At 39.3% G+C, this 144,179-nt stretch overlaps 2 protein-coding genes across 2 annotated transcripts in view; one reads left to right on the forward strand and one right to left on the reverse strand.

The window, feature by feature from the left end:
• Positions 1–8,395: 8,395 nt before the first annotated feature.
• On the reverse strand, positions 8,396–71,883 carry Ift56 (intraflagellar transport 56). Its single transcript, XM_076860218.1, has 18 exons — positions 71,797–71,883; positions 71,193–71,330; positions 68,689–68,781; positions 66,052–66,166; positions 63,359–63,408; positions 56,760–56,905; positions 55,376–55,547; positions 45,210–45,284; positions 39,187–39,289; positions 37,567–37,622; positions 29,663–29,716; positions 27,978–28,041; positions 25,935–26,023; positions 25,626–25,709; positions 24,642–24,711; positions 23,000–23,106; positions 18,489–18,622; positions 8,396–10,115 (listed from the first exon to the last, which is right to left on the reverse strand). Exons 1-18 carry the CDS (start codon positions 71,797–71,799, stop codon positions 10,004–10,006), a joined length of 1,665 nt encoding a protein of 554 aa, XP_076716333.1. The 5' UTR covers positions 71,800–71,883; the 3' UTR covers positions 8,396–10,003.
• Positions 71,884–93,818: 21,935 nt separating this feature from the next.
• Positions 93,819–144,179, forward strand: part of Zc3hav1 (zinc finger CCCH-type containing, antiviral 1) — a 54,958-nt gene continuing 4,597 nt past the window's right edge. Inside the window, exons 1-12 of the mRNA XM_076832771.1 lie at positions 93,819–94,568; positions 112,739–112,874; positions 116,226–116,478; positions 118,981–119,736; positions 120,459–120,560; positions 123,534–123,657; positions 125,536–125,710; positions 132,486–132,606; positions 136,600–136,702; positions 142,641–142,737; positions 143,480–143,610; positions 143,969–144,099. Of these exons, the coding sequence (XP_076688886.1) occupies positions 94,261–94,568; positions 112,739–112,874; positions 116,226–116,478; positions 118,981–119,736; positions 120,459–120,560; positions 123,534–123,657; positions 125,536–125,710; positions 132,486–132,606; positions 136,600–136,702; positions 142,641–142,737; positions 143,480–143,610; positions 143,969–144,099 (2,437 nt within the window). The 5' untranslated portion in view covers positions 93,819–94,260. The remainder of the gene's footprint in view (positions 94,569–112,738; positions 112,875–116,225; positions 116,479–118,980; positions 119,737–120,458; positions 120,561–123,533; positions 123,658–125,535; positions 125,711–132,485; positions 132,607–136,599; positions 136,703–142,640; positions 142,738–143,479; positions 143,611–143,968; positions 144,100–144,179) is intronic.

Consider the following 144,179-nt stretch of genomic DNA (forward strand, 5'->3'; position numbering starts at 1 on the left):
GCACAGCTGCTTTGAAGCTTGCTCTCCACCATCATCCTAGCATTCCTATCACACCTTACTTAAGTTGGAGCCTTTGTCTCTTGTATGATGTGTCTCCCCACACTTTGTTCCTTTGTTTCCAAGTTTTTGATGGAGCACATTTTCAGGAGTTTGTCTTTATTTTGTTTTATGCCAGGGATTGAACCCAAGGTCTTGTGCATGCTAGGCAAGGACTCTAACCTGAGCTGCTTCTCCAGCCGCTTTTTTTTTTTTTTTAAATTTTACATGTTTTCTTTTTAAAAAATATTTATTCTTAAGTTTTATGTGGACACAATATCTTTATTTTACATTTATGTGGTGCTGAGGAGTGAACCCAGTGCCTCATGCATGCTAGGCGAGCACTCTACCCCTGAGCCATAACCCCAGCCCCTTCCTTCTCCAGTCGCTTTTATTTTTTATTTTAAGGTAGGGTCTCAACAAGTTGACTAGGCTGGCCCTGAGCTTGAGATCCTTCCTCCTTAGCCTCCAGAGTTGCTGGGATTACAAATGTACCACACCACTCCCAGCTCAGGGGATATTTTTATGTTATGTATTTGTCTGGAAAGTATTTGTCCTACTACATATTTCAATGACAACTTCTAGTTGGAAATACTTCTTAGAATTCTTAAGGCATTGCATCATTGCTTTGTAATGTCCAGAGTTGCACTTGAGAAGTCCAGTGTCATCTGTTGATCTAACTTAATTGTTTACAATTTGTGTTCACCTCTCCCCACCTAAAGCTTGAGTTCTTCTTGTCTCTTGTGTTCCTATAACTTTTGTTATTGTTGTTGTTGCTCTATTGATGCCCTGCAATGATGCCCAGTTCTAACTACAATCTTTGAATAGTAGTTGTGATCATAGAGAGTGAACATAAATTCATGAACTTAAACCTGAGATCCTTTTAAAAATGTTTTATTATACAAAATAGCCCATGGTTGAATGTATAGCTCTGTGAGTTTTTGCCGCAGTCTGGCTGGGCACAATTTAGGAGCCACTTGTCAAAAGAAAGAAACTTTAATTTTAGAACCACACATGCCAAACTGTTAGAGTCTGTAAACAAGTCTGGATGGCGCCTGGCAAAATGCCAGAGGGAGTGGTTTGTGAAGTAACAAAAGCGAGCCATTAAGTGTGGAGATTCTGATTGGTTGACTGCTGTATCTAGTTTATGCTAATTTAGATAAGCTGTGTAAAATGTATAAATATCACTCAGATCCTACAATAAACGGCTCTCACTCCTGCTGCATCAATCTACACAAGTCATTCGCCGCCCCCCCGGCAGATGGTGGCCCATTACGGGGAGCCCTGGGACACTGGGGGGTAAGTGACGAAAAAAGCTGCCCGTCCATAGATAGGACGGGAGCAATCTGCTCGTCCCTAGGCAGATAGGGCGAGAGGAAAAATGGCCATTTCAAGAAAATGGAGAAGATTGATACAGTATGTTTGTGTCTTGTTTTGTCTTGAAATGTTGTATTGTCTTTGTGATGAAAATATGGAAGGGGTGAGAAGTAAATTGATAAGAGAAAAACGCACCCCAGTGGAACCAAGAATAGTTAGGGCATGTGTTGATAAAAGCCCAGAAACTCTAGTCAGAAAGAAAAAGAAAGTTCAGAAGAAGAAGGATTATCAGAAAAAAAGTTGCAGCAAAAGGCTATTACTGAATACTTTTCGATACCGGAGGGTGGGTGAATCGACAAGGCGGCTGCCACCTGCCCAAGCCGATCATGTCGCAGCAAGAATTTTCCAAGCGGCAGTTGCGGGCTCTTCCCCGCCCCCCTGCCTGGGGGAGCGGTCACTGTGAGCCCAAATCTAGACCTGACCTGGAGGCACAGTCTCGCAGGCTTTTGCTCCCTGTGCCCGGAAGCAGTTTGAGTCTGGGACTCTCCCCAGGGCCATCTGGGGCTGCCCGGGATGCTACAGCTGGCAGAAGACGCTAATGGCGTCCCTGAAGTTTGATCATTTCCAATGTCAGTAACTACAATGGGTCTCCCACACCTGGAGGCTGATGAGTAATGAGTACTATTAATGCTTATTTCAAACGTAAAAAACCTTGAGATAATGTACTAAATTGTTCAGAAGGTTGTTTTCTTAGTGAAATGCTACAGGATTTTCTTCAGCCATCCGGAGTTCCTGCCTTCGTTCCAGTGCCGGTGAAAACAAAGGTAAAAGAATTTACAGTGTTGCTGAAAACCGGAGGAAACTTCGGCTGAGAACTGAAAGAAACTTCGGCTGAGACCCCGACAAGTCTTCAGAGCTATTGCTGTTTCTGCTGCTACAACTTAAGCTAGCTGCCTGCAGAACTTACCTGGACTGTGATTTACCTCGACTGTGAGTTAATCTATTGAGACACTGCTTTATCTGGACTGTGATAACAAACTGTAATTTACAACAAAATGTAACTCGATATCTTTGCTAATGGTGTCATTGCTGGTATAATTTTTCCAAGGGCTTCTTGCATGGAGCCATCAATTAGCTTGGAATTGTAACATTTTGTATCCTCCCTTTCTGTTTCTAGCAGGTTATTTATGGTGTTTCTGTAAAAGACACTATGGTCGTTATTTAAATTAAACAAAAGGGGGATATGTTAGAGTCTGTAAACAAGTCTGGATGGCGCCTGGCAAAATGCCAGAGGGAGTGTTTTGTGAAGTAACAAAAGCGAGCCATTAAGTGTGGAGATTCCTGATTGGTTGACTGCTGTATCTAGTTTATGCTAATTAAGATAAGCTGTGCAAAATGTATAAATACCTCTGTTATCCTAAAATAAACGGCTCCTATTCCTGCTGCATCAACGTACACAAGTTATTCGTCACCCCCCGGTTATTTTGCTGCAGCCGGACTGCGGCACCAAACAAAACAGCTCCTCAGGAAAAACCCTCAGAGCCCAACTGCCACCACCGGCTTCCTACAAGCCTCTCCACCTCCCACAATCTTCCTGCTTTTGAGGCTGATTGGCTGGGTCGCATGGGTGGAGCCAAAAAAAGTCCCCCAATGAGCAGCTCCATGGTCTGAAAGGGCGGGGAAACAGCCCAGTGAGCATCACCACAGAGGAGCCAATCAGTTGGCAGCTAGAAGTTGCTGGGGCCGCTGTGAGCCAATCATCAGCTGGCAGCTGGAAGTTTGCTGGCAGCTGGAAGTTTGCTGGGGCCCCTTTGGCTGTGGCTCTCAACAAGTTTTGGTAGATGTAATGACTACCATATGCATTTATTTTAATGATTTCTCCAGTCATTTCCCTAAAAGACTTATGCCCATTTATTCAGGTGGCAGTACATTAAGGAACACTCAGCCATTTTCAGGACTATCATGCACATGCTCTTAGTTGACAGTGATACACAAGGACCCAGAATATTATTACGGGCCCCAGTTGGAGTTGGGGGATCAGGTAGTAAATGCAGTTTGAGCCAGATTCCATCTTACTGTGGGTCCCTTCTATTTACAAACCTATCTGACGGCCATTTCCCCTTCCATTGAACTTACATTCATAACCACCTACTTCCTGTCTTGGTTATTTGAGATCAACAACAAACTTTATTTTTTATGTTACTCTTAGATGTATAAAGATTACTAATGAAAATTTTTGACTTTTCTTGAACATCCTTCCTGACATCTATGAACACACAACTCAGCACAAAAATAGAATCCCACTTGAGTCCATTTTGTGCTGCTATGACAGAACACTCTTGAAATGGGGTAATTTCTTTTTTTTTTAATATTTATTTTTTAGTTATGTGGACACAATATCTTTTTTTTATTTGTATGTGGTGCTGGGGATCGAACCCAGTGCCTCACACATGGTAGGCAAGCACTCTATCTCTGAGCCACAGCCCCAACCCGAGATGGGGTAATTTCTAAATAACAGAAATTTATTCAGTAACAGTTCTGGAGGGCTTCTTGCTGCGTCCTCATGTGATGGAGGATGGAAGCCCTTTATTTATTTTTAAGAGAGAGAGAGAGAGAGAGAATTTTTTTTTTAATATTTATTTTTTAGTTTTCGGTAGACACAACATCTTTATTTGTATGTGGCACTGAGGATTGAACCCAGCACCGCGCGCATGCCAGGTGAGCATGCTACCGCTTGAGCCACATCCCCAGCCCGGATGGAAGCCCTTTAAATTTAACAGTGGATCTTGGTATGGTTGCCATGGCTGCTAAAACCATTGAATCAAAGCAATCATTTATGAACTTCTATTTTAATTATTAAAGCAATATTTTAGTCATTCTCCCCAAAGGTCCCACTTTCTAATGTAGTTGAACTGGGCATTAAGTTTCCAACACTTAAGTTGTGTTGCTATTCAAACATAGCAACACCAAAGTGTTACTTTGTAACCTACTTTTTAATCTCAACAATGTGTCTTATAAACGTTTCTATATTGTATTAGTTTCCTATTGTTGCTAACAAATTACCACAAACTCAGTGGCTTGAAGCAACACAGATTTATTTTATAGTCTAACTGAAAATGGGTCTACAAGGCTAAAACCAAGTTAATAGAAGGGCTGCGTTCCTTCCAGATGCTCCAGGCCAGAACTCAGGTCCCTCCCCTTTTCAGCTTCTAAGGGTGGCTTGCATTGCTTGTTCCTGGCTTCCTCCCTCCATCTTCAAAACCAGCAGCCATGGCTGAGTCATTCCCATGCTACCATCTGACCTCCCTTCTTCCTTTAAAGGATCTCTGTGATAACACTGGGACCATGTGGGAAATCCAGGCTAAGCTCCCTATTTTAAGGCCAGCTGACGAGCGACTTTAGTTCTGCTGGCAACTTTAGCTCTCCTTTGCCATATTCATAGGTTCTGCAGATTCAGGGGTGGACATTTTTGAGGGACCATTATTCTGCCTTCCACAGTAATTAAATAGCAAATCAACCATACCATTTTTCAAGGACTTCAAAGTTATTATACTGTGTAGATGTGCCTGCAATTATTTAACTGATATCTTGTTAAAGGATATTCCTTGATTAGTTCACTTAATAAATATTCATTAGGTAACTACTATGCTCCATGTTAGATAGGAACATATTTATGAGCAATCATTTATGTACTTCTATTTTAATTATTGTAAGCAATATTTTAGTCATCAATCTTGTGCACATATCTTTTAAGTCTCCAATTATTTCCTTAGAATAAATTCCAAGATTTGGAAATTATTTTTTGTACATTTTGTGCATTTTCTTGCTAAGTTGTCTTAGCCTCCCAAACTGCTTGGATTAGGTATGTGCCACTGTAACAAGCTTGTGTGGCCTTTTCTACTTAACCTACTCCACTGTGTTTTTCCCCTTTGAATTTCAAACATATAAGTAAATGCATAAACTATATTATTCCATAATTTCACTGATCTTATAGCATTTTTTATTTTTCTTTAGGCTGTTGTTACTTGCATTTTCATCCTAGCATTGCTTATAGTTTTTAAAATTTGAATGCTGTTTTAGCTCCACCATATTAATTAGTCCTCAGATTAAAAACCAGCAAAGGAGAGTAGAACTAATTATATATTTACAGAGAAATTTAAAAATAGAAAGACAAGTATAATTACTTACCATCCAACTATCTTTCAGTAGGAAAGAGCCTGTGTATGTTTGAGAGAAACAATAAAATATCCTTGGAATTTTTTCAAGCATGTAGTTATGTCCAAGTTTAGTATAGAAAACTTAATTCATAAATCCATGAACAAACAGAAATCTCCGAAAATCAAGTTCTTTCTTTCCCTTAGGTGGTTCATCCATACAGATGAACTGTGAATTTTGTATCTGATTGTGTTTGACCCTTTGCTTTGGTTGATATGAAGCTTGAAATGAATTTCTGGTCCATCTTTAGTAATTATTATTATTATTTTTTAGTACTAGGGATTGAATCTAGGGGCACTTTGTCACTGAGCTACATCCCCAGTCCTTTTTATGTTTTGAGACAGGGTCATGCTAAGTTGTACAGGCCAGTCTCAAATTTGCAATCCACCTGCATTGGCATCACTAGTCTCTGGGATCGTGGGCCTGTACCACTGTGCCCAACATATTTCCTTTACTCTTATGTGCTTTCCATCTATTTATGTTTTGTTATATATATTTTTATATGTAAATTATGTATATATAAATTTATGTATATTTATATATACATAATTTTGAATTTACTATAAATCATTTCTGAAGCACAGTGGATATGAATAACTGATCAAATAAATATATGAATATACATAAAATATGATAAACAAATTAGATAAAATGTACACAGTTTGTGCTCCTTGTCTTCTCACCCAAGTTTAGCTTAGCAGGGCACTTATTTCTTATATCTGAGGTTTGTAAATTGTTTGACCCTATAAGGACAGTCAAAAGATGAACCTACTGTGTCTCCATTTCTCCTATGATCCAGCCTCTGGAGTGGACTCTAGGTGTACACTGGATATTTAAAGAAACCCTTTTGATGCTAACAAATGTGCAAACCTGTCTTTATACTACATAATCAATACAAACACATCAGCTGATAGTATTCATTAAGTATTTTACTGTGTGTTCTCTTGCATTCTCCTATTCCTATCGTCTAAAGTTAAGGTAGGTTTCAGGTACATCACTAGGCCTTTACCTCTGTTGCTCTGACACCATATCTAAACAGGCAGGACTAGGGTTTGAGCATTATTATAAAGTACATACAAACCTTACACAGAAGTATTTTATAGGGTAAAGAAGACTGTACATCTAAGTCACACTGAGAGTGATGACTATAGGAACTAGTAAGTCCTAATTCATGTTTTCATTAGAAAGTAGTGCTTGCTTGGAACTTTGCAAGTATATTAAGCCACAGAGAAGAAGTCCTTTGACTTCTGTGCACTTGGAAGTCTGCTGTGTGTGCGCACACAGGGAGGAGCCTGGGCATGTTGCTAGATGTTGAGCTTTTGGATCCATTCTGATCGCTTCTCCCAGATGACGCAGGAGTATTCCCATTTACAAGGAATTAAACATTCCCATTATCTTATTTTGTCTCTCAATACTTTTTGTTTTAGTATGAGGAATTGACTCCAGGGATGTTTTAGCACAGAAGCTATATCCCCAGTACTTTTTATTTTGAGACAGGGTCTTGCTAAGTTGCTTAGGGCCTCAGTAAATTGCTGAGGCTGGCTTTGAACTTGTGATCCTTCTGCCTCAGCCTCCTGAGTTGCTGGGATCACACCAGCTATCCAATACTTTATTGCTGCTAATGATATAAATTGCATCTTACTATGTTAAGCTTGTATTCTTAGATTGACTTTTTTAAGGGCCAGTTTTATGCATTACTTATCTTAGCATCCCTAGCACCCGACAAGTGCTTAGTGCACAATAAAATAATAATTAGGTGGGAACCAAAATATATGAGGTGAGATTTTACAAGTCCCTTGCTCTATCAGTTATTATATATTTAGTTATACTTTATTGACAAGCATTTAAGAGCTTTCTATGTATGAAGCATTGTACTTTGCCTGGTCATATAAATTCTGAATGAGCTATAATTCAGCAAAGAACCAAACCCTAATGTGATCAGGCTTGAACCACAAGCCTCTTAGTGGAAAGGGCTTCTTAAGGACTATCTACTTCCTCTCTGGTAAACAGTAACTTGTGGGGCCCAAAATTTTATTTTTCTATCTTCATTTTAGGACCAGGAAAGAAAGAGGAGATGCCATGTGACATACCCAAGTCCCACACTCACTGCATGCAACAGAATACCATAATAAGAACCAAATAATAAACTTTAATTTGGATATAATACAATGGTGTATAATTCTTATGAGGTACAAAAATAATTGTAAAATATTTTTCTCCATTTGCAAGTAATTCTGCTATGGACTATAAACAGTACAATGATGCTATAAACTGTACACATTATACTACATTCCTAAACCTGGGCCTTCCTCTCTCTTATAGCACAACATGTAAGAAAAACAGCCATGCAGCTTAAATCCTGTCAAGTCATTTTAGAAGTAGTAGTTATCCTTAATAACAGAGTTGGATCCTACTTCTATTTAAACTAGTCTTTATGTTTCTGGCTCAATCCTATAGATCAAAAGATGTCTAAAAATTAGACTAAAAATTCTGCAGGTTTTTTTGGAATAGGTATTTCCCCTCCCCCTCCAAGAGAGAAAAATGTCAGGAGGAATCTTAAGTGTTAAATTCAACAAAAGCTCATTTAAAGGTAAATCACCATTAATGGAAAAGCTTTTCAAGTATAAGAAATTTGAAATAATAGCAATTCATTGGAAGACAAATTTAATTGCCAAAAGCTACTGAGGAGTTCTGTCTTTCCACTATTGTGTTTTTCTTTCTTTCTTTCTTTCTTTCTTTCTTTCTTTCTTTCTTTCTTTTTTTTTTTTTTTTGTACTGGGAATTTAAGACAGGGATGCTTTGCCATTGAGCCACATCCCCAGCCCTTCCTAATATTTTAAGCAAAGAAAGATTACAAGAATGATTCAAAAAATTATGGCAAGTTCTGCCCAGATCTGATCCACTAGTGCCTTTGATGCTGAGAACCAGTCATTATTGAAAGAGTAGAAACAAAATAATGAGGAAATAGAAGCTTTGGCTTATGAAAACTGATATATCTTTGTTTCCTAGAATTCCATTCAGTTTGTTGTGATTTGTGCTCTGATTAGATCTGAGTCCAACATAAAATATAGGAAAACTGGCCATCTTCCTAAGCAGAGCTGAAAGAATCCATATAACTGTCCTGAGGTAAATGGCTATCTTTGGTCTCTGGTCTTCACTACTAGGTGGCTTTAACCAGCCATGTTCCCATCTCCTGTCTGTACAACTCTTTCATCCATAATGGTATGTTGGGGTAGGAGGAAGAACTAACTTAGTGCTTATAGGAATTCTTTTTTGCTTTCAGTCTCTTCCCATTTGTGTTGGATGGGGAACACTCTGCATTTTCTAGACCTATAACACTGGGTACCTTACATTTATAGAAAAAAATACATAATGTAGAAACAAAGGTAATCCAATATATAAAATAATGTGGGTCTACTTCCAGAAAACAGTCTATGAGTCCAAAAGTGCTCAGTTGTGCTTCAGGTTTATGTTGTGAGAGCTCAGAAACATGGGGCTGCAATATGACTGAGGACAGAGTCTGGCCACTAGGAGGCCCCTTGAGAGCTCTACACAGTCTATGGTTTATCGCCATTACATTAATCAATGCCCACAATGCACATATATAAAACCTCTGTAGCTCTGCTTTCAAAATATGATGCTTATTCAGCTAATACACTAAGAAAAACTCTAACCTGCTTTATTACCTAAAATATGATGGAGAAGTGAGTAATGAGATTTGTTTCCTGAATACTTTCAGAGGCAGCGCACACACATTTTTTTTATAGTACTCACCTTTTAAAAAACTGCAGTACTCATCTTACTCCACAGTAAAATATTATCATCAACAATTCAATTATTGAAAGAGAAGTCCCATAAGTCTATTATCTATTAATAACTGGATGGCTGATAGAGGATTTTACTGCCACTCTGAGAATCACCCTCCTAGTTAAAAACCTCTGTTCTTTAAGATTCAGAGATGCATCACAAAATCCTTTACAGAATCTGTGCTAAAATGGGATAATGTACAGAGATGGCTAAAATAACAAGACAGAATGATGGTGATTCTTGAGTATCAAAGACACATGTTATTGCAGCTGGGAGAAAATGCCATGAAATGCTAACATGAAAAGAAAAGGAAAAAAAAAAAACAGAAAGAAAAAAAAAAAAGGCTATGCTGCTTTCCTTAAAGTCAGTAAACTACCTAAGAGTACTCTGAGTATTTTTGGAAGAAAGGCACCAGATAAGTCCAAAGTCTTATTGCTAGTAGGATCATACAGGGGCCATGGCACAGATAACAGTACTTTGTTCAGTCAGCAAAGTCTAAGTCAGTCACTGATCTTGAGGCTTGAAAAGCAAGGAAGGAGCCCCGTGTCTTATATTCAACTTGAGGAAAATTATTTCCAATTTTAAGTCCAGGTGGAAGCTGATTCTTAGGATTAGGACTCAAGCTATTTTAGATAGGCACTCTGTTTTCTTTAGCCCATTTCTTCATGATTCGAATGATGTATTCTACTTGGGTGTTACCTGTGCTTCTCAGTAAATGCAGCACTTCTCGAAGGGTCTCTCTAAAGAAAAGATTTGAAAGAACAAAGTATTTCAATAAATATGAAAATTAACAAAATAAACTAGTAATTTCAAACTGTACTTCTAGCAGGGCATCTGTGAATAGAATCTACCATGGTATGCTCATAAGCCAATTAAAAACTTCCTGGATTTATGGGGGCTGGGATTGTAGCTCAGTGGTAGAGAGCTTGCCTAGCATGGTTCGATCCCCAGCACTACATAAAACTAAATAAACAAAATAAAGGTATTGTGTCCATCTACAACTAAAAATATTTTTTAAAAAAACTTCCTGGATTTATATTCTTACAGTGGCATAGTAAAATGAGAAATCATGTGAAATACTCCTTGTCAACGCAGGTTCTCCTTACTTATCTGTATTATCTAACTACATACTACTAATTGTTTTGTCCTTGAGACTAAATATTTCTACACTTAATTTGTATGATAAGGTAGAAAGCATATATATATATATATATATATATATATATATCCAGGTGTCAGATTCTGGGAGCTGGATTCAAATTCTAGCTCCACAGTTAATGAGTCACTTCATTTGTCTGACCCTTACGTTTCTCCTTTGTTTAAGGTGGTAATCACTTTAAATTGGGTATCATTACCATAGTTGGAAAAAAAATTTTTTTTTTGCTTTTTTTTTTTGGTACTGGTGATTAAACTTAGGGGAACTTGACCACTGAGCTATATCCCCAGCCCTATTTTGTATATTTATTTAGAGATGGTCTCAATGAGTTGCTTAGCATCTTGCTTTTGCTGAGGCTGGCTTTGAACTCGTAATCCTCTTGTCTCAGCCTTCCTAACCCCTGGGATTATAGGCGTGTGCCAGCCATTTTTTCCACATTTTTATTGGTGCTTTATAGTTGTACATACTAATGGGATTTGTTGTTACACATGCATACATAGACAAAACACAACAACAATACAATTTAGCCAATATCACTCCCCAGAACTCTTCCTGCCCCCCTCCCATACTTTGATCCCTTTCCTCTAATGACTCCCTTTGATTTTTAGGAGATCCACCCTTCCCTTTGTTTTCCTTTTTCCTCTCCAGCTTCTGCATATTACAGAAAATATAAGAGCCAAAACCCTCTGAGTTCGACTTATTTCATGTAACTTTGATGATCTCTAGTTCCATCCATTTTCCTGCTAATGATATCATTTCTTTCTCTGTCTCTCTCTCTCTCTCCCCAATCCTCAGCAGTCCTGGGGATAGGACCTGGGCCTTGTACATGCTAGGAAAGAGCTCTATCATTTTTCTTTATAGCTGAGTAAAACTCCATTGTGTACATATATCACATTTTCTTTATCCATTCATCCACTGATGGACACCTAGGCCGGTTCCATGGTTTGGCTATTGTGAATGCTTAAATTGGGTATGTATGTATCACTGTAGTAAGATGACTTTAATTTTTCAGGATAAATACCAAGAAGTGGTATATCTGGGTCATATGGTGATCCCATGTCCAGTCTTTTAAGGAACCTCCATACTGATTTCCATAGTGCTTGTAATAATTTACAGTCCCACCAACAGTGTAAAAGTATTCCTTTTTCTGCACATCCTTTTTAGCATTTATTATTATTTGTATTCTTGATAATCATTATTCTGACTGGTGTGAGATGAAATATCAGTGTAGTTTTGATTTGCATTTTCCTAACTGCTAATGATATTGAGCATTTTTCACGTATTTGTTGTCCATTTGTATTTCTTATTTTGAGAATTACCTATGTGGTTCATTGCCCATTTATTAACTGGGTTGTTTGATCTTTTGGTGTAAAGTTTTTCAAGTTCTTTATATATTCTAGATATTAATCCTGTCAGAAAATAGCTAGTGAGGATTTTTCTCCCATTCTGTGGGTTCTCTCTTCACATGCCTAATTATTTCCTTTGCTATGTAGAAGCTTTTTAATTTGAAGTCATCCCATTTATTAACACTTAGCATTATTACTTGAACTTTAGGGGTCCTATTGAAAACTCATTGTGCCTAAAAGCTGGAGTGTTGACCCTATGTTTTCTTCTAGGAGTGGCATAATTTCTGGTCTAATTCTGAGGTCTTTGTTCCATTTTGAGTTGATTTTTGTGCAGGATGAGAAATAAGGGTCCACTTTCAATCTTTTACATATGGATAACCAGTTGTCCCAGCACCATCCTCAATATATATTTCTGGCACCTTTGTCAAGGATCAGATGATTGTATCTGTGTGTGTTTATCTCTGTTTTCTATTTTATACCATTGGTCTATGTGTCTGCTTTTATGCCTGTATTATGCAGGTGTTTTTTTGTTTTATTTTGTTTTTAGTTTCAAGCATTTAATAAACATTAAAAAGAGCATTATTCATAATACATGACAGAAGATGACAGTCACATTGGTAACTTTTACTCAGCAAATTATGTTTTTTTAAAGCATCTTACCTTTTCATATCTTAAAAAAAAAACAAGATTGAGAACATGCTGCTTTAAATCATTACGGTATATCATTATTATCTTTCCTTAAAATATTTTGTTCCAAGTGGGGATTTTAACTTACCCAGGGAGGTTTCTCATTTGGCTCCTGATAACCTGTCTCTTTCTCTTGCTTTTGTTCCTAGCCTGTCCTGTAGATAACAGTTTTGTATAGATGATTGTGTTGCACCTGTACCCTAAGTGTAGACAGAACAGGGGAAGTCTTTGCCCACTTCACCCCTCAGTCTTGCAGAGGATTGTGGTCACAGGCTCTGAGAACTGCAGAGGTCCAGGCCCAGGTCTGAGGCTTCCTGGCATCGTGGTACATGTTGGGCAAGAGGTCAACCTGCTATTTCTCTCTCTCTTTCTTTCTCTCTCTCTCTCTAGGGCTGAACCCAGGGGTGCTCTATTACTGAGCTCCATCCGGGTCCTGTTTTGTTTTGAAATAGGTCTCGCCAAGTCGACGAGGCTGGTGTCTAACTTTCGATGGATCCTCCTGCCTCAGTCCCAAATCCCCGGGATTAAAAGTGCCTGTCTCCTTGCTGTTTTTCAGTCCTGGGTTTTCTGCATTGGATTTTGTGGGGAATAAATCATCTGATACAAGGCAAGTAAGTTACTTTTTCTTCTCTTCCTTTCTTTAATATTCTCTTAGAACTCGGGGAAGCATGGAACTGTAGGATAGAAATGCAAGTCATCCCTCCCTTCCAAAGATGCACGTAAGAGCTGCTGTGGCAGGGAGAGGTGCAGTGTTCTCAGGAAACTGCCATGGTGAAAAAATGAAGCCAATGAAGTTAAAATGAACCAAATTCTACAGTGACGGGCTTAGACTTGTTTTGCTGAAGGGGTGAGGCTGACTATCAGAGAGTTAGTTCAGGGATAACTCTTCCCTCAAGGTCCAATGTTGTATTTGTTTCAATGCAGGTCCGGAGTCTACAGAGTAACAAATATCAGACTTTTTAATTTTTTTTGCCAGTACTCGGGAGATTGAGCCCAGAGCCTCATGTAATGAGCCTTTTTATTTGTTATTTTGAGAGAGCATATTGCTGAGTTATCCAAACTCCCCTAAACTTGTGATCCTCTTACCTCAACCTCCTGAGTAGCTGGGGTTACAGGTGTGTATGACCATGCCTAGCTTCAGAAATATTTTAAAACTACACAGATTTCTTATCGCATCCCTTTCACCTGAAATTCTCAACCTTTGATATTCTCTGTAATAAATTTAACTCATGTTCATGTACATCTCCTTTTGACAAGTTCTCAATGAAACCTGACTAATTTTCACTAACTAATCTTTTATGAGATTATAAAGGAAACTAAAATTAACTGTGAATTCAGCTATCTGTTTAAGGAAATGATTTGAATGATAAAGAGTTTTATTGTTTACAATGTCATAATTTTTATTCTGTGAAATGAAGTGAAAGCATAATGAAAAGAAAATTATGTTTGTTGTGGTGTATCTTCTTGGTTTGTAGTGTACCTGTGTGTGTGCACATGCACAAGATATAACTTCTTAATTGCACAGACGTTTTACTTATTTTTGTACTTGGGACTGAATCTGGGACTTTGTGCATTAGCACTCTACCATTGACCTACATCCCCTGTACTTTTTATTTTAAAATTTTTTTAGTTATAGTCAGGCACAATACCTTTATTTTATTTGTTTATTTTTATGTGGTGCTGAGGATCGAACCCGGCTCCTCACACGTGCTAGGCGAGCGCTCTACCGCTGAGCCACAATCCCAGCCCCCCTGTACTTTTTATTCTATTTGAGACAGGGTCTTATTAAGTTGCCCAGGCTGGAAGTAGCTAGGATTATAGGTGTAAACCACAGTGACCTACTAGGTTGTTTCTTCTTCTTCCTCCTCCTCCCTCTTCCTCCTCCCCTTCCCTCCTTCTCCTTCTCCTTTTTCTTTTTTGTGATACTGGAGATTGAACCCAGGGCGTCTCACATGCTAGGCAAGCCCTCTACCACCAAGCTCCATCCCTAGCTTCCTGAATCTACTTTAAGAATGTTATCTGTGCTGGGTGTGGTGGCACATGTCTGTATTCCTGGCAACTCCAGAGGCTAAGACAGGAGGATTGTAAGTTCAAAGCTGCCTGAGCAATTTAGCAAGATCATTAGCAATTTGGTGAGATCTCATCTCAAAAAATAGAAAGAAGCCAGTGGTGCATGCCTGAAATCCCAGCAGCTCAGGAGTCTGAGGCATAAGGATCACAAGTTCAAAGCCAGCTTCAGCAATTTAGTGAGGCCCTAAGTAACTTAGTGGGACCCTGCCTCAAAATAAAATATAAAAGGGCTGGAGATATAGCTCAGTGATTGAGCACCCCTGAGCTCAATGCCTGGTACCAAAAAAATAAAATGGGATGGGAATGTAGCTCGATGGTAAAGGGTCCCTGGGTTAGATCCCCAGTATCAAAAAAAGAATGTAATCTGCAACCAGTGTGGTGGTAAATGTCTGTAATTCCAACTATTGGTATGGGGATGGGGCAGCTGAGAGAGGAGGATTCCAAATTCGAGGTTAGCCCCAGTAACTCAGTGAGACACAGTCTCAAAATTAGTTCAGAGGGGTTCAGTTTCCAGTACCACCAAAAAAAAAAAAAAAAAAAAGGTGGTGAGATTAACAACAGGAGTTACTTGTAATGTTTTTCTTGTATACATTTGAAAATGTTGTCATCATTTTACCTTTTTTAAACAAATTTTAAAAATATATTTATTTTTCAGTTTTAGTGGACACAATATATTTTTATGTGGTGCTGAGGATCAAACCCAGTGCCTCATACATGCTAGGCGAGTGCTCTACCACTGAGCCACAACCCCAGCCACATTTTACCTTTTGTTAATCTTATTTTTTAAAATTAATTAATTAATTTTACAGTAGAATGCATTTTAACATATTGTACAAAAATGGAGTACAACTTCTCATTCCTCTGGCTGTACATGGTTCAGAGTCACTCCCCTAGTGTAATCATACATATATATAGGGTAATAATGTCTGTCTCTTTCTACCTTCCTTCCACTACCCCACTACCCCAACCTCCCCTCACTCCCCTCTACACAAACCAAAGTTCCTTCATTCTTCCCCATCCTCCTACCCTGCTATGGATCAGCATCCACTTATTAAAGAAAACATTCAGGTCTTGGTTTTTTGGAACTGGCTTATTTCACTTAGTATGATATTCTCTAGTTCCATCTATACTTTTCTGCAAATGCCATAATTTCATTCTTCTTTAAGGCTGAGTAATATTCCATTGTGTATATGTACCATGTTTTCTTTATCCATTCCTCTATCAAAGGTTACCTAGGTTGGTTCCATAGTTTAACTGTTGTTAATTGAGCTGCTATAAACATTGATGTGGCTGCATTACTATAATATGCTGATTTTAAGTCCTTTAGGTATAAACCCAGGAGAGGGACAGCTGGGTCAAATGGCAAATTCATTCTAAGTTTGCTGAAGTATCTCCATACTGCTTTCCATAATGGTTGCACCAATTGGCAGTCCCACCAACAATGTGTGAGTGTGCCTTTTCCCCCACATCCTCTCCAACACTTATTATTGCATGTATTCTTGATAATTGCCATTCTGACTGGAGATGAAATCTTGGAGTAGTTTTGATTTGCATTTCTTTAATTGCTAGAGATGATGAACATTTTTTCATGTTTGTTGATCAACCAACTGTATTTCTTCTTCTGTAAAGTGTCTGTTCAGTTCCTTAGCCCATTTATTGATCCGGTTATTTATTCTTTTTTTTTGGTGTTAAGTTTTTTGAGTTCTTTATATACCCTGGATATTAGTGATCTATCTGAGGTGCATGTGGTGAAGATTTTTTCCCATTCTGTAGGCTCTCTCATCATATTATTGATTGTTTACTTTGCTGAGAAGAAGCTTTTTAGTTTGAATCCATCCCATTTATTTAGTTTGAATTATCCCATTATTGATTCTTGATTTTACTTCTTGTGCTTTAGGAGTCTTATTCAAGAAGTCAGGGCCTAAGCCAAAATGATGAAGATTTGGACCTACTTTTTATTCTATTAAGCGCAGGGTCTCTGTTCCAGTCTTTGATTCCATTTTGATTTGATTTTTTAGGGTAATAAATAAGGGTCCACTTTCATTCTTCTCCATATGGATAATTCAGTTTTTCCAGCACTATTTCCAATGTATATTTTTGGCACTTTTGTCAAGGGTCAGATGATTGTATCTGTGGGTTTATCTCTGTGTCTTCTGTTTCATACCACTGGTCTCTGCCTGTACTGTGCAGTCTTTGTTACTATAGCTCTGTAGTAAATTTGAAGCTGGGTATTGTGATGCCTCCAGTATTGCTTTTTTGGCTTAAAATTGCTTTGGCTTTTCTGGGTCTTCTATTCCAAATAAATTTTAGGATTGTTTTCTCTATTCTGTGAAGAATATCATTGTATTTTGATGGGCATTGCACTAAATCTGTATATTGCTTTTGGTAGTATGGCCATTCTAACAATGTTAATTCTGCCTGTTCATTAACATGGGTGGTCTTTCTATCTTCTGAGGTCTTCTTCAATCTTGTTCTTCAATGTTCTATAGTTTTCATTGTGATGGTCTTTTCACCCCGTCTTTCAACTCCTTGGTTACATGTATTCTTAGGGTTTTAATTTTATTTTTCAGGCTATTGTGAATGGAACTGTTTTCTGGATTTCTTTCTCAGCAGATTTGTTGTCAGTATATAGAAAAGCTATTGATTTTTGAATGCTGATTTTGTAACCTGTTACTTTGCCAAATTTGTTTATTAGCTCTGGAAGTCTTTTAGTGGAGGTGTTTTGTTTTGTTTGTTTTTGTATCTTCTAGGTATAGGATCACATCATTTATGTCATTTGAAAACTGTGGTAATTTGACTTCTTCCTTTCCTATTTTTATCCCTTTATTTCCTTCTTTTGCCTAATTGCTCTAGCTAGAATTTTTAGCACAATATTAAATAGAAGTAATGAGAGTGGATATCCTTATCTTGTTAATATTCGTAAAATTTTACAAAGCTAGAGGAAGAGGTGATTTCTTCAAGAAATTTGGTCAGGAAAGCCTCAACTATATTAATAAACATAGAAGAGAGAAGCATAAAAGAATAAGATTTGGTGAATGACCAGCATTTATGCTTTAACTAATTTAATTTAATTAATTTTAAAACATTTTACACAATGCATGCTAAAACCTGCTTATTGACTTTCCAGACCTATATGTAACTGTCTCTGGATCCACTTCCCTAACAATCTTTTCATATTTTCTACTTCTTTTCCCCACACCTTCTTTCACCTGACCAAAAGCTTTTAAATTTTTGTTTAGGATTAGAAATAGGTCTAAGGCAGGAAGTAATTTTTGATAGATTATTTGCTTACAAAATTATCATATTTTCTATTCACACATGAGCAACAAATATATTCCATTGAGTTATTTTAGGACATTTAATTTAGCTTTTAAGTGTTTTAATTTTAATTCAAATGAAGTATAACACTTTGTGGAACATAAAAAGGCAAAGAAAAAAAACAGAGTTATCAACCATATGCACTTAATTCCTAATTCTTTGAGGCCTAAACTAAGACAAGAAAAAGCCAATAAGCATAGCAAAGAGTAAGATTTTGTTTATAAAATTGGCTATTATACATCACTGTAAACAACAAGAAAAAAGAAAATGGCTGTTCATTTGGAACAAAATATATACATTTTGCCCTTCTACATAAGAGCTGTAGCATACTCAGTGTTCCAGTATATAAAATTTAAAATGATTTGATTCTGTAAAATCAAGGATGGTCAGAAATATTTAATATCTTAACATTTTTTTCATTATTCTAAAACATTGTAATAACTTTGGGTTTTCAGAAGATACTATCCAAGAAAACAAATGTTTTCCCTCACACACCAAAAATGAATAGTGGTAGTATCTCCTGTCTGTTTACTTACTTGGGTTCTCTCCCAGCTAAGATCATCTGGAAAATGCCCACACACGCACCCCTTTTGCCTTCCCAGTATTCGGGGTTGGGATCTAGCCTCTCTAGGACATCAAAAGCTTTGGCTGAGTAGTAAAACTGGCCCATCTGAATAAAAGAAAGTGTTATGGTAATACTTGTAGTCAAAAAATTGGACACTAATCGTACAGATAACATGAAATAGAACGTATAAAACAAGTGATATGCGTAAATGACAATGTTTTCAGTTAGCAAGTTAAATAAATTCCAACTCCTAACTAAAATGAGAAGGAAAATCACAGTTTGAGTACAAATTCAGTTTAAATTACTTTACCTTCATTCCATTTTCAGTAGTGTAATTTTTTTTTTTACATATAGCCAAGTTATACTGCCATCAACCCTTGTTATTTCTTCTAAGTACATTTGAATCTTGAGGATAAGCCCTAATGACTGATTTGAACTGGATATTTTTCAAGTGTCCTTAATACATTCTTTTTACATTACTACAATTCATCTTATCTTAATCTAATTATGTTTAATTCAAGAGTAGTCTTTTTCTGTTCTTGTTCTTAAATTCTCAAAATGCCTAGATGTATACTGACCTTTAGTCTAAAACTCAGTTTCTTAAATATGTAATCCATTTTGACAGACACCTTTCCCAATATAGTACATTCCTTGACCTCTTGGAACAGGCTGAAGACCATTAAGTTTTGCTTTGATGTGTTGTTTTTTTTGTTGTTGTTGTTTTTTTTTTTTTTTGGACTGGCAATTGTAAATGCACATTACCAACAACTTCACTTAGGCATGGTTTGGCTACTTCTCTATACCTTCTATTAACTGTTTTTCTAAACTTTTGGCAATTTCCCAAAGGCCTCTACTGCATTCTTAATTTAGCTCAATTTTATACTTGACAGGGAAAACAAGATTCTTCCTTTCCCTTCAAATAATACTTACAACTTCATTCATCGTCCCATTCTCTCGTATTCTTTTCAAGGTTAATCCTTCTACCTATGTACTAAAATATTTTATTATAAAATACACAAAGATAGAATAGTACAGGAAACATACATGTACATCTTACAAACTATAATGTGAATATAAATGTGTCCATCACTCAGGTCAAGACACTGAAACAAAATAAAGGCTCTCTGTGTGTCACTGCCAGACCACAATCCTCTCCCTTCCCCACCAAGAGGTAACTACTATTCTTTTATAGTCATTAATTCTTTGACTTTCTTTATAGTTTTGCCTTCTATCTATATATCTTTAAAAAATATTTGTCTTGCCTCTCCGAACTCTAGATATATGAAACAATACTGCAATATTCTTTTTTTTTGGGGGGGGGGGCCGGGGAGGGAGTACCGGGGATTGAACTAAAGGGCACTCAACCACTGAGCCACATCCTCAGTCTGATTTTTATTTTATTTAGAGACAGGGTCTCACTGAGTAGCTTAGTACCTTGCTTTTGCTAATGCTGGCTTTGAAGTCATAATTCTCCTGCCTCAGCCTCCCTAGTGCTGGGATTATAGGTGTGAGAGCCTCTGTGCCTGGTTTGCAATACTCTTTTGTGTCTTGCATTTAACTCAACATTATATTTGTAAAATGCATTCACATTGCTCTAATTGGTTCATTTCTTATAAAAAAAAAACTTATTTTGAAATAATTATAGAGCTATAGTTAGTTACAAAGATAGACACAGATTATGTGTATCTTTTATCCAGTCTCCCTAATTGTTATGGCTTATGTAAATACAATATAATATCACAATATCAAAACCAGGAAATTGACATCGGTACTTTGTGTTAATAATAGTCCTATCATTTTGCCACATGAGTGGATTCATACATGTACCACCACTATTAAGATACAGAACTATTCCATCATCACAAAGATTTGGTTACCATTCATAGTCACATGCATGCCCTTCCCTGCTCACCACTCCTAAACCTGTAGCAACGATATATTTTGTTCCCTATCTGTATAATTTTCATTTCAATAATGTCCTTCCTTCCTTCCTTCCTTCCACCCTGGGGATTGAATCCAGGGGTGCTTAATCACTGACCCACATCCCCAGATCTTTTTTATCTATTTTATTTAGAGACAGGGTTTTGCTGAGTTACTTGGGGCCTTGCTAAGTTGCTGAAATTGGCTTTGAACTTGTGATCCTCCTGTTTCAGCCTCCTGAGCCACTGGGCATGCTTCACCATGCCTGGAAAGAATGCTATATATTTCACATACATATAAAAACAAACAGTATGGAACCCTTTGAGGTTGGGTTTTTTAACAGAATATAATGTCCTTATTCCTTGTTAATCTAAGTTACAGGTTTGACAATAGTTGGCCGTTGTTATGGTCATCCTGCAAAAGAAGGAGGGATCCCCACCCAAAGTTTGATTATGGTATTGAGAATGGAAATGTCACATATACCCCAAGGGGTATGAGAAGATTTCTTACATACACAGTTGAAGTCTCTTTCACCTCTCAAGCAGGTCTGATATGGCCTGAGAAAGCAGAAAAAGGATTCTGGCCTGGGGTTAGGGGTGAAGACCAGCTGGGGCATCCTGAGCTGGGTCAGTGCTTGAATGGTTTGTATCACCCAATGGCACCAAGGGAGGCAGCATTCAGGCTTTCTTGTCATTTTGTCCAGATGTGGGGCCCAAAGGGATGAAGGAGGGGTGAGGTTTAAAAGCCATCAACACTCAAACATCAGGAAATGGAGTCAGTCTCCTTATCCGTTTCTTTTTATATGTTTAACCATTCACCTATATAAAGATTTTTTTCTAGTTTGATACTATTACAAATAAAGCTATTATTAACATTTGGGTGTTTGTATGGATAGAAGTTTCCATTTCTCTGGGATAAACGTATAGGCCATCATTGTAAGTGTGTTTGTATGGAGTCCTTCCAGTGAATCGCGAAACTAGTGGGTTGCTGTGAGAAGATAGTGCCAAGTTATTTTTCACGGTGATCATTTTCCTTTGACTTTAACACTATCCCACTTTTATCTCCTCTATAGCTTTAATCCATCAAAAATGCCTATACTCTCTTGAATCTTTAATCTCCCTTTCCTTAGCCTACAGTATAATTTTATCCATCAAAATTAACTCTCCACCCCAACTCCCCTAAATCCATACTGTTTTCCCTTTTAAGCTGGCACCATAATTTTTTTCCTTATCCTCAAAATCATGAATTTAAAGACTCTGGTCAACATTATACTCATTACACCTGTTTTCTAATCTGACTTTCTTCTCTATCTGCGGCTACTGCCATTTCAGTTCTTGTATATTTCTATCTAGATATAGAATTTAACATTCCCCTTCCTTGGCTTGTGATAAAATAGGAATTAGAAAAAGAGAAATGAAAATCATTTTTTCCTCTCCTGTTTTTCTAAACACTTTTCTGGATTCACTTTTTGAGTTTCCTAATTATATAGTCTCTATTGGGAGCTCCAATGATACTTGGTATTTAATACATCTAAAATTGAAATCATTTCCTGTCTGTTAATGTTTTCTCTTCCTCAGCCTTCTGTAACTTACTTAATCACATTACTGCCCACTGAATCATATTAAACTATTATTTTCAAGTTTCCAGTGTCTTGAATCCTTCTTTACTAATGGCGATACTTCTTTTTTAGTAATGATTCACTTTGAAACATGCTGTTATCGATTAGCTTAACACTGTATTCTCTTTATCTGATATTTTCCCATATTTTCAATAGGATGTATTCCAAAAATAGAAATTTCTAGGATTTTAGGCTAATATTTTTTAAAAACTTGTAATCTACAGGATAAGGTCCCAAACTACTTTTCTCTGGGGTTGAGGTTGTGGCTCAGTGGCAGAGTGCTTGCCTAACACATGTGAGGCACTAGGTTTGATCTTCAGCAACACATATAAATAAATAAATAAAATAAAGGTATTGTGTGTATAACTAAAAATAAATAAATAAATAAAACTACTTTTCTTTGTCTTTTCAACTACCTCTCAACACAGCTCTCTCCCCCAATATCTAATTATCTATCTATCTAATACACACACATACACACACACACACACTAGTGTTAAATATGACTGCTTTCTTCTCCCTTTTTCTGGTTCCTTTATATTTCCTATCTACCATTTATATCTTAATATTCTTCAAGGCTTGGTTTACAACACTTCTCACTTATTTCCTTACTTGGTAAATCTCACTGTTTTTGAGGATTTCAATTACTACTTAAATGTTGACAATGATTCTCAATCTGTCTCTAGACATAATTTCAGAATCAAATTTCTGACCAACAGATGAATACATGAATGATACCTATAAATATTGTCCACCTCTGGAGTTCAGTAATTTATATACTTAAGTCTAGTGTTAATTTATAAAAAGGATATTTCTGATATGACTATGCAAAAATCTTTGCACCAATAACCACTTAGGTTCTAGGACATTTTCCCCTAATATTTAGCCACTGCAGCATTGTAATGCTCATTTTCAATTTTCCTTTTACTACCTCTCAAACTCACCTTGTAACAGTCATTAGCAATGAGCTGTAAAAGACTAAAGGACTCGCCAGAAGTTTCCATCTTGAGATAAAGTTCCCAGGCTAGTCTTGGTTTCTTATTCATGATATCTACAAAAGGAAAGAAATAGTTATGACTTTTAAATGAAAAAGAAATAACTTCTGGCAGGGGGTGATGGTACACACTTATAATTCCAGCTACTAGGGAGGCTGAGGCAGGAAGATTGCAAGCTTTAGGTCAGCATGGGCAATTTAGGGAGACCCTGTCTCAAAATAAAACTTTAAAAGGACCAGGGATATAGCTCAGTTATAGAGTAGTTGCCTAGTATGCATGAGGCCCTGGTCTCAATCCTAGTACTGAAAAAAAAAAAAAAAAAAAAAACAGACAAAAAACAGAAAAAGGAAAAAAGAAAGAAGACAAGAAATAACTTTTGCATATTGTTATTCTATATTCTAAATATATAAAGTAGTGGTAGAATACCCTTACATGGAAAGTTTGCAATGTTGGCATTAAGCTGGCTGTCTACTGGAATCCTACCATATTTAAAATATTTCAGATTCATATCATTGTTTTTTAGATTGAGGTGATTTCCTGTAGTTTCTACTTTGCCAATTTGCTTAAGAGGACACCTATCATTCATTCAGTCCTATTCACAGTTTCCATTCACTTAGAAAACTTAACTGCATGTGGCTCAGTGGTGGCGCAATTGCCTAGCAAACATACATATAAATAAAATAAAGGTCTATCAACAACTAAAGAATATTAAAAAAAAGAAAAGAAAACCTAACTGCTAGGTTGGGGTTGTAGCTCAATGGTAGAGTGCTTGCCTAGCAAGTGAGGCACTTGGGTTTGATCCTCAGCACCACGTAAAAATAAATGAATAAATTTAAAAAGGTATTGTGTTCATCTATAACTATGAATATTAAAAATAAAACAAAAACCCTAATTGCTAAAATTTTCCTGTGGCTAAAAAAAAAAAAAATCAATGAATATTTGAAATCAGAGTTAAAATAAAAAAAAAGGAGCCAAAAAAAATAATGAGAGCACTTATAGACTATATAGTATATAAAAATATTATAATTTTGACATTTTGGCACTTTTCAGGCCTAGAAATCGAAAAGGTAATTCAGTATGTATCATTTCACAAACAACATGGTACACTGAGAGTTTGGAAACCTTAACGAGGTAGAAGAACTTGACATTTATCAGGACTATAAGTAGGTAAGTGTTGGTTGGTGGTTGGTTGGTGGAACTAATCATAGGATGAACTTTCCTAACATAGTTACATGGCAACTCTTACTGAGTATTATTAACACCTTTAATTTCAGTGTTTACTCATTCTTTTTTTTTTTTTTTAGAGAGAGTGAGAGAGAGAATTTTAATATTTATTTTTTAGTTTTCGGCAGACCCAACATCTTTGTTTGTACTTGGTGCTGAGGATCGAACCCGGGCCGCACGCATGCCAGACGAGCGCGCTACCGCTTGAGCCACATCCCCAGCCCAGTGTTTACTCATTCTATAGAAAAAAATACAAGAAATGCTTAAAGATTAGATAATGCTTAATGTAATTTCAAAACAGATTATAAAATAAGAAAAATAAAAAGAAAATCATTGCTTATATTTATGTATTTAAAAGAAGACTCACAGCACCGAGCTAACCAACTGAGGTAAACGTAATCATTTTTCATCTTCTCACTTTGGATCAAGAGAAACACCTACAACAAGAGGAAAGAAAGGAAATAAATCTGAGAATAGTTTTGTTATAAAAACATACATTATCAGCTTACCTTAGACTGATGATCAATATAGCCTTATAGATTAATAACAAAATTAAATTGAAGAATTCAAATAAATTATTTTGAAAAAATCAAGACAATCAATCTATGAAGTTTGAAAGCAGGACAATGGTTGACCCTGGGGGAAGGGGACTGACTTACAATGGAGGTGAGGGGTTTCAAGGGTTTTGATGATATTGTTTCATGATCTAGGTGATAATAACATAGGTATGTTGACTTCATTGCTATTCATCACAGGGCATACTTGTTATTTGTATACTTTTCTATACATGTTATAGTTCTGTAAAATTTATCAAAAAGGGTAAATATTAATGTTATAAAACCTATATTTTGGGCTGGGATCATGGCTCAGTGGTAGAGCACTTGCCTAGCATGCGCAGGACCCTGGGTTCGATCCTCAGCACCACATAAAAAACTAAATAAATAAAATAAAGATATTGTGTCCAACTACAACTAAAAAATAAATATTAAAAAAAACCCAAAAAACCTGTATGTCAGGCTGGGGTTGTGGCTCAGAGGTAGAGCACTCGCCTAGCACACACACACGGCCCTGGGGTAGATCCTCAGCACCACATAAAAATAAAAAAATAAAGGTATTTTATCCAACTACAACTAAAAAATAAACAAAAAAAAACCCTATATGTCTATTCACATTATACTTTTTAAGGTAATCTAAAAACAAAAGAATCTTTAGTAGTCCTTTACCCTCAGTCATTTTATTTTAGTAAGAAAAAGATAAAGATGTTTTTAGATAGACTCATTCAAATGTCTTCAAAAGCAGGTGTCTTAGTAAATGTCATTCTTTCAAACAAACAAAAACAAATGGTACCCACCTCTTCACCCTCAGTGGTATTACCTGTTGCTGCTTTGGCTTGGGCATAATTAAAGTTAAAGATGTCATCATTATAGAAGTAACTCTGAAAAACACCCCAAAAATGGCCATAATGAGCATTAAATTTAATATAAAGTACAAAACTGTTAGTTACAGTGGATAAATATATAAATAATCTCAAGAAATTAGGTTAATTCCTTGTCTCTAATGCCACCAGATTAAAAAGGGCTACCTTATCTGTAAGAGTAACTTCTGACACATTATTTATAGTATTTCATACATACAGTCATATAGATAATTCTATACTGACCTTAAATGAATTGAGGTAAATCAAGACATCATCAAATTGCTTAAGCAGGAAGAAACACGAAGCCATACATTGCCTCCCTGGAATTGTGTCTGAAATGGAAGGGGAAAAGAAACCAAGGAAGTTAATGAAACTAAAAGCTCTCTTTAGTTGAAATTTGAGTTAGTATACAATTTAGAAATAGGAATACATTCCAAGACATCTTTCTAGATTCTGCAATTACAGATTCTGTTTAGTGGATCAAGCCTCAGCATAACAGAGGGCACAGCACTTGAGTGACTAGTAATTTCTCTGGGGGGTTAACTCCCAAAGTACAAAATGAACAAGTCTCTTCAGGTACAATGGCTCCAGTATTCCCCAGATCATTTTTTGGGTTTTGATTCTCTCATCCAACTCTAACATCTATACAATTAATGTGTTTTGATCTTCTTTATCACTTGTCTAAGACAACCTAGCACCTCCAATCTCAAACGGAGAAATAACTTGTCACAGAACCAGCAGATTCTTATCCCAATCTAACTTTCTGTCTGGCATCAGCCTCCTACTTGAGGTAGCAGAGGACTAGTATAACCCTGACCCCTGTCCCAGGCATTCCCAAGATTCTACCCAGTTCAATTTTTTTTTATCCATAGCACTTATCACAGTCTGATATATCATATAACCTATTTATGCATTATGTCCTTAGTCTATCTGTTCCACAAGACTGTAAGCTCCACAAGGGTAGGAAGTTTTGTTCATTTGTTCATTTTGTTTACTGCTATATTCATTCATCCCCAATACCTCAATACATTTTTGTTAGATGAATGAATTAATGAATAACAGGGAAAGAAAATTATTTCACACACAGTATTGATGAAACAGTTGTGAATATCTCAGGGGTGATAAAAATATTTAACAATCTGTTGAGCATGAATAACATTAATCAGAATAGATGCCAGCCATAGACAACTGGTATAGGTAGCCAGATCAATTCATACTGGATATTAGCCCCCCTCCCCCCTTTTTTTTTTGGTACTGAGGATTGAACTCAGGGGCACTCGACCACTGAGCAACATCCCCAGCTCTATTTTGTATTTTATTTAGAGACAAAGTCTCACTGAGTTTCTTAGTACCTCACAGTTGCTGAGGCTGGCTTTGAATTTGCGATTTTCCTGCCTCAGCCTCCCAAACTGCTGGGATTACAGGCATGTGCCATCATGCCCCAGCTACTATCAGCCCTTTCTATAGCCCTTCCTCAAATCTTACACTGAATCTATTTTTTCTTTATTTTATTTTTTAGTTGTAGATGGACACAATACCTTTATTTTATTTATTTTTATGTGGTGCTAAGGATTGAACTCAATGCCTCACATGTTCTAGGTGAGTGCTCTACCACGGAGCTACAAACCCAGCCCCTTACACTGAATCTTGACTGATGAAATCAATTACTTTAATAGTAAAAATAAAGTCACTATTACTGGGAAATATATGTGAACCTTAGGTTGCTACTCCAGGAAGAAAGCACTTTCTAAGCTTAATATCCATGTAAGAAATCATTACATAAAAGATAAACTTAAATATCATTTTCATTTTTTTATATGGGTGAAAAACCACAGCAAAGGTTAAAGGTCAATGACCCACTGGAAAAAAATATGTGCAATATGACCCACAGTTAATATGTAAAGAACTATTGAGGGCTGGGGATATAGTTCAGTTGGTAGAATGCTTGTCTTGAATGCACAAGGTTCAATCCCCAGCATCACAAAAACAATAACAAAAAAAGAACTACTGAAAATTCAATAAAATGTAACAATTCATATTAAAACTGATTCATACTTTTAAAACTCTCATGATCTAAAGAGTAAATATATACTCATTTATTTATTTTTTTCTCTCATTCCACTTTAGCTAAGATACTCAGAAATGATAATTGCAATATTCTGACCTCCCACTTTATAATATGAAGCCTAACATATATCCCTAGACAAAAAAAAATGAAACTTCACCAGTTAACATTACCCAACTCCAATTGTGAGTCATGCTCATTAGTATAGATTTCAAACATACCACATTCACTTGCTGATCCTCCCACCAACTGGAAGAACTGCTGGGCAATTTTCATATGATCCCTCTGAAAAACAAAACAGAGCTGATGTAGAAGATAAGGTAAAAATATTTTATTTATGTTGCACTTTATGGTTCTAGTATATTTGTCAAGATTTAACATATATCCTTATTTTAAATAATGACCAAAATAATACTGATTCTTACTAGCAAAAGCAACTATAAAGTGATAATCTGAAATTGAATAAAAATTTACGCAGAGTCAGATAGAAAAGGAGAAGAAAAATCCAGTCCCCCAAGTCTGTTATAAAAATCCTGGCCTTAAATAAAATTATTTACTCACTTTTCAACAAATACTTAATGTTCTTTTACCATACATTCAATTTTGGTGTAGAAGGTATGGATATAACAATGAGTATTTGTTGAACTCACTTATTTATCAATAAGTATTTATTGCATATTTATATAAGACACTATGGAGTAAATTGGAGATAAAAAGATTTACTTATATCCCACTTTGTTCCATAAAGAACTTAACAGGCCATATTAACATGGATAAGCACCTAATTTTAGAGTTTTTTTTGGTGCTCATAAAATGTTCTCTTAGAGGAGTCAGGGGTATGATTCAGAGGTAGAGCACATAGTTAGTAAGCACAAGGCCCTAGGTTCACTCAAAGCACCTTAAAAAAAAAAAAAAAAAGGCTTACCTAGAGAAATAATATTCCCTGTTTTATATATGCCAAAATTATAGCTCAGAGATGTAAAAGGTTTTTAAAAAACAGACACTGCTGAAAATGAGAATAAACCTTTGCAATGATCTTTTTGTTATTAAATATAAGCACTGTATAAAAGTAGGGTTCTTGTGGCTGGGGGTGTGACCTGCCGAGCATGTGTGAGGCACTGGGTGTGATTCTTAGCACCACATAAAATAAATGAATAAATAAATAAATATATTGTGTCCAACTATAACTAAAAAAAAATAATAATAATAATAATAATAAAGAATAGGGCTCTTGGGCTGGGGTTGTGGCTCAGTGGTAGAGTGCTGGCCTAGCATGTGTGAGGCACTAAGTTTGATCCTCAGCACCACATATAAATAAATAAAATAAAGGTTCATGGACAACTTAAAAAAAAAAAAAGTAAAAGCTTTAAAAAAAATAGAGCTCTTTTTAAACAAAGTATCAATTTTTAGGGTTAGGGCTTTCTCTTTCTCTGTCTCTTTTTTTGGTCTTTAAATAAACATTAAAAAAATTTTTTGTAGTTGTAGATGAACAGCATGCCTTTATTTTATTTGTTTATTTTTATGTGGTGCTGAGGATCGAACCCAGTGCCTTACATGCACAAGTCAAATGCTCTGCCACTGAGCCCCAGCCCCAATCCTTGTTGTTGTTTTAAACAATGGAATCTAGATTTGAGGGTCTTTTTAAAAAATTTTTTTAAATTTATTTTTAATTTTTTTATTGGTGGTCTCAGTGGGGATTGAACCCAGGGCCTTGTGCGTATGAGACAAGCATTCTACCAACTGAGCTATATTCCCAGTCCTGGATTGGAGGTTTTGTAGAAATAAAAGGAATTGTAGAAGAGCCTGTGGGTAATCTTATTACTGGTTGCACTTTGATATCCATTTTGGTCTTTTCCACACATCTATCACTTTGCAAACTATGGATTACCAATAAATTCATACTCACCGAACCCATTTCCTGGCCAAGGGCTGCATTAACCACTCCTTTGAGGATATACTCCTGGAAATGTACAATAACACTGATTAATTTAAGAAGAATTTAGAGCTGTGAGATAGATATCCTACTAGTTAATCCCTTACATCATCATGGTACTCCATACACTGAGTCACTTTTCTCTATTCTATCCCTGGCTTGAATGAAAGAAGTAGGAGACTTTCATTTAATTTCCAGTAGGCATGTATTGATGCAATAGAATTCATTGTGTGTGTGTGTGTGTGTGTGTGTGTGTGTGTGTGTGTGTGTGTTGCTGGGGATTGAACCCAGGGCCTTGTGAATACATAAACTTCCAATCTTATTAATAACTCAGTGGAAACTCCAGGAGGATAACTTCTGTAATTCAGTTAAAGGGGAAAAACCCCCATTAAAAACCCTTGGGAGTCTGAGGCAGGAGGATCGAAAGTTCAAAGCCATCCTCAGCAAAAGCAAGGCACTAAGCAACTCAGTGAGACCCTGTCTCTAAATAAAATACAAAATAGGGCTGGGATGTGGCTCAGAGGTCAAATGCCCTCAGTGCAATCCCCAGTACCAAAAACAAAAACAACAACCACACGTTCATGTGATCTTTTTTTTTTCTTCTTCTTGTCGTGCTAGGGTTCAAACCCAGGGACTTTGGCATGCCAGGCAAGCACTCTACCAACTGAGCTACATCTCCAGCCTGTATGTGATCATTTTTTTTTATACTTAAAGTACGTAATTTATTGTATAACAATATTATTATATAATAATATTAACTTTTGAAGCATTGTATTGTACATAATATTAACAATTATATTAATTAGTTACTAATTATATCAATAACTAATAAAAATGGAATTTATTATGAACTAGATTAGCAGTTCTCAAACCCTTCACCTCAGGTCGCTTTTATTTTTAAATTAATTAATTAATTCATTCGAATTTGTTATATATGACAGCAGAATGCATTTCAATTCATAGTACACATACAGAGCACAATTTTTCATGTCTCTGATTGAACACAAAATAGAGTCACACCATTCATGTCTTCATACATGTACTTGGGGTAATGATGTCCATCTCATTCCACTATCTTTCCTACCCCCAGTCCTATCTAAAGTTCCTCCATTCCTCCCATGCTTCCCACCCCCCATCCCCATTATAGATCAGCACCCTCATATCAGACAAAACATTCAGCATTTGTTTTGGGGGGATTGGCTGCTTCATTTAGCATGATATTCTCCAACTCCATCCATTTACCTGCAAATACCATGATTTTATTCTCTTTTAATACTGAGTAATATATTCCATTGTGTATATATACCACAGTTTCTTTATCCATTCATCTACTAAGGGGCATCTAGGTTGCTTCCACAATTTAGCTATTGTGAATTGAACAGCTAGAAACATTGATGTGGCTGTATCCCTGTAATAAGCTGTTTTTAAGTCCTTTGGGTATAAACTGAGGAGTGTGACAGATGGGTCAAATGGTGGTTCCACTCCAAGAAATCTCCATACTGCTTTCCAGATTGGTTGTACCAATTTACAGTCCCACCAGCAATGTATGAGTGTGCGGTGACTTTCTCCCCACATCCTTACCAACACTTATTGTTGTTTGAATTCTTTTTTAAAAAATTTTAATTTGTTACATATGACAGCAGAATGCATTACAATTCATATTACACATATAGAGCACAATTTTTCATATCTCTCGTTGTACACAAAGTAGAGTCACACCATTTGTGTCTTCATACATGTACTTAGGGTAATGATGTCCATCTCATTCCACTGTCTTTCCTATCCCCATGCCTGCTCCCTTCCTCTCCCTCCCCTTTGCCCTATCTAGAATTCATCTAATCCTCCCATGCCCTGTCCCCCCAACCACATTAAGAATCAGCATCCTTAAATCAGAGAAAACATTTGGCATTTGGTTTTTTGGGATTGGTTAACTTCACTTAGCATAATCTTCTCCAACTCCATCCATTTGCCAGCAAATGCCATGATTTTATTCTCTTTTAATACTAAGTAATATTCCATTGTGTATATACACCACATTTTCTTTATCCATTAATCTACTGAAGGGCATCTAGGTTGGTTCCACAGTTTAACTATTGTGAATTCTGCTGCTATAAACATTGATGCGGCTGTGTCCCTGTAGTATGCTGTTTTTAAGTCCTTTGGGTATAGACCAAGGAGTGGGATAGCTGGATTAAATGGTGATTCCATTTCCATTTTTCCAAGGATTCTCCATATTGCTTTCCATATTGGCTGTACCAATTTTCAGTCCCACCAGTGCCCTTTTCCCCACATCCTCGTCAACACTTATTATTGTTTGTATTCTTTGGTTTTTAAAATTTTTTAGATGTTGATGAACCTTTATTTTATTCATTTACTTATATGTGGTGCTGAGCATTGAATCCAGTGCCTCACACATGCTAGGCAAGCGCTCTGCCACTGAGCCACAACCCCAGGGCCCCACCCCGACCCCTGTTGTTTGTATTCTTATTAGCTGCCATTCTGACTGGAGTGAGATGAAATCTTAGAGTAGTTTGATTTGCATTTCTCTAATTGCTAGAAATGTTGAACATTTTTAAAATTTATTTGTTGATTGATCGTATATCTTCTTCTGAAAAATGTATGTTCAGTTCCTTGATCTACTTACTGATTAGATTATTTGTTTTTTGGTGGTAAGATTTTTGAATCATTATATATCCTAGAGATTAGTGTTCTGATATGCCTGTGGTAAAAATTTGCTCCCTTTCTGTAGGTTCTCTTTCACCTTACTGATGGTTTCTTTTCTGAGAAGAAGCTTTTTAGTTTGAATCCATCCCATTTATTGATTCCTGATTTTATTTTTTGCACTATAGGAGTCTTATTAAGGAAGTTGAGGCCTGATCCCACATGATGAAGATTTGGGCCTAATTTTTCTTGTATTAGGCGCAGGATCTCTGGTTTAATTCCTAGGTCCTGGATCCACTCTGAGTTGAATTTTTACATGGTAAGACTAGGGGCTTAATTTCATTTTGCTGCATATAGATTTCCAGTTTTCCCAGAACCATTTGTTGAAGAGGCTATCCTTTCTCCAACATATGTTTTTGACACCTTTGTCTAATATGAGATAACTGTATTTATGTGGGTTAGTCTCTGTGTCCTCTATTCCATACCATTAGTCAACAAGTCCATTTTGGTACCAATACTATGCTGTTTTTGTTACTGTTGCTCTGCAGTATAGTTTAAAGTCTGGTATAGTGATGCCACCTGCTTCCTCTTCTTGCTTAGGATTGCTTTAGCTATTCTTTTTTCCAGATGAATTTCACGACTGCTTTTTCTATTTCTATAAGGAATGTCATTGGGATTTTGATTGGAATTGCATTAAATCTGTATAGTGCTTTTGGTAGTATGATCATTTTGACAATATTAATTCTGCCTATCCAAAAACAAGGGAGATCTTTCTATTTCTAAGGTCTTATTTATTTATTTAGTGTTCAGTAGATAAATTGTAGAGGTCTTTCACCTCTTTTGTTGATTCCCAAGTATTTTTTTTTTTTTTGAGGTTATTTTAAATGGGGTAGTTTTCCTAGTTTCTCTTTCAGAGGATTTGTCACTGATGTTCAGAAATGCCTGTGATTTATGGGTGTTGATTTTATATCCTGCTACTTTGCTGAATTCATTTATTAGTTCTAGAAGTTTTCTGGTGGAATTTTTTGGGTATTCTAGGCACAGAATCATATCATCAGCAAACAGTGATAACCTGCTTTCTTATTTTCCTATCTGTATATCTTTAATTTCTTTCATCTAATTGCTCTGGCTAGAGTTTCAATAACTATGAAGTGGTGAAAGAGGGCATCCCTGTCTCGTTCCAGTTTTTAGAGGGAATGCTTTCAATTTTTCTTCATTTAGAATGATGTTGGCCTGAGGCTTAGCATAGATAACTTTTACAATGTTGAGATATGTTCTTGTTATCCCTAGTTTTTCCCTAGTGTTTTCAATATGAAGGAGTGCTGAATTTCGTTGAATGCTTTTTTAAAATCTATTGAGATTATCATATGATTCTTATTTTTAAGTCTATTGATGTGATGAATTACATTTATTGATTTCCATATATTGAACCAAGCTTGCATCCCCGGGATGAACCTCAATTGATCACAGTGCACTATCCTTTTGATATGTTTTTGTATTCAATTGTCAGAATTTTATTGAGAATTTTTGCATCGATGTTCATTAGAGATATTGGTCTGAAATTTTCTTTTCTTGATGTGTCTTTTTGTAGTTTTGAAATCAGGGTGATATTGGCCTCATAGAATGAGTTTGGAAGTGTTCCTTTTTTCCTATTTCATGAAATAATTTGAAGAATATTGGTATTAGTTCTTCTTTGAAGGTCTTGTAGAACTCAGCTGTGTATCCATCTGGTCCTGGGCTTTTCTTGGTTGGTAGGCTTCTGATGGAGTCTTCTATTTCATTGCTTGAAACTGATCTGTTTAACTTGTGGATATCATCCTGATTCAGTTTGGGCAAATCATATGACTCTAGAAATTTATCAATGTCTTCAAATTTTCTATTTTATTGGAGTATAAATTTTCAAAATAATTTCTAAATATCTTCAGTATTTCTGTAGTGTCCATCATGATATTTCCTTTTTCATCACAGATGTTAGTAATTTTGAGTTTTGTCTCTCTTTCTCTTTGTTAGCATGGCTTGAGGGACTGTCGATTTTATTTATTTTTTCAAAGAACCAAACTTTTTGTTTTGTCAATTTTTTCAATTGTTTCTTTTGTTTCAATTTCATTGATTTCTGCTCTGATTTTAATTATTTCCTGTCTTCTGCTTTTGTTCTTCTTTTTCCAGGGTTTTGAGATGTAATGGTAGGTCATTTATTTGTTGACTTTTTCTTCTTTTAAGAAATGAACTCCATGCAATGAACTTTCCTTAGTACTGCCTTTATAGTGTTCCTGAGATTTCAATATGCTGTATCAGTGTTCACATCATTCACTTCTAAAAATTTTGATCTCCTCCTTGATGTCTTTGGAACCCATTGTTCATTCAATAGCATATTATTTAGTCTTCAGATGTTAGAGTAGCTTCTGTTTTTTATTTTCTCATTGATTTCTAATTTTATTCCATTATAACCATAGAATGCAGGCTACTATCTCTATTTTTTTCCTTTTTAGTTTTTGATGTACCTTCATTTTATTCATATATTTATATGTGGTGCTGAGTATTGAACCCGGGGCATCACACATGCTAGGACAGTGCTCTACCACTGAGCTACTAGACCAGCCCCCTTTTAATTTTTAAATAAATTTTTTTTAGTTGTTGATAGACCTTTATTTTATTTATTTATTTATATGTGGTGCTGAGAATCAAATCCAGTGCCTCATACATGCCAGGCAAGTATGCTACCATTGAGCCCCTGCTCTAACCACAGTATCTATTTTTTTGAATTTGCTAAGAGTTTTGTGGCATAATATATGGTCTATTTTAGAGAAGGATCCATGTGCTTCTGAAAAGAAAGTGTATTCACTCACTGATGGATGAAATATTCTATATAAGTCTGTTAAGTCTAAGTTATTGATTGTATTATTGAGTTATACAGTTTCTTTGTTTAGCTTTTGTTTGGAATATCTATCCAGTGGTGAAAAAGGTATGTTAAAGTCACCCAGAATTATTGTGTTGTGCCCCAACTAAAGATGGCAATGAAAGTATCCAAAGATGTAGGCAGCTGCTTCCAGCAATGGGTTGTTGGGTTGGGTGGGGCAAGGCGGTGGGGTTGAACTGTGTGTTCAGAGATGCAGCTCTGTGGAGTGCAGTTGTTATGGCTGGTGGTTGCCTTTGGACCCAGGTGCAGGCTACCACATGAAGGGGACTGTGGCAGTAGTTGCAATGCCCCAAGATGGAGGCAACTGGAGGAGCCCCACATTGGTAGATGGGGGTCTACATGGGAGTGGTAGCTGGAGCTCCTGTTTAGATGGGCAGCCTAGAGTCCTGAGTGGGTGCTAATGCTGGTGATCCTACTTAGGCACCTGGAGGACCTGTGTGGATGAGTGACTGGGAGTCCTGCACTGACGCTCAGTCTTAGAGACCTGTGTGGCACAGTGGTGTGATTCCTGCGCGGGAGCAGCTATGGGGGGAGGGTCCTCTAATCACTCGGCAGAGAAACAGTATTCCCACTACTTGAATCCCAGGTCCCAGAGTGATACAGAATGCAGCCTCTCTCTAGCCTGCCACTTTGGATCCCCCCATATGTAATCATTTTTATCACCCTATTAGTCACTGCTATTCTGTGTCCAAATCATTCATATATATATATATATATATATTCTTTTTTCCCTTTCCAATGTTATAACTTTCCTTTGTTATAATCCTTTTCCTTAAAAAAATCCTTCATATTTGTAAGATATTCTTTCTTTTTAGAGTCTGGGGCCTCATCTGTATCCCTATTTTCAGACTTGGTTTAATTCTTTAACAGATACCTTCCTTAGCAGGTTTAGCAATTTTTCTTTAAAAGGGCCCATTAAAAAATAGCAGAAAAGGGGCTGGGGTTGTAGCTCAGTGGTAGAGCACTTGCCTAGCATGTGTGAGGCACTGGGCTTGATTCTCAGCACTGACTATAAAAAAAAAATAAAGATACATTGACAACTAAGAAATACATTTTAAAAACAGCACAAAGGGCTGGGGATGTGGCTCAAACGGTAGTGCATTCGCCTGGCATGCGTGCGGCCCGGGTTCAATCCTCAGCACCACATACAAACAAAGATGTTGTGTCCGCCGAAAACTAAAAAATAAATATTAAAAAAAATTCTCTCTCTCTCTCTTAAAAAAAAATAGCACAAAAGATGCTGAAACTTCTAATACATTTGAGAAATATAACTGCTTATACTCCAAGGGGTCTGGTAATATTTTCATTCAGTCCTTCATTCAATAAAGAGAATACCTACTGTGTACTTAGTATACATTGTTGGAGATATAATACAGATAAATCCCCTAACTATAAGAAATTAACAATCTAATGGGGGATAAAGACAAGTTACAATTATACTAGTGAGATAAGTACATATACCTGTTAGTTTTATCAGAATTCTATGTTTTAATATATCAAACATTAATCTTTTGAGGAATCAACTCCATATAAGCGATTTTAACCAAAAAAACCAGAACAACCACCATTTGACCCAGCTATCCCTCTCCTCAGTCTATACCCAAAGGACTTAAAAACAGCATACTACAGGGACACAGCCACATCAATGTTTATAGCAACTCAATTCACAATAGCTAAACTGTGGAACCAACCAAATGCCCTTCCATAGATTAATGGATTAAAAAAATGTGGCATATACACAATGGAATATTACTCAGCAATAAAATAGAATAAAATCATGGTATTTGCAGGTAAATGGATGGAGTTAGAGAAGATGATGCTAAGTGAACTTAGCCAATCCCAAAAAACCAAATGCTAAATGTTTTCTTTGATATAAGGAGGCTGATTCATAGTGGGATAGGGAACAGGAGCATGGGAGGAATAGACAAACTCTAGATAGGGCAGAGGGGTTGGAGGGGAAAGGAGGGGGCATGGGGTTATTAATGATGGTGGAATGTGATGATCATTATTATCCAAAGTACAGGTATGAAGGCACGAATTGGTGTGAATATATTATGTATACAACCAGAGATATGAAAAATTGTGCTCTATATGTGTAATATGCATTGTAATGCATTCTGCTGTCATATATAAAAAAATAAATAAAAGCCCAGAACATTCATTCTCATATCAAAAGTCTCGTAAAACATTCCTAGATCAATATATATATAGTCTCTTTTGGCATTCGACAAGCAGGACTCTTCTCTAATATATCTCCTATCTATATTTCCAAAGTTCCACTTTCCATATTCTCTATTACCTGAGGAGTAGTAGGTTCTAGATCCTTAATTAAATTATAAGCTTCTTGTACATCATCTGAAATTTAAGAAATAAACATATCAATGTTTTTAAGCAAACCCTTCTGAAGCAGTCCCAAGAAAGATTAGATCTTCTATATTCAAATTTTCACAGAAAATAGGGTTGAAGATATAGCTCAGTTGTAGAACATTTGTCTCACATATTCAAGGCCCTGGGTTTGATCCCCAACCCTGTAAAATATACACTCACAGACAATATCATCTGTTTTGTCTGCCCTCTAATTCTCCATCAAGTTGTTGGAGAATCTTGCACAGTTATACCAAAGATAATCAAATATCCTTAGAAAACTTATATTAAACCATGAGACACCTAAATATATTCAAGTCAAGAATATGCAAGTGGCATTGTTTTTCGATAAGAAAAATGACCATTTTAAAAACTGTATAAGAATGGAATGATGAAGTCTAAGATTTGTTTTAAAATTTTCAGGAACAAAAAAATTAAGTGATAGATAAAAAGATTGGCAATATCTTTAAAATTATTGAATCTGGAATTCTTGGACATTTATTATAATATTTACTTTTGTTCACATTTAAAATTTTTCATATTAGCTGGGAGTGGTGGCACATGCCTATGATCCCAGAAGCTTGGGAGGCTGAGGCAGGAGGATTGCAAGTTCAAAGCCAGCCTCAGCAACTTAGAGAGGCCGTTAGCAACTTAGCAATACCCTGTCTCAAAATAATAATAATAATAAAGGGCTGGGGTGTGGCTCAGTGGTTAAGCACCCCTAGGTTCAATCCCATGGTACAAACAGAAGAAAAAATTTTTTTCATAATAAACTAAATTTATAAAATGTATACACTGTTTCTTTAATTCTTGTCCAAAAGTATTTCTTTTTACTTATATATAAAAGAGAGAGGACTGTTTGCAAGTCCATATTGTCATTTTAATAACCACATTTTCTTCAGTGAGCAAAATGTGGTCTGGTTGGTTTCTACCACATACCTAAAAAGACCCTCACTGTTGGTCTGCCTCTTACCCTCTCCTCTTTTTCCTCTTCCAAGACAGACTGCCACCACAAATGCATGGTAGCCACTACCCTGTCCTGGGAACTTAGGGAAAAACGACTTGAGGTATGTCTAACGGTCTTTGTTTAGGGTCAATAGATACCACATTCTCTTTGAATCATGTATCTCATAAGGTGCCCGACGTACACAGAAACAGACAGACAATTAGGATAAATTTTAAAAGTTAATAATTTCTAAAAACCACACGAGAAAATGTGAATATATATTATATATAAGGAGGAACGAGAAAAAGGAAGAACTACTACAAGGGAAATGGAAGAAAAACATGAGAAATCAAAAGGGAATGGATAGAAGACAGAACAATTAGAGGGGAAAAAAGAAAAACAACAAGGAAAAAGTAGGTACTAACAGAAGAGAAAAGAGAAGAAAGAAAAAGCACATTAATAAGCACCAATAAATTTGTTATGTCCTATAAACTTGTTGCAAATGTACCTTTAGAAGTATTGCAGATTTAAAAAGTTTAAGCAAGTAGTTCAATCAGAGGTTAAATATTTTAAAATTCTCATTATAAGACTATAACATATTTTTCTTACCTTGACGAAGGTAGTAAATCACGAGGTTTAGCCTAGCTTCAGGAATGACATCAACCAGAGGCGGTAAAACCTGTAAGGCCCCTTCTCCTCCTCGGAAAACAACCTAGAGATACAGAAATTATGTTACTGCAGCAGGTATATATTTATTAGTGAAAATGTTTAAAAATTGGGTTCATGATATCCCACTAAACCAGTCCTGGGAATCAGTTAACACGTTGGGAATATTTATTGTTGGATGAATTATTACCTAATTTCTATGCCTCTTACCCTCTCCTCTTTTTCCCTCTTCTCTACTTTTGATCCTTCTTAACACCCCTGTCATATTTAAATATTTCACTTTAACCCTGAAACTGACCTAAAACCATCACTCTCTTATCCTTTTTCTTCTTTTATTTATTTATTTATTTTGTGGTACTGGGAATTAAACTCAGGGGTGATTTACCACTAAGCTTTTATTTTTTTATTTATTTTGTGGTACTGAGGATTAAACTCAGGGGTGATTTACCACTAAGCTTCATTTCCAGCCCTTATCATATTATGTTTTGAGGTGGGGTCTCACTATACTGCCGAAGCTGGCCTCTAACTGTGGGTTCTCATTTCTCAGTCTCCCAAGTAGCTGGAATTCAATGAGTCAAAGTGGGCTAGATGTGTGGCACACAGCAGATAATATTTAATTAATTCAGTTAATATTCAATAGCACCTCCTATATGCCTGTTTTTATTATAAGTACTGGGGTTACAGCAGGAACAAGTCACTCCCCTGCTACCCTACAGACTGCTCAAGTGGGGGACAAATAAATTTTATCTGTAGAAAAAAGCTAAGGAACCAAAAGTAGAAAAAACATCCATGAAGAGAATTGGTTTTGCACACTGTTGTATTTCCAGAGCCTAACACAGTGCCTAATACATAGTAAGTTGTTTCACAATATATAGAAATCAAGGCTATCAGACATGAACTACATAATCTCTTCATTTTTACCTTAATTTTCCTATTTTGTCATCATTTTGGTTCCTCTGCAGTAGTCCCTTGTTTTTCCAAGATTAACTCCTTTGTCTGTCTTCTTTCTTATTTACTGGTACTGGGAATTGAACCCAAGAGTGATCTACCACTGAACTATATCCCCAGCCCTTTTTATTTTTTGAGACAGGATCTTTCTTATTGAGACTGGCCTTGAACTTGTGATCCTCCTATCTTAGCCTTCTGAGTACCTGGGATTATAAGAATGCATCACCACACCAGGTTCACGTGCCTTTTTTTTTTTTTTGTAGTTGTAGATGGACAGAATGTCTTTATTTTCTTTATTTTTATGTGGTGCTGAGGATCAAACCCAGTGTCTCACACACACTAGGCAAGTGCTCTGCCACTGAGCTACAGCTCCAGCACACCTGGCTTTTTTTTAATAGGTATTTTTTTAAATAGGTATTTTTACATATTTTATAGATGAACACAAAACCTTTATTTATTTTTATGTGGTGCTGAGGATCAAACTCAGTGCCTCACACATGCTAGGCAGGTGCTCTGCCAGTGATCCACAACCCCAGCCCCTCACCTGCCCTCCTGATCCCATGCCTCCTGACTCCATTTGAACCTTGTCTCTCCATTGATTAATGTATCTTCACTCTTACTGAAGCATTGGTCCTACTTCTCAACTTTAAACACACAGGGGTTTTGTTTTCTTGAAGTCTTCCACTTGGCCCCATTGTTCCTTCAGAGAGTGCCCTATTTTTCTTTCTTTCAATGCTATGTTTCTAAAGTATGTAGCTTACTGCTTCTAATTTCTTCTTACCTTCTCATTCCTTAACCTCCTCCCTAAATTGGCTTTTTCTCTTAGCACATTAGTAAACATACTCCCTCAAGTCACAAATTAACCTATTTAACCAAATTCAAAGAACTTTTCTGTCTGCTTGCTCCAGTGTGTCTGCAATTGTGACATTGTTGACTTCAAGATGACACTATGAAGAACAGCACCATTTACTAAATGCTTACTATAGACTGAGCATCCTTAATCTGCAAATCCCAAATCTGAAACTTTCTGAGTACTGACATGATGCCACAAGTGGAAAATTCCACATGTGATCTCATATGACAGGTCACAGTCAAAATTCAGGCTCACTAAAAATATTATGTAGGTTATCTCTAGGCTATGTATATAAGGTGCATACGAAACATAAGTGAATTTCATGTTTAGACGTGGGTCCCATCCCAACACATCTTATGTGTTTGCAAATTTTTAAAAATCTGGAATTGAATTATATATGGAAGAAAAACTTTGGTTCCAAGTTTTTCAGATAAGTGATAATATGTATTTGCTATATAAAAAGTACCTTATACACAATATTTTATTTATATTTTATGACAAAAAAATAAGTACTTCAATAAGATAACAAATAACCCAATCAACAAATGGGCCAAGGACCTGAACAGAAACTTCTCAGAGGACATACAATCAATCAACAAGTACATGAAAAAAATGCTCACCATCTCTAGCAGTCAGAGAAATGCAAATCAAAACCACCCTAAGATACCATCTCACTCCAGTAAGATTGGCAGCCATTATGAAGTCAAACAACAACAAGGGCTGGCGAGGATGTGGGGAAAAGGGTACTCTTGTACATTGCTGGTAGGACTGCAAATTGTTTCGGCCAATTTGGAAAGCAGTATGGAGATTCCTGGGAAAGCTGGGAATGGAAGCACCATTTGATCCAGCTATTGCCCTTCTCGGACTATTCCCTGAAGACCTTAAAAGAGCGTATTACAGGGATACTGCCACATCGATGTTCATAGCAGCACAATTCACAATAGCAAGACTGTGGAACCAACCCAGATGCCCTTCAATGGATGAATGGATTAAAAAAAATGAGGCATCTATACACCATGGAGTATTATGCAGCACTAAAAAATGACAAAATCATGGAATTTGCAGGGAAATGGATGGCACTAGAGCAGATTATGCTTAGTGAAGCTAACCAATCCCTAAAAAACAAATACCAAATGTCTTCTTTGATATAATGAGAGCAACTAAGAATACAGCAGGGAGGAAGAGCAGGAAGAAAAGATTAACATTAAACAGAGACATGAGGTGGGAGGGAAAGGGAGAGAAAAGGGGAATTGCATGGAAACGGAGGGAGACCCTCATTGTTATACTAAATTACATATAAGAGGTTGTGAGTGGAATGGGAAAATAAACAAGGTGAGAAATGAATTACAGTAGATGGGGTAGAGAGAGAAGATGGGAGGGGAGGGGAGAGGGGATAGTAGAGGATAGGAAAGGTAGCAGAATACAACAGTTACTAGTATGGCATTATGTAAAAATGTGGATGTGTAACCCATGTGATTCTGCAATCTGTATTTGGGGTAAAAATGGGAGTTCATAACTCACTTGAAGCTAATGTATGCTAATGTATGAAATATGATATGTCAAGAGCTTTGTAAGGTTTTGAACAACCAATAAATAAAATAAAATAAAATAAAATCTATATGTCAATGATCCATGAAAAAAAAATTTTTTTTCCTATTTTACATGAGAACACTGAAACCCAGCAATGTTAAGTGACTTACCTGAAGTCACAAAGCTAGTACATAGTATAGTTTGATTTTGACCTCATATCTGACTTCAAAAATTGATATTCTTAACAATCATTTATGTTGCTTTAACATTCTTCAGACTTTAAAAAATTACAGAAATATTATGTGGTTATTAGAAAAAAACTTAAATACAGCATCTCAAAGGAAAGAGGAAATTTCTGTATTCTTACTTCCCTCTCTAATTCTATTCTCCAAGGCTAACTCCATTTACTATCTAATGTGTTTCTTCCAGTTCTATACATATATAGTGTTTCTTTACCTTGAGCTGTACATTACATCCATCTAGGAAGCTTTTAAGAAAAACACTAGTAGCTGGGTCCCAATTCAACCATTAAATAAGAATCCCTGGAAGATTGGGTATGGTTGTATGTACCTATAATCCTAGCTACTTGGGAGACTGACTTAGGAAGATCATTTAAGCCCAGGAATTCAAGGCCAACCTGGGCAACATAGAGAGACCATTCACCATCCCACCCCCAGAATATATGTATATCTAAGAATCCCTGGGGTTAGAGTCCATAATTAGTTTCAAAAACCTCCCAGATGATTAAAATGGGCAGTTGTAAGTAACATGACATTATCTAGGTTGGCTCTTCTTTTTTTTTAATATTTATTTTTTTTAGTTGTAGTTGAACACAATACCTTCATTTTATATATCTATCTATCTATTTATTTATTTTTATGTGGTGCTGAGGATCGAACTCAGGGCCTCACACGTGCTAGGCGAACACTCTACTGCTGAGCCACTATCTCAGCCCCTAGGTTGGCCCTTCTTGTCTGCCCTTTCTTGTTTCATATGCTGACTCTCCTTTCTCTGGCCCCCTAAGTACAAATGCTCTTTTGAAATCATCAATTTATATTTTTAATCCTTTTTTCCATATATATCCATGGTGTTGTTTTTTTGTTTTCGTGGTGCTGGGGATTGAACTCATGGCCTTGTGCATGTAAGGCAAGCACTCTACCAACTGACCTATATCCCCATCCTTTCTTCCATATATAATTGTCAGGACTTCACCAAGTGAAAATCTTCCATATTTATTTGCCGAGACTCTTATGATAACTCTTAAACTTAGCCTTGAACCAAGGGGAGCTTAGCCACTGAACCACGTCTCCAGCCCTTTTTATATTTTATTTTGAGACTGGGTCTCATTAAGTGGTTGAGACTGGAATCCTTGCAATCCTTCCAAGCTGCTGGGATTACAGGTATGCACCACCTTGTCCAACATACTCCAAACTTAAGTTCCAACCTATTATCTCGAATGCATTATTCTCCATAAAAGATATAATTGAACTTATAAACTAGTTTAGAAGTGAAAAAATTAGCAGCAGGAGCCCATAATAGAAGCTATCCAAATACAATTTTATCTTTGATGGAGAACTGACCTAGAGAAGACATGGATTTAATATAAGTCATTGCAAAGAAAGAATTACTAGAGTTTAGTGACTAGTAGATATTAGAAAAAAAAGTTGGGCACAGGGTGCATGCCTATAATCCCAGCAGTTCAGAAGGCTAAGACAGGAGGATCATGAGTTCAAAGTCAGCCTCAGCAATGATGAGGTGCTAAGCAACTCAGTGAGACCCTGTCTCTAAATAAAATGCAAAACAGGGCTGGGGATGAGATCAGTAATTGACTGCTCCTGAGTTCAATCCCTGCTATCAAAAAAAAAAAAAAAAAGATATTAGAGACAAAGGGAAGGGGAGAGTCTAAAATAGCTGTGGTTTTCAGCTTGGGGACTAGAAGAATTAATGCTAAAAAACCCGGAGAAATCAGAAGGAAAATATAAAGTTATTATTATCATGATTTACCGATGAGGAAACTGAGACTCACAAATATTACCTAACTTGCCCAAAGTTCCTGGTATCTGAGTTGAAAGCAGCTGCACTGTATCTCACTACATTACATGGCCAATAGAATCAAACTTAATCTGAGCTCAGAATTTTTTTTTTTAAAACAATGGCCATCATAATCTAGCCCTAAACCTAACCACCCTGCCCAACTTTACTTTCCACTATTCCCCAGTACAAACTTACTTACTTCCAGTAAGATCAATGTGTATGCAATCCTTCATATATCACGGTTGTTCAAGGTCCATGTCCCAGAAAATCTTGGCCTTCTTTCCAAGACCAGAAAATCTTTGCCATTTTTTCTACCCACAAGGATATATTTTCTTTGATCAAAAACCAAACATTGGGATCTATACTGCCTTGAGCTTCCTTCCAAAGGTAATATATATATCTCTGCCCTCCCAAAAAAGATTTCCTCAAGGAAAGGGACTGATATCCTCAATTCATTTTCTCTCTTTCTCAATAAGGAGGCATTCCTTTGGAGAGGACCAATATATGTTGGGGCACCTCCTTTTATTCATCTTTCTAATTTCTGGGATGTACCAAAGTAGAGTAGGACTGAAGTCAGTCAAGACGGGAAACCGTTATTCACCAGATTGTGCCTGATGAGTTCTTTAGCAAATTCAAAGGATGAAGAAGCATTGTCCATCAAGCTTTTGAGTTCTGCCTGAAAATTAAAAAGCAAAGATTTATGAAAATATCAAGTGTATAGCTCTTATTCCACATATTTATACAATGATTTATATTTTACAAAGAATTTAATGTGCTATTTCATTTGATTCTCATGACTCTGTCAGTGTAATTATTATTATTCATATTTTATAGACAAGAACAGTGAGGCTTATAAAAGTGAAGAGTCTTGAAACTCATAGTAAGCAGCAAGTTTGAAAAATAGCACCCTCACGTCTGAAAGCTCCTGGAGTAAAACTTTTCTCTCAGTGCCAACAGTGATAAGGAAGCTAATCTTTAACAACTAAGGTTGATTCTTCAATTTGACCCACATCCTGATTCTCGTGGTTCCTCCCTCCTTCCTGCTAAACTGACTTTTGTTTACATAACATAATCTAAGTGTCTTTTCCCTGTGTCTTATTATTTCCTAGGTCTTCTCTTGTCCCCTTTACTCATTCAAGGACAAATGGTCAGGGCTACATAGTAGCCTGCTGAGAAATTCTGTCTTTAATAATAATTCCCTAATTCCTATTACTGTGAAGTTTAAATAAATTAGCTAGTTAAAAGAAGAAAAAAAAAAGAGAAAGAAAAACAAATAGTCAGCCTTTCCACAGAGTCTTCACTAAGTCCCTAGGTTTATTATCCCCTTCCTCAACTTTCTGCTACTTCTATTAACAATCCATATTTTTAAAAATTTCATTAGCTTTTTTAAGCTACATATAACATTTAGGATTCATTCTGACATAGTTATAAAGGCATAAAACATAATTTACTCTAATGCAGTCTCCTTTCTCTCTACTCCTCCTACCTTCTGTTCCCCTCTACTTTACTGATTTTTTTTTTTTTTTTTTTTTTTTTTTTTTGGTACTGGTTATTGAACCCAGGGCCACTTAAACACTGAGCCACATCCCCAGTCCTTTTTTATATTTTCTTTAGAGACAGGGTCTCATTGAGTTGCTTAGGATCTCGCTAAATTGCTGAGGCTGGCTTTGAACTTGTGATCCTCCTGCCTCAGCCTCCTAAACCACTGGGATTAAAGGCGTATGCCATCACAGCTGGCTCTACTCTACTAATCTTTCTGCTATTTACTTATAGTTTTTTGCAAAATCCATATTTTTGAGTAATCTTCCTCTATTCTTTTCTACTCCCATTAGTGGATAGTTAAGATTTTCTGTATAAAATTGTTGAATTCTTACAACTTTTTAGCAATCTCCACGCCCTGCCCCCGCACCTTGTTTCCTTTTTGTGGTAGGGATTGAACCCAAGGCCTAACACGTGCTAGGCAAACACTGTAGCTGTGAGCTATACTCTTATCCTTTTATTATTTTATCTTGAGACAGTGTCTTGTTAAGTTGCCCAGGCTACCCTCAAATCTTAAATCCTCAGCCTCACCAATTGCTGGGATTATAGGCATGTATGACCACACCCACCAACAATCCTTTTATTAATCCCTTCTTTGTCCACCACAGCAATTCAAATTTTTGGGTAATACTAGGCTAGATTAGCAGTAGTTTTTTTTTTAGTCCTTTTGGACTCAAAATCCCTTTTATACTTTAAGGATCTCAAAGGGCTTTTGTTTATGTGAGTTATAGCCATTTATATTTATCATAAAAGAAATTAAAACAAAATTTTAAGTATTTGGTTAATCAAAAATAGCAGTAATAGGGGTTGTAGCTCAGTGGCAGAGCGCTCGCCTAGTATGTGCAAGGCGCGAGGTGCTGGGTTTGATCCTCAGCACCACATAAAAATAAATAACTATAATAAAGGTATATTGTGTCCAAATACAACAACAACAAAAATTTAAAAACAATAGCAATAATAACCCCACTACATGTAAACATAAATATTTTTTATTTTAACAAAATGATATTTGCCAACAAAAGTTTGGTGAGAAAAATGGCTCTGTTTAACATTATCTATGAATATCCTTATTACTTTCTGGTTTAATACAAGATGAATAAGCTGGCAGGACCAGCAGGGACCAGCGGTAAGACAAATGAGCTTCCCAGGACACATGGAAGGAGGCGCTTTGTGCGAGTGGTGTGAGCGCCCACACTTAAACTCCATTCCCAGGCAGCCCACCTGCCTCATTCTGTCCTGGCCCTGCCTCAAAGGCTCTGAGACATGGGTCTCAGGGACCCTTGGGCTCTCAGATAACATTTTTTAAAATTTTTGGTTTGGGGGGGTACCAGGGATTGAACTCAGGGGCACTTGATCACTGAGCCACATCCCCAGCCCTATTTTGTATTTTTATTAGAGACAGGGTCTCACTGAGTTGCTTAGGGCCTTGCTAAATTGCTGAGGCTGGCTTTGAACTTGTGATCTTCCTGCCTCTGTATCCAGAACCTCTGGGATTACAGGTGTGCACCACCCACGCCCGGCCCCGGATAACATTTTCATGGCCACTAGGCCAGATTATTCAAATTACTGCTCCCACTGGGGAAAAAAAACTAAAAACATAGAGGAATTATTAAAACATTTTCTTAAGCATGCCAAAGAGATGACAAAGAAAGAGCTGTCAGGTCAAAATGAAGGAGAAAGAATAAATCCAGAGAAGTAAGAAAGCATGGCTGTCATTTTTCTTCCTGGAAGCCTATAAAATTAGAACTTTTAAAATTAGAACTTTTAGTTGATAATCTGCCCAGGCAAGAAGGACAAAAAACAAAGCCTAGGGCAAGAAAAAGGTGGGAAATCTAACAGGAGACCCTTCTCATTATCATCTGGGATTCCAAAGAGCCACACTGGTAAAGGAAGGATGGAACAGAACTAGAATAAGCCTTGCACAGAAATACAGCTCAGTTAGAATCCGGTGTACAGTTAGGGACTCTCTGTTCTTAGCTTTGGTTTAAGGTGGGCTTGGTCTCAGAGTTCTACCAAGCACTTGGTGAGAGAGCACATATTCTTTTTTTAAAAAAATATTTTTTTAGATGTTGATGGACCTTTATTTTGTTCACGTAATTTTATGTGGTGCTGAGAATCAAATCCAGTGCCTCACACAGACTAGGCAAGCGCTCTACCACTGATCCACAACCCCAGCTCCAGAAAATATATTCTTTAGGGAGGAAAGTGTCTTCATTGTTAAGTTAGTCCTATAAGTAATTTTTCAAATACTGTGTCCAGCACACAAAGATAACCTGAAATAGGGAGAAACTGAATTCCATAAGGAAGAATCAGGAGAAACAAACCATATAAATTTCAGAAATTCAAACCCTGAAGCTCAGATCACAAAACACCCATGTGACAATGTTTAAGAAAATAAAAGGGGCTGGGGATGTGGCTCAAGCGGTAGCGCGCTCGCCTGGCATGCGTGAGGCCTGGGTTCGATCCTCAGCACCACATGCAAACAAAGATGTTGTGCCCGCCGATATCTAAAAAATAAATATTTAAATTTAAAAAAAAAAGAAAATAAAAGGTAAAAAGGGGAAATACTGGAGAATGATAGGTCAAATTATATTTGTTATAGTGTGAGCATGTATGAATATATAATAAAAATCCCACCATTATCTACTATAACGCACCAATAAAAATATGGTGCAGTGGCTCACACCTGTCATCCTGCTTGAGAGACTGAGGTGGGATGATCATGAGTTCAAAGCCAGCCTCAGAAATGGAGAGGTGCTAAGCAACTCAGATCCTGTGTCTAAATAAAATACAAAATAGGGCTGGGGGTGTGACTCAGTGGTTGAGTGCCCTTGCATTCAATAACCAGTAACCCCCCCCCAAGAAAAAAGCGGGGGGGGGGGGGGAAGAAAACAAAAAATAAGCACTAACAAAGAAAACGGGAAGCTGAGAAAAACAAAGATTATTTAAAAGCAAAAACTTAGTAACAAATGTAACAAAAAAGTGTAAAACTTATCTCCTGAAAACTATAAAACATTGTTGAAAAAAATTAAAGAACATCTACATATAGGGGAAAACATTCTATATTCATTGATTGGAAGACTTAATATTGTTAAGATAGCAATAATCTCCAATTAATCTACAGATTCATTGCAATCCCTACTAGAATTCCAGTTGAGTTTTCTGTAGAAATTAACAAACTAATTCTAAAATTCATATTGAATTGCAAAAGACAAGAACAGCCCAGACAATGTTGAAGGAAAACAAAAACAAATTAGAAGAACCCACACTTTCTGACTTAAAAATTTGCTACGAAAGAACAGTAATCAAGGGCTGGGGTTGTGGCTCAGTGGTAGAGCGCATGCCTAGCATGTTCGAGACACTGGGTTTGATCCTCGGCACCATATAAAAATAAATAAATAAATGAATGTTTAAAAAAATAAATCTAAAAAAAAAAAAAAAAGAAGAAGAAGAGTATTGGTGTAAGAGATAGACATATAGAATGATGAAACAGAATTGAGTCTAGAGATTAAATCTATGTACCTGTCTATGGTTATCTGACTTTTAACAGGAATGCCAAGATTGTTCAATGAGGGAAAAAATAGTCTCTTCAACAAATGGTTCTGGGACAACTGGATATTCACATGCAAAACAATTGTATCCCTTACCATATACAAGTATTAACTTGAGATGAATCAGAGCCCTAAATCTAAGAGCTAAAATTATAAAACTCTTGAGTTGGGGATGTGGCTCAAGTGGTAGCATGCTCGCCTGGCATGTGTGGGGCACTGGGTTTGGTCCTCAGCACCACATTAAAATAAAGATATTGTGTCCACCTAAAAAAACTAAAAAGTTAATATTTTTTAAAAATTACAAAACTCTTAAGAGAAAAATTAGGGTAAATCTTCATGATTAGATTTGGCCAAAGATTCTTAGATATGACACCCAAAACACAGCAACACAAGAAAAAAATAGACAAATTTGACTTCATCAACATTTAAAACTATTGTGCTTCAAAAACCACTATTAAGAAAGTGAGAGCCAGTCATGATGGTGTACTCCTGCTATCCTAGCAACTTGGAAGGTGAGGCAGGAGGATTGCAAGTTCCAGGCAAACCTCAGCAACTTAGTGACCCCTGTCTCAAAATAAAATATAAAAAGGGGTTGGGATGGGGCTCAATGGTAGAGTGCCCCTGAAATCAATTAACAGTATGGGTGGAGTGAAAAAGAAAATGATGGGTTGTGGCTATAGCTTAAGCAGTAAGGCACGTACCAAAGTACATCTACAAGGTTCTGGGTTCAATACCCAGTGCAAACAAACAAAACAGAACAATATCATATACACACACAAGAAAGAGAGAAAGAAAATGAAAATGAAAAGACAACTCACAGAATGGAAGAAAATACTTGTGATTCATATATCTAATAAAGGGCTGGTACCTAGAATACATAACTGCACCTCAATAATAAATATTGAACTGCACCTCAATAATAAATATTGAACTGCACCTCAATAATAAATATTGAACTGCACCTCAATAATAAAAAGACAACTGAGGTCTGGGGCTATAGCTCAGTGGTAGAGCACTTGCCTAGCACGTGTGAGACACTGGGTTTGATCCTCAGTACCACATAATAAAGAAAGAAAGAAAGAAAGAAAGATATTATGTCCATCTACAACTAAAAAATACATTTTTTAAAAAAAAAGACAACTGAATTTTTAAAATGATCAAATAACTTGAATAGATATTTCTACAAAGAAGACATACAAATGGCCAATAAGTATTTGAAATGATGCTCAACATTATTAATCAACAGTAAAATGCAACTTCATACCCAATAGAATGGCTAGAGTCAAAAAGTCAGATAACTATTGGCAGGGATGTTGAAAAATCAAAACCCTTCTACACTACCGGTGAGAATATAGAACAGTGCAGTTACTTTGGAAAAATAGGCAAATTCCTCAAACAATTAAATATGGAGTTACCAAATGACCCAACATTTGACTGTAAGAATGTTACCCTTAGGGGGGATGAAAACTGATGCCCAAACAAAAACTTGGACAAAAAGTTTATAGCAGCATTATTCTTAATAGGCAAAAGGTGCTAACAACCCAAATGTCCATCAACCAATGATGGAAAAACAAAAGTAATATATGCAAACAACTGAAAATGATTTGGTCATAAAAATGACATCCTGATATATGTTACAAAATGATGAACCTTATAAACATTATGCTAAGCAAAAGAAACTAGTCATAAACACTGCGTATCATACAGCTCCTTTGTATGGAATATCTAGAATAGGGAAAGACATGGATATAGAAAATAGACTAGCAGTTTTTGGGGGATAGGAAAAGAGGGGTTGTAGAAGTAGGGGTTGTAGAACATAAGTAGAAGATGTAGGTTATTATATCTATGTTAAAGTAAAAATGACCTTTGTAAAAACATGACACAAATGCTGGAAACCCTGTGAGAAATAGTCTGAATGAAACATGTCCTTTTATATCCAAATTTTCTGTTTTTCTATTTAAAGCATATATTGGTGTTTTGTCTTTTCTAATGTACCAACTTTTGTCATTTAATTGGAGAAAAAAAATCCTTTTAAGAATGATTTTTTTAACTTTATTTTATTTATTATTTTTTATATGGGGCTAAAGATCGAACCTGGTGCTTCACACATGCTAGTCAAGTGCTCTACCACTGAGCCACAACCCCAGCCCCAAGAATGATTTCTTAAAAAGAAAGAAAAAAGAATGGTTACTTAAGATGCAAGATATTAGCCAGGTGCAGTGGCTCATGCCTGTAATCCCAGCAGTTTGGGAGGCTGAGGCAGGAGGATAAGGAGTTCAAAGCCAGCCTCAGCAATGGTGAGGTCCTAAGTAACTCAGTGGGATCCTATCTCTAAATAAAATACAAAATAGGGCTGCGGATATGGCTCAGTGGTTGAGTGCCCCTGAGTTCAATCCCCAGTATACACACAACACAGACACACACACACACACACACACAAGATATTTTTGATTTAAAAAGCAAAAATGGCTTTTAGACGATAATATCAAAGAATATGATATTGGGATAAGAAATTATATCTTAAACAAGAAACAGAAGCACTAAATGTAAATAAACAATAAAATTCACTATTTTAGCCTGCAAAAGATTTGCTAAGAGCTAATATTTACTGCAAGTTTACTTTGTATATCAAGTTATGAACTTTATAAACATCATTTAATCACCACAACAACCTTCAATGAGTCAGTATTATAATTTTCCTTACTTTACAGATACTGCTTAAAGAAGTTAAGTATTTTATCTAATGCAATACAGCTACTAATCCAGGATTGAAATTTGGGTCTGATCCCAATCTCAAAATCTTGATTCTTACAAGACGTGTTCCCAGTTTGGAAAAAAATGTTCCTCAATTCTTTATCTTCTGAAACCAGTGGTTTTCTCCTTTTTTTTTTTTTTAAATCAATGTCCTAGATTCAAAGCTTCTATTTCTTCATCATCTGCTTGTCTTCTCTTCTGTCACATCCTTTACAAGAATTCCCAAATTAGGCTGTTACTCACTCCCTATCTCCTTGCAAACTGGCTTCAAGCCCCAATAATAGTGATTTCCTAATCAGAAGGGAAATGTGGAAATCCTGGTACAGGTTGAGCATCCCTAATCAAAATTATATATATATATATTAAAAAGAAAGAAAGAAATGCTCTGAAATATGAAACTTTTTGAGTACTGACATATGTTTCAGATTAAGGCTGCTGAACTGGTAAAGTCTATGCAAATATTCCAAAATTCAAAAAAAAAAAACTATGAAATTTTAAAAACTTCTGGTTCCAAACACTTTGAATAAAGGATACTCAACCTGCAATAAAATCAAATGGCCTTTTTGCAATCTTCATCTTAATGATCTCTTTTGCATCTTCTCCTCCTTAAAATGTAATTCTCCTTGTCAGTCATACTTTTAGTTTCTCATTCAACCAACATACGTTGGCATTAACTGTGTGCATACACTGTGCCTGGTCCTAAGACACAAATGTGAAAAAACTCAGTCCTTGCTTCCAGTAAGCTTATCTAGATTGAAGATAGTAGTAACTATCAAATGATAAGCATGATGATAGAGGCATGTTTACCAAGAGTAAAGAAGAAAGAACCTTAAATTTGGTGTAAATTTTAGTGATTAAGTCTATAGACTTTACAGTTAGAGAGACATATGTTTGAGACCTGAATTTGCCACTTATTGTGTTAGCTGTATAATCGTGGGCAAGTTATTCAAAGTACTTTAAGAATTAAATCAATCATTACAGATTATTTCAAGACAGAACAGATTATTTTAAGAATAGAAAACTACTAGTTTTTTTTGATAGATTGACTGAACCATATAATACAGAACTCATTTTACTAGTTACTAAAAGAATACCTGATTTAATCAGAATGCCTCATTTGCTAAATATGGTGGCACACGCCTGCAATACCAGCAATTCATGAGGCTGGTGGCAGAAGGATTGAAAGTTCAAGGGCAGCCTCAGCAACTTAGTGAGGCCTAAGCAATTTAGTGAGACCCTGTCTCAAAATAAAAAATAAAAAGAGATTGGGATGTGGCTCAGTAGTTAAGCACCCCTTGGTTCGATCCCCAGTACCAAAAAAAAAAAAAAAGCCTGATTTAATAAGATTATCAAAATTAAATAAAATCTATATCCTATTGCTGCCCCCAAAATGTGTTTTTTGTTTTTTGTACTCTCCATCCCACATACTTTCTCCCCCACTACTAAACATTGTTTACTCAGGGTTGAATCTCCGTCAGTGTGAAGTGTGTATAGTACTCCTTGTTAGACATTTTTTCCACAAAATTTGCTTTGATAGTTTATTTGCTGGCTTAAATATCTATTTATACATTTATGTGTAGATCTAGAACATCCTATTATCTATCTACCTAAATGTAGAATTTGTGCACACACACACTTGTGTGTGTGTGTGTGTGTAGTGTGTGTGCGTGTATGTATCTATAATGTTAAATTACTTTATTTAGTTAAGATGTTATTAAAATTATGTTTTATTTAAGATATGTTAAATAAAAGGTGATGATAACATATGGCCTCCTGTTTTCTCTCAGTTTCCTATAAAAGGAGGTTATAACAGCCTTTATCCACAGATTTGTCAGGAAAATTAAATAAAGGTTATGAAGTGTTCTATACAGTGCCTATAAGTTAACCAATTTCTAAGTATTTATAAAATGTCTGCATGTTTATCTCTTGGAGTAGCCTTAAGGAGAAGCTGAAGTGTACTAAGCCGAGAAGGGGGTCATTGCAGCAGTGAGAATGGTGTATGTGAAGCTATGGCAAGAAGAGAGTAGGGCATGCTCACCAAGTTCAAGGACTAGAGTCAGGAAAACTATTCAAAGGGCAAAAATAAAGCCGGATGCCATGGCACACACCTGTAATCCCAGCAGCTCAGGAGGCTGAGGCAGGAGGCTCTTGAGTTCAAAGCCAGCCTCAGCAAAAGTGAGCGTTAGGGCTGGGGTTGTGGCTTGGTGGTAGAGCACTCGCCTAGCATGTGTGAAGCCCTGGGTTTGATCCTCAGCACCACATAAAGATAAGTAAATAATGGTATTATGTCCACACAACTAAAAAAAAAAAAAAAAAAATCGAGGCTCTAAGCACTTCAGTGAGACTCTATTTCTAAATAAAATACAAAATAGGGCTAGGGATATGGCTCAGTGGTTGAGTGCCCCTGAGTTCAATCCCTGCCCCACCCCCACAAAAAGGGGGCCAAAATAAGAGGTGAGGAACTCTTGTACTAGAGCAATAACAGAAAAGAATGGGGGGATTGATAAAAAGAAATATCTAGAATAAATAACTGATAGGAACCGGTGGGTGATTATATGGAGATGAAGAAGAGGGTGACATATATCCCTGAGGTGGTTTACTGGATATATATTTTGGTGATATTCAACCACATAGCTATAAACATATTTTAGAGGAAGAAGCTAACTCATTTGGTTTTAAACATATTTAGGTTAACATAAGGCATCTACAAAATTATCTACAATATTAGATATAACAGAATTCAGAAGCAAAAATTTTTAGAACGCTATGTAATAAACAAAAATATTTATACAATTAGGTTCTTATAGAATCATCCTTGTAATGACCAAGGGATATTAGAGATAACAGAGATGAATGAATAACTTAGAAAATATAAAGTAACTCAAATCAGAGGTAAGTCAATTAGAAACATTTCCATCACTACCTCAGCTGCTTTGCCATTGTAAAGGCGAAAATGATTACAGGCCTTAAGATTGAGTGCGATGGTACTATCAGGAATTTGCTGGAGGTAAACAGCCAGAACTTCTTGAGACACATCATAGTAATCCAACTTGTAGTAGCAAAGGGCCACATAAACATTGAGGGCAAGGTATTCCCTATTAAAGAAAAGAATTAACAGTTAACAGTTCACAGAAATGTCAAACTACAAACATCAAATGGACAACACAGCAAAGAGGACAGGTGGAGAGTTTGCCTGTAAGAAAGGCAAGATACAGTCAGCACATTTTTTTCTCCTTTTGCATTGTATAATATTTGGGTGTTTCAATATAAATAGAGTAAAAGATGGAAACTAGAGAGCAAGGGAGCTGGGCACGGTGGCACATGCCCATAATCCCAGCGGCTTGAGAGGCTGAGGCAGGAGGATGACAAGTTCAAAGCCAGCCTCAGCAAAAGCAAGGTGCTTAGCAACTCAGTGAGATCCTGTCTTTAAATAAAATACAAAATAGGGCTGGGGAGGTGGCTCAGTGGTAAAATACCCCTGAGTTCAATCCCTAGTATCAAAGAGAGAGAGAGAGGAAGAGGGAGAGGGAGGGAGAGAAAAAGAGAGACAGAGAGAGAGAGAGAGAGAAAGGGAAAAATTTAGAATGTTCATATTGAAAAATTAACACAAGCTATAACTGAACAGGAAACAAATAGGCACTCCATATAGAGAAGAGAGAAGGCAGGTGGGCTTGATGACTGGAAAGGGGAACAGGCAGGAGACTTCAAAGGCAATGCAAAAGAGGGGAGAAGAAAGGTGGATGAGACATTTTAGAGACTGGAAAGAGGCCAAGGGTAAGTGATAAAGTTGGAACGTTAATTCTTTAAAACGGTTTGTTTCTAATTTTATCAGCAAGTAACCTACAATGTAATCACATCACTGAGATTGACACATCTAGACCATGCATTTTCAAAAGGGGCAATATCCCCACCAGAGGGGCAAAGTTGGTCTTTATAGGAGAGTGAAAAAAAATCATACTCATTTTGTGGGTAAAACATAGATATTCATAAGTACGTTAACACATAGAAACACATTATTACATATATAAGACATACATATATATAAGCGTATTAAAATTTCAAGGGGGTGGCAATCGGGACAAAGCAATGTCTACAAAGTCTCTGTAGAAGGATGATAATGAAAAAGGTAGAGAAATCCTGATCTAAACAATCCCTAAGGAGTTCATAATCATGCCAAATTATCAACTAAACAGGTTTGAACCCATAGTGCTACTAAATCCAAAGGACACTAGGTCTTCAGCCAAACTAAACATAAAAGAAACTAACAAAATGAAAGACATTTCAGATAAGCATGAAAGCACACAGACCTGTTATCTAGCAGTATCCGCTTATATATATCAATAGCTTCTTGGTAATGAGAACGCATGTAGTGGATTGAGGCCAAACTGAGTTGGTCTTCTGTGATATCCTGAAGATTCTGATGAAAATTCATCAATTTTTTCTCATCATTAAACTAAAATTGTGAGAGAGGAAGAGACATGTAAAGATTCATATTAGCGTACAGTTAGAGAAATCAATACCTCTTCTGGATACCGCGTTTCCATTTTCTATTTCCCTTAGGCTCTGTGGCTTTCAGTCTCTCCAGAGAAAGAATGTAAATAGCCTCAAGACAGAGCCTTAGCAAAGAAAAGCCTTTTTATTTTTACTTTCTGTACCAGGGATTGAATCCAGGGTGCTTTCCCATTGAGCTATATATCCCCAGCCCTTTTATTTTTTATTTGAGGCAGGTCTCACTAAATTGCTGAGGCTGGCCTCAAACTTGCAATCCTCTTGCCTCAGCTTCCCAAGTCACTGGGATTACACGTGTGCATCACTTTGCCTAGTTGGAAAGTCTTCAACTTACAATTAATATTAATTATCTAACCCTCCACCCTCACCCACTTACCTTCCTTTTGTCTTTCTTTATATTTTCTTTCTCTCCAACCCGAATCTCTTTGCCCTCTTCCTTTAACAATTTATCTGGTATTTTGTATCTCTTTCTTCTTGGTGCACAATATGTAATCAAAATGTATTTCTCATTGAGCAACTTAGTGATCACAATTTTTAATTTTCTGTTCTAGATTTTTTTCCATCCTCTCTTTAGTTACTATGTATTTTGTTTTGGGTGTCAGAATTCCATTCCAACCTTATATGCTTATTTTACTAAGTGGTAGTTGCAAATAATAGCTGCCTTTGCTTATACTTGGGATAGAACAGATATATTTTTTTAAAAAAAATATTTATTTTTTTTAGGTGTAGTTGGATACAATACCTTTATTTTATTTGTTCGTTTTTATGTGGTACTGAGGATCATAAGGGCTCTACCGCTCAGCCACAACCTCCACCTCAGAACAGATAGATTTGATAGTGACCCTTTATATGTAGATTGCTCACTCCTGCCTGGTGTAAAATTGGCTTATTTGCTTAAAAATTTTTAAAAGAATCTGTTTCCACAAAACAATAAATTCTGAAGCTCATCTCTAGTTTGGTCAGTGACATATTACAGATAATATTTTCTTTATGGTGGTAGATATTAAATCCAAGGCCTCGTCCATGCTAGCTTGAGCTCTCTCACTGAGCTACATCCCCAGCCCCTATTACAGGTAATTTTGTAAATTACTGTTTAATTTGTAAAATAAACATTAGTTGTCAGCTAATGAATGCCTATACTATATTCTATAGGCTGTATTCTAAAGTCTGTCTTGGAAAGGTCTTTATTGAGTCTAATTTTTCTTATCTGCCTGCACTCTGATTAATTTATAATACATATCAAAAAAAAGTTTCATGGGGCTGGGGTAGTGCGCTTGCCTAGGATGCATGAGGCACTGGGTTAGATTCTCAGTACCACATACAAATAAATAAAATAAAGGTTCATCAACAACTAATTTTTAAAAAAGTTTCAAATGATACTATTTCTCGAGGCATAAAAATTATAAAACAATCCAATTGAGGAACAATAGGACAATGAATTATGACACATCTGTTAGACAGATGTTGTGAAGACATTCAAGTACAGAACAGAGTAGTGAGGTTCCAAATTAAAATGTTGTTATAGGACAAGATTAGGGGGGAAATGGAGACAACCTACTCCATCTACTCAGCTTCAATCTTCAAATCTACAATTTGCTGCATGTAGAAATAGGAATTCAGAGTTTTAAATTTTTCAATTTTTCAAAAGAAGCCAGAAATAAAGTGTTTGTGTGACATACCCTATTTTTAAATGTAAAAAAAATTGGAGTGCTGTTTTAGAAACACATCTGTGGTGCATTCTCAGCCCATGAGATACCATTACAATCTCTTCTATAGAATATCTTGTGATGTGGAAAAATGTTTGAGACATTTTTAAGTGGAAAAACCTGGTTATAAAACAGTATGTGTGTGTTTGTGTGTGTGTGTGTGTGTATATATATATAAATATATACAACATATATAACCAAATTTGATAATATTCATATATTTTTAAAAGATATGATTTTTTTAAACTAGAAGAAAAGGGAACAAAATACCATAGTGTTATCTCTAAGTGGCAGACTTATAGGAAATCTTGATTTGTGTATATGGGGGTGTGTGTGTGTGTGACTTTTTTAATGATTTTCTAAAAGCACAATAAGGAACATTCATTATTTTTGTCATCAGAAGAAAAACAATAAACTATATTTCTCAAAACTGAATTAAAGATTTCAACTTTTATTAATGATGGAGTAGCTTTATAGCACATTCCTCTCACCAAGAAAACTAGAAAAGCTTGAAAACTACTAAATATCTGTGTGAATTTTTTGAGGCCATTTGTTAATGGGGTAGTTTTCCTAGTTTCTCTTTCAGAGAAATTGTCACTGATGTACACAGCCACATCAATGTTTATTGCAGCACAATTTATAATAGCTAAATTGTGGAACCAATCTAGATGCCCTTCAGTAAATAAATGGATAGGGAAAATGTGGTATACATACACAATGGAATACTACTCAGCATTAAAAAAGAATAAAATCATGGCATTCGCAGGTAAATGGATGGAGTTGGAGAATATTATGCTAAGTGAAGTAAGCCAATCCCCAAAACTCAAATGATGAATATTTTCTCTGATATGTGGATGCTGATCCATAATGGGGATGAGAGAGGAGAGCATAGGAGGAATGGAAGAACTTTAGATAGGGCAAAGAGAAAGGAGGGGACATGGGAGTAATAAAGAGAGTGGAATGAGATGGACATCATTACCCCCAAGTACGTGTATGAAGACGCGAATGGTGTGACTCTACTTTGTGTACAACCAGAGACATGAAAAATTGTGCTCTATATGTGTAATATGAGTTGAAATGCATTCTGTTTTCATGTATAACAAATTAGAATAAATAAATAAATTTTAAAAAATATCTATGTGAAGGCATTAGAAAGCTACCAAGATACTGAAGACTCAGACACCAAGATCCACTGTAAGCCCAGCAGCTCAGGAAACTAAGGCAGGAGGATCACAAGTTTGAGGTCAGTCTCAGCAACTTAGTAAGACCCTAAGCAACTCAGCAAGACCCTTTCTCAAAATAAAAAATAAGAAGGGGGATGTGGCCTACTGGTTAAGTGTTCCTGGGTTCAATCCCAGATACTAAAGAGGAGAGAGAGAGAGAGAGAGAGAGAGAGAGAGAGAGAGAGAGAGAAGACCATTTAAGGCAGAGAGGTAGAGATAAGGCTGATATTTGCCACCACTATTCTCTAAGGGCATCTGTCAATTCTCAATTGATGCTTGAGATGCTGAAAACTATGTAGAACTTCAAGAAGTCTTGTGGGCTTAATGGACAAAAATCTATCCTGTGTGCCCGACAAAAACAAAAGCAAATTCTCTCTGGAAGAAGACAGAATTATCCAAAGTCTCTGTATTTGTTTTTTCTTCCTCCTCCTCCTCCTCCTCCTCCTCCTCCTCCTCCTCCTCCTCCTCCTCCTCCTCCTCCTCCCCTTATTCTTTTTTATTTTCTTTTCTTCAGTACAGGGACAGAACCCAAAGGTGCTTTACCACTGAGCTATATTCTCAGTCCTTTTGATTTTTTGAGATAGGGGCTAGTTAAATTACCAAGCCTGTCTTTGAACCTGTGACCCTTCTGCCTTAGCCTCCTGAAAAGCTGGGATTATAGAGGTGTACCGAGACTCTGCCTGGCCTTCTCTGTTTTTATATACAATAGCCAGCACTCAATGAGCGCGCTCGCCTGGCATGCGTGCAGCCCGGGTTCGATCTTCAGCACCACATACAAAAAACAAGGATGTTGTGTCTGCCAAAAACTAAAAGATGGATATTGAAGAAATTCATTATCTCTCTTTCTCTCTCTCTCTCTCTCTCTCTCTCTTTAAAATAAATAAATAAATTAAAATATATATATATATTTTTTTTAAAAAAATAATAAAGTAATTCATACTCAATAAGTAAGTAAGTCTATTTCTACAATGTTCAAAATGATCTGAACTAAAAATTAAAAGCAATTTAAAAATCAAAGAAGTAGGAAATCTAAACGAATTATGGCACAAAAAATATGCCATATTCCAATATTCCAATATTCATATTCCAATATGAAGATTCCCAAAAAAATGGATGAAAACACCACAAGACCCAACTATCACACTCCTTGGTATTTTCCCAAAAGATCTAAAATTGACATACTACAGTGATGCAGTCATGTCAATGTTTTTAGTAGCACAATGCACAATAGCTAAATTAGGAAATCAATCCAGATGCCTGTCAACAGATGAATGGATTAAGAAATTGTGATATGGGGCTGGGTTTTGGCTCAAGCAGTATCGCGCTCGCCTGGCATACGTGCAGCCCAGGTTTGATCCTCAGCACCACATACAGACAAAGATGTTGTGTCTGCCAAATACTAAAAAAAAAAAAAAAAATTAAAATTCTCTCTCTCTCCCTCTTTCTCACTCTCTCTCACTCTTTCTTTAAAAAAAAAAAGAAATTATGATATATAATATAGGTGTACACACACATACACACACACACACACACAATGGTGTTCTACTCAGTCATAAAAGAATGAAATTTGGCATTTGCTGGTAAATGTATGGAGATGGAGAATATTATGTTAAGTGAAATTAGCCAAATTCAGAAACTCAAAGGTCAAAAGCTTTCTCTCATATGTGGAAGCAAGAGTAAAATAAGGGAAAGGGGGAGGGAAGGATAGAATAACATAAAGAACCAATCAAATACAAATTAATAGGTGAGTGAAATAATGTCTAGTAGAGGAAGGAGAATGGGACAGGGGAGGGAAGACAGGAGGGAAAAGGTGGGATCATGAATTGAAATCGATTTCCAAGCATCTATGAATTTGTCGGGATGAACCCTACTACTATAACTATAAAGTTCTAATTAAAAAATATCTATCCTAAAAGAGATATTCTAAAAGATTAAAAGGTAGTTATTTTTAAAATATTTTTTAGTTGTAGTTGACACAATACCTTTATTTTATTTTATTTATTTATATGCGGTGCTGAGGATCTCACCCAGGGCCTCGAATGTGCTAGGCAGCACTCTACTGCTAAGCCACAACTGAAGCCCAGAAAGGTAGTTACTTTTTAATATGGTAGATATTATTTCACTTGCTCTTTTCCTTACTTATATTTTGTTTGATAGAATAAATGGGTATAAATTTTGTATTTCAAAAAATTATAACTTGGGGCTGGGGTTGGGGCTCACAGTAGAGCGCTTGCCTAGCACATGTGAGGCCCTGGTTTGATTCTCAGCACCACATAAAAATAAATAAATAAAGGTATTGTGTCCAGTTACAACTGAAAAATAAATATTTTTTAAAAATTATAACTTAAAATATAACATTATAGTGATCAAAATTACTGCCCTAAGGCAATTATGAAAAATGTATATTTATTTCCATAAGTCAGAGCAAGGTACCTCTGTTTCTTAAGAGATGATAGGATAGTCCAAGCACACTAACATTCTTTTTTTTTTTTTTTTTTTTTAAATATTTATTTATTTTAGTTATCAGCGGACACAACATCTTTGTTTTGTATGTGGTGCCGAGGATCGAACCCGGGCTGCACGCATGCCAGGCGAGCGCGCTACCGCTTGAGCCACATCCCCAGCCCACACTAACATTCTTAAATGACTGCTTTCTAAGAATAACTAAAACTTAACACCTCTGAATAAATTAAGAGGGTAAAGATCATTAATGATGGGAAAAATCCAATAAAATTAACATCTATATTCCACTTATTCTAGAAATGCTATCAACAGGAATTTATAGTTAATTGCCTTTCTCTATTGTTAGGTTGTTGTTGTTGTTGTTTTTGGTACCAGGGATCGAACTCAGGGGCACTGGATCATTGAGTCACATCCCAAGCCCATTTTTAAAAAGATAGAGAGAGAGAGAGAGAGAGAGAGAATTTTTTAATATTTATTTTTCAGTTCTTGGCGGACACAACATTTTTGTCTGTATGTGGTGCTGAGGATCGAACCCAGGCTGCATGCATGCCAGGCGAGCGTACTACCGCTTGAGCCACATCCCCAGCTCCCCAAGCCCATTTTTGTATTTTATTTAGAGACAGGGTCTCACTGAGTTGCTTAGTGCCTGGCTTTTGCTGAGGCTGGCTTTGAACTCATGACCCTCCTGTCTCAGTCTCCCGAGCTGCTGGAATTACAGGCTTGCACCACCACACCCAGCCGCCTTTCTCTATTGTTAACAGAAGAAAATAAGAGAAAAATATTGTTAAAACAAACACATTTTTGAGCCAAGTGTCAGAATCACTGGGTGTTCAGTACATGTGAGTTCAAAGTCAGTCTCAGCAAAAACAAGGCACTAAGTAACTCAGTGAGATCCTCTCTCTAAATAAAATACAAAATAGGGCTGGGGATGTAGCTCAGTGGTTGAGTGCCCCCGAGTTTAATCCCTGATACCAAAAAAGAAAATTGAAATGAAAACTTAAATACCTTGTGGGCCAAATGGAAGAGCAGGCGATTTTGGAGTCGACTTTTAGGAGCTGAAATAAAAGATCCAAGTTGCTTGTTAAAAAATTCAAGAGTCTATGGCACTTAATCCCTTTTAAAAAATAAAATGATTCTCAGATGAATTTCCCTAAATCCTTATCTATCTGATCCTGAGATGTGTCTACTATAATGAATATTGAGTCTGATCTCTACCTGGAGTAGTAACAGTAGTAACATCAAGAACAAGAGAAATGTTCTAAGAGTCTGCTCTTCCCCTATCTGATTCTATTATGTTGTCCAAGAGCACAGCAGCCCACTTTGGTATTGTTCATATATTGAACCAAACAATGTTAGCAGACAATTGTAATCATCTCTGTATGCGCATGAATCCACTCGCATTCAGTTTTTCAACGCAGTATTCTTTTTCAATTCCTTTTTGAAATCTTCTTTTCCACAATTATATGTCGTATTTTCCTAATAGCCCAGACTTTTATCTTCTTGAGTCCTCTACCATAGTGATGTACCACACTTAAACAGGCAGCCAAACAAAGGTTAACATCTTTCCAGTTCCAAATATCCTTTGTGCTCTTTGAAATTTTCCTATTCTGAGGGGCACTCAACCACTGAGCCACATCCCCAGCCTTATTTCCTATTTTGTATTTTATTTAGAGACAGGGTCTCACTGAGTTGCTTAGTGCCTCACTATTACTGAGGCTGGCTTTGAACTCTCAATCCTCCTGCTTCAGACTCCCAAGCTGCTGGGATTACATACATGCTCTACTGCACCCAGCTAATTCTTCATCCCTTTTATAAAAAAAAAAAAAAAAATTCATACTTTAAAGCATATAAATATATATGTGTGTGTGTGTGTGTGTGTGTGTGTGTGTGTGTGTGTGTTTGAAATAGAAATAGCTTCCTTAGTCACTTTTTATGTGTCTAACACTCTTTTAAGCACAAAGTCTAGAAACATAACAGCAAAAACCTTAAAAGACCTTATGATTAAATTAGGATAAAATACATTAATACATATAAAACACTTGGGTACAAATCAAGAAAGTCTTCAAGTTGGGTATGGTGGCACATGCCTTGGAAGGCTGAAGCAGGATGATTGCAAGTTCAAAGTCAGCCTCAGCAATTTAGGAAGACCTTGTCTCATAAAAAAGGTAAAAAGAGGGCTGGGGATGTGGCTCAAACGGTAGCGCGCTTGCCTGGCATGTGCAAGGCACTGGGTTCAATCCTCAGCACCACATAAAAATAAAATAAAGATGTTGTTTCCACCAAAAACTAAAAAATAAATATTAAAAAATTCTCTCTTTTTCTCTCTCTCTTTTAAAAACAAACAAACAAAAAAGGTAAAAAGAGCTGTGGATATAGCTCAGCAGTAAAGTACCCCAAAGCTGGTAAATCCCCAATATATATAGAAAAAAAAAAGGCTTCAAGTTCCACATTTCAATGAAGATTAGTATGTGTACACACACACACACACACACACACACACACACACACACTCCCCTGTCTTCATGTCTTTGTATATGTGTGTGTATGAATTCCTCCCTGGAATGTATTCATCCCTAACAAATTTCCTAACAAACATTCCCTTACCTACTACTTCTCTAAATTTCCTTGAACTTAATTTGATTTATACTCTAATTATCCTTATTCCTTTCCCCAATAATTCTGCTTCCCCTTACTCTTGTTTACAAATTTGAATGCAATCCTCCTGAGATGACTGTCATGACTCCAATGGAAAGTATCAGGATTCCTCAAGCTAAAGTTACAGGGTTTCTCACTCAGAAATTGGGAAAGAAGCTATGAAATCTAAGCCGTAAGAGCCTGAACACCTATATCACAGCATGAATGTCCTACCGTGATGGAACCTAAGAGATACCTTCCCTTTCTTTTCTCTCATCCTCCTGCTTTGGGCTGTAGCTTCTTGGATGCAGGCTGATGGGGGCGGGGTATTAGTGTGAGGGTGGAATTAACTATTCCTTTAAACACAGATCAAATCCAATATATTTTTCCTCCTGTGTTACTGGGGATCAAACCTGGGACTTTCACAGAGCTACACCTCAGCCCTATTGTTTTAAAACAAATTTTTTTAAAATTGTAAGACAGGATCTTGTTAAATTGCTCAGACTGACCTTGAATTGGTGATCCTGTGCCTCAGCCTCCCAAGTAGCTGCAATTACAGATGTGCACCACTACACCCAGCTCAGATTCAGTATTTTTTGAAAAATAAATCTACTTTTTAGCTTTCTAATGTAAGTTGGTTCTTGCTTCAATAATCAAAGAATAAAAGAAGCTTTAAAATCTCCAAAATTGGGGATGGGGTTGGGGCTCAGCAGTAGAGCGCTCGCCTAGCATGTGCAAAGCTCTGGGTTTGATCCTCAGCACCACATAAAAATAAATAAATAAAAAATAAAGGGGCTGGGGATATGGCTCAAGCGGTAGCGCGCTCGCCTGGCATGCGTACGGCCCGGGTTCGATCCTCAACACCACATACAAAAAAAAAACAAAGATGTTGTGTCCGCCGAAAACTAAAAAATAAATATTAAAAATTCTCTCTCTCTCTCTCTCTCTCTCTCTCCCTCTCTCTTTAAAAAAATAAAAAATAAAAATAAATAAAGGTATTAAAATCTCCAAAATGACTCTTACTCTGAGTGAAGAGTATCAAATATAAAAAAGAATTAATTTACCTTTAAATCCAGCTGCTTCAGCTTGTTTATACATGCCAAGGAAAAAGTAGGTGCAGGCAAGGTTCACCCAGACTTCAGGATTGCAATTTTCCTCTTTTGTTGCATTTTCATATTCCTGAAATACATGTAAAGTAGTGATCTCATTTTGGCAGTAAAGCAATTGATAGGCCATCCTTCTGTAAGGAAATAAGATTTCTTACTCAGATAGGACAACTTTCCATTTAGAAAATCTTACCAACTCCTCATTCTATGCCTTAAAAAGTGAGATACTGAAGCTGAAGCTCAATCCTACCGATGCAGGGCTGTTGTGCACTTAAGTCTACACTAGGTTTCCCCTCTCCATATTTAACACTGATAATGATAACAAACTACAGACATGAAAAACAACAAAAATATTTTACTTTTGCTAACTTAAAAAGACATATAAAAGTTAAATACTGGGCTGGGATTGTAACTTATATATGGTACAGCACTTGCCTAGCATGTGTGAGGAACTGGGTTCAATCCTCGGCACCAAATAAAAATAAATAAATAAAATAAAGGTATTATGTCCATCTACAACTAAAAATATTTTTTAAAAAACTTAAATACTTAGATTCAATTAACTTAAAATCTGATAGCTTTAATGCACTTTAATTTTATTTCATTCTATTTCATTTTATCTATTTCAGAGGTAGAATGCTAGCTCAGCATGCATGAGGTTCTGGGTTTGATCCCTAGTACTACCAAATGAAATTTTTTTTTCATTCATTGTATTTATTTCCAGTTTTGGTAATTTTTGTTAATTTGTTTTTATTTTTAAAAAATATTTTTTAGTTGTAGATGGACACAATACCTTTATTTATTTATTTTTATGTGGTGCTGAGGATTAAACTCAGTGCCTCACATGTGCTAGGCAAGTGCTCTATCACTGAGCCACACCCCTAATTCTTAATTTTTCTTTATGTTTAAAAAGGTATTTAGGGGCTGGGATTGTGGCTCAGGGGTAGAGCGCTCGCCTAGCATGGGTGGGACCAGGGTTGGATCCTCAGCAACACATAAAAATAAAGGGATTGTGTTGTGTCCATCTACACCTAAAAAACAAATATCATTTAAAAAATAGTGGTAAAAAGCTATTTAGCCTCACATGCACAAGGCCCTGGGTTCAATCCCCAGCACCACATACACACACAAAAAAGGCATTTAATTTCTTACCAAGGATCCTTTCTGAGATTCACTTTGTTAATCGCATTTTCCACATACTCTTTCTCGTTTTTCTCAAACACCTTTGTTTATTTTTGTACTACATTTAGGTTACTTTTTTCCCTATATCTTTCACAAATAATAACCAGCTTCCATTCTGTCCTTTACATATTTCTTTTTCCTTCAAGAATCTTGTTTCCTTTGTTCTTCAACTTACCTCCTCATTACCTGGCCTTGGATATTTTAATTTCTGTTATGCAGTCTTCAAATTCTTTTTAAAAACTTTTAAAATATACTTTTATTATATTTATTCATTTTATATGGTGCTGAGGATCAAACCCAGCACCCCGCACATGCTAGGTGAGCACTCTACCCTGAGTTCCAGCCCCAGCCCCAGCCTTTTAGGTTACATTTTGAGTAAGAATATGTGGGAAATGTTTCAGCAATTTCATTTATAAATAAAAATTGCTTGACATAATGTTAGAGTCTGTAAACAAGTCAGGATGGCACCTGGCATTTTGCCAGAGAAATGTTAGAGTCTGTAAACAAGTCTGGATGCCGCCTGGCAAAATGCCAGAGGGAGTGGTTTGTGAAGTAACAAAAGCGAGCCATTAAGTGTGGAAATTCCTTATTGGTTGACTGCTGTATCTAGTTTATGCTAATTAAGATAGGCTGTGTGGAATGTATAAATATCACTCCGATCCTACAATAAATGGCTCCTACTCCTGCTGTATCAATCTACACAAGTTGTTCGTCACCCCCCGGTTAATTTGCTGCAGCCGGATTGCGGCAACATAAGGCATCTATAATTTTATTTAGACCCATATTCCTACGTATTAAACATTGCAGATGGGGTAGGGTTTGCAATGATCAAGAAAAATGATTAAGAAAGAAATGATACTTACAATAATAAAAAAATTACATAAAGATCATACAATCTTGTTTATTGAATGAAAATAACCAAGCAAAATAAAAGTGAAATTCTTAACAAGATACATACTCACATGCTGGAATACATATATAGATTTCTGAATCAATACATTTTATTTATTTATTTTGGGGGGTTTGGTACCAGGAATTGAATCGTGGCCACTGAGCCACATCCCCAGCCTTATTTTGTATTTTATTTAGAGACAGGTTCTCACTGAGTTTCTTAGTGCCTCGCTTTTGCTGAGGCTGGCTTTGAACTCACCATCTTCCTGCCTCAGTCTCCTTGAGCCGGTGGTATATAATATCCCGTCCAGCTTAAATCAATACATTTTTTAAAAAGTCAGTGGGGACCTCTATTAATAAAGAAGTAGGACAGGGGACAGCAGATAGGATGATTTTGGTTTTCTTTTTTTACTTTGTTTCACTCTATACTGTTTGAATTTTACCTGAATAGATATTATTATAATACAAAGTTTAATAATATTTTAAATACATTCCTGTTAGACTTTTTTAAATTTTACTAACCTCTAAAGCTCTCTTGTAGTCACCCAGGTGAAAAGCACAGTATCCAATCCACAAATTAGTATCCTCTTCTTGTTCTCCAACGTGACGTTTAAACTTCAGGTTTAAAGTTCATTAAAAAAAAAAAAATCATGAAAAACTTTGAACAGTAAATCCTCCATTTTAAAAACTGCTATGTTAAGGGCTAGGATATAGCTCAGTTGGTAGAGTGCCTTGCACGCACAAGGCCCTGGGTTCGATCCTCAGCACCAAAAAACAAAAACAAAACAAAACAAAAAAAAACCCTGCTATGTTAAGTTACTACTGAATTATCAGCAAGCTAAGTAGTACATGAAGAACTGTGCATTCATTGTGCCTTTACTTACAATACTCAGCACAGTTACCTTCCAACAGTCTCAGAAATTTGTATCTTCAAATATTTCACACTTGTTTTTCTGTACTCATTGACACCTTACTCCAGAAAGTATGTGAATTATCTAATAATTCTGGATGATATGTATGGAACAAAATAATTGGGTGAAATAGTTAAAGTCAAGAACTAAAGGTCAGAGAGGCTAAGCAAGGAATTCAAGATCACACAGCCTGTATAAGTGGTGACAGGGACTTAAAAGTAGTCTGCCTCCAAAGTCCGTATTCCCAACCTCCATGTTTACTGCATTCAACCTCATTCTTCCACACATGAGCACACACATATTTATTAATAATGCACTGAGGATAAAGTGTTAATTCATTCTATTACCCTTGACCTGGGTCATTTACCAAGTCTAAAAGAGCTACAATATACAGAAGACTGGCTTCATTTATGTCCACTATGAACAAATATTTATGAATTATTCAACCAATAAAAGAAAAATCTATTCCTCTTTGGAGGAATAGACTGAGACTTTGAAAGAGGATGTTTTTGGGGGGCTGGGGATGTGGCTCAAGTGGTAGCGTGCTCGCCTGGCATGCGTGCGGCCCGGATTGGATCCTCAGCACCACATACAAACAAAGATGTTGTGTCTGCTGAAAACTAAAAATAAATATTAAAAAAAAATTCTCTCTCTTAAAAAAAAGAGTGTGTTTTTGTTTTGTTTTTACTCTACAGCGTGATAAATCAATAGTGAGCCAATACATGTTCATAGAATATCACCACAGTGGCTCAGTCACCCCAAGAGGAAGACATCTCTTAGATACCTTTTTGTCTAGGATAAGAATTTAATCTTCTCACCAAATGCTATGAATTTTAATATAGTGCCTTAAATCTGGAGGATTTCTTGAAGAATTACCCCTGAATTTGCCCCAGGAATTCCCTGGGGCTATGAAATTTTTAAAATTCCAAACTCTAATAGTTACCATTCCCCACTCTAATTAGCTACCTGAGAATGTAGGCATAGAGCAGATTACCCCTGCCAATTTAGAGGTCTTAAATTATACAATAAAAAATGTCATTGCCTTAAAGAAAAGAGAGAAAATAGAATGACAAAAAATAGACTTATACAGTCAATCCACTGATTGATAGAGTTAGTAGGTCCTTCCAAGTCAACCCCAAAAAATGCAAAGATGAGTTGCCACTAAAAAAGCTAACCACTGTGCTCACTACCTAAGCACTAGTAAGACAGGGAAGACTTAGAAATAAAAGTAAAGTTAATTAAAACAATTATTATAGATTTGTAGCAATATAGCAAGAGTAATGTTTTGGAGAAATGATTGCAGCACCACACAACCAGACCACCCTGTCCAAACCTTCATCTTCTGGTGTACCCCTACATTCTCCTCTAGCTTCTTAAAAAACAGTTTCTCCAAAATACAATCTCTGTGGACCATCTACTTTAGAAGCACTGAGACTACTTACCTAAAATGCAGATTCCTGAGGACCACAGCAGACCTAAAGAATCAGAATTGCTAATGCAGGAGTTCAGGAAGACAAGCATCTTGGTAACTACTCTAGGTATTTCCAAAACATACTAAAAGGTGAGAACTATTGAGGCTGGGCATATAGCTCAGTGGTAGAGTTTATTCTGGATTTCTGGATTCTATCTCCAGTAGTGTGTGTGTGTGCACAGGGGGTGTGTGGGGGGGTGTTAGCCCTACTGCCATAGAGATTTGAAAGGCTTTTTATATTATCAAAAAATTAACGTGGTAGAATTGTTCAAATTTGACCAAAATTTTATTACATAATAGAACTAATAATGCCCAGGAGTTAGGATAAACAATGTGAGAAATGAAACTGTATTAAGTGTCACTCCATATTTTCAGGTTGAATTCACTATCTGTGAAACTAGACACAATCAAAGTGGCCCTTAAGAAAGAAGTTGTTTTTTGTTATTGTTGTTTTTAAAGTTCATCTTCAGTCAGGTTTATAGTTAACTTGGAATCTGCAACTTACCAGATTTACTAGGTGTTTCCTTGAAGCAACCCCATAATGCATCCACCCATTACAACAACATAGCAACCAGCATTAACCTGAACATTCATCTATAGTCTAGTATTTACCAAATCAAGAAGCAATCTTCTTTGGACCTTACCTCCAATAGGGTAATAGCGCCAGTGAAATCTCTTTGTGAAAGTAGCTCCTCTAGTTTTGGAATCTTCCTACCTTTCTTCTTTCTTTTGTCAGAGTGCGGTACTTCCCCGCCTACGGCAGGCTTGGCCCTTGAAAGCATCTGCAAAAGAAACAACAACTGAAGGGTCCAATTTCGATGGTCCGTTTTAAACGGAGTGACAGCTCCACGATTTACAAGTCAAATCCTTAACAACAAATTTGAAGTCTATTCAAATTCCTTTGGAAGCACTGCATTTTCCTGAGAGGGCCATCACTCTGTACTTGAGCTGAACCCAACAGCTACTCCCAACTTCTTTACCCATGGAAGACGCTTCCACGCAGCTTCTGTCACCTCGGCCTCCCCTTGCTCTGCTGTTCATCCCGTGTGCAGCTCAGGTGTGGGGAAATGGAGAAGCAGGAGGGAAGAAAGCATCAAGGCATTCAGGTTTGCATCCCTCCATACCCCCGTGGGAACGCAGAAGGCTAGAGGGACCAGTCTCTGCTGACACACCCGGACGGTACCCCAAAGTGTGCCGGGAGTCTCTAGCCTCCAGCCCTGGACCCCTTTACTATCCAAAGCCTCTAACCATCTTGACGTCGTCCCCGTGAGCCCTCTCTGCAGACAGACAGCAAAGGCCGCGCCTCCGCTGGGCGCCGCATCCACACCGCTCGATCCGTCTCCACGGCAACCCCGCCGGGCGGCTGGTCCCTCTGAGAAAAGAGCTCGTCGGAGAACCAGCGACCTCCGCTTTTTGGTTCCGTGCCACTTCCGCCGTGGACGAGCGGACGTTTGTCTCTTGGGAGGAGAGTGACGTTCTTTGTGCTGAGAGCGAGTTTAGCTGTGTCTCTGTTTACGAATTTACTTTAGGAAAAGACTAATTAGAAAGGCATTGATTTTCAAATGCAAGTTCCTTGGGAGATACATTTCCGAGGACCACTTCCGTTTTGGATTTGGGCTCCATAGCAACCCCGGGCTCCGACACCTAGTCTGTGTCTCCTGCTAGGGAGGGAGGAGAACCGAGGGCGTTGACATTTGGACGCGGAAGTAGAACCCAAATCGCTTCTTATTTGCTTAGTTACGCCCCCACACCGTAAGGAACTGTGATAAATATTTGCTCCTGGCCGGGCTCTGTGGGACATGCAGCTCTCCCAGTGGCTGGGGAGACTGCGGCAGCAGGATCACGAGTTCAAAGCCAGCCTCAGCAATTTAGCAAGGCCCTAAGCAACTTGCGAGATCCTTAAAAGGACTGGGAATGTGCCTCAGTGGTAAAGTACACCTCTGTTCAATCCCAATAATGCGTCCCCAAAGGTATTTCACTCCCGGGGAAGCCAGCTAGCAGGGCAGCAAAAGTAGTCTTCAAAAATCACCAAACCATGGAATGCTGGAGCTGGCAGGCACTTTAGCAGACACCCAGTCAACCTCTTAGAATTAACAGACTAAAGTAGCCTCGCGTGGTGGTGCAAACCTGTAATCCCAGCCACCGGGGAGGCTGAGTCAAGAGTATCTCAAGTTAGAGGCCAGCTTCAGCAATTTAGAGAGAACCTGTCTCGAAAATGTAAAAAAGTAAAAATAAAAAAGGGCTAAGGATGTGGCTCAGTGGTAAAGAACCTCTGGGTTCAATACCCAGTACCAAAAAAAAAAAAAAAAAACAGGTGGGCGGATGGGAATACAATTCAGCAATAAGGAGCCCCTAGGTTTAATCTTTATCGTGTGTCCGAGTAGGTACACACATACAAATTAACAGACTAACGGACTAACATATTATTAGTTAACTAACAAATTGAGTGACTATTAACTTGGGTGTGGTAAAGTATTCCCTGAATAACCAGTCCTGTGGAAGTTCAAGTGTACCACAAACTCATGGAAGGTAAGTATGATTTCTTAGAATCCTTTGCTCCTGCTCCAGCAGCAGTCCTTCCTGTCACTCCCTGAATCCGTTTAAGAATGAATGTTTAGGGCTGGGGTTGTGGCTCAGCAGTAGAGTGCTCCGCTAGCACGATGGAGGCCCGGGGTTTGTTTATAAAAATAAACAAAATATAGGTATTGTGTCCACCTACAACTAAAAGTAAATATTTAAAAAAAGAATGAATGATTACTTATCTTAATTCACTGAAAATTATTCTTTTGTATAAACATGGTTATACGGAGACACAGAAAGGTGCATACAGAGACTTCAGACATGCACAAAATTTACCAGATTTACCAGAACTGTAGTTATAATTATTTTGGTTTCAATTTTTAGAAATATCCATATTTTAGGTTGAATTCTACTTATTTTTTTTATTTATTTTTTGATACTGGGGATTGAACCCAGGGAACCTTTACACTGAACCACATCACCACCTCTTCTATTTTATTATTTTGAGACAGGTTCTCACTAAATTGCTGAGGCTGGCCTTGAATTTGGGATCCTCCTCCTGCCTCAGGCTCATGAGTTGCTAGGACTACAGGTATGCGTCAGACTTTAATTAAATTTAATTAATTATATATATATATATATATATATATATATATATATATATATATATATATATATTTAGTGCTGAGGCTTGAACTCAGGGCCTTGTGCATAGGAAGCAAGCACTCTACCAACAGAGAGCTATATCCTCAGCCCTAAAACAAATATTTTAACTCCTCTTTACAGCAGCAAGTTGTTCTATATCCTTTTGTGACAGCTTAATTGAGATATTCAAATAACCATAAAATTCACCCTTTTAAAATGTACAAGCCAGTGGCTTTTAGTACATTCACAACGGTGTGTATCCATTACCACGATTGAATTCTAGAACATTTTTATTACCCCCAAAAGAAACTTGACTATCGATCAGCAGTCACTCATCATTTGTTTTAAAGGCAATCCAGTTCTGAGCCCTCTCCCCAGACTCTGACAATCACTAATCTATTTTTCTGTTTGTATGGATTTGCCTATGCTGGATAGTTCATGTAAATGAAACCATACAAGGAAACCATATGTCTAAATACTAAAAACGTTTGTCAGTTTAACAAATTGTTAAATAAAATGTTTTATCTTTCTACATTACAGATATACCATCATGAAGAACCTCAGGCTCCAATTCTGAATTCTCAGACTTCTCAGAATTCTGGGCTGGATGTGGCAGTGCAGAGAAATCTAGCCTCAAGCCTCAGCCCACAACTCTTCTCTCTCCCACACCATGAGGGCTTTGTGCATGTGTGTGGAAACAACCCACAAATCCAAGACCTAGTCACCCAATTCCTTGTGCTGTCACTTTCTGATTGGCCTAAAGGGAGGACAGACCCAGAGGAGAGACCTGCTCAGGTATGGAAACAGGATTGAGATTTTTATGGGCAGGAACAAAGCATCATGGCATGGCTGATGGGGGTGCATGAATTTTCAAGAACCTCTTAGCCCCATGGACTCTGTACCTGGGTTAGGGTGCATTCATGGTGCAGAGCTCTGAGAAGGGCCCCCTCAACAGGGTCTAAAGGCAGTATTGCTGATAATGCCATAGACACCAATTGATTTGTTAAATCAGTTGAAATGATCATTGACTTCCAGCAGTATGGGGTATTGTTTTAGATCTCTGAATTCTGATACAGAGTGTTTGAACTGTAGCCAGATTATGAAGGACAGAATATAGCACTGAGTGTGCTTGACGTCTTAGTCCTCCCAACTTTAGCTCTAAGAATCACTCACCTAGGTGTTATGAAACACTTAATAACATACATAGTCCTACAAAAGCTGATTGGAACTTGCAATATATTGTAGTAAGAAGAGAACACTAGTTTCTGAGAAATTATTAAAAATAATAATCCAGATTGTGATGGTTGTATGACTATGTCAATTTAGTAAAGATCATTGACTTGTACAATTGAAACAATCGAGTTTTATGATATGTAAAATTGTATCTCGCTCAATCTGGATTTGTTTGTTTTAAAGGCAATCCAGCTCTGAGCTCAGTGATGTTCTTGAGTCACTGAATCTCCATTTTCACCCTGGAGTGATGCACAGTGATATTAACTCCTCAGAAACCATTGGAAATCATGCCCCTGTCCTTCACCAGGTCCATGAATTGCTGAGGAAATACTGAGACATTAAGAAGTTTGGGCAGGAGCTAAGGAGGTAGCCTAGTAGCAGAACACATGCCTCACATATACAGGCACAGAAAAAAAAATGTTTTGGCATTTCTCAGTAGGTTGATTTTTTTTAAGAAAAAATAAAAGTCATGAAAAGAACTCTCCACCTCTCTCCTACAGATCTTAGTAACTCTATTCATTGGTTCTGAGTACTGTTACTTTTTTTCCTTCTTTTGTTCACTAGGTTTATAAATGTTCACTATTAACTTAAAAAAAAGTCTTAGAAACCAAATTTTATGCCACTCCCTGTGGGGAGCCACTCTGAATGACCTGCGCCTTCCACCCTGAAGAGAGGCTCTGACTGATCACTACTAGTGACTTGGGTGATGTCCAGGTTCAGGAAGTTGAGGGTGTGTCTTCAGATGTAGGCGTGTCACCCAAGGAGTTGAGCTACACTCACCCATTCCTTTGTAACCCTACCCCTTTGCCCTGTTTGGGGTAGAAGTTTCCATGGAAAGACCCTTAGTTTGTCCCCTTCTTTTGCTCTGCCTTTGAGTGTGGCTTTCCTAGATGTCAATCAACCTGCTGACAACAGACATCATGAAGCTAGACTCAATACCTTCCAAATCTGACCCCTTGCCTCATTTGAATGGCTTCTCCTCAACAAAAGGGTTCAGCACATGCTGTGCTCTCTCTTTCTCTTTCTTCGGACCCTTAAGGTCAGAGGAGCCGTCATAGGACCCAAATAAAAAGGTGTGTCTGTCTCTATGTGATTATTTCGTGCAGCCCAGTTCACCTGGGACAACTCCCTCTTAGCAAGCTGTATGGGGAGAGGATGACTGATGGATGATTCATTCGAAACAAGTATAAGAATGGTTCCTGGATTCAACATTCAAAAATAAACTCCTTGAGGAAATACATTTTTCAATTATTTTAAATGATGATGATGATGATGATGATGATGATGATGATGATGATGTTATTGAGAAGTACTACATATTCACTATGAGAAGTTTGGAAGATACTAAGAATTAAAATGAAGAAAATGTAAACTACACACACACACACACACAAAACAACATTTAATAACATATTAGTGCTTTTCAGAAAGTGATTTAACAAGGTTGGGATGGTGGTACAAGCCTGTAATCCCAGCGATTCAAGAGGCTGAAGCAGGAGGATTGTAAATTTGAGACTAGCCTCAACAGTTTAGCAAGGTTCTAAGCAATTTAATGAAACCCTGTCTCAAAAAATACAAAGCACTGGGGATGTAGCTCTGGGGTAAAGTACCCCTGTTTTTAATCCCCAGTAACAAAGCAACAACAACAACAAAACTGAGTGGCCTCCTCTATGTGAGGATACTGTGAGAAAAAATGTTCAAGTTCTAATTGCTAATGTAATTGTTTACTTGGTGGAAAGATAATGGAGAAGTCTGAAAGCCGTGTAAACATGTGATGTAAACAGGAAAAACTTCAGGCATTCCAGGCCACTGAGCCCTGACCTGCTGAGGGCCTGGTTATGGCAGCCCCTAGGCTGCAGTGCGGACTGAGGGCCAAGTAGGCTTGTGTACTTTGGAGTTTGAATCTTGTTTCCTCACTGATTGAATTAGGATAATCAATCCCCAAAAAACAAATGGTGAATGTTTTCTTGGATATAAGGTGACTGACTCATGGTGGGGTAGAGAGAGGGAGCATGGGAGGAATAGAGGAACTCTAGATAGGGCAGAGGGGTGGGAGGGGAAGGGAGGATTAGGGGGTTAGCAATGATGGTAGAATGTGATGGACATCATCATCCAAAGTACATGTGTGAAACACGAATTGGTGAACATACATTATATACAGAGATATGAAAAATTGTGCTCTATATGTGTAATAAGAATAGTGATGCATTCTGCTGTCATGTGTTTAAAAAATAAAAGCGATTTTTTAAAAAGCTAGAAGAAAGTACATTGAAAGTTTTTATTATAAAGAAATGATAAATGGAGCTGGGAATATAGTTCAGTTGGTAGAATGCTTGCCTCACATGCACAAGGCCCTGGGTTCAATCCCTAGCACCACAAAAAAAAAAAAAAAAAAAAAAAAAGAAGAAAGAAATTATAAATATTGAGGAGATATATATGTTTAATCTGATTTAACCATTACACAATGTGTGCATGTATTAAAACATCACCTGGGATCCCATCAATATGCATGATTTTAATTATATAGCAGTTAATACATAAATAAAATGTGGAAAAATAAAAGAGAAATAAAAAACAAAACAAAACAAAAAAAGGATGCATCTAAGGGACTGGGGTTGTGGCTCAGTGGTAGAGTTCTTGCCTAGCATGTGTGAGGCGCTGAGTTTGATCCTCAGCATCACATAAAAATAAAAGTATTGTGTCCATTTACAACTAAAAAAATATTCTAAAAAAAGATAGGTGCATCTGAGATCATTTATAAGTGAGAAGTACTACAGCAGATATGTGAACACATTATGTGAGCATCCTCTGGAGATAGTCTGGCAAGGCTCATTTCTTGGCTCTATCACATGCTTCATGTGTTACCTAAGCAAGTCATTTTAACCACTCTGGGCCTCAGTTTTTTCATCTGTACAAATAAAAATGATAAAAAATAGTGCTTACCTTGTATGTCTGTTTTTTATGTAAGTTAAGTATATAATATACACAAAGCTTTTAGAATAGCATCGGGCACATTGTGTTTTCATATGTTTCTGTCCTCATATTATTATTTTTTTTGAAACATAATTTGCATGCCATAAAACTTAGCATTTTAAAGTGTACAGTTTAGTGGTTTTAGTATATTCCCAAGGTTGTACAACTAACACCACAATCTAATTTTAGAACACTCTCATTATCCCTGCTCACGAAGCCTGTACACAATAGCGCTCTCTCTCCATTTCCCTCTTGCTCTGGCAACTATTTTATGTCTATGGATTTGCTTATTCTGGACATTTCCGAAAATGGAATCATATAACACATCTCTAAGTTTGCTTCTTTCAATTTCCATGTTTTCGAGGTTCATGAATCAGTACTCCATCCTTTTTGATGACTGAATAATATTCCGTGCTATAGACATGCCACATTTGTTTAAGTTTTTGTATTTAAAGCACATGATACATAGTAGGTGCTCAGGGCTTGGTGGTGCTATTAGCATTCTGCCCAGTGCGTTGCAGTTGAGGCACAGCTGCCAATCCATTCTATCTTGGATGGAATAAAATTCAAGGAAGAGGCCAAGCTATGAAAGGCCACCTAGCTGCTGCTGGCCCTGTCTTTGCCTCCAGACCCAGTCCTACCTGGATGGGATCCCTGTTAGCTCCCTCTATCCCCATGCAGCCTGGCACCTGTTGTAATTCCTGCTCTTTCTCCTTTCCTCTCTGCAGTTGGTTCTCTCAGTTCACCTCTGACCATGATAACCTAGCCAGTGTCCTCCAGCAGTCCACACACTGAGTGGCTTAAAGGAATAAACATTCTTATCTCACAGTTTCTGCTGAGTGGCTGAGCTGGGTTGTTTTGGCTCAGAGTTTCTCCTGAAGGCTGCTATCAGGTGATGTCTTCACTGGGGCTGAAAGTTCTCTTTTAAAGTGTCTCACCCTCATACTGATACTGCCTGCTGTCAGATGGAGGGCTAAGTGACTTGCCATATGGTCTCTTCCGTAGGGCAGCTTGAGTGTCCGCACAACCTAACAGTTACCTTCCCCAGAGCAAAGAATCCAAGAGAGAGGAAGAAAGGAAACACAGTGTTTTGTTTTGTTTTTTGAAAGTTACACTGTTGCCAGGTGCAGTGCATGCATGTTTGTAACATCAGCAGCTTGGGAGGCTGAGGCAGGAGGATTACAAGTTCAAAGCCAGCCTCAGCAACTTATTGAGGCCCTAAGCAACTTAATTAGACCATTTCTCTAAGTGAAATAGTAAAAATATATATAAGTAAAATATTTTTAAAAGGGTCAGGGATGTGGCTCAGTGGTTAAGCACCCCTGGGTTCAATCCACTGTTGTTTTTATAACATCCTGTTGATCACACCCATCAGTCCTAGTCGACATTCTAGGAGATTACCCAAGGGTGCAAAACTCGCTGGAGGCCAGCTGGTGGGCCACACCAGGCCATCATTACAAATCAACCCCACCTCTGGACTCCTTCCTCCTCATGTCCTCTGCTCTCACCTACTGTGACCAGGGAAGGTTTGCAGCCTGAAGTTCCTGTTTCAATGTCACCACAGATGACGCACACAGCACACAGTGACGAAGGCGGGGACTGCAAGCAAACCTCAGATCAGCAAGCCTTTCTCCAGGATTCAGCAGCAGTCAATCGTCAAACACTCATGACTCATTTTCAGGGCAGAAAATGGTGGCAGGCTGAAGCAAGGGTCTGGGCTATATAGGCTTGTTTAGAGTGGGAAAGGAGGGTAGTTGGGGGTTCCTTGTACAGGTCAGCTGATTCATTAGGGTAGGAATGTGAATAGGGAATTTCCTGAGACTTATTGTATTGGGATCAGGACACCCATTAGGGTAGGGGGTCAGGTGCCAGACAAGTGCCAGTTCCTTTTGTGTTCCTTCACTCTGGCTAAGGCCTGAGATTTTAAATGACAAAAGCTTAGGGGAAATGTCCTTGGACTTATTCCCTATATCCTTCATTCCAGACGGAAAGGGGATAATGATTTGGGGTAAATTGGGGCATCAATATCAAATCTGGCTGCTTTGTATTGAGAAGGGTCAAAATAAGGGACCTCCCCCTTTCAGAGTTCTGGAAAAGAACACAGAGACCCTGGTGGTTGATGCTGAAGAGGGGCATATGGTGGGAGGAGCCTTGAGATTGTCCTGAGTGAAGTCCTCCTTTTCAAAGTCAGGCAATGGGCGTGACAGGAGATAAATCCAGGGAGGCGGCCTGGGTTGGTGTGGTGAGCTGTGCTAGCACTAATTACTTGGTGCTATTAATAATTTCTCAGAGACAGACTGTCTTTAAATGCAAACATATATTGGATCACACCAATCATCAATATAAACAATTAATGCAAAAAGTGTTGGGTGTGCAGGAGCACCCCAACTAGGATTCAGTGCACACTATTTAAATACTATAAGCAAACCACACAATCCTAGGGCAACCACAAGCCTCAAAATACCTCCGATGTTGGGCTGTGGATATAGCTCAGTTGGTAGAGCGCTTGACTTGCATGCAGTTCCAAGTTGGTGGTATATATTGGTGATTGGTTACACCCAGTTCCAAGTTGGTGGTATATGTTGGTGATTGGTTACACCCAGTGAAAATCATGTCCATTGGTTATGTTTAATGAGGTGATGTATGAGGTGATGTAATTGCAACTGGGAATGTTCAGACTAAGCAGTTCAATGGCTGATGTTCCTTATGGCCATCAGCTTAGTGAGCCCAGCATGTCTACGGCATCTATGGCAGATGCTCCTTACTTGTTATACAGTCCCTCCCTAAGAATTTGATTCTTGGAACCGTATTTTCCTGATGTTTTAATTGTATTTTCCTGATGTTTTAATTGTATTTTCCTGATGTTTTAATTGTATTTTCTTGATGTTTTAATTTATTTTCCTGATATTTTAATTATTTCCATCCTGCTTGACAGAATATGCAAAACAAGAACAGAGATAAGTTTAACAGTATAGTTAAACCCAGCTATATGCATAGGAAAGCCTTTAAAAGGCTTGGGGGGGTGGCCGGGGTTGTGGCTCAGTGACAGAGTGCTTGCCTAGCATGCATGGGTTTGATCCTTGGCACCACATAAAATTATTTTTTTAAATAAAATTAATTGTTAAAAGCAGGTGCCTTTGCATCAACCATGGCTAGAACCTGAGATTATAATTTCAATACATCCAAAGACACACTACAAAAAGGATCATCATGTGGTCACTTACATTTTGCCCATTGAATCTCAGTATCTTTATATGGAACTCTAGTAACATAAAATTGGGTAATGTTAATAACACTAAAGTCTCTGAGTGAAGAGTTACGGAAAATAATATTCCTACAAAACAGCCCCCAAAGAAAAGCAGAGAAATGATTCAGCTCAGAAGGAGGGAGGGAAAGTTGCCTCCCAGTAAGTCCTTTTCTGATAACAAGGGCCCTGAAGGAAGGACACAAATACTGAACCTCTGGGAGACAGTAAATCCCAGAGAAAGGAAAACAATGGGACAATTTAAATACCCATCCCTCTCAATCTGGACTCCTATCTCTCCAAGTAACAATGAGTTTCAACCTTTTTTACAGCTGCCCTCCTGTGTTAAAGTTTACCCCTGACTATTGGAACAGCACGCCCACAGTTTCAAGGAAACTACCCTAACTGTATCCTATAAAACCAAATCTCCTCTGCAACTGAAGGCCATTTTTGCATCCAAAATATGAGACCCTAAGATGCCTCCCCCACGCAAATGAATAAAGGGCATGTCCCTGAATCTTTGGGGGGGTCTGCACCCATTATTTTGCGCTTACATAGAGCCCATCAGAAATCTTGTACTTGTTCTCCCAGCCATATAATAGATAATCTTTTAGTTGCTGAATATCACTTAAAATTTCCTGATCAATATGCACTTGAGTTTGCCAACATTTCAACATTCTTTTGAAATTACTGAAATGTAGATGCAGAAACAATTATCCCAGACAAGATAACAATGTTTTAACTATCAGGTAAAACATTTAGCAGTTTTATAAGGAGCCAGGTGGCTTTTGGCCCTTTGAGAATCAAACAGTTTATGCTGATTTTTTAAAAAATATTTATTTTTTAGTTATAGGTGTTCACAATATCTTTATTTTATTTTTATGTGGTGCTGAGGATCGAACCCGGTGCCTCACACATGCTAGGAGAGTGCTCTACCACTGAGCTACAACCCCAGCTCCTGCACTGAATTTTGCCATATAGTTGGATTGATGCATTTTTGTAGTATACAGCTCTCCCACTTAACATAATACATATTTTGTGAGGCATTATATTGTACTTGAATAGGTTCAGACAATAAAACACAAGGATTTAACACATATGCTATGAGATAGAATTCCTTATGAAAGGAAACATTAAGGTGGGTAACATTTTTAAACTTCTTACATATATGGCAAGGAGGTCTCTGATCCATGAGATTTGCTGAGTGGCAAGAGAAGGGAAGGGTGGGGGCGTAGAAGTAGACCTTTTTTAAAGTCAACAAAGTATTTGGTACAAATCCCTTTACTGTCCACATGGCATAAGCCGGCAAAAGTTTTGAGCAGGTGGTTGATGTGTGGTACCCCTCAGGGATGTCTGAGCATCACTAGGGAGTTGCCCCAGCCAGAGGCCTTCGGTTGCTTTGAGTTCTTCCCAGTTTCAAGAACAGCAGAGGGTGTGGAGGGCCTGTGCCCTACGGGGTAGGGAAATGCAGTCAGTTTAGGGATTCAGCTTGTAAGAGCAGTGGCTGGGGGTTCCCCTGACCTCAGAGATCCCTGGGGATGCCGGGCACTCAAAGGCCACTTCCCAGGTCATCAGTTGTTTAACTTAACTGCAGGGGAAGGAGAAAGGTTTGGGAGCATGGGGCAGGATCAATTTCACCTACTCCCATTCCTGGTGAGGGAACCAAATGTTAGACATCGCAAATGATGCCCACGTGACCAAGGTGGAGGGAAGCAACCTCTGGGAAGCAAACCTCAGATCAGCAAGCTTTTCTCTATTCAGGATTCAGCAGCAGAGCCAATCAGCCCGGGCTCATTTTCAGGGCAGAAAATGGGGGTAGACTGAGTCAAGGGGCTGGGCTATATAGGCTTGTTTAGGGTGGGACAGTGCCGCAGTCTGGCTGGGCACAAAATAACCCAGCCGCCACGAGGCACTTGTAGGTTCAAACAGGAACTACCTTATTGCCCGAACTCCATGGGCACTCCACGCGCACTCCCCAGGAACTCTCCCAGCTCTCTCCAGGGCCCGTGAGAACTCAACTGGAACTCCTTGAAAATCAAAGGGAACTCCCTAAGAACTCAAAAGTAGCAGGCGACAGAAGCAGCAGGAGACGCCCTATTGCCGGACAGCAGGGGTCTATATACAACTGAATACACAGCCTATTTCAACCCAGCATCATCCAGTCACAGCAATTATACACAGCTTAACTTAATTATCATCTTAATGGCTCACTCAACCACTCCTTCTGGCAAAATGCCAGGCGCCATCCCTACTTGGCTGTGGCTCTTAACGGGATAGGAGGGTAGTTTGGGGTAGTTCATTGTACTGAGGTAAGCTGACTCATTAGGGTGGGACAGGAATGTGAATAGGGAATTTGCTGGGGCTTATTGTATTGAGATCAGGAGACCATTAGGGTGGGGGGTGGTCAGGTGCCAGTCAAGTGCCAGTTCCTTTTGTGTTTCTTCACTCTGGCCGAGGCCTGAGACTTTAAGTGACCAAAGCTTAGGAAAAATGTCCTTGAACTCATTCCCAGTATCCCTCATCAACACCATCAAAACAGAGTCAAAACTTTTCCTCAAAGAGGGATAGGGCCCTTGGCCACTCACCAGTTACCCTCCACCTGCATTTACAGCTCCATCCCTTCCCCTATCAGTTCTTTCCAGGGAATCCTGCTGTTGGGCAGGTCCAACCCGGGGAAACCCCTGTGCCAGCCAGGCCAGTGGCTTCTGTCCTGCTGTCTTATCACTTGACTAATTCCTCTCCCACTCCCGTGTCTGCTGTAAGCACCTGTTTGGCACGGACTTTGGACATTCCACCTAACTCAACCCTCTGATGTTTATGTACTTTTCATTCCGATGACTTCACATAGTTGATTCATCATAGCCTGAGTGTGTTTTGCTTTCCTCTCTAAGTGGTGGTTCAACTGATATAGCTGGATATTATATAATGTGCCCCTGTAGCTCCAGCTTTGCACTCTCCTCAGATTGGTCTCTTTAAAACTCTCACATGTTGAGACAGGGGCAAAGGTCAGGCAGTCACTGTAGGTCAGGAATAGCAGGGGTCTAGAGGGTGAGACAGCCGGACACAGTGGTGCATCCCTGTAATCCCAGCAGCTCAGGAGACTGAGGCAGGAGGATCGCAATTTCAATGCCAGCCTCAGCAACTTCGTGAGGTCCTAAGGAAGACTCTGTTTTAAAATAAAACATAGAGCTGGGGGTGTGGCTCAATGGTTAACACCCCTGGGGTCAATCCCCAGTACCAAAAAGAAAGAGGGAGAGAGGGGGAAAGAGGGTGATGGCAGGTTATTAAAGAGAACAATGGCTTGCTAATGGCTAACCTCCAAGAGATCATGCTCCTTGGCACTCTGGGTTACTAACAATTACCCTCTGCACCCCTGCTCCCAGTCATGTATATGGGGAAGAAAGAGAAGACAATAATTAAAGAGAGTGGTTCTGGGGTCTATAAGAAAGCAAATCCCACCCCTTCCAAGGGCTTTTGGCTCTGAGGCCCCTCCCTTTTGGGGGAGTCTATCTCTATCACTTTCTCTTTTTAATATTTATTTTCTAGTTATAGGTGGACACAATATCTTTATTTTATATTTATGCCGTGCTGAGGATCGAACCCTCGCGCGTGTTAGGCGAGCATCTATTTCTGAGCCACAACCCCAGCCTCATCTATCACTTTCTTAAGTAAAACTTGTTCTCTCTGCTTGTCTCAGTGTTTCTCTGTCGTTCATTCTGCAACACAGGGAACAAGAACCCATTACTGATCTCCGAGGGACATGTATCAATATGCTCACATCTCCCAGTAAAACAATAACAATAAAAACCCAAGAGAGATCAACAAAATGAAAGCAATTAACAATCAAACTATAAGACTCTCCCTTTGGCTATCAATTCCTTCCCTTACCAGGTGTCTAAAATAAACGATCTGTATTTAATTGTTCTATTTCTTGATTTCCAAACTTACCATTCTCAGAAAACTGCTCTGTCAGGTGAACTGGAATGCAAGACTGCACACGGGAGAATCTATTAAAGACCTGCTATCATACAAGGTCCAGGGGATGGTACAGAATTGCCACCAGGATGACTCTCGATACCTGGGAAAGTGAGGGCACTTGAAGAGTGAGGCTGAAATACCTAAATTTCCACGTCAGACCTTAGAGGACAAAAATGGCATATTGAAATACATGTTAGACCAGAACACGTGCCAGAGGATTATGCCCCACAAGGTGGCTCCAAGGAATCGGATTCATCAGGGCCACCAGGAACACACAGGTGTGAGGGCAACCAGCATCACCAAGGTGTTCAGTGATGCCTTCACAGCAGGAAGGTCACAGCTGGACCAGCACTTGGCTCACTGTCAGCAATGGGAATTTTAGGGGCCTAGTGCAATACCAAGTGATGACACTCAACAGCAGAAGCTGGACATTTGTAAAGACAAAGTCAAAGTGACAGCCAAGGTGCAAGTTCTGCATAGAATTTTGTAAAGAATCATGGATATTGTGAGCAGAACAGAGTTTCTCTAGAAGGAAAATAGGCTGTCAACAAAGTAGTGTAATATGTACCATCTGGAAAGAACAGAATTTAATAAGCAGGGCAATAAGAACAGTCACCCAATGAAAAGTCACAATTCTTTACCAGTTTCCATACCTGAACCAGTGTTCAGACTCAGAACCCACTTTGAACCCACAGAAAAGAACCTTTAACACTACCACAGTGATGTACTGACGTAGTTCTTCCAATCCTTCTCTCCAAAGAGATCGACAGCATTTTCTAGAATGATGAAACACTATTGAAAGAGGAATACCTTGGCATTTTGTGACTGCTGGGCACAGGGTCAGAGGTCAACTGATGCCCCAGAGATCTGAAGCATCCGGATGACCCCCCCCCCACGTTAGATATTACAGTAGGGATAAATGGAGTCTTGACTAACCTCTAGCTTGTAGTGGGTTGCTTGAGTCCTTGGACTCACCAGTTGTCATTGCCCTAATCCTCAAATACAGGGTTAAGGTTGACATACTTGGAGGTGGGCGAATCCTCTCATTCACTCTGGTCTTGTAGGGTGAGAGCTATCATAACAGGGAAGTCAATGTAAAAGTATCTGAAGTTGCCCCCTGTCCTCTTGGCCAGGATAGGGAGTATGGCAAAGATCAGTGCCACTCATCAGCATCTGAAGGATGAATAGGTGCGATCCCTGTAATTTCTCTGTTCGACTTGAACCCTGCAGCAAATGGATGGCTACTGACTACTGACTACTGCAAGGAAGTAGTCGCCCTGATCACACCTGCTGTGCTGGACATAGGTTCTTTGCCAGAGCAGATCTATGCAACCTACAGTTTGTGGTTTGTGGCCATTGATTTGGTGAATGTATTTGGTTCTACCCCATTTAGCAAATGGTTCCTATTCACATGTGTCTCGGATGAACGACTGCGGAGCAGTCGGTCCCAAAATTATGTACAAAGATTCTGAATCCTAAAATTGACAGTGTGTTTATTGGGGGGAACAGGGGAGCCTGCAAGGCTGCAGACTGCCTTGTTCTTGCGTAGCTCATCTTTTATAGGATAGTGTAAGGTTAAATCTTAACTATGGCATAACATATTGAAAACAACTAACTTATTTGCTAGTACTAAGAAAACATTTTCCCAGTGACAAAACAGAATATGTTCTCATAAAATGCCAGGAAACATGCACCTAAAGTATATAGCAGGTGGTACAGTCGGGCCTTATTTTTCTCCTGATTCAGGCTCATCCTGCCTCACAAGAATTAGCTACCGTGAGGAGTTACGGCTGTCCTGCTGCCATCAACCTTCCAGCCTCCTTGGTTTCAGCTAATAAAAAGGAATTCCATGTTCAGATTCTTTGGGGTGCACTCTCCATGACTTCAGGAGTTGGGGTGCCAATACACATGGAATGGATAACAAGTGTTTACAAGTGTTTGACCACAGAGCTGTGTTCACTCGTTGGTGCTCTGAAATAATATAGTCTAAAGGGAACTGGAGCATTTGATCATCCCACCTGGCATCTCACTGATCCATTGCATTGGTGAGGCAGGATGAGAAACAGGTGGAGAGCAAGTTAGAGACCTCTGTGTGACACATGGGCTCCAGAGACTGGGAGCTGAATCCTATGAAGATTCATTGACCTGCCACTTCATTAAAATATGTAGAAATTCCACGGCTATCAGTGTGCTCAGATATACCCTCCAAAACAAAAGACAAATTGCTGTATCTCATATCCTTGCTGGGAAGAAGGGAGCATATAACCTATTAGGAATCTTTGGGTTCTTGAGAAAACACATTTCACACCAATGAATACCACTGCTGCCTGTATATTGGCATCTTAGTCCATTTTCTGTTGCTATAATAAAATAACCTGAGATCAAGTAATTTAAAAACACAAAAGCTTATTTAGCACATGGTTCTGGAGGCTGGAAAATCCAAGACCATTGTGCTGCTATGGATCTTTCTTCTGCTTTTTTTTTTTTTTTTTTTTTTTTTTTTTTTTGTGTGTGTGTGTGTGTGTGTGGAGCTGGGGATTGAACCCAGGCCTTGTGAATGTGAGGCAAGCTCTCTACCAACTGAGCTATATCCTCAGCCCCTCTTCTGCTTTTTATAAAGTCAATAGTGCCATTTTGGGGGCCCAGGCTCATGATCTCATCTAACTCTAATTATTTTCCAAAGACCCCACCCCACCCCACTAACATATTAATTTGGGGATTAAGTTCACAACACATGATCTTTTGGGGTAAACATGTTATAGTTTAGATTCGGTGTCCCCCAAAAGCTCATGTGTGAGACAATGCAAGAAAGTTTAGAGGTGGCATGATTGAGTTGTGAGAGTCTTAACTAATTGGTGTATTCACCCTCTGATAGCAATTAACTGGTGGTAACTGAAGGCAGTAAGGTGTGGCTGGAGGTCAGGTGCATCATTGGTGGTGTGCTTTAAAATATACATATATATATCTCTCTTTTAAATATACCTTTATTTTTATTTATTTATATGTGGTGCTGAGAATTGAACCCAGTGCCTAACACACGCCAGGCAAGCGCATTACTGCTGAGCCCCAGCCCTGGTGGCTTGCTTTTGAGGCCTATATGTATTTTTCCCCTCTTGTTGTAGGGACAAACAAGGCAAGGCACTGATGACGGCAGGAAACAGTTTTATTTGGCTGCAGCCAGGTTCAGAGGGCACAGCCTTTGCTGTAATCAATCAATCCCCTGACCCCCGAGTTCAGGGAGTTTCAGAGTTTTATACCCAGTGTGTAAGGGGAGGGGCTCAGAAGTTCACAGTCTGCAGAAGTTCACATAAAAGCAGCTTTTTCTTTCACTGTTTTGGGCCAGTTAACCCTTCGAGGACAACACCTGAGAAGGGGAGAGCTTCTTCTCCCCTCTCTTTCCTCCCCCTGCCAGCTGTTACCATGGGCCCAATTGTAACTTATCTTAAAAATGTAGACATCTCTGTGAAGCACAGCTCAAGGCCAGACACCTTGTTTGCACATTTCTTCAAAGTACTATACTGGATACGTTTGTGAAAACTAGTAAGGGGGGTGTCCAGCACCTGGAGTACTGGTATCTTACCTGCCAGTGGCCAAGTAAAACAGGGTGACACGAAAATAGGAAGTTTATCTACATTGGATTCTTTTGCAAAAACTCTTTTGCTGACAGTCCTAAAATCAGCCATGGTGAAGGTGGCTTTTCTGTGGAGAAAGGGGGTGCTGCTTCACTCTAAGTGGAATATCTCTATCTGTGCTTTCTGGTTCCATGTCTAGAGCAGCACACACCCACACACACACACCCCGCCTCCGCCAAGATGTTCTCCTCACCTGGAGCCCCAAGGAATGGAGCCGGCCATCTATGGACTAAGACCTCCTAAACTGTGAGCCCCCAAATAAACTTTTCCTCCTCTAAAATTGTCCTTGTGAGGTCTTTTGGTTACAACAGAGAAAAAGCTGGCTAAAACAACATTCAAACCATAGCAATTGGGTTCACACAGGAAGGCTGCCTGTGGGGATAGAGGGCCTGAAAGAAAGAGATTGGAGAATCAGAGACAAGAAGGTCTGGTGTACAGGCCCGTGTGGGGCGGATCACAGACGGGGAAGATGTTTGTATCCCCTGTTGAGCTTACTAGTAAGTGCCTACCACAGAAGATGCACCTACCAATCAGACAAAATCACTAGGCTGGATAATGCTTTTCCCAGTTTTTGTGATGGTCTCCTGCGCCACTGCTGTTGGTTGGGTACCCAAATAAAGATGACATGATGAGAGAGATGGAGGGAACGCAAGAGCCTATCAGCAGAGACAACTGCCTGCCAAAATGAAAATAGTTGCTGCCACCTTTGGAGGTTCAATCTGCTGGACATGAAGACCAATGCTAAATTCTCCTCCTTAAGAACACCAGTAGGCTATTTGGCAATCTGTAGACTGCATGGAGTCCCCTTTGTCTTGGAAAGATCAGGAGTTTGCTTTGTTGTGGATATGGAGTTGTCTTTCCTATCTGCAGGTGTCAAGAGCATCACTCTCTGAAAGCTTAAAGATTGCCTGATTCAAAGACAAGAATCTCACATGACACAGCAGCTGACAGACAGCACTCTTTTGGCATAGGAATTGGTGGGAAGTGAGCCTATGAGCGTGAGATCCATTGGTCATCCACCTCACCAAACAGAAGCTCCTAGATAGATGACTAGTCAGCTAAGCGTGTGGCAGAAGTGGCAGCGTGGAGGTGACACACTATGCTGATGGCATTCTCCAGGACATGATTGTATATGCCTTGAATCAGATAGGATTCTAGTGTGTGTCCCCAAAAGAAAGGACATATGGATCTGGAAAGAGCGTGTAGAAGTACAAACAGCTTCACTGGACATCATTCCAGTGACTCACTGGGCTTTCCCGTTCCCACAGCTCTGGACTCCACAGAGTGAGAGGTCCTGGTTCCCTGGAAGGACACACTTGCCCAGAGACACAGCCAAGATCCTATTGGACTACAAGTGACGGCTACTGGGCCTCCTAACGGAAAGGAGGGTCCAGTCCTTGACCTAACCAACTCCATTTTGTCCCTCTGACTCCATTTGCTTTGTGAACTTTTTCCCTTCGGAGCCACCCTCTCTCCGGCAGTTGCCTTGCATTCCAGGAACAATTCTGATAGATAAGGATCTTTATGACAAAGGATCAAAACTACCCCAGCAATGGAAGCCTTGGCAGCCTGGAAGAACAGATTGCTCCATGATATAGCCCCCATAAGCAGGAGCAATCCTCTCACTAAGAGAACCCAATCACCCCTTCAAGCCATGGTGGCTGTCTTGGAGCTTCACAGAACCAGTCCTGAGATAAGGATCCACTCTACCTGACCAAGATTACCCACTCTGCCTGCTATGCAATGTATGCCCCCAAGCCATGCTTTTGTTCTTTTTTTCTGAAAAACCTCAAAGTCCTGGTCAGCCCCTTGAAGACACTTCTTAGGTCACCTCTCCCCCTCCCCCTCCCCCTCCCCCATGCCCTCTCTGATCAGAGCTCCTTTCCACTCTTTGCTACTGTGTGGCTTTGGTTGGTATTTTGGAGTGGGTGGCTGAGCCTGGTTTTACCACCCATGGAACTGGGGTCCTTTCCCTAAAACTCCAGTGACTGGGATTAACAGGTAAGAAAAGGAATGGCCATTTTATGAGAGGTGATTGATGCTGGTCAGCAAAGGAAGTAGAACTGCTGTTATGTGATGGGCATGGTGGAATACGTGTGGTACTCCAGTGGCCTATTTGGGTTATGGGTTCTTTCTTTTTTTTTTTTTTTTTTTTCATTTGGTACTAGGGATTGAATCCAGGGGCACTTGACCACTGAGCCCCATCCCCAGCCATTTTGTATTTTATTTAGAGACAGGGGCTCACTGAGTTGCTAGTGCCACACTTTTGCTGAGGCTGGCTTTGAATTGATATTCTCCTGTCTCAGCCTCCTGAACCGCTAGGATTACAGGGGTGTACCGCCTCACCCAGCTGGGTTATTTCTTGGTCCTCCTTTTCTTAACTGTGGCTGTTGATGGTCAGGACAAGAGTAGCAACCCTGGCTGGAGAATGTGCTCACATTGCATAGGAATGAGGATTGAGACACCTGATCTGGTAAACTACTGAGATTTGCTGAGTGGTGGCTAAGGGTGAGGGGAATTAGGATAGTGGTGGAAGGAAAGGATGAGGACCAGTCGTGGCCTTGAGACTAACTGTGGTGACATGCACCATAGTTCATTCCATTAACTGTCCTCTTCTAAGTTTTCTAGTGAAAAGTAAAGCTCTGAAAGAGCTGTTCCCTAGATACAAATGGAGAAGGAAAGCCATGAGGTACAAAGGATGGACTACTGCTGTTGCAGTGTGTCGCTCAGGTTGCCCTTTAACCCAGGGCTTGTAGCCCAGTTCAGAGGAGCATGTTAAGCTCATAGCCTGCAGCTTCAGCTCCTTGCAGATCTGTCCTGGTCTTTCATCTTCTCTGGTGGCCTCCACCCATGACAGGAAGGCAGTGGTACAAGGGCCCAGCCTTTTCTGCCCCAGGCTGAGCTTTTGCTCCTGAGCTCCCCTTTGGGCTGGCAGACTGTGAGGTCTGCAGGCAAGTCTGAGGGCTCTCACTTCCCCACTTGGCTTCCTCTGGTGTGACACCCAGGAAATCTTCTGCACATCGAGTCAGTGTCAGTATCTCATTTCCGAGAAGCTGACACGTGACAATATATAATTTTAAAAATTCTCTAAATGTTTCCTTTGCCCTTCTTTCCCATAACTCAAATTGTTTTTCATGACTTCAAAGTGAAGGGAATCCTATATCTGTGCTCCCAAACACTCTCACCAAACTGGACTCTTCATTCTTTAATCTCCTGTCTACCCAGTGCATCAGCATTGGGTTCCTGATTCTCTTGCTTTTCTTTTTCTTTATTTTGTATTGGGGGAGGGGCAGGGATTGAACTCAGGGGCACACAACCACTGAGCCATATCCCCAGCCCTATTTTGTATTTTATTTAGTGACAGGGTCTCATTGAGTTGCTCAGTGCCTCCATTTTGCTGAGGCTGGCTTTGAACTCGTGATCCTCCTGTCTGTACAGCCTTCCATGCCACTGGGATTACAGGTCTTTTTCTTTCTTTACTGGGGTTTGAACCCAGGAGTAGTCTACCTCTGAGCTTCAACTCCAATTCTCTTAAAAATTTTATTATGAGAGAGAGTCTTGCTATTGCTAAATTGCAGAGACCGACCTCAAACTTGCTATCCTCCTGTCTCAGCCTCCCCAGTATGTGGGATTCCAGGTGTGTACCCCACTTTCAACTCAACTCCCTTACTGTTAAAATTTGTTCAAGTCTTCCCAAATACATGCACCCTGGGTGCAAAGGCTGCTTCTTAGATATCTGCATGATAAGAGCAACTAACTAATGTAAAGGCCCCAAAGAAGATAGACAGCAAACACATTGAACTTAATTGATTTAATAATAAAAGGCTCCTGGGAACCTGTCAGACCACAAACAAAGCCAAGTGGATTAAAACACAACTATAGAAGCAACAGCCAGAGGCAATGAGAAATCAGATGATCCTATGTGGGCCCAAATTGGGCTGTTTTTTATACCATAGTATAAAAAACATAGTTCCACTATCATGAAGTATTATACTGAGATTTCCCAATTGTCTTTTTGAAGAATTTCTAATTTGGCAACAAGAGTTTCTTACTGTTGTTATTATTTTTTTTAAAGGACTTATTTCCTCTCTGATCAATGGTTCAGTTATTTTATTTTGGGATGATGGGAGGAAAACCTTTTTCTTTTTCTAACTTGAGCTCACTGGGGCCCTGCAAATTAGAATAGTTCACAAGTACTCTCAGAAGCTTCCAGTGAGGGGAAATTCAAGGACTATTCTGAGGTAAAGATTTACATATCTCAATACAACAACAGCAGGAATGGGGGTTAGGGCTTCAACAGAAGATTGTGGGAAAAGGCCCTTGGGCTTTTATTTATTTATTTATTTTTATTTTTAACGTTAATGGAAGGGTGCAGTGTCTCCCAGGCAGCTGAGAACGCAGGAAACTTCTTACTGGGGTGTTAATGGCTGCATTTTCCGGAGGTTCTGCTTCAGTCAGATAAGGGTAGAAGTTAAGACAAGAGTTATTTCTGCACGTTTTATAGCTCAAAGGTTTTCACTTAAAAAAAATCCATGCCAAGTTTGGGGAGATGGGTGGTGGGAGGTCACCGATTTTACATTATGTCTGAGCAAGCCCACTTGTGACTTCTTGCTATGGGGGATTAAGCAAGTGGTGTGGGGCACCTAGGTTGGCGATTATAGGAAGACCAGAATGGGTCAAAAGTGGTTCTTCACAAAGTCCTCGACACAGAAAGAATGAATGAAAGAAAGAAAAAGTAATAATCGCTGTCTTTTAAGAGGGGTCGGTGGTGTCGGAAAAAGTGTGCACATCAGTCCTAGATCAGGCGCACGGCGATCTGGGCCCCCGGGGCCAGATTTTGGGAACCTCGGTGTCCTCCGGGCTCCACTTGATGGCAGTGCGTATTTCTCAAGTTACTTTCTCAAGTACAAAGTGAGGAAAATGATTTTTAAACCGTGGAGTGGTGGCGAAGATTCTCTGTCACCGGAGGTACAGCCCAGAAGAAGCGCTCGCTAAGGTCAGCTCTTTCCGGGGATGGGTGGGGCAGAGAACCAGAGCACGCTTCAAGTGGGCCATCAAGACGCGTCATCGCCTTTGGGGCTGGTTTATAAAAGCCCCCACCAGAGCCCCAGACCATTTTTACTTCCTCTTCGTTCCGAGGAGGCCTCGCGGTACCCAGCTGGGGAACGACCCTCGTCGAACCTAGAACCGAGAGCGGACTGCCCTCACGCTGCTGCGTCGCCAGTGAATCTGCCAGCGCTTGTTGGCTGTTCACCCGATCGCCCGCCCGCTGACTTTAAATCTGACCCAGATCTAACCGAACCGAGGACGCCGTCGGTGTGCCCTGGCCTCCTGACCCTAGAGCCTAGCTGGAAACCGAAACCGCGGGACTCGGCGTACGGCACCGCCCGCGGCCGCCCCCGGCACGCTTGTAACTTTCGATTCTCCCCGGAGCCGAGTCCCGCGCAGCGGCCAGGCCAGCGCACCGAGCGAGCAGGCGAGCGCGCCATGGCTGACCCGGAGGTGTGTTGCTTCATCACCAAAATCCTGTGCGCCCACGGGGGCCGCATGTCCTTGGAAGCGCTGCTCGACAAGATCGCGCTCTCCGAGGTGCAGCTCTGCGAGGTGCTGGAGGCGGCCGGGCCCGACCGCTTCGTGGTGTTGGAGACCGGCAGCAGGGCCGGCGTCACCCGGTCGGTGGTGGCCACCACTCGAGCCCGGGTCTGCCGTCGCAAGTACTGCCAGAGAGCCTGCGAAAACCTGCATCTCTGTAAACTCAACCTGCTGGGCCGGTGCCACTATTCGCACTCGGAGAGGTGAGTGCGCGTGGAGGGAGGGCGGCTCCCTGTGGCCCTGATCCGCCGGACCGTGGGGGACCGCTGCTCCCGGAGAGGCGCGACCTCGACAGGGCCCTGCAACTTTCGGCCGCTTCCACCCTCCTCTCACTCCTCTGCTTCTGGTGGAGAGCCCCTGCTGCGCCCGCGATCCCACCCTTGCGGTTCCTTTCCTTCCAGTGCCCCCAGACTGTTCCTTGAACGTGGCCAAAGCGATATTCCCCAGTAGAGACGAGGCTCACCCGCTGCCCTGTTTTTGCCCTGAATCCTAACAATACAGACTTTGGATAAGGCAGGTTTGGGAACGTAGGAAAATACCTCCGCTTTCTGGCGTCTTTAAACTTTTTTTCCTTTCTGCTTCCCTCGTCTCTGGACAGGTGGTGTCTTCCAGCAGCCCAGCCGCGCTGCGCACCTGGATCGGCTCCTTGGCGGGAGCCGCAGGGCTCTACTTGGTCCTCGATTCCTGACCGCCTCTATGCCCTCAGTACCCTTTTCTCCGATCTGGAGCGTGGCCACACGACCTGGCCTGAATGGTCCCTTTCGAGGTGACCTCGCCCAGCCTCCTTTCCCGCCGTCTGCGCGGTGGCCCAAAACGTTTACCACCCTTTCTCAGGATCACTCTCTGAAATAGTTCTGAAATGAAGCAGTTTACTTCTCAAGTTGCTGCTTCTGTTTGTTCTTTTATGCCTTCTAAATATATATATTTATATGCTTATAAATATATAACCTTGGGCTTAACCCATTTAGTTGTCTTCCAAATCTCTCCCTAAGAGAGCTCACTCCTATGGGGTCAGCTGTCATATCTATAAAGATGGCTTCCAAATATGTATCCACTGCCCAGACCTGTCTTCTCAATCCAGTTTTTCCATCTCTGCCTCTGAGCAACAGCTGCCCTCGGGCCAAACTCCCTCCAGGCAGGCTCTCTGACTTTCCCCATAACTTTTTTTTTAATTTAATTTTTTATAGCTTTATTTTATTCATTTATTTTTTTTATACGGTGCTGAGGATTGAACCCAGGGCCTCACATGTGCTAGGCAAGCGCTCTACCACTGAACCACAACCCCAGCCCTAATTTTTTTAAATATATATTTTAATTGTGGATGGACACAATAATTTTATTTTATTTACTTTTATGTGGAGCTGAAGATAGAACCCAGGGTTTCCCATGTGCTAGGCCAGCACTCTACCACTGAGCCACAACCCAGCCCCCCTTAACTTCTTAATCCTCTTCCTTCACATACTAGATCACCAAACCCTTTTTTGTGAAGTCTCTCATTGCCTCTCAGCTCATCTGTCTTTTCCGAAAGAATGCCTTGTTGAATTAATGAATGGTTTTTAAGGCTGCATTTTTCTCCCGAATTTTTGTGTCCCTAGGTACTTCTACTCAATTATTTTTTCTTTACTTTCTTTTCTCTTTTTCTTTCTTTCTTTTTTCTTTTCTTTTCTTTTTTTCTTTTTTCTTTTTCTTTTCTTTTTTTTTTTTTTGGCAGGGAGAGCTGGGAATTGAACTCAGGGACACTCAACCACTGAGCCCCATCCCCAGCACTTTTTTGTATTTTGTTTAGATACAGGGTTTCACTGAGTTGCTTAGAGCCTGGCTAAATTGCTGAGGCTGGCTTTGAACTCTCCATCCTCCTGTCTCAGCCTCACAAAGTGCTGGGATTATAGGTATGTGCCGCGGTGCCCAGCTCAATTATTTTTTCTTGATAGAGTACTTTCACACTTGACGTACTTAAAAACGGTAAGTGGTACCTGTTGTCCAAAACTTTGGTCATGCATTTACTAGTAAAACATACTCTAGTCATGCACTTCTGCACAAGCACTGGCCTCAGGCATGCTCGGCAATGTCTATAGATGTGGACCTTATCAATTGCATCCAGACATTGTCGAGCATGCCTGTGGCCACTGCTCCTTAAAACCCCTCAAACATGTAACAAAACAGGCAAAGGAGGTGTATTTCAAATGGACTAAGTAGATGAGGTAATTTTTTTTTAATTTTTTATTTGTTTATTTCAGCTCATTCTAAATTTTTTTTTAAAAAAGTGCTTGAATATGTGCTCCCTTATTTAAATATTTACTTAGTATGTTGTGAGGCAACAGTTTGAAAGTCTGCTTCTGAGATGTGGGGAATTATTTGTCTAGAGACAGTCATCTGAGTCACCAGCAACAAGAAATCACCCAGGATGAGAGGAGGGGAAGTGGGTAGATGACAGAAAAGGAAGGAACATTCTAGAACCATCCCGAATAACAGGATTGGAAGGCTTTGTGATCTTTTTTTTCTGTTCTTATCTGTTCTGTAATGAAAAATTCTTCACTAGTTTGTATTGACTTTTTAAGTTTAATTTTTTCTTTGGAGTTTTTCAACATACTCAGAAGTGGAGAGAAGACTGATGAGCCCCATGTATGTTCGTACCTATCATTTTGGATTCCACAGTTTAAAATATGGCTAGTCTTGTTTCATTTATGCAGTCTTCCACAGTTGTCTCCAATGTGTTGTGTTGAAGCAAATTCCTGCAGTTATTTGCTTCATAATGACTTACGTACCTCTAATAGGTAAGAAATGTATTTTATTAACATAATCACAGCAAGATGATCACATTTTACTAAAAACTATAATTTTATTATCATCTAAAACAAGTTGGTATTCACGTTTCCTTGATTGTTTTATAAATCCAACTTGTATTTCCAGGAAACAAACCTATACATATAAATCCATATTTGTTTTGAGATATTATGTATCTAATATGTTTAGACACTTTGTTTCAATTTGTTGTACACAATATTTTTAGGATTTTTCATTTTATAGATTTTTTTTTTTATCTTTTTAAAAAATTTTTTTACCTGGTTTGAAATGTCAAAACCATGTTAAACTCCTAAAGTGTGTTGGTAACCTGCATTATTCTGTATTTTAAAACATTATCTATAATTTAGGGACTATTTTGTCTGTACAAATTTTTAGATGGTCCCTCCAAAGAGGGAAAAAACACGATCTGTTTTTTCTTTTTTAATGGAGTGATAAAAATCTTATTACATTTGTTGGTTTAACTATATTTAAAATTTCCTTTTATATTGCTATTGAATTTAGGGATTACACAGAGCTTTGTTTTCTAAAAAGTGATACTTGCAAGTTTGAGGATTTTCTTTGTGAATCATTGGCTAATGACTTCTGCTAATCAATCAATACCCATAATGAGGTTACCATTCAGTTCAGTAAACTGCTCTGTGTTTACATGGAGATAATTTGCCTTTTGCTGGATAAAACTTCCTCTACAGTACTACTGTCTTAAGTAGGATTTCTCCTATTCTGTAGTTTCTCTTTCCTTTTGCATTGCTTTGAGCCATGCATGTTAGTTGATAGCAAGGCTTGATTAAGTGTTGTATAATTATTTGTTCTGGTACATCAGTTTGAATATTTCTATTTGTTTTGCTGAAATATTTTCCCACACATGAAGTTCAAATCCCAGTTCTGACACAAACAGTAACTATTATTTATTGAACAAATAATTATGTACCAAGCTCTATGAAAGCCACAGTAGAGACAGTATACAATTTTTTTAATTAACTTAATTAAATTAATTTATTTATATGTGGGGCTGAGGATCGAACCCAGCATCTCTCATTTACTAGGGGAGCACTCTACTGCTGAGCCACAACCCCAGCCCCTAGTATTCAAATTTATCTTTTTAGTAATTCCTAGGGTAGATATTATAAACCCCTCTTTTTTTAATATTTATTTTTTAGTTTTCGGCGGACACAACATCTTTGTTTGTATGTGGTGCTGAGGATTGAACCTGGGCCGCACGCATGCCAGGGGAGCACACTATCACTGGAGCCACATCCCCAGCCCATAAACCCCTCTTATGAATCTTGGACATAGAGGTCTTTAGAAATTTATGAGGGAGAGAGAGAGAGAGAGAGAGAGAGAGAGAGAGAGAGAGAGAGAGAAAGAAAGGAAGGAAGGAATTTACTAAAGATCACCTAGCTGGAAGAATTAATATTTGAACCTGATCGGTATGATTTTTTTAAAATATTTATTTTCAGTTATAAGTGTGGACACAATATCTTTATTTTTATGTGGTGCTGAGGATTGAACCCAGTGTCTCACACATGGCAGGTGAGCACTCTATCTCTGAGCCACTATCCCAGTCCTCTTTCCATTGTCCAGTTTCTGTATGAAGCATGACCTTTTATTAATTTAAGTTATTATTTGCAAGCATGGCTTCTGTTTAACTGTTCAAACTAGGCTGTCTGCGTCTTCGACTTGCTTTGTGGTTTCTGCCAATGTGGGTGTTTCCTCTGTGCTCTTTCCTGTTTGTATGCCTTTGCCTTTCCCTTTTGGGTGGGGGGTGGGTAGATGGGAGAAGGACCCATTGGCTGTTTCATATTGAAAGAAAAATACTGAAATGCACAAAGAATAGTATGACAAGCATCATAGTATACATACTCTGAATATGTAGTAGAAATTATAAAAGAGGATATATAAAGGAGAGGGTGCATGGGGATAGGAAAGATGGTGGAATGAGATGGACAGCATTGCCTTAGGTACATGTATGATTGCATGAAAGGTGTGACTCTGCTGTGTATCAGACAAATGAAAAGTTGTGCTCCATTTATGTAAAATGAATCAAAATGCATTCTGCTGTCATCTATAACTAATTAGAAAAAAATTTGAAAAAGGAGATATAATCTAATAAGCTTATAACACGTCTCAGCATGAATATTTACACTTTTAATTTCTCCTATTTTTTTTTCTTTTTGGTACTGGGGATTAAACATGGGGACACTTTGCCACTGAGCTACATATCTGGCCCTTTTAATTCATTTTTAACTACTGAATAGCATTTCATCATATGACTTACACTACAGTTCAGTTAACTATTCCCCTGGCAATGGATATTTACAGTTTCTTGCTCCAGCAAACCATACTGCCAGGAATACACATGGGTCTCTAGGTGCTCATGGCAACAGCATCCCTAGAGCAGATCATTAGGAAGTAGAATTGCTGGGTTGAATGGTTATACAGCTTCAACTCTTCTGACAAATCAGAATTAAATGTGGTTATACCAATCTATATTTGTGTGTTTGAGAGTCCCAGTTTCTCCATTTTCTGGCTAAATGACACTTGGTATTATCAGACTTTTTTTTTTTTTAATATTTTTCTTAAAGAGAGAGTGAGAGAGGAGAGAGAGAGAGAGAGAGAATTTTTTAATATTTATTTTTTAGTTATCGGCAGACACAACATCTTTGTTTGTAGGTGGTGCTGAGAATCGAACCCGGGCCGCACGCATGCCAGGCGAGCGCGCTACCACTTGAGCCACATCCCCAGCCCCAGACTTTTTTTTAATATTTATTTTTTAGTTTTAGGTGGACACAATATCTTTATTATTTTTATGTGGTGTTGAGAATCGATCCCAGCGCCCCGCGCATGCTAGGCGAGCACGCTTCCGCTTGAGCCACATCCCCGGCCCATCAGACTTTTTTTGATATATGCCAATTGGAAGGGTATGAGATGCTATTGTTTTAATTTAAGAAGATTTTTCTTTTCTTTTTAAGAAGAATTTTCTTGATCTGGGGATGTAGTTCAGTGGTGGAGTATGTGCTTAAGGTATATGAGGTCCTGGGTTTGATTCCCAATACTCCCTCTACCTTCCCTCTCCAAAAAAAAAAAAAAAGAAAATTAAAATTTTATTATGTGATATTTAAGTCTTAGAAAATATGTAAAGAATATAGTGAAGATCTGGTACCCACCAATCAGTTGAAGAAATAGGATATTACACATTTTCATCTTTCTGAATTTTCTTCTTTGACCATTACTCCCTTCCTAGAGGTAAATGCTGTTTTGTATTTGTTGATTACTTTTCTCATGCATGTATTATTTTCCCACATATTTTGTATTTATAAGCAATACTTAGGATTGTTTTGACTGTTTTCAAATCTGCAAACCTGTACATGGTATTCATATTGAGAGTACAAATGTATCAGTCCTCTATATGCATGGGTTCCCCATCTGTGGATTCCACAAAGTGCAGAGGTAACATATTTGAGGGTTTAGGGTGGAATTGTATCTAAACTGATTATGTACCTGCTTTTTTTAAATATATTTTTTTAGATGTAAACAGACACAATTATTTATTTATTTATTTATTTATGGTGCTGAGGATCAAACCCAGTGCCTCACACATGTCAGGCAAGTGTTCTACCACTGAGCTGTAGCCCAGCTCACATGTAGCCATTTTTCTGCTCGTCATTATTTTCTAAACAATTCAGTATACATAAAGTTTACATTGGTTGTATAAGATATTGTAAGTAACCTAGAGATGATGTAAAATATATTGGAGGATATTCATAGGTTATATGCAAATACTACACTATTTTCTCTAAAGAACTTGGGCATCCATGGATTGGGGAGGTTCTGAAACCAGATTCCCTGTGGGTACCCAATGACACTGTGCTTGCTGTGTTTGCTGTCATTTGCTCAATATGATGCTTCTGAGACTCACCCCTGTTATATTGTGCTCTATTTCTCTACCTTTTTCTGCTCTGGGCCCTGGGATTGATAGGCCTCAGATCCATCTTTGTCCAGTTGTATCTCTACCTACTTTTTGAGGAGTCATAGAATTATGCCCATCTTGAACCTGTGGTTCCACTTTGAGCCTACACCATACACTGGATTCTCTTGTCCCTGGAATTCTCAAAGCCACTTCCAGGGCTTGTATACTTCTTTCCTGGGTTGAAGGAATTTGCATGCACAGACTGACATGTCCTTTGCCTCTGGATGACAGCATTAGAGGTGTAGGACAGAGCCCAGGTGGGAAAAGAAAGAAGTGGTGGACTGGAGTTGGGAGCAGGACTGGCTTCCTCCACTCTGCTATGTTCTGTCATAAAACTCTGAGCCATCCAAGAATTCTAGTTGGCCATCCAGATCACACGAACCATATTTGTTAAGATAGGAATCAATAACGTGTTCAATTTAGCATTGGGTATTTAAACATTTATACGCAGGCCTCTGTTTGTAGCCTTGCTGTGGGCCCTACAGGTTTTAGAATGGGACTACTCTGATTCATTGAAGTGTGAAGTTTTCTTTGGTTTGAATGTGCACAATTTACATATCCATTGTCTCAAGATGGAGATTGTTTTTACTTTTTGATACTGGACCATGGTGATATGAACATTCTGGTATATGTTTCTTTATGTACATGTATTGGAGTTTTTCCTATCTAGTAGTAGAATTCCCATACTTACCATTAGTTTTATGAGATAATTTCAAATTGTTTTCCAAAGTGTGTTTGCCAAGTAGAATTTTTACCAGGTCTGAATATTCCCTTGCTTTATATTCTTTCCCCCCCCACATTTTTAAATTGGTGTGTTATAGTTGTACATACTGATGGAATTTGTTGTTACATATTTCCACATGTATACAATACATAATTTAACAATATACTTTGACCAATATCACACATCCTTGCTTTACAGTCTTGCCAAGTGGTATCATAGGCCTTTTAAAATTTGTGCCAATTCAGGGAATATGAAATTGTATCTCAATGTGTGTACTTTGTTGTTGTTTGTTTGTTTGTTTGTTTTGGTACCAGGGATTGAAACCAGGGGCACTTTACCACGGAACCATATCCCCAGTCCATATTATTTTTTATTTTGAGACAGGGTTTCCCTAAGTTGCCGAGGCTGGCTTTGAACTTGGTAATACTCTTGCCTCAGCCTCCGGAGCCACTGGTATTACAGGTGGGCACAATGTAGTTTTAATTGTTAATATGTTAGTGGCTCTGGGCCCTTTATTTTAAAAAAAAATATATTTTATTAGTTGTTGTTGGACCTTTATTTATTTTTATGTGGTGCGGAGAATCCAACCCAGTGCCTCACGCACTCTAGGCAAGTACTCTGCCACTCAGCCCCAGCCCCAGCCCAAGTAAGATAATTTTACAAGGCAGGTAATATGCCTTAAAAAGGCCCACAGCGGCCTGGGGTTGTGGCTCAGTGGTAGAGTGTTTGCCTAGCAGAAGTTGAGGCACTGGGTTCAATCCTTAGCACCATATAAAAATTAAACATAAAATAAAGGCATGTTGTCCATCTACAACTACAATTTTTTTTAATTGTCTTACTTGATAATGCTGCTTTGCATTTTATTTTTTGGTCATCTTAGTGCTCTATTTTTTGTTTGTAATAACCTTATTTATTTGCCATTTTAAAAAATAGCTAAAACTATTTTAAAGTGATTAATTCAGAGTCAGTCAGCACACTCATGATGCGGAACCATCATCACTATCAAATTCCAGAACATTTCCATCACCCCCAGCAGAATTCCCACACCCATCAGCCATCACTCCTCCTTCCCCAGCTCCTGGCATCCAACCTCTCAATCTATTTTCTGTCTCTATGGATTCTGAACTTTTCCTATAAATGGAATTACTTAAAATATGTCCTCTTGAGCCTGTTTTATCTCTAAGTATGACATTTTCAAGGTGTGCATTTATTTATTTATTTTTAATATTTTAGTTTTTAGTTATAGTTGAACACAATACTTTTATTATTTAATTTTATGTGGTGCTGAGGATCGAGCCCAGGGCCTTACACGTGCTAGGCGAGCGCTCTACCACTGAGCCACAACCCCAGCCCCTCAAGGTGTGCATTTTACTTGCCCGTGAGCCCTGTTGTTTGTGTGAATCTTTCCTGGAAATTCTTTCTGTTACTAATTTGCACTGTGTCTATGTAATCCTGCTCTCAGGGTGGGAGCCTTGGAGACGTGCTGTTTTCTGCAATATCATGACACAAAGGGGTACACCTTGTAAGAATCATTTGGGAATTTCTGTTCTCTTTTCAGGTTTGCTTCAAATTTTTTTTTCATTTTAATGTGATCATATTTGACTTTCAATGTCAGTGGTGTTCTGCAGAAATTAAGCTAAGAAATTCAATGGGATTGTAAGGGGTACTGTGAACCATGATTAAATCTTATGTAGTGACAAATAAGCACCCAATAACAAAATACTACTTTTTGCAATAATATAGCCATGGCAAAAAAATAAACGTTTAAAATAAGTGATGTTTGTTTCCCATCCGTAAAATGGGTCTGATTTTTTTACTCTTTTGACTATATTGACTTTCAAACAGGAATCTGTGATCTTTGCCTGCAGGCTACTTTGAAATAGCCAAGGCACCAAATGAGTGTGGAAAAGGAATCAAAGATTTTAGGAAGACCTAGGAGTTGAGGCCCAGTGAGAAATCAGAAACCAAGTTGGAGCAGGGAGGCTGACTCAGTGTTAGGGAAGAAAGTAGAGACCCAGCTTTTGATCTTTTAACTATTTTCCATACAAAAAGAACTTAAATGTTTCAGACCAACTTGCTGCATTAAGTTAAAAGAGGTCTTTTAGGCTCTGTGTAGTGGTGCAGGCCTGTAATTCCAGTGGCTCTGGAGGCTGAGACAGGAGGATCGCAAGTTCAAAGCCAGCCTCAGCAATGGTGAGGCGGTGAGGAGTAAACAACTCAGTGAGACCCTGCCTCTAAATAAAATACAAAAGAGCTGGCAATGTGGCTCAGTGGTTGAGTGCCCCGAGTTAATTCAATCCCTGCCCCGCCCCCCAAAAAAGTCATCCACAGCAAATTAGCGAGGCTTTAAGTAATTTAGTGAGACCCTGTCTCTAAATAAAGTATAAAAAGGGCTGGGGGTGTGGCTCATCAGTAAGTACCCCTGGGTTCAATCCCCGGTACCAAAAGAAAAGAAAAAAAAATTAAATCAACTGTATCAAGATAAGATTTATATTGAATAAAATATGCCATTTTTTAATATTTACTTTTTATTTGTAGTTGGTTACAAAACCTTTATTCTATTTATTTTTATGTGGTTCTGAGGATCGAACCTAGGGCCTCACACTTGCTAGGTGAGTGCTCTCCCACTGAGCCACGACCCCAGCCCTAAAATATACCATTTTAAAGTGAACAGTGTAAAGAGTCCTGACAAGTGGACACACACCATGTGGCAAGACTGCAAGAAAAGGTATGGAGTGTTTTCATCAGCCCTAAAGGTCTTGTTGTGCCTCTTCTCAGTTAACTGGTTAATCCCACCCCCAGCAGTTCTTTCAGTCCAGGCCATGATTTCCTGTTTTCTTAGATTAAAAAAATAAATATAATGAGCTGCAGCATTTCCCCCTCTCCCTGACAGATTGTTTTGAATAATGTCCAGGTGTACAGGTACTCAGTTTTCAAACTGTGCTTCTCGAACTTCCATGTGCCTGTGAGCCAGGTGGGGAGCTTACTGAACCTTGGGCTCCTGAGTAACACAGGGGAAATTCTGGTTCAGAAGGGATGGGTGCAGCCCTGAAGGGTTCTTTTGCAGGGGTCCAAACCACACATTCAGAAACAAATGGTACCGTGAGAGGTGCTTTCTGGCTGATTGCTAATGCAGTGTCACGTGCTTTCCCAGCTTGAGGAAGTAAAAGAGAAATGATTTGTTTGGAGCAGAGTGAACAAAAGATTCAAAAGTAGTGCTTTATCGAATGTTAAGGTGACCTACCTGTTACTCTATGTGACATAACTAAGACACACAGGAAACCTCTGGCATTCTGGCCAGCCGGCAACAAGTGTTCATTCCCCTTCCTGTCTCGCTAAAATGGAACCCTCATATACCCTTAACTAGTTATTAATCTTCCTCTCTAGTTTGTTTTATTATTAATCTTAGCTTTCAAAGGAATTTATATCTGGGTGGGGAGAAGAGACATGTGACAGGAGAGGAGGCTTGTGTGACCTACTTTCGCTAATCATCCAGACTTCTGGCAACATTGCCACCACCTCCTGCCCTTTACTCTCTTCCCTTCCTAGGCTTTCTCTCAGTCCTTCTGTAGACTCCGGGTGATGCTTCCTAAAATTTTACTCCATGTTGGAGTCACTTGCAAACACTTTCAAAAACACTGATGTCTGGCTCCTGCACCTAAACATTGTGATTTAATTAGCAGATGAGTTGGGCTCGGGGGTGGGGGGGGTCTTGATTTTATTATTTGTTGATCATTTCTTTGTGGTGCTGGGGGTTGTACCCAGGACCTCAGGCAGGGTAGGCAAGAGCTCTATCACCAAGCTACAGTTTACAAACGCTGTACCAGGCAGCAATGTTTGCAAACCACTAGAGAAATGTCCAGACCGGGGAGTTGTCCCTAACAGAGAGATGATGTTTGGTGGCACCAATGCTATTTGTCCCACTCTTGGTGCAACTGTAGAACCTGCACAGATTTTGAGCCTTTTGTCCCCACCCCTACCCCCATCCTTAGTGGGCCTGGATCCCCTCCTGTTGCCCTCTGCAGTCTCTGGCCTCCTTGGTGTAGTCCTCTTCCCAGGCAGAGACCTGCAGCTCGGGCTGGGCCACGCTGCAGTGATGGCTGCACCAGTGCTCCCAGCTCCACCTTTGTCTCCCCTCCACGGCGTCGGGGTTCTGTCTTGGCCACTCTGTTTCTCCCTGCCTTCCCAGGGGTTCCAGCTGCAGTGAACCATCCTGACACTTTCATAAGACAACAATCTAATCTTTTTAAAAAAGACTTTTAATTTTTTTTTTATTTGTTCCAATCAGTTATACAGGACAGCAGAATGCATTTTGACTCATTGTACACAGAGCATAATTAAAATTTTCATTTCTCTGACTGTACCCATATATAGAGTGGCACTACAAGTTGCACCACACGTACAGTCATACATGTACCTACGGTAATGATGTTCATCTCCTTACACCATCTTTCCTGCCCCCAGGCTCCCTCCCCTCCTCTCTCTCCCCTTTGCCCAATCAAAATTCTTCCATTCTCCCCATGCTCCCTGCCCCATCAGCAATCTAATCTTGAACACGAGAAGTACCAACATAAAGAGAATAGTGGCCTTAAAATGGTACTTTATTAGGGTTGTTGTTATTTTATTTACTTATTTTGGTATTGAGGATTGAACCCAGGGGCACTTAACCACTGAGACACATCCCAGCCCCTATATTTTCTTTTGAGACAGGGTCTTACTAAGTTGCTTATAGGGCCTTGCTAAATTGTTGAGACTGGCTTTGAACTCACAATCCTCCTGCCTCAGCCTCCTGAATTGTTGGGATTACAGGTGTGTGCCACCACACCCAGGTAGGGTTGTTTTTTGATTGCTGACATTCTATTCCTATTTATTTATTTATCTATTGTTGTAGATGAACACGATACCTGCGTTTCATTGATTGATTGATTGTGGTGCTAAGGATCAAACCCAGTGCCTCACACATGCTAGGCAAGCAGCTCCACCCCTAGTCCCCTGACATTTTATTCATTAGAATAATGTTCTGTAGATTTTATCTTCCACATATCCTGGTTCTTTCTCTACCTGGCTTATATTATGGTGAACTATTTCCTGTTTTCTACAGAAGTCAGCTGCTTTCATCCACCCGTTGGGTATGGGGGAAGAGAAGGTTGAGGAGGAGAAAGGAAAGGGGTACTTCAATACCAGTTACTCTCCAGATTCTTTCGGTTTCTGCTTGGTCTGCTGTTGAGCTGGCCCTGTGTTTACTTGACTTGCAAAGCCCAAGGGCTCAGAGGCGAACATCCAGTTCCAGAGCCTAACCCAGAATCAGATGTGACAAGCCCAACCAGTGATTCTTAGCCCTGACTGCACATTAGAATCACCTGGGGTCCAGCTCTGCTCAGATTAAACCCATATCTGAGGGTGTGGCCCAGGGTCAGGTATTTTTAAACACTCTCTAGTTAATGACCCGTGTTGTTGGGATAAGAAGCACTGTGGAGCCTGGCTTTTTGGTTGGCACCCTGGGCGCGGGGGGGGAGACAGCAACACTTTTTGCCTGATTTAAAATAACTTTTTTTTCCTGTGCTTGGAATGGAAAAGTGAAAAGGTCATTTGTTTTTAGGTCTTGGGCCTGGGATTCCTGAAAGAGGGACTATTCTGCCTCTTTCAAGGCCATCTCTAATCCTTTGTTTAAAAGTTACCATTTTCTATCCCAACTCCTGCAGTTTGCTTGAAGTTTATCAGCTCCAAGTACACCCAGAACTCTGCAAGTGTTTGCTTTGTCCTGGGCAACTCTGGGAATCGGGGAGTCCTGCAGCTCTAACCAACCTTCTGTAGGGTTGTTCCCTTGTGGGAGGCACCCTTGAGCCCCTGATACTCTAGTGTGCCCTAGAACTCACACAGTGGATCATCTGGGAGCTTGCCACACATGTCAGTTCTGAGTGCCCCCAGACCAGTGATTTCAAAACTCTGGGACTGTTTTTTTTTTTTTTTTTTTTTTTAATTTAGAGACAGGGTCTCACTGAGTTGCTTAGTGCCTTGCTAAATTGCTGAGGCTGACTTTAAACTTGTAATCCTCCTGCCTCTGCCTCCCAAGCTGCTGGGATTACAGGCGTGTGCCACTGCGCCTGGTTGTTTTGTTCTAACAAATCCTCTACATGATCCCAGTGAATGCTAAAAGTTTTTAATATCACCTGGTAGGTCTGGGAGGAGACCCCCACAATTTGCTCTTGTGCAACCTCAGGTTGATGCAGAAGAGGCTGTACCCAGGACCACACTATGAGAAGTATTAGTCCTCAAGAGGCCAGTGTAGAGCCAGGCATGTTGGTGCACACCTGTAATCCCAGCAGCTCAAGAGGCTGAGGCAGGAGGATTGCAAGTTCAAAGCCAGCCTCAGCCAAGCAACTTAGCAAGACCCTATCTCAAAATAAAACAAAAAGGGATGAGGATGTGGCTCATGGTTAAGCACCCCTAGGTTCAATCCCTGGTATCACCCCCTCCCCCAAAAAAAGGCAGTAAAGAGGAATAGTGGCTTCAATAATCCAAAATGGTAATTTTTTTTTTTTTTTTAGAAAAGTCTCAGATCTGTTTTTTTTTTTTTTTTTTTTTTTTAGATCAGAGTTCAACAATCAGATCTCCCCTTATCTAAGTCACCCTTAACTTCTTATCTTTCAGCTTCGGTTTCCCAAAGTAGGATTATTTTGATGGCTAAATTAAGTAACAGATGTAAAGTTCCTGTCACTCTGTGCTTGCCCCCAAGTAGAATGTGAGTACAAATTGCCCCTCCTTGGTGGCTGATCAATATGCTTCAATTAGGGCAAAGATAAAAGTTGGGGGACGTCTGGGGAATGTGGAGGAAACAGTGGGCCACCAGGTGTAGAGCCACCAGGTGTTGGGCCACCAAGGCTAGACATACATGTTGCGGTTTGAAACTGGTTTTAAGTAGATGGAATTTGAAGTAATACGTAGTTTGCTGGAGGCCTGAGTCAAGAAACGAGACGTGTAACTGGGGCAATGTCGGGGATCCAAGCCAGTGCAGTGCATGCTAGGAGTGACTCTTCCTCCAGACACAAATGACCTGGGTGGGCTTGGAAAGTCCTAGACACTCCATGGTTCCAGGCAGATCTCCATTAAGCTGCCTGGCTGTTTTTGGGTTTTTAGAGAAACCGGTGAGTTCAGGGACCTTGGGAGTGACATGTCCTTGGTGAGGACAGGCACAACCAATCCTGCATCTCCATGTGACCTGCAGGAGATGCCATCAGCAGGGCTCCATGTTCTGGATGTCTGGACTGGAGCCCAAGGGAAAGTAGGGATTCCTTATCCCAGTGGCCAACAGTTATCAATGTCTCAGAGCCTTAGTCTGTCCATGGGAGTGTTTTATTTTATTTATTTATTTATTTATAAAAAATTTTATTCTTAGTTGTTCAAAACATTACAAAGCTCTTGACATATCATATTTCATACATTTGATTCAAGCGGATTATGAACTCCCATTTTTACCCTGTATACATATTGCAGATTCACATTGGTTACACATCCACATTTTTACATACAGCCATACTAGTGTCTGTTGTATTCTGCTCATGGGAGTGTTTTAGTGATATCATTTTCAGATCAATATCAATAGGAACACTGATGGCAGTGTCCTGAGAAGCAGGGAGTGAGATGCCTCACAAGGTCTGGTCAAGATATGATGGAGCCATTTGTGCTTTGACGCGAGGCAGCAGGAGACTACCTGTGGGCTGGGGCAGTGAATGATAAGGCAGAGTCTTAGCCCAGCTGCAGGGGGTTTGGGGAGGTGGAGGTTGGTGGGGAACAGTTATCTGAAACCACAGAGTAGAATCCAGAAGTCAGCAGATAGTTGAGGTCCGCCTTATCAAGGAGCGCCAGAAACATGCTGAAAGCCAAGGTCATTGGTGGAGAAAGCAAGGAGAAGCCTTGCCTGGGAAAATGGCTGGGTAGAGGCTGTTGCCAGAGACTGACCAGCTGCCCTTGAGCTGTTCATGAATCATGGTACATGGGAAGGCTGGCCAGGGCGCCAGAGCTCAGCAGGTGGCTGACAGGGTTGTTGACTCTGTGGCCTTTTCTTCTCAGAAGTTCTATTGCTAGATCTGAAGGCAATTCCGGAGGGTTTCAGAAATGTTTCACACACAGGCAATATTTGGATAAGTGACCTTTAACAATTAATGCTTAGAAAATAACTTTTGTCTAGATGTTTACATTTTTGAAAAATCACCCATTTCAATAAAGTCATTTTGCATTTCTGTTTATCAGCGACAAACAACTAAAAATAATAGTGGCATCAGATAATATTTAATATTTGGGAAAAAGGAGATGATTATTAAAGGAAGATTTTTAAATAAAAGTTGAGAAAACAGAACAAGGCTTGAAGCAGTAGAGAGGCATCTTGGGTTCCTGAATCAGAAAATTTAAGGTAGTTAACACGACATGTTTAATATGCAGTGGGATTTATGGGGTTAACAGAAATAAGATCTCTGTTATGCTGTTTTGTGGAAGTTGACAAAACTTTGATAAAATTTTAAGGAGAAACAGTTAAGCACACTGAAGCAAAAAGGAGTAAGCTAATGATATCCTAAATTACTCTGACAATATTTAAAATATAGCATAAAAGACCTTTGAATTAGATGGTATTATGGTACTGGTTTCAAAGTAAAATGGCAGAATGATAAAACAAACACGTGCACACGCACACAGTAGGGGTTCCAGTAGTTTTAAACTTTATAAAAGGTTAACATACAATAGTCCAGGATAACAAGAAAGGAATCATTTAATAGAAGTTATTGAGAGAAATTGATACAAAACACCTATGTCCCCCTTTGACAATCTTATAAGCTTCAGATATTTTAAAGAATTAGTATTGAGCTGGTCATGGTGGCGCAAACCTATGATCCCAGCAGCTTTGAAGGCTGAGGCAGGAGGATCACAAGTTCAAAGCCAGCCTCAATAACTTAGTGAGGCTCTAAGCAACTCAGTGAGACCCTGTCTCTAAACTTTTTATATAAGTATAAAGGGCTGGGATATGGTTCAGCGGTTAAGCACCACTGGGTTCAATTCATAGTATGAGAGAGAGAGAGAGAGAGAGAGAGAGAGAGAGAGAGAGAGAGAAAAGTGGTGTACATATGAATTATTTTCACAACTGTTAAACAGTAGGCTAAATTATGAGGGGTGAATAGGGAGGACTTGATTGTATCAATATTTAGCAATGACAACCTTAATCAATTCTCAATGAAAAAAGAAATGCAAAACTATTTGAAATAAACAAGATAGGTAAAATGAATATTAAAGAAACATAAGGAACCTTTGCAAATCTGCAGATCAGTATCTTTATTAGGTAAACAGTTCAAGAATAAAAACAAATTGTAATAAGAGGAAACACAAGTTTCACACCTACATTTAAGAATATTTTAGTCTTGCTCATAATAAAAGTGGGTATTAAGTAAAAGTATAAGTTCACTCTATACCTACTGAAGTAGTAAAACTGATAAAGTCTATGTTAATGTGCTTGTGGGGAAATAGACACTGCCAGATGGCTGGCATGTCTTACAGAGACCAATGGGTCAAAGTGAAACATAAGCTGTCAAGAAAATTACTGTATCACTTGAGGCAAGCTCTCAAGGAAATAATGTAAAAAAAGAAGGCTATTTGTACACAGATAATTGTATTCCCACTACTTAAATAGTGAAAGTCTGGGCCATTACTTGTCTGTCAATTTGATTATGGCTGTCCAAACTAGAAAATTTTAATAGGCCATCATATCAATAACTATTGAAACCATAAACCTGAGGATTTCCATGATATATGTAGGATATGTAAACTAAGAAGTGGAATGAGTGGACATTGATAACTGTCAAATTATGCTTGTTTTGAGGTGAGCACCAGTGTTCTTTGGGTTTATCCATGTTCTAAGTCAGCAATTCTCAGACTTCAGTGTGATTATATCAAGTGCTCAGTTGCCATACATGGCTTATGTATTCAAAATCTTGATTGTAGGTCAACTGTATCATCTTGGAATGTTGCATTGGACACTGCTGACATAATTCATTAGTGATCTAAAGAAAAGATTTTCCATCTTTTTTGGTGGAGTAGTTTGAATATAAAGAGCTTCCTCTATTCTTGTTTAGTCACAAATAATAGAGGTATATATAAATCAGATATATAAATCAGAACAGATTAAGCAATGCAAAATTTCACATAATTAAAATGTTGTAAATGCAGCCAGGTGTGGTGGCACACAGCTTGGGAGGCTGAGGCAGGAGGATTGCAGGTTCAAAGCCAGCCTCAGCAACTTAATGAGACCCTGTCTCTAAATAAAATATTAAAAAGGACGGGGGATGTGGCTCCATGGTTAAGCTCTCCTGCGTTCAATCCCCAGTACCACATACACACAAAAAAGTTAAGTAAATGAACCTCTCTTATTTTCTTGACTTTATCATCTTCTCCATTTCTCAATGGATAATAATTTCTAATAGATTGATTTTTGTTTGTTTACCATTTTTTTCCTCTTCACTTTTCTGAACTATACACAAATGATTACCAGGAGATACTATTCAGAGAAGTATTACATTAACTAAGGTCAGCATGTGAATACACATGTATAATTTATGAATAATACATACTCTCCTTGCTAATCTATGTGCTTCATACATTTATCTTTCAAAATTGTCTTCTGGGGCCTGGGGATATAGTTTAGTTGGTAGAGTGCTTGCCTTGCATGCATAAGGCCTTGGGTTCAATCCCCAGCACCACACACACACACACACACACACACACACACCACACACACACACCAAAAAAAAAAAATGTCTTCTGCAAGCTGGACGATTTCTTTTTCTTACCGTCTATGAAGTGGAAACACTGACGATTGTCATGTTTTCTTCTAGGAATTTATGCAAATATTCTCATGAGGTTCTCTCAGAAAAGAATTTCCAAGTCCTGAAAAACCACGAGCTCTCTGGACTTAACCAAGAGCAATTAGCTGTACTCCTCCTCCAAAGCGACCCGTTTTTCATGCCTGAGGTAAGTTACAGTTCCTCTTGAACAGCAGGGAGAGTATTATTGGCAGTGTTGTATCCTGGACATGCTGGATAGGGGCAGAAAGACACTCATGGTTGACACCAGGGCTCTTTGGGTGGCAGCCAGGGCTGCTGCTGAGTGACCTCAGAGATTCCAGCAATTTCCTTCCTATTCAAAGTCTTTATAAGCATTTGGCTCTGGGATGCCTCCACTGCTAGGCTGCTGGGGAACCCTGTGTGAGTGAGATGAGCTGGAGACAATAGTCAGTCAGAGGACCAGTCGATGCTTTCCACCTGGGTGGCCTCCGCAGAGAGGCTGGGGAAATGAGGGGGAAGAAGAGGTTGAGCTGTTGTAACAGCGACCCTCCCCTCCCATTGCAGTGACTTGAGTAAAATATACTTTTATTTGTCTGTCACTGTGGCTGCTTTCATTCTGAGAGGGCAATCTGAGTAGCTGCAACAGAAACTGGATGGCCTCAGAGCCTAAAATATTAAAATCTGGTCCTTTACAGATAAGTTTGCCAACTCTTGCCTGGATATGGGCAGGCAGGTAACCTGGGTGGTCAGGCAGCTGGATTCCACAGTGCCATCCAGAGACTCAGGCCAGTAGGTCAGCTTTGTTGCTTTCAGAATGTGGTCTTCCTCCTCTAGTTACACAGCTGTTCCTGTTGGTCACCATGTTCTAGCCAGTGGGAAGGTAGAGAGGTGGTACATGGAAGGCAGGCAGTTTCCTTTATAAAGGATGTGACATGGGCAATGTAAATAGCACATCTGCCCACACCTCTTGGGCAGAGTTTATCACATGATCATTCTTAGCCAGATCAGAGGTAGGAAATGTATTTTCTGGCTCAGTGATCATTTGTCTATCTAAAACTTGGGGGCCTCCAATTCTAGAAGAAAGATGGGGGCAATGATGGATCATCAAGTCTCATTCATTTGGCTGTGTACACTTGAGCATTACAGGAACTGTTCAAGGCAAGGTATCTGACCTGAGAAAAATCCTTGAGTAGAGAAGTTAGCCTCATATTGAAAGAGAGGCACAGAAAGTTATAGAAGATCCAGATGAAGTGGGTGGAAGGGAAGGAGGTTGGAATTCAGTGAAATGAAACTTCACAGAGGACAGGAGACTTGCTGGAGACTTCTTGGTGATTAAACACTTTTTGACTGTGAACTCCGTGTATTTCTGTGAGCATTTTAGAATCTAAGACATGAGAGGTGATTTTTTTTCTTTTTCTTTTTTTTTTTTTTTTTTTTTTGTACCAGAGATTGAACTTAGAGACGCTTAATCACTGAGCCACATCCCTAGCTCTTTTTATTTATTTATTTATTTTTTGAGAATGGGTCTTGTTGAGTTACACAGGGCCTTGTGAAGTTGCTGAGGCTGGCTTCGAACTCATGATCCTCTTGCCTCGGCCTCCCGAGTCACTGAGAATACAGGCTTGCATCACCATGCCCAGCTGTAATTTCGATGATACATGATACGTGAAAGAGGGGCTAAGTCAAGCACGACAGGGAGTGTAGAGGATCAGCTGTGGCTGGGAGAGGTGGACAGGGACCTGAGAGGGCCACGGTGAATGTTTTCAGCCCTCTGACATCTCTTGAGACTTATTCTGCCTTTAACTACCCGTGGGACCTTGGAGAAGGCATTAAACCCTCTGGGTATCACTGTTTTAAATTTTTTTTTTACATTTATTCAGTTAAAATTTAGAAGTGCAACTGTCAGACATTGTGCCTTCCCTGAAGGCAGAAGTGAACAAGACATAATCTCTGTCCTAAAATACTTAATATAGCCTTCTTTTCCATTAAGCCTTGACCTATGAGAACATGAAAACATCAGGCAAATCTGACTTCTTGTTATGTAAATTCAGGATTTTTACTAATCATATAAAACACATCTTTGTAAAACAGTTTATTAAAGGAAGGAATGACTTCGTTTGTTCTGGCATATTTAAGGCCAGAGCCTTCTTGCTTTAGGATCAGCATGATAACAGGAATGTTAAACTAAAGCATCATTTCTCAAGTTGATAGTTGTTCTTTTTCATTAGAACCTCCAGGACACTGGTTCTCAAACTTGGCATGTGTCAGAACTAAGGAGGATTTGTTAAAACACAGATACGGGGGCTCCATCTCTGGTGGTTCTAACTATGAATATGGTGAAAAGCCTAACAGGTGTCCACATGGTGCTGATGGTGCTTGATCCAAGGACCACACTTTGAGAACTAGGGATCGAGAGCCTAGAATCTGGAGAGTAGACTCTAGCGATCATATCTATTTGAATCTGTGAATCTGATTTTTAGAAGCTATGTGGCTAAATGACTGTTCCTGGGGTCTGGTATCTGTCTACACAAGTTATGGGGAACCATGTTCATCTATTTTGTGCAGAGCTCATGGAAGCATCTTATAAACGTTTTTATTTTTAAAATGTCTGAAATTCAGGATTTTTACTAATCCTATCAGTTTTCTCATTCTTGGTTCTTATGTTTGTATCGCACTTTATTCTGCACAACACAGTCATATTGCTTTGACTACTTGACAGTGTAATTTAGTTAGATGAGGCAAATATTTCAGTTCCTTACAGCAAAGGAAACAGGAACTGGTAGGTGGGTCCCTTGAGGTCCTCCAGCTGCTTCTAGGGGCTCACACTTTACACTGGTATCTTTTAGTCCTGCATCATATGACTGGGCCTCAGTGACAGTATTCTGCATCTCACTAGGAACTCCATCCCTGTAGACCAAGATATGTTGATAATATCTGTTTAGATAAAAATGCAGGACTTTTCTTCTTTAGTTTATCATTTTAGATACTTCACATTCTTCCAATAGAGACCAAATTCTGAATTACAGTTGTTGGTAAAACACATGTCCTTTTAATTGAAAAGTAAGTTGATATGCAAAACTTAGACTGTTGTCTTTGGGCTCTTTCTTAATGCAGAGCTCAACTACTCTGTTGCAGTTGGCCATCCAACAAGGATTATCAAATTTTTTTAAAAGATATTTATTTTTTAGGTTTTTTTTTAGGTAGACACAATATCTTTATTTTATTTTTATGTGGTATTGAGGATCAAACCCAGCGCCCTGCACATGCCAGGCGAGTGCACTACTGCTTGAGCCACATCCCCAGCCCAGAATTATCAAATTTATCACTATCTTATAATTAGTTTGCAGAACTTTTTCTGTCCCAAATAAGCCATCAATTGAATGCACCTTATCAGAGACTGTGGGATATTCATGGATTTTCCTCCTCTTGGCATATCTGTTTGCTTTGGAAATATTTGTGCACTTGAACTTTCCTTAATGAATGCATGGCAGATATACAAAGATGTTTTATCTCTGTCTGTTGTATTTCCCTTCTGCAGATTTGCAAAAGTTATAAAGGAGAAGGTCGAAAGCAGATTTGTAGCCAGCAGCCACCATGCGAGAGACTCCACATCTGTGAGCACTTCACCCGAGGAAACTGTAGTTACCTCAACTGCCTGAGGTCCCATAACCTGATGGACAGAAAGGTGCTGGCCATCATGAAGGAGCACGGGCTGAGCCCAGATGTGGTCCAAAACATCCAGGACATCTGCAACAACAAACATGCTCGTAGGAACCCTTCTGGGCCGAGAGGTAAATACCTTTTCTTTTTAAACTGTGTACACTTTCTTTTTCTTTCTTTTTTTTTTTGTACCTGGGATTGAACTCTGGGGCACTTGACCAGTGAGCCACATCCCCATCCCTATTATTTATTTAGAGACAGGGTCTCACTGACAGTTACTTTGTGCCTCCTTTTACTGAGGTAATATTAATTATTTTCACACCATCATTTCCAGAACTTTCTCATCTTGTAAAACTGAAACTCTGTCTTTGAAAACTAACGCCCACGCCCCTCCCCAAGCATTCTGTTTTCTGTCTCTATAAATTGGACAACTCTAGGTATCTCATATAGGTGGAAGCATTTCATATTTGCCCTTTTGTTGGGCGGGGGGACCCTGGGATTGAATTCAGGGGCACTCAACCACTGAGCCACATCCCCAGCTCTATTTTGTATTTTATTTAAGAGACAAGGTTTCACAGAGTGGCTTAACACCTCGCTTTTGCTGAAGCTGACTTTGAACTCATAATCCTCCTGCCTCAGCCTCTCAAGCTACTAGGATATTTGCCCTTTTATGACTGGCTATTTTACTTACCATAAGGTCTTCCAGACTTATCCATGTCACAGCATGGGTCAGATTTATTTATTTATTTATTTATTTTAAGGCTAAATAATATCCTGTCATCTGGATATACCCCATTTTGTTTATCTAATTGTTTGTTCATGGACATCTGAGTTATTTCTAGTTTTGCCTATTGTGAAAAATGCTGCTGTGAATGTGGATGTATGAGTATCTCTTGAAGACCCTGTTTTCATTTCTTTTGTGGACTATAACCAGAAGGAGACTTGTTAGATCTTATGGTAATCCTGCATTTAATTTTTTGAGGAGCTGCCACGTGGTTTTCCACAGCAGCTACACCAGTTTTCCTTTCTGCCAGCCGTGCACAAGGGTTCAGATTTCTGCACATCCTCTCTATCACTTGTCATTGTCTGTTTTTTTTTTTTTTTTTACAATGGCCATCTTCATGGTGGCGAGACCATTTCTTAAGCATTTTCTATTTTATGTAGTGGGATTAATCTCAACTTTTTTTTGGTCTTTATGAATTAGCTGTAGGATAAGTAAATTTTATGAAGTACATAGGATACATGAGTCTAAGACCCTGTAAAAAGTAATGAGCATTTATACTTCTTTATATCTGGGAATGATTTATCATTTACAAAAGAGACTTTCACCCAAAGCACCTCATTGTGCCTCACAGCAAAACCATGAAGAAAGGTAGATGTATTATTTATTAGACTCACATAAAGGGTAAGGAAATTGAGGCTTAGAATTTTTAAACAACTTTGATATTTATTCATAAGGTAGTAAGTCAGATATGATAATTTTTAAAGCAACCTTTATTGCAGGCAGCCTTACATCATTTTTAAAAGGATGAAAAGTAAGATGACATATATTTAAAAGGCATGTTTCAGCCCTCACACCACCAGAGAGTAGCAGAGCTCACATGCTCTGATTCCATACCTAATGCTCTTCTCCCACATCACAGTGCTGCCTGAACAGAGGATAGATTTTTGTCACATGTACACAAATACACATGCAAGCACACACACACACACACACACACACACTCATCACAGGCACACATGTATATCACACATACTCCATGCACACTCACAAACACATGATTGCTCCATCCAGGATATGACTCATCCCAGTTCTAGAGAAAAGCCACTGCTTTGTCAATTTTAATTTTTTTGTTTATTTTTACTGGGATTGAATCCAGAGATGCTTTACCACTGAGCTACATCCCCAGTCCTTTTAAGACATGATCTCACTAGCTGGCCTTGAACTAGTGACCCCGGTATCTCAGCCTCCTGAGTCCCTAGGGTTACAGGGGTGCAGCACCACGCCTGGCTATTAAGCTTAGGCATTGGGAGGGGGTGCTAATGAAGGAATCTGTAAAACTTTCTAGCTTAAATGAATCCTACCTTGAGAATGTGGTTTTCTGTTTTAGTATTATGAATCCTTAGATGATCAGGTACATTCGAATTACAATATGGGCGAAATCTAGCTGATTTTTGTCCCTTTCCGCCTTTGCATTCACCCTAGCAATACTGGTTGACTCAGAGCGGCGCACAGCGCCACCTAGAGGGTGGGGAGTAAGGTCTACCTCTCAGGAGAGAAGCCGGGGCCCCTCCCTCACATCAGGAGCCTCCCTTCATCCTTAACGACTCTTCCTCAAGATTTGGAGCTGGGGTTGTGGCTTAGTGGTAGAACACTCGTCTAGCACACGTGAGGCTCTGGGTTCAAACCTCAGCACCATATAAAAATGCAATAAAGATATTGTGTCCACCTACAACTAAAAAATATTAAAAAAAAAAAAAGATTTTCATGCAGCAGATTAGGACAGGCAGTTTGATAGACCTTGAATATCAAGGTGGGAAAGCAGAGAGGAGGCATAGTGGTAGGAACCCAACCATTCAACAATGAACATGAATTTTCATTATTTTGTTTCATTTTGCTTTTCTCTTTGCAGCTCCTACCCCGCACCGTAGAGCTGGGATGACTAGAGGTAGAAGCAAGAGTAGGGACAGATTCCTGCCGGAGAGCCAAGAATTTCCTCCATCTGCCTCAGCGGCTGCTCAGAATTCCCGCACATCCAGTCCAGATGTTGTTGGCCAAAGGCTTTTCCTGAAGGACGTGGGGGTCGGTGACCTCACCTACAGGTTCACGTATCTGGGGAGTCAGGATCGCACTCCACCTTCCTCCCTCTTGTCTAAGGCACCTGGTCTTGGAGGACCAGGTCAGGTGGGGTCAAGCCAGAAGTTTTCCGAGAATGGAAGTCCAGATCGCCTCTTTTATAGGAATCATTCAGATTCAGCGTCGTCCTGCAGCCAGAAGGGGTCCCCAACCTGGCAGAACGACCAAGGCACCAGGAGAGACAATGTGTTTTTTCCAGGTCAAGCTGCTGTGGGCTCTCCTGTTGGTTTGGGGAAAACACCTGAAACCGTAACTACCAGAAAGAGCACTGCCATCCTCTCCCCAGACCTTGTGAATGTCAAGGGCAAGAATGGGACTCAGGACACTCAGCAGCATGTCCCTCTTTTTAATAATAATTATGATGGAGCGGCCATGGATATAACTTCCGCAAGATTTCTAAATCACGGAACCACAATCGGCAGCCAGAGAGAGATGGCTGTAGCTAGGAATCAACAGGACAATGGAACTGCTCCCCAAGATGTGCACACCACTGCCCGAATGAGAAATGACCCAGGAGTGGCATTTTGTAATGGTAAATGTAGAGGGGACCCATTTGGGGGGTAGTAAATCTGTCTATCACACCAAAGGGCTCTAGTCAAATAATGGATGAAAATACTAATGTAGACAAAACTGGTGCTGCTGGTTTTGGCTTAAAAATAGCAGCCATTGGGTGAATATTCTAGAAGTCAGAATCTGAGAAGCCAGTTCCCAGCCCCATCTGGGGAAACCACTGCCCCCTTACAAGTTGGCAATCTGCCTCAGTTGCCTCCACTTTTCAGAGCTGCGTCCTGGGGGACCCATGGTGATGACTCTGCTAGGCCTCTCTTAGCCTGTTCAGCCTAAGTCACTCATCAGAGTCACTCAGACCTGTATCTTGAGTCTGCAGCAGAGTGGCCATGGCTGTAGTTTTTCCTTTAATGGAGCTAGAATGAGAGGTTTTGGTGAAGAAGCCTACTGTATGAAGACAGGCAAGGACTAAATGGTAGAACCACATGGAATAAGCTGCTATGTTTATTGAGAATTAGAATCGTTTGACTACAATTTCAGAAATAATCATAGCTCTCGTGTGGCGCTGGTGTCCACACTTTATTTTATGGAGTGGCTGTCTGGGCTCTCAGGAGTCAACACATGAATCTCAGGAATTTTCTTGACAGGGCTCCATTGTAGGTGCTATTTCCCATTGTGAGGCCTGGTATCTTTGGTTTTCATTTAAGCATGAAGATCAGCGTGTATGTGTCCTCTCTTGTTTTACAGATTCCATATTGAATGTCGTAAGCACCACATCTTCTAGGATGGATGATCATGGCTCCAAGGAAATTTGTCTAGATTATCTGCATAAGAGCTGCCAGCTTAATAGTGAGTGACATAAGGACTTTTTTCAAGCTTTGACCTTTTGGTCATTGTGTTAATGCTTCTGTGAACATAGGTATGCCCGTATTTGCTCAAGACCCTGTTTTTACTTCTTTGGGGTAAATGCCCAGATTTGGAATTTCTGGATTGTGTGGTAATTCTGCATTTAATTTTTGTAGAAACCATTTTCTCTAGTGTCTATACCACTTTTCATTCCCACTAGCAATGTACGAGGGTTCAAATTTTTCCACATCCTCAAGCCGTCCATTTTGGGTTTGCCTTTTATGTTAGCTTTTCACCGCTGTGACAAATACCCGAGGAAGTCAGCTTAGAAAAAGATTTATTTTGGTTCTTGGGTTCAGAGGTTTCCGTCTGTGGTTGGTTGGCTCCACTGCTTCTGGGTCTGGGATGAGGCAGAACAGGATAGCACAAGGTCATGGCCCAGCAAAGTGGCTCACCTCATGGCAGCCAGAGGCAGACAAGAGAGTGAGGAAGGGTCCTGGGACAAGATGTACCCTTCCAGGGCATGTCCCCAATGCCCTACTTCCTCCAACTGGGTCCCACCACCTACAGTTTCCACCACCTCCCAATAATGCCACCAAATTCTGAATTCCTTAATGGAGAACCCACCGATGCTGTCCAAGCCCCCATGATCCAGCTGTTTCCCAAACACCCGACTCGAGAACCTTGCTGCATTGGGACCAACCATGCATTCAGCACTTGAGACTTTGGGAGAACTTCCAGATCCAAACCAGAACACCTGTGGTGCCATTTTGTTTTAAATAGTCACACATCTTTTGAACACTTCAAAAATGATTTAAGGCCTGGGGATGTGGCTCAAGCGGTAACGCGCTCACCTGGCATGTGTGGGGCACTGAGTTTGATCCTCAGCACCACATAAAATAAAATGAAGATGTTGTGTCCAACGAAAACTGAAAAATAAATATTTTTTAAAAAATGATTTAAATAGGGGCTGGGTTATAGCTCAGTGGTAGAGCGCTTGCCTAGCACATGTGAGGCACTGGGTCCTCAGCACCACATAAAAATAAAATAAAATAAACGTATGCTGTCCATTACAGCTACAAAAATAAAAAAAATCTAAAAATAAATAAATAAAAATAAAGATATGTGTCCATCTACAACTAATAAAACATTTCAAAAAATGATTTAAATAGAACATAGTGAAAATTTTTAAATTAATTTATTTTTACATTACTGGGGAATCAAACCCAGGGCCTTGTGCATGCTAGGTGAGTACTCTACCATTGAGTTATATCCCCCAACCCCTTTTATTTTTTTTTATTTTTTCATTTTGAGACAGGGTTTCACCATGTTGCCCAGTCTGGCCTCCAACTTACAGTCCACTGCCTCAGCCTCTGAGTCACTGGGATTATAGGTGTGAGCCACCGTCCCCAGCACATAATGAAAAATTTGAAAAGCAGAACTGTTTTCTGTATTCCTGTATTATGGCTTATAACATTGACATTAGTCAGCAAGCACTCATTTAATGACCTTTTGTTTTGCATGCCCAGCCCCATGCCAGTTATGCAAAGGGGAGGTAAGATAAGGAAAAATGCAACATTTGTAATTAAGGTGGGGGCATCAAAACACCCACAGATGAGACGGCTGCATAAATAAGTAAATGCATAATATCAAGCCTTGGGGACTTGCGAAGGGAATACAAGTCTGATGGGAATGGAGAGATAGGTTGTGGGGGATTCTTTCTGCAAAAAAAAAAAAAAAAAAAAGAGTTTTAGGCCAGGACATGAAGGAAATCTCAAATGGTTGCCTACTCTGGAGAGCATTTTGTCTTCATGTATGCATATGGGGAGTGGGAGGGTTCAAGGGTAACTGTAAATCTGCGAGTTTAGGGGGAGTGTGGGATTTTTGTTTTCTGTTAAGTTTTCATGGGGAATAAAGGAACCTGAATAGGGGACATGGGGCAGTGCAAGCAGGGACCAACATGAGCAGAGGTACAGATGGCAAAGACCTGGCAGGGAGGAAAGGCAGCCCTGATGGGGAGAGTCAGCAGTAGACTTCGTTGAATTGTTTAGACTCCCCCTGTGTGGACCTACAGACCTCCTGACTTTTTAAAAATTCTGATTAGTTGTATGTGAGGGTAGAATGCATTCTGACACATCATACATAAATGGAGTATAACTTTCATTCTTCTGGCTGTACATGATGTAGGATCACACTGGTCATGTAGTCATATATGTACATAGGGTGATACCGTCCAATTCATTCTACTATCCTTCTTACCCCCAAACCCCCTCCCCTCCTTTCACTCTCCTCCCCCTAATCCAAAGTACCTCTTTCTTCTCTAGTACCCCCTCCCATTGTGAATTAGCATCCACATATTGGAGAAAACATTCGGTCTTTTTTTTTTTTTTTTTTGGTATTGGCTTATTTCACTTAGCATGATATTCTCCAGCTCCATCCATTTACTGACAAATGCCATCATTTCAATCTTCTTTAAGGCTAAGTGATATTCCATTGTGTATATATACCACATTTGTTTTATCCATTCATTTATTGAAGGGCACCTAGGTTGGCTCCATAGTTTAGCTATTGTGAGTTGAGCTGCTATAAATATTTATGTGGCTTCATCACTTAAGTCCTTTGGGTATAAACCAAGAAGTGGGATAGCTGGGTCAAATGGTGGTTCCATTCCAAGTTTTCTGAAGGATCTCCATACTGCTTTCCATAGTGGTTGTACTGATTTTCAGTCCACCAGCAACATATGAGTATATTATTTTCCTCATATTCTCATGAACATTTATTGTTGCTTATATTCTTGATAATTGCCATTCTTATTAGAGTGAGATGGAATCTTAGAGTAGTTTTGCATTTCTCTAATTTCTAGAGATGTTGAATATTTTTCATATATTTGTTGATTGCATTTCTTCTTCTGTGAAGTTTCTGTTCAGTTCCTTAGCCCATTTATTGATTAAGTTATGTTTTCTCTTCTCTTTGTAGGCCTCTGTAACAAAATCCACTTCCTCCTGCCCTACCGATGGCAGATATTCAATTCAGACACTTGGATGGACATTCCGTACATGGAGAAGCTTGAGGAGGCCTATTGTGATCCCAAAACCCACATGTAAGTTGATGACTATACCCTGGCTCATGAGTTCCTCATCAAAGGAAAGCCTAAGGCTAGGTGCCTGCCTAGTGCTAGGGAGTCTGGAAATGTCTGCTAACTCAAGTGAAGTTAACAGTGATGGGATTATTTGTTCAGTGGTTATTTGTCAAGGTGTTCTGCAAACGATAGTGTGGAGGTTGGCTCTTAGTCTTATCAACTTGATGCAGAATTGTTGAAAGTATCAAACGATTTAGAACAAATGAGTCTTTGGGTTCATTTCATAATTTAAAAATATGATTTGAGTAGCCTCATGTAATTAGCAGAAGTTTGCTGTGTGCTTAACTTTTTCTAACCTCTGTGTTTGTGTCTTTTCTCTATCTTGGAGGTAACTTTACCTTTCTGCTAGGTCAGGGCTGAAATGGGTAATACCTGCGTGACCACATTCACCTGTGATGTTCAGAGATAGAAGATGCAGTCTAGTTTTACCAGGAATTTCTTTGGGCAGGATTGGGGGTTGGGATATGCATTCTTTTTTCATCCTCTGCAGAATTGACTAAATATTTGGTGGAGATTCTGTGTTGCTGAATATTGTCACTAGGAGGCAGCATAAGCTATTTTTGTTTCTAGAAACTATATATTTGACTCCCTAGGACAGTTTGTTAACCTTGAAACTATTGACATTTTGGGCCAGATAATTATTTGTTGTGGGGATTTTTTGGTACCAGGGATTGAACCCAGGGGTACTTAATCACCTATCCCCAGCCCCAGCCCTTTTTATATTCTGAGACAGATCTAAATTTTTTAGGTCCTTGCTATGTTGCTGAGGTTGGCTTTGAACTTGTGATATTCTACCTGGCTTGCTCTCTATCCTTGATCTCATCCTCCCTTCTCCCTACCCTACCCCAATTGTGATTACCAAGATTATTTTCAAAAGTCATATATTGTCAAGTGTCCCTGGGTTTAAAATTGGTCCTAGGTGAGATGCCCTGACTGATCTAAGACATCTTTCTCATAGCAGCCATTCTCAAATGTTTTCATCTCAACACTCTTAAAATGTATTGATGATTACAAAGAATTTCTGCTTCTGTGAATTTACAGCTATCATTGTCATATTAAAATTTATTTATAAATCTACTTACACAAATGCAATAATAAACTCAGGTTAGCATAACTAACATTTATATATAATTATATTCATATAATTATTTACTGTTAGGTAGGTTACTACATATAGATACATAGGTTACTACAACCATGACTGTTTTCCAAAACCAAAAATTTATCAAGAAGAGTTACATCATTTTATATATTTGCAAATATCTATAATGCCAGTCATTATAGAAGATGATTAGTTTCTCTAATATGCTTCTTTATTTAATCTATTGTGAGATTCTAAATCATGTAGCCTCCAGAAAACTCCATTGTGCCCTTATGTAAGCCTGCAAGCAGAAAAGCAAACAATCAAATGTCTTAATATAATTATGAAAGTAATTTTGGCCTTATCAGCTCTTTCAAAGGGTCTCAGATGAAACTTTGGTAACTATTAAATAATAATAAATAATTTTCAAAACTGGCTTACTATGAGCCATTCACTTTCCACCTTTTTTTTTTGTACAAGGGATTGAACTGAGGGGTGTTTCACCACTGAGTCACATCCCCAGCCCTTTTTATTACTTTGAGAGAGGATCTCACTTGGTGGCTTAGGGTTTTGCTAAATTGCTGAGGCTGGTTTTGAACTCGTGACCCTCCTGCCTCAGCCTCCTAAGCGACTGGGATACAGGCATGAACCACCACACCTGGCTCCTAAAGTTTTAATTCTGTGCTCTCATTACGGAAGAGACCAGAGTGCAGAAAACAGGTCAATGAAGTGTTTCCTTTACAGTTTTTCTCTCTCAGCTTTTTTGTAGGAAATGATAAAATCAATTTCGAGAATATGACTTGTAACTCGAGTCCCATCCAACGCCTCTCCACTCCTTCATCCGTCACAACGTTGGCCAACTCTGTCTTTGCTACCAAATGGGTTTGGTATTGGAAGAATGAATCTGACCAATGGATTGAATATGGGGAGGAGGTGAGTACCATTCCCCTTGCCAATTGAGGGGGGAAAAATCTATTAATAAAATATTTGAAGTCTACATGCCTGGCCATGCAGAGTGGACCTTGTGGAGGAAGTGGTGCTTTTATTTTTACATAGCCATATTTACATTTTTTTTTCAGCAAGCATATATTCCTATTGCAATCAGAAACAAAAATATAAAGCAGTACTGAGGATTGAGTCCAGGGTCTGGTGCAAGCAAGTTCTATCACTGAGCCCTTTTTATTTAATTTTGATTTTTAGACAAGGTCTTGTTAAATTTCCCAGGCAGATCTTGAAATTGTGATCCTCTTGCTTCAACTCCTGAGCTGCTGGGATTACTAGGCTGTACCAGCAGTTTGTATTTTATAAAAAATACATTATATGTTATATTATTATATATTATGTAATGATTATATAATAACATATTCTCATATAATTATATATAATAGTATAATTATATCATATTCTTATATGATATAATTACATATAATATATAATATACATATATATTAATACAAATCCCTTGTACTTGTGATCCTCAGATTCCTGAGCTGCTGGGATTTCAAGGCTGTGCCAGCAATTTGTATTTATATAATATATTGGTAGTGGTGATGGAATCTATGGGTGCTTCTCCACTGAGCCACATCCTCAGCCCATTTAGAGGGAGGGTCTCCCTGGGTTGCTTAGGGCCTTGCTAAGTTGCGAGGCTGGCTTTGAACTCAGAATCCTCCTGCCTCAGCCTCCCAAGCCACTGGGATTACAATTGAGCTCCACCTCACCTGGCTGTATTAGTCATTTTTAAGGAACCCCTGAAGACGCGAGTCAGCCCTCTTTCCTCACTAGGGATGGGTGGGTCTCACAGTGGCTTTCTATGTATATTAATACTAAATGTACTGAGGCTACTTCTTTGAGCCAGCAAAAAGCAAGAGTGAGAAGCTGGAAGAATGATGGAGAAGATGGGATGGTTAGTGGTACCAGGCGATGTATTATTTTGCCCAAGCAATGAAGCCACGTCTGGTATAGATGGTCACTAGTATCCAGAGTTTATATTCAGATGGACTTGAAAGACTGGAACTAGAAGGTTCTAGGCTGACCCACCGAGGGGACATAGAACAGCAGGTAGAGGTTTAGATAAGCTGAACTTCTGTCCCATGTCTCTCTCCTTTGATGCACAGGGATAAAAAAAAAAAAAAAGAGTGCAGAGAAGAAAGGGGAGGGAGGTCTTAATAGGTAATGAAATCAGAGTGATGATCAAACAAAACGGAAACAAGAGATTATAATGAAGTAAAAAAATAAAGTAAGGAAAGGGAAACGGGGCCTCGGGTTCTACATAGGTACAAATCAGTGACTTATGAATTGACTCTGAGCTGCCACAGCAAACAGAAGCACCATCTGTTACAAAATCCCCTGCTCTCTCCCCAACCTGCGGGGCCTCGGAGGGGACAGCCCGTGTGCCTTGGAGAGTTCTACAGTAAACAGTCCTGCTGTCCATCACTCCTACAGTGCTTTCCAAACTGCCTTTTTTTTTTTTTTTTTAATTAGCAGAAACATTTTATCAAGTGATCTTTTACAAGAACCTAAATGAGGAGGCTGGGCTTGTGGCTCAGTGATAGAGCACTCACCTAGCATGGGTGAGGCCCTGGGTTGGATCCTCAGCACAGCATAAAGATAAATAAAGGTATTGTGTCCATCTACAGCTGAGTCCTTGGTGCTCTCTCCCACCATGGCCCAGGTAGCATCTCTTGGAACAGAGTTCTGCTGAGTGGTGTGGAGAAACCCTTATGATGTTGAACTCTGCACAGATTCTGTAGAAGTGCCTGAGGGAATAGAAATTAGAAACCTGAATTAATTGGCCTTGGTCAAAATAAAAGTAAATTATAAATCTTAATAGTTCTGTGTCAAGTCCTTGCCATTTTTAGTAAGATAAAGAAGAAAGTTTAGAAAACATTTTTTTTTTTTCTGGTGACATCATGGTCCCAGAGACCAAAAAGAACTATCGGTGGGGAATAGATGGTATCTAAATTTAAACTTACATAAGTTTTTGGTAGATTGTGTTCCCTATTAAAACATCAAGAAACTTCTTTGAGCTCGTTAATACAAAATTCTCTAGGAGTTCAGTCTGCATTAAATGCAAACTTTTTAGACTATAACTTTTTATCTGTATATATACAATGTTGAATTCAGATCTGAAACACGTTTTGTATTCATTGAAGATGTGAATAAATTCCTATCGTTTCTTATTCATTAGACTCATCATTATGTGACATTGAGTTGCCTCTTCTGTTATTAAAAAAAAAAAAAAAGAAAGAAAGAAAGAAGGGAAAAAAATCAGCCCCTGGGTTTAGTGTTTTCCCTGTTGGCTGTCTAATTAAAATAGAAATGGCGGTTCTAGGAGATTTGAACTCCAAACAATGAGCAGCTCAGTGTCTCTCATGGCTCTACTTTAGTTCAGATTTTGATCCAGTGTATAGTTTAATGTTTAGAGGAGGAAGTACACTGTGTTGTCTTTAGATGTGCCCTGCAGGTCTTATTTTTTATAACTAATTTTTCTTTCTTATACTGGAGATTGAACCCAGGACCTTGCACATGCTGGGCAAGTGCTCTACCACTGAGCTACGTTCCCAGTCCTCCTCATTTTTTTTTTTTTTTTTTTTTTTTGAGACAGGATCTCACTAATTTGCCCAGGCTGATCTAAGTCTTGTGATCCTTCTGCCTCAGCCTCCTGCATAGCTGGGATTCTAGGTGTGCAGCACCATACCTGGCTATAACTAAATATTTAATGAGTTGGGCAACCGAGAGTACCACTCTAAGAAATTGGGGTGCAGAAATTTTCACTAACAAAGGGTTGGTGCATTTGCTTGGTATGATTTTTCTGGAATTGATTTCCTTTTAGGGAAATTGAGGAGCTTAATCAGGACTTGTATATAGATGGTGGACTGGGAGATGCTGTGGTGTTAGAGGTGATGATGGAACAGTTGGGCTGTTGGGTAGCAATAGAACAGGACATAGTTATAACAGGACAGCGGAGCCTGGTGATCACCGGGTTTGCAGCAGGTGGGGTGTGCAGATGCAGTCGCTCGAAGATACTTACCAGCACCTAGCTAAGCGTGGGCGTTATGGAAGCAGACATGGAAGAGGGGCAGGGGCTCTAGGCCTGAGAGGGCTGCTCAGAGTCAGGGCAAGCTCTAGCTCTGCAAAGCCTAGGTTTCAGGAAAAATTGAGGCACAGGACAGAAGCCAAGACCTGGTCACTGCAACTGAGACATAAATTCAAGTTTTCTGGAAGAATAAATAATTTAAGGCCCAACCTTATTCAATCGTCTCCTCATGGATGCAGAACTGCAGTATCCTAGAACACTCTAGGACACATGATGGCCATTAAATTAATGACAGCTAGAAGGACTAATGGAAGTTGTCACTGCCTGCCACTTGGGAGCATGAGACAACACTGTCTGGTGATTTCCAAAAGGCTAGGGCAAACTTAGACCACATACTTGAAAAGCTTAAGGAACCCTTACGAAAGCAACACCTGGCAGGTGACCTGGACAGCACACAGGTGTGAGAGAGGAGAAAGATGCTCCGGCCTTGAGAGCTGTCTCTGGACAGAGCCCCTCCTGGTCAGCTACTGTATGACCTCCTGATTCCCTTGCGGACGTGCATCAACCAGTGCCTGATGTGGGTGTGGACTGACTTGAAGTCACCCTTGGAGACTTTACCATGACGCACAAACACAAGTACAGTGTGTGGACAAGGCCCAAGAAGGTCAGCATGGTGCCAAGCCAGCTCACTGACTTGATGGTGCTGTCCAGTAGGACAGCCTCTAGCCTCATGTGGTTATTAAATTTACACAAATTAAACTTAAAAATAAAATCAGGACCTCAGCTCCACAGTGGATGGCACTAGTCGCATCTGGAATGCTCGGTGCCACGTTGAGTTAGGCTACTGAAGGAGTTAAAAATAAGCCACTCTGGCATATGGACTATTTTGAGTTTAAGGCACTTGAAAAACAGCAGGTGCAGAAAGATCGGTCTGACCTCCCTTCTCTTTCTTTCTTTTAAAATATTTTTTTAGCTGTTGATGGGCCTTTATTATTTTTTAAATTTATTTGTATGTGTGCCAAGAATCGAACCCAGTGCCTCAAGCATGCTGGGTAAGCGCTCCACCGCTGAGCCACAACCCCAGCCCTCCCTTCTGTTTCTTAAAGCAGTAGATGAAATTCTATTGGGAGGATGATGGCCAGCATCTCATTAAGGGGTTCTTCTTCCTGCCCAGGACAGTCCAAGCCACCCTAAAGCTTACAATCTCAAATAATTAGTAAATGACAAAGCACTATATTTACAGAAAGTGAAGCCCCTGATAGATGTAGTCCATATGGGTTTTGGAACTAGACAAAGGCAAAATGGCTCTGGTGGTTTATTTAAGGGATATATCACAGGCAGGGGTAAGGTTTCAAGGACGGAGTCTTGCTTCCTGAGGTCTTGCAGTTAGCAGATTGATTGACATCTTGGCAGGTCACACCCATCTCAGGTGCTGTGTGGGATCTCAGGAGAGCTTGAGGGGGAAATTCACCTGCTTCAGGCAATCAGTCCCTGTGGGGGGTGCCATGGGGAGTTCCCAGTGCCCCACTTATCCCCTCAGGAGGTTACTATGCACAATAGTCCACACACAGCCCACAGTGGGCTGGTGACAAAATTCCATGTGAAAGACCCTCCCCTACCAGAAGGAGGGTCATGTTCTTATCAAGGGCAGGGCTTGGAGGCAGAGGGAAATCTACAAACTGCCCTGTTAGGCAAACCTCATCCTCCTGGCGACTTCCCCACCCACTTAACTACCCCAGGCCAAGCCCCTTTGTATTGTCATATGTTTATAATTTACTACTCTGTTGAATTCAGCATATAAGTTTTTATCTCTGAGGCCACTTTGGGGTATCATTTCCTTATGAAGGCTTCCCACACCATGTAAAAGTTGCATTAAATAAGTTTGTATGCTTTTTCTTATGTCGGTTTAATTCTAAGGCCCAGCTTTTACCATAAAAGGGTAAAAGTTAGGGGTATAGTTAACATCCAGTTTAGATCAATCTATCTTTGAAATAAAAAAAAACCAAGGTGTTACGCAGAAGATGGTGCGTGACTTGTATTGATCTTTGGCCCTGTTTGTTAATTGATTGGGTTGTGTATTAGCTGACCATTTGTCAGTTTCCTTTTATTGTATAGTCTTTTAATTCCTATAATATGGGACTCTTGTATCTTAAATTATTGTTTAAAGTTAATAAATTCGGGTTATATTGTCCTAAAAAAAAAAAAAGGGTAAAAGCAAGATTTTGCCTTCCCTATAGCACCAAATTGGATAGTACAGAGAACATTTCCATCATTGCAGAATATTCTAGTAAATAGCACTGGTCTAGACCCTACAGCCTGTCAAATCCAAGTGAAGTCCACAGACCAGCAGCATCAACATCATCTAGGAGCTGTTGAAATGTGGAACCCCAAATCCTTCATCATGATCTGTGCTTTTATTAGATTCCTAAGTGACTCACATGTACATCAAAGTTGGAAAGGCTTTGGCTTTTCCAGCTAGGAACAGGGTGGGTTCTACAAAGCTGAGCAGGGATTTGCTAGATACAAGACTTCAGCTAGCCGGTTGGGAAGCCCGTAGCCCCACAGATATTTTTGCCTGACCAACTTAAGTTGGTTTTTGGGTCCAAAAAATGTACATGGTGGGCTGTGGCTGTGGCTCAATGGTAGCACACTTGCCTGGCATGTGTGAGGCACTGGGTTTGATTCTCAGCACTGCATATAAATAAATAAAATAAAGGTCTATCAACAACTAAAAAATACTTTAAAAAATATATGATTTATCAGGCTTATCATCATGGCAGCGATCTCTTTTCCAATCATTCCTATCTCAGTGCCACTGCAATACCACCTTCGTGGCCTGACTTCATTGTTGTATGCTGCAGGTTAGAAAGTTCTAACATCTTCTATCCTTTGTTCTTGCTCCACCTCCTGAAACACATTCAGATTTAATCTCACTTTCATTATGTGCAAGTGTGTGAATGCTCAGACATGCCCCTCCAAAGCTACACGGATGAACTCTGGCCCTTCTCCATGCTGGACATTCCTTTGGATACTTTCATTCTGGTGCCCTCCCTTCTCATCAGTAGGCATTTCCATTAGGGATGAGCAAGGGAGTGGGTACAGCTGACAGCTCAGTAGTCTGCAGTGTCATTACAGGGACTGTATGTTCCTGCGGGAGCTCTCTACCATGAGCTGCTGGCAGGATTTTGCTGTCATTAGTCCCTCTATGTTAGTTCACAAGAAACAAGTGTTTCACCTCCTTTAAATATTGGGAAGCCCTGCTGTTAGGGGCTCACATCCAGTCTGCCCTTGCCTGCTGCACTTGCCCTGGGGTGGGGACCGTGGAAGGGTGGCCTTGCTAGCTCCCTTGCAGCGTCAGCAAACTCCCCTTTACCCAGTTATGCTGTTCAGATGCTTCACATATCCCTGAAGCCAGAGATCAGATCTTGATGTTGCTTGAGCATTCCTCATGCCTTTGTTATATCCCCCGTCAGGGACAAATCCAAGGGAATTTTCAATGTAGGGACTGGACCACAAAAGGGTGGGACTGGGCTCCACCTTGCCACCTGGCTTGGGAACAAGATGCCCTCTTGTTCAAACTGCATGTCTAAAAATAAAACCATTTAAGGTCTAACAGTCGAGATTTCCTAAAAGCCTACTCTGAAGTCTTCACCTTTTTTATTTTTAAACTAGAGCAACAACCAGCCCGGTTCCAACATCGACTCCACATATCTGGAGTCGATGTTCCAGTCCTACCCCAGAGGAGTGGTGCCCTTCCAGGCGGGGTCACGGAACTACGAGCTGAATTTCCAAGGTGAGTTTTTGTCTGGCAGGGTCCTCTGTGGCTTGAACCCAGCACACCTGTACATGTGGGGGCAGGAACAGCCCAGGTCAGGGTTCTTTGTAGCCAGGTGAGCAGTCCAGCGGAGTGGCAGCCGGCAGCAGTGGGACCTATGTTCTAGAGCCCTGGCTCTGGCAAACACCAGCTGTGCAACCCTGATCCTCATCTGGAAAGTCAGAAGTTTGGACTAAGTTTGGGGATTCTTTAGCTCTGTTGGTCTGAGTTTCTGATTCGGGGGGGGGGGCAGTTGAATTTTCAGGTGTTGATGGCTACAATTGAGGTCTTGCGCCTTTGGACACCTTCAGAGTTTTAGAAACTCTGTTCCTTTGAGATTTCATCACTAGATCAATGGTTTCATCCATCAATTTGACTGAAGCCCTGTGCTTTCTGCCATGTTTATTTAAACCACCCCAGAAGGCTCTTCTGGTTAGCATTCACCAGTCTGTCTACTCTTCTTATGTTTAGTAAGAAAACAGGGCAGGAGCTGCCCTCGCTCTGAAAGTACTGCCCTAGTGGCACACTCCTGGGGCACCCCTTGCACGGGGTCAGAAACTTGCCCTTCAGGACCAGCCCTGCAGGTATTTTGGAGGAAGTGTCTCTCACAGGTCCTTGACTTCTCAGGTAGTGCCTGACATTTGAGTTCTGTACCGCTTAGTGTCCATTAAGTAATGTGGTTTTTTTTGTGTGTGTATGTGTTGGGGGAGATACCAGGAATTGAACTCAGGGGCACTTGACCACTGAGCCGCATCCCCAGCCCTATTTGTATTTTATTTAGAGACAGGTTTTCACTGAGCTGTTAGTGCCTCACCATTGCTGAGCCTGTTTTTGAACTCTCCCGATCCTCCTGCCTCAGCCTCCCTAGCTGCTGAGATACAGGTGTGCGCCATCGTGCCTGGCTAGTAATGTGTTTTTTAAGGACCACTATACTGGCTGTGGTGTTGGGGATTGAACCTAGGACCCTGAGCATGCTAGGCAAACACTGTACACTGAACTGTGTCCCCAGCCCTTATACTCACTATTTTGGAAAGTAACCCGACAGCACATTTCAAGACAAGTTAAAATAGTGCTAGTATTTTCATCCCCCCTGCCCAAAATCTTCCTTAGGAAATAATTGAACAGAAAGTGGGGAATAGAATCTCTAGGCAGTGAAGATCTTTATTGAAGCCTTCTCTGTAGTGTTGAAAAAATAGGAATGGCCTGAATACCCGAGGAATGATGATCAAATAAATAAGGGTATTACATTTCAGTGGGTATTAGATAGTTGTTTAAAACTATGATTATAAAAACTGGGTTAGTTTAAAATGGAAAAAGTTTTTAAAATTTGTAACGTGCATAATCACCATAGCAATGCGCCTGTGGACCACAACTGGAAAGCAAGAAGGAAAATCATGATCTTTATGGGATCATGGAATTAAAAAATGACTTACCTGCTGGGTGTTGGTGGCACATGCCTGTAATCCCAGTGGTTCAGGAGGCTGAGGCAGGAAGATCAAAAGTTCAAAGCCGGCCTCAGAATTTTATCGAGATGCTGTCTCAAAATAAAAAAAAAAAAAAAATACAAAGGGCTGGGGATGTGGCTCAGTGGTGAAATGCCCCTGGGTTCAATTCCTGATGCCAAAATAATAGTAATAACAACAACCCTAAAGACTGTCTTTGGTGGTAAGATATGACTCTCACAATTTAAAAGGATGATGGAGAGATAAGAACCAAAGTCCTCGTTCCTGAGTTTACAGCTATTGAGCCAGTTCCTTTTGTTCACCTGGTTCATAGAGGTCAGAGCAGTTTGGGGTGTTCAGGATTGTCTTTTCTATTTCTCTCATTCATCAAATTGGAATTTGAGTGCCATCTGGGTGCCAGACTCTATCCTAGGCCCTGGAGACACAGTGGTGAAGTTGCTCTCTTGGAGCCCACGTTCTAAAGGGGAGTGAGAGTCCATGAGCAAGTAAGCAGATCAGGTAATTTCAGAAAGTGGCAACAGCTTTGGAGAAAATGAAAAGGGGACAAAGCAACTAGAGATTGAAGGAGGCAGGGGGAGAGCACCCAGGATGGGCCAAGGAGGAACCTTTGGAATGGAGTGAGCAGCCCTTGCCCACAAGAGGAGGCGCCCCAGGGGAGGGCGGAGCTAAGACTGAGGCTGGCAGGTGCAGCCAAGCTTGAAGTTTCAAAGAACAGATGTAGTTCTGCAAAAGATGAAAGCAAAGAGAAACCTGGATTTTTTTAAATATTTTTTTTTGTAGTTGTAGTTGGACACAATAACTTTATTTTATTTATTTATTTTTATTTGGTGCTGAGGAATGAACCCAGGGCCTTGCACGTGCGAGGTGAGCGCTCTACAGCTGAGCCACAACCCCAGCCCCTACTCCCCAAACCTGGATTTTTTTTTTAAACAGGAAGCCTTGGGAAAATGTTGAGCAGCACTGCAGCATGACCAGAGTTGCTCCGTTTGCTGTTGTTTGTTTTGTTATACAGCACTTTTATTGAGGATTAATTGTTACAATAAAATGCATGTGTTTCCAGTGTGCAGTTGGCTCAGTACTGACAAATGCCTGTAACCACCATCCTCATCAAGATAGAGAACATTTCCATCAAACCCCCAAAGTTTGCTCCTTCTTCCTTACAGTTGGTTTCTGCTTCCCCTCACTCACACCCTTTACTCCCATTGACAAGCTGTGGCTAGTGTGCTTTATGTCCCTAGAGATTAGTTTGGCCTATTCTGGAACTTGACTCTTGCACTATGTACTCTATACATAGCTGGCTTTTTTCACTCAGATGAGGGCAGAACTCATGTGTATTGTTGCGTGTGTAGTTGTCCTTTGCTTTTTGTTGCTGAATAATATTCCATCACGAGAGAATTTATCGTCATTTGTGTATCCATTCACCAGCTAATGGACATTTGGATATTTCAATTTTTGGTTATTAGAATAATGTAGCTGTGAATATTCATATGCAAGTCTTGGTGTAGATGATAGGTTTTTATTTATCCATATATGTTGAGAAGTGGGATTGCTACGTCATGTAGCAGCCCATGTTTGAATTCATCAGAAATTACCAAACTTTTCTAACATGGTTGTGTCATTTACAGCAATGTGTGGTGATTTAATGTTTTGTTGGTACTGGGGATTGAACTCAGGGGCATTCAACCACTGAGCTACACCCCCAGCCCTATTTTGTATTTTATTTAGGGACAGGGTCTCACTGAGTTGCTTAGTGCCTCACCATTGCTGAGGCTGGCGTTGAACTTGAGATCCCCCTGCCTTTGCCTCTCGAGCTGCTGGAATTATAGGTGTACACCACCACGCCCAGCTGATATACTTTTTAAAAGGATCACTGTTGTAATCTGAACCAGGACTACAATATGCATGAATTGAAAACGACATTTCACACTTGATGTAAAAAAAAAAAAAAATTGATGAGCTCTAACAATCTCTAATGTTTTGTTTAGGGTAGTTTAAATGAATGATGTCATCTTGGTACCCTAGCTCTCTTTCATTCTAATTTTGATTTACAGATTAGCTTAATCCTGGCTGGGCACAGTGACACTCATCTGTAATCTCAGCAATTTGGGAGGCTGAAGCAGGAGGATTGTAAGTTTGAGTCCTGCCTCAGCACTTAGCAAGACCCTGTCTCAAAATAAATAAAAAGGATGTGGTTCAGTGGTAAAGTGCCCCTGGGCTCAATCCCCAGTACCAAAAAAAAAAAAAAGAAAGAAAGAAAAAAGAAAAAAAGAATATTAGATTACTCCTGAATGTTGTTTCACTATTTTGCATTTTGAATCTTTGAAAAAGGACAGTGAGGGATACAAGTTTTTTTTTTTTTTTTTTTTTATTAATCACGGGCAATTTTCACCCAAATCCATACATACACACTTCCATCGTGAATATCTGCTGTGTAAGTAGCCTCTGAAAAGCGAGTCATTTTCTGGGGCTGGTTCTTGATTCTTGTTTGTTTTATTTTTTCTGTTTAAAGGGATGATTCAGACAAACATAATTTCCAAGACTCAAAAGGATGTCCTCAGAAGGCCGACATTTTTTTCTTCCCAGGATGCGAAGCAGATGAGAAGGGAGCCAGAGTAAGTGTGGTCAAGCATGGCTGGCAGGCAGATGTGTGAGATGTTCCTGCCCTGATCTCATCAATCCCTCATGCATCAGGATCCTGTGTTCTTGGAAAACTTCCGCTTGCTTTCCCCTGCAATTCCCTTTTGCATCATGTATGAACAGTCCCTTTACTCATGGATGAGTGGGAGAATAGTAGACCAGAGGACTGAGGGCAGACCTCCATGGTTGAGCACTTGCATAGCATGTATGAGGACCGAGTTTCCATCTTCAGCAAAGAAAAGATGATAATAATAATAATAATATATTATTAATAAACAACCAGGAGGCCAGTGTTTCCCTCTAAGTCACAGGGATTTTAGGTAAGTCTCTTAAGTATCCTGGGCCTCAGTTTTTTCCTGCTATGGCCTACAATCTCAATAATGGCTGGATTAATGGGGATATGCCTAGGAAATAATCAAAAGCACTGTTTTTTGTTTTGTTTTGTTTTTTTGCCATGACTTCTTCTCTGTATCTCTGTTTGTGCTCTGTGATTTATAGAGGATGTGACACGGAGAAAGAGATGGAGAGGGAAAAGCGACAGGATAGTTCTTGAGCAAGGATTTAGGAGAAAGATGACGTTGGTTAAAGAAGTTTTTTTTGTTTTGTTTTAATTTATTTTAATAAACATAATAATTACACTGACTTATTAAAGGGGATATTCAAAGGAAATTTTGCTATAGGGGATTCACTCTAATTGCTCATGAAACCCTCAGTAAAATCTACATTATTCACTTTGAACTAGGATTTCCCCCCCCCACTGGTAATGTGTGGATTTGTCAAACAGGTTTCAAGGTAGGTATAAAATCAAGGTAGTCTGATTAGGTTTCTTTGATTGTAGGAACTGAAGGTATTTCATTAGAAAGGGAAGGATAAATATGAGAGAATATAGAAAATAACATCCCGAGAGAATCCAGGATGGGTTTGGGGCCCAGGGGTGGGAGTTAGTTCTCATTTGCCAAAGAGTCAGAGTCGTCTGGGATCACAGGTCTTTGCCTGTGACCAGGTCAAAGGCTGGCTCTAAATCACCTAAGTTCAAATTCTGCCCACTGCTTATTAGCTGTGGGGATCTGGACAAGGGTTCACTACGTACTAATTTCTCTGCTTATTATTTTTATTCCCGATGGCATTAACAGACTCATTGACTATGTGTGTGTGCATGTGAACATGTGTATACATACACTCCTGTCAACCAGTCTGAAAACAGAGTACAGTACAATAAGATACTGATTTGTTAGCTAGTCACAGTGGCATATGCCTGTAATCCCAGTGGCTTGGGGAGGCTGAGGTAAGGATTGCAAGTTCAAAGCCAGCCTCAGCAATTTAGCAAGGCTCTAAGCAACTTATTGAGATCCTCTCTCAAAAACAAAACAAAAAAAACTAAAAAGGGCTGGGCATGTGGCTCAGTGGTAGAACATTCTGGGTTCAATCCCCAGAACCTTCCCCCACCAAAAAGATACTGACTTATTAATGTTGGGAGAACAATATGCACATAACTTTTACCACAGTATATATAATTCTTCTGTTTTACAATATTGTTAGTCTTTCACTGGGCCTAATTTATAAATTAAACTTTATCATACATAGGATAAATTAGGAAAAAACAGTACATATAGGGTCCAGAACTACCTGCAGTTTCAGGTACTTGTTGTGGGATGTTGGTCTGATATATATTTCCCTCAGGTAAGAGGGGACTACTACATGCATGATTGACTGAATTCTAACCTCAGAGTTCCAAACTTTTGCAACTAGTAGCCTAATATTCTCTGAGTTTCTCCTCCTGCCTTGCTTAAAAAAAAAAAAAATACACTGCTGGGGATGTAATCCAGGAGTGCTTTACCACTGGGCTTGGGCTACATCCCCATCCACTTTTTGTTTTTTATATGGGGCCTTACTGAGTTGCCCTGGCTGACTATGAACTTGCAATCCTTCTTCCTCAGCCGCCCCCCCCCCCCCCAAGTAGCTGGGGTTTTAGGTGTACAACACCATGCTTAGCCTGCTCTGAGTTTCTTTTTTTTGTGTGTGTGTGTGTGTGATGCTGGGGATTGAACCCAGGGCCTTGTGCATGTGAGGCAAACACTCTACTAACTGAGCTATATCCCCAGCCTCTGCTCTGGATTTCTTAATTCAGTTTCTCAAGAATTAGAATCAGAGGCTGGGGTTGTGGCTCAGTGGTAGAGCGCTTGACTACCATGTGTGAGGCACTGGGTTTGATTCTCAGCACCACATATAAACAAAATAAGTAAGAAAATAAAGGTCCATCAACAACTAAAAAAAATTTTTTTAAAAATTAGAATCATATCAATCTAGCTAATCTAAGACCCCCTTTCAGTATGTGTAATGTTCAAATTAATAAAGTTAAAAATATTACAGCGTAGTTCGTGCCCCAGTGGAGCTTACATTCTGTGGATGAGACAATACCTAAATAGCTGCAGTCAGGTGCCACACAAGGACATGGAAGTTCTGGTCAACAACAAGCCAAACACCAACCGCCAACCCACATAGCCTAGCCTAGTGAAGTACCCCTCGGACTTAGCAAACCCCTCCAATGAAGTCCTTGCAGCAGAATGGCCTAACAATGCATTTCTCAGCACACAGTGCATGACTGTAGTCCTTCTTTGGGTAAATGTCATCCCTAGCAAAGCCCTTTCTCACTGCCCTTTCTCTCCTCTCCTGTACCCAATTATCATCTCCTCAAAGCTCTTGAAATGTTTTGGATTATTCATGGACGTACATGAAAAGTGAAGGGAGTAAATGAATGATATGATTGAGAAAAAGGGTGTCACTGGGGGTCATGCAGAGAAGGAGCTTTAATACTGCTGCCCCCAGTCCAGTAGGGACACAGCTTCTGTAGGACTAGGACAAGGGCTGTGAGGGCCTGTGCAGTGCTTGGGGATTTGAACTACAGCATACTCCGTAATCCACGGGCATCTATTATTTTATTTATTTATTTATTTAGTTGTAGGTGGACACAATATCATCATTTATTTATTTTTATGTGGTGCTGAGGATCCAACCCAGTGCCTCACATGTGCTAGGCAAGCACTCTACCTCTGAGCCACACCCGAAGCTCTCTATGGGCATCTTAAACTACGTGTTCTCAGTCTGCACTATAGATACAAGCACAGAGTGGAAATCTGAGTTTAAAATATAGATAAGTTGGGGCCGATTTTTATCATTCCCTAAAAGTCTTCATTTTATACAAAAGGATCTTTAAACGATTTTTCCGTAATGCATTTAATTTTTAAATGTGATAGTTTGAATCATGTTAAATTTCAAACACCAGCAAAAGTAGAGAGAATTGAAGGATAACCGAACACCTGACATCAACAGCTGTCACTGTTTTGCCACCGTGTTTCATCTGTTCTTACTATCACCTGTGATTTTTTTTGGGGGGTGCTGGAATATTTGAATGTAAATCACACCTTTGTTGTCATGTAAATATTTTATGCATGTTTCTAACAGATAAGGAGTTGTTTTTTTTTTTTAAGGTGGACACAATATTTTTATTTTTATGTGGTGCTGAGAATCGAACCCAGCGTCTCATACATACTAGGCTAGCATGTTACCACTTGAGCCACATCCCCAGCCCCAGATAAGGAACACTATACAACAGTATTTACCTACCTAACAAAATTGGCAGTAATTCCTTAACATCATCAAATACTCAGCAGTGTCCTGTTTTCCCTTTGTCACATAAGTGACATTTTACAGTTGAGTTATCTCATTCCGCATCCAAACAGGGTCTGGATATTGTGTTTAGTTAATTTGTTTCTTAAGTTTCTATTATAGTCTCCTCCTCCACTTTTTTTTTCATGCAATTTATTCATTTTTTTTTAAAAGAAACTTTGTGATTTGACCTATAGAATTCCCCCCTTGCAAAATGTAGCAAATTGTATTCTCATGGATGGATGGGTAATTTCTGTAAATGAATGATGAGATCTGAGGACTGATTAGATTCAGTATCAGGTTTTTGGTAGAGAATACTCTACATACTCTACAAGGAATGCTTTCTACTTCTTGTCACATCTTATTAAGGAGTCAGGCACCATTAGATTGTCCTGTTTTTAGTGATTTAGGGTAAGGAGAGGTTTTGGTCACTTCAATCTGATCCTTCCATCATAGCATTCTCCATCTGATATGTCAATTAATGGTCTTAGTAGCTATTGATGGTCACTGGTTAAGTCCAGTGGATACCATTAAGTATTGCAAATGGTGGTTTTCTCATTCTATTGATTCTCTTGCAATTATTGGCTGTGATTCATCTAAAAAAAACCTTTTTCTTCATCTGTGGTTATCCTGAAATATAGTTAATGCAGCTGAGATAGCATTCTTTCCCTCAACCCATTGCTCTACTTAAGTGTCTATCATTTGACCCAAAGTTATAACTGACACTTGCTTTATTCTAACACATTAGGATCTTTGAAGCTTAAACCAAAATATAAAAAAAAATCCATATGTTTATACTTTGAGTCAGTGGAAAAATGGCATTTTTTCTTACTAAATTGTGAATAGTTACTGAATTTTTTTTTAAAGGATGACTATGGTACATCTATGTCAGGAATAGGTAAGGATGTACTTCAAAGAAAAATAAAGAAATAAGCACTGCATCTCTCTAGGAAGTTATGGATAGAAAGTCACTTGGAGACCACCGAGCCACATCCACAGCCCTATTCTGTATTTTTATTTAGAGACAGGGTCTCTCTGAATTTCTTAGTGCCTCACTTTTGCTGAGGCTGGCTTTGAACTCTCCATCATCCTGTCTCAGCCTCCTGAGCTGCTGGGATTATAGATGAGCAGCACTGCACATGGCTTTTCTTTCCTTCTTTCTTTTTTTTTAAACTACAAAAGATTTTATTGGGTGAATATATAGCAGAATTATTGCTTGCTGACACATTTTTATTTGCAGTCATTTGCAATTATAAGCATTGCCTCTATTTAATATTTTGACCATAGATCATATTGTGCATGAATAAGTTACCCTAAGATAAAATTGGATTCCTAAGTCAGAAGATTTGTACAGTTTTAATTTATGACAGGTACTGGCTGAATTGCTTTCTCTAAGGATTGTGCCAATTGATAGTCCCACCAAAAGTGTACAAGAGTCCCTATTTTCTCAAATCTTTGTAAGTCTAATTATCAAACATTTTGATCTGGGATGGAGATGTAGCTCGGTGGTAGACCTCTCTTGCCCAATATTCAGGAAGCCCTGGGTTCCATCCTCAATTCTGCAAAGGAAAGAAAGTAAATGTGTTATTAGTTGAAAATGATCTTTTAATCTCAGAAGAGTTTTCATTTAAGAATAAGGTTGAAGGCTGGGGATGTGGCTCAAGTGGTAGCGTGCTGGCCTGCCATGCACGAGGCACTGGGTTTGATCCTCAGCACCACATATAAATAAATAAAGATATTGTGTCCACCTAAAACAAACAAACAAACAAAAAAGAATAAGGTTGAGGGATGGGGTTGTGGCTCAGTGGTAGAGCGCTTGCCCTAGCATGTGTGAGGCACTGGGTTCAATCCCCTGCACCACATTAAAATAAAAAATGAAATAAAGGTATTGTGTCCATCTGCAACTAAAAAAATATTTTAAAAAGGATAAACTGTTTTTGTTTTTAGAGAGAGAGAGAGAGAGAGAGAGAGAGAGAGAGAATTTCTTAATATTTTTTAGTTTTCGGTGGACATAACATCTTTATTTCATTTTCTTACGTGGTGCTGAGGATCGAACCCAGCGCGCCCCACCCCCCCTCCATGCCAGGCGATCATGCTACCACTTGAGCCACATCCCCATCCCAATAAGCTGTTTTTTGAAATGTTATTTTTCAAATAAATAACCACAAAAAAGGAAGAAAGAAAGAAAGTCAGTCACTTGGACATGAGAAACGTGAAGCCAAGTGAATTTTCATTCTCTATTTGTAGCCATCAGGTAGCACAGACTGCAGCAGAGACTTTGACCGTGTCCTCGAAATTGCTTCCTCAGCGGGACCTTGGCTCCCACTCTCCAAGTAAATATAAGGTACTTGCTTTTTACTTGATTGGTGGGTGAATCCTTTAAAGGTGGGAGAAAATATTCTGCTACAACCATGTATGTTTGTTGATTTGAATGAATGAATTGCTTCCATAAAACTCTGGGGTCAAGATTCAAAGACAGACATCTAAATGTGATTGTGCCACTTTCCCAGAGGACAACTAACCTCCATAGGGAGCCTCATCATTTTGGGGGCTTGGCCACCCATGATGGCATCTGAGCAGATCCTGACAACAATCTGTGAGGCAGACATTAATACCTCTATTTTACAGATGAGAAGACCAGCTCAGAGAATACAAATGACTTGGCTCAGTGGGCTTCACTCTGCCACTAGCCTGATAGGGGAGAGACTGTTCCTAGACTTGAGCCTCCATGTTTGGCTTCAGCCCTTGCGCAGAAGAATTTGCGTGGATTCCTTCAATTCCTCTGTCACTGCATTGGTTTGAAGCTTTAAGCAAGGGACTTGTAAAGCCACTAGGCTAAATCAGTTCCAGGGACATCCCGTTGTCCTTAGGTATAGTGCTTAGTTAGCCGGAAGTCACCTGAACAGTTAGGCCCACTGTCTATTTGGGTGTCCACACCTGGAATGAACCCCCTGATCCAGGCTATCCCCCAGCTGTTGGGAACTGGCAATGACCCTTATTGCATAGGGGCCACACCGATAGATGTACCATGCTTCCAATGTTTCCTGCTTCACATTAATATATTTAAAAAAAATTTTTTTTTTTAGTTGGAGGAGCTCGAAAGCCTAAGCGCAGAATATGCCAACATAAGTGACTATTTTAAAGCTTCCATGAAAAATTTCAAGATTGAAAAGATAAAGAAGATTCATAACCAAGAGCTCGAGAAGGATTTTGAAAGGTTGGTAGCCATGTGATCATACTGCTTTCCATAGAATTTGGAAGGATTGGTTCTGATCTGACAAAATTTATATTTGCTGGTTTAATTTAGTAGTCAAATAACTACTCTAATATTTGGTCTCGTTTTTTTTTCATTGCCTAAAAATCTCAGCTTTCCAATTTTACAGTTTAATGATTCTATAAGTCTATTCTTTAAATGTCTTCATAAATTTATCATTTTATAGCCACTGCCTAAGTTTTCCATTTTGAAATAGAATGGAATGAAATTTAAATGATTAGACTTAAGTTGGGATTAATGTTGTGAAATAGACTGGGAGAGGAATGTTCTTGGTGTTAAGTCTTGTCATTTCCAATATTAGGAAGAAATCGACGATGCAGACAGAAGAAAAATTGCTGTTTTATGCAACAAGCCGTACCAATGTGGATTATATTTGTTCTTATAATTTCAACTGGTCTGTGCATGGACTTCATGAAATCAAATATGGAAAAGGTGTGTGCTGGAACAGAGATGCTAACTAGTAGAGTCATAATCAGACTTTCTAAGTGCTTCTAGTAAGAGGTGTATGTAAT

Source organism: Callospermophilus lateralis, chromosome 1 (genome assembly GCF_048772815.1).
Source record: "Callospermophilus lateralis isolate mCalLat2 chromosome 1, mCalLat2.hap1, whole genome shotgun sequence".
NCBI classification, from domain to species: domain Eukaryota; kingdom Metazoa; phylum Chordata; class Mammalia; order Rodentia; family Sciuridae; genus Callospermophilus; species Callospermophilus lateralis.

Bases quoted from the DNA above. Each gene is read 5' to 3' on its own strand.
- Ift56 (XM_076860218.1), bottom strand. The intron at 63,409-66,051 runs GTAAATTAATTC...CTTTTATTTCAG, and splicing joins TGAAGCAGCTGGATTTAAAG to CTCCTAAAAGTCGACTCCAA. The intron at 56,906-63,358 runs GTATTTAAGTTT...TCACAATTTTAG, and splicing joins TCTTCCATTTGGCCCACAAG to TTTAATGATGAGAAAAAATT.